Source organism: Aulonocara sp. 'chitande type north' Nkhata Bay, linkage group LG2, assembly GCF_057382095.1.
Source record: "Aulonocara sp. 'chitande type north' Nkhata Bay isolate Kocher_YH1m ecotype deep benthic linkage group LG2, A_spYH_male_GT1.1, whole genome shotgun sequence".
Classification (NCBI taxonomy): Eukaryota; Metazoa; Chordata; class Actinopteri; order Cichliformes; family Cichlidae; genus Aulonocara; species Aulonocara sp. 'chitande type north' Nkhata Bay.
This window is the reverse complement of record NC_141345.1, coordinates 19185733-19328804: the sequence shown is the minus strand read 5'-3', so window position 1 is coordinate 19328804 and position 143072 is coordinate 19185733. Positions and strand designations below refer to the sequence as shown.

At 42.1% G+C, this 143072-nt stretch overlaps 6 protein-coding genes and 1 long non-coding RNA gene across 17 annotated transcripts; 3 read left to right on the top strand and 4 right to left on the bottom strand.

Moving 5' to 3' along the window:
* Window positions 1-28849: 28849 nt before the first annotated feature.
* On the bottom strand, window positions 28850-38972 carry LOC147337657 (progesterone receptor-like). 2 transcript variants are annotated; one of them, XM_086307676.1, is made up of 9 exons: window positions 37948-38972; window positions 36742-36878; window positions 36345-36461; window positions 36054-36197; window positions 35714-35920; window positions 34979-35123; window positions 34057-34187; window positions 33756-33907; window positions 28850-30060 (listed from the first exon to the last, which is right to left on the bottom strand). In XM_086307676.1, exons 1-9 carry the CDS (start codon window positions 38823-38825, stop codon window positions 29896-29898), a joined length of 2076 nt encoding a protein of 691 aa, XP_086163802.1. In that variant the 5' UTR covers window positions 38826-38972; the 3' UTR covers window positions 28850-29895. The 2 variants fall into 2 exon arrangements, with proteins under 2 accessions (XP_086163802.1, XP_086163791.1); XM_086307665.1 differs by having other exon boundaries at window positions 36051-36197; window positions 37948-38969.
* A 1682-nt stretch (window positions 38973-40654) lies between these two features.
* Window positions 40655-52849, bottom strand: LOC147337656 (moesin a-like). 3 transcript variants are annotated; one of them, XM_086307690.1, is made up of 15 exons: window positions 52672-52849; window positions 51461-51508; window positions 51169-51252; window positions 50994-51089; window positions 50767-50889; window positions 50185-50336; window positions 49998-50081; window positions 49747-49893; window positions 49216-49312; window positions 48495-48658; window positions 48208-48338; window positions 47850-48010; window positions 47497-47589; window positions 46523-46756; window positions 40655-41527 (listed from the first exon to the last, which is right to left on the bottom strand). In XM_086307690.1, exons 1-15 carry the CDS (start codon window positions 52678-52680, stop codon window positions 41363-41365), a joined length of 1788 nt encoding a protein of 595 aa, XP_086163816.1. In that variant the 5' UTR covers window positions 52681-52849; the 3' UTR covers window positions 40655-41362. The 3 variants fall into 3 exon arrangements, with proteins under 3 accessions (XP_086163816.1, XP_086163831.1, XP_086163826.1); XM_086307705.1 differs by having other exon boundaries at window positions 46523-46681; XM_086307700.1 differs by lacking the exon at window positions 51461-51508.
* A 1885-nt stretch (window positions 52850-54734) lies between these two features.
* zc4h2 (zinc finger, C4H2 domain containing) lies at window positions 54735-66975 on the top strand. 2 transcript variants are annotated; one of them, XR_015131181.1, is made up of 6 exons: window positions 54735-54892; window positions 55541-55712; window positions 55924-56096; window positions 65019-65181; window positions 66254-66460; window positions 66749-66975. XR_015131181.1 is itself a non-coding variant. In XM_086307648.1 (5 exons), the coding sequence occupies exons 1-5, from the start codon at window positions 54837-54839 to the stop codon at window positions 66365-66367; spliced, it is 678 nt and encodes a 225-aa protein (XP_086163774.1). In that variant the 5' UTR covers window positions 54735-54836; the 3' UTR covers window positions 66368-66975. The 2 variants fall into 2 exon arrangements, 1 of the variants encoding a protein (XP_086163774.1); XM_086307648.1 differs by having other exon boundaries at window positions 66254-66975.
* Window positions 66775-122652, bottom strand: arhgef9a (Cdc42 guanine nucleotide exchange factor (GEF) 9a). 5 transcript variants are annotated; one of them, XM_086307624.1, is made up of 16 exons: window positions 122376-122652; window positions 119358-121039; window positions 117020-117358; window positions 116100-116226; window positions 115903-116012; window positions 95668-95847; window positions 94660-94749; window positions 93458-93658; window positions 91288-91467; window positions 90812-91044; window positions 89545-89674; window positions 87611-87742; window positions 85488-85731; window positions 83066-83134; window positions 67539-67683; window positions 66775-67429 (listed from the first exon to the last, which is right to left on the bottom strand). In XM_086307624.1, the coding sequence occupies exons 2-16, from the start codon at window positions 120963-120965 to the stop codon at window positions 67309-67311; spliced, it is 3909 nt and encodes a 1302-aa protein (XP_086163750.1). In that variant the 5' UTR covers window positions 120966-121039; window positions 122376-122652; the 3' UTR covers window positions 66775-67308. The 5 variants fall into 5 exon arrangements, with proteins under 5 accessions (XP_086163750.1, XP_086163728.1, XP_086163732.1 ...); XM_086307602.1 differs by lacking the exons at window positions 66775-67429; window positions 67539-67683 and adding an exon at window positions 72960-78766; XM_086307612.1 differs by lacking the exons at window positions 66775-67429; window positions 67539-67683 and adding an exon at window positions 78626-78766 and having other exon boundaries at window positions 83043-83134.
* Window positions 69585-74096, top strand: LOC147337654 (ankyrin repeat and SOCS box protein 12-like). 3 transcript variants are annotated; one of them, XM_086307640.1, is made up of 4 exons: window positions 69585-69771; window positions 69968-70291; window positions 71102-71630; window positions 72091-72282. In XM_086307640.1, exons 2-4 carry the CDS (start codon window positions 70007-70009, stop codon window positions 72192-72194), a joined length of 918 nt encoding a protein of 305 aa, XP_086163766.1. In that variant the 5' UTR covers window positions 69585-69771; window positions 69968-70006; the 3' UTR covers window positions 72195-72282. The 3 variants fall into 3 exon arrangements, with proteins under 3 accessions (XP_086163766.1, XP_086163764.1, XP_086163758.1); XM_086307638.1 differs by lacking the exon at window positions 72091-72282 and adding an exon at window positions 72331-74096 and having other exon boundaries at window positions 69610-69766; XM_086307632.1 differs by lacking the exon at window positions 72091-72282 and adding an exon at window positions 72331-74095 and having other exon boundaries at window positions 69612-69771.
* Window positions 122653-129882: 7230 nt separating the features above from the next.
* On the top strand, window positions 129883-131478 carry LOC147337652 (uncharacterized). The gene is made up of 2 exons (XR_015131173.1): window positions 129883-130375; window positions 131210-131478. It is a non-coding gene; the product is annotated as an uncharacterized LOC147337652 (long non-coding RNA).
* A 32-nt stretch (window positions 131479-131510) lies between these two features.
* On the bottom strand, window positions 131511-133269 carry LOC147337651 (uncharacterized). The gene is made up of 2 exons (XM_086307592.1): window positions 132973-133269; window positions 131511-132084 (listed from the first exon to the last, which is right to left on the bottom strand). The coding sequence occupies exons 1-2, from the start codon at window positions 133230-133232 to the stop codon at window positions 131814-131816; spliced, it is 531 nt and encodes a 176-aa protein (XP_086163718.1). The 5' UTR covers window positions 133233-133269; the 3' UTR covers window positions 131511-131813.
* Between the last annotated feature and the right edge of the window lie 9803 nt (window positions 133270-143072).

Genomic DNA, 143072 nt, shown 5'->3' with positions numbered 1-143072 from the left:
GTGTGTCTGTGCATGCCACTGTGTTTTTGTCTGGAAATCTGTTCCTCAACGACAGTGACAGAATAATAACGTCTCTGAGTCAGCAGCACGGTGAAGGATCTCTCAATGTCACCCGACTTGAAGACAGCGTATGTATCGGCGCTTGTTAGCTTAACAAACACAGAGAAAAAAAATGAAAAACGGAGAAGAGCAGCCGGGAAGTATCAAGAGAGCGTCCGCAGACGTGCCGCGGCTGCGCGATGCTTGACAGGATGCATTAGAGGATCTCTGAGTGAAGGGTGACTGACCTAAACATGTGACCTAAGTGCTGCCCTAGATTTAGGAGTGCCACATGAGATCAAGAACATTTCACTCATCTGTATGTTGTTACTGGCTCTGCACCGGCACACTTTTTTTTCCCCTTTTTTTCTGCATTTTCGGGGATGACCTAGAGAGCACATCCCCTTTTTTTGCAGCAGCAAGAACAGCTTTAGGGGAGTGCTGTTTTACTGGGCCAACTCGTTTTCCCACACGCAAGCTGACATCAGTGAGACATCAGTAGAATGTGGTGGGGGGAGAGCAGCTGAATATTCATGAAGGGCAGGGACCCATTTCAGCCCAGTGAACACTCTCTCCCTCTCTCCTTCGCTTACACACACACACACACACACACACACACACACACACACACACACACACACACACACACACACACACACACACACACACACGCAAGAAGTGCAAGGACTTGTTCCATACCAGCAGGCACATACTCATCTCATGCCTCACTGCACTCATTCATATCAAAAGCGCATGCTCATTACATACAACAGCAGAACACACACACTCGCACACCAGCCATTAGCCATCGTGCAACTCATCTAACTTGCTGTCTCTCATAAAGATATAATAAACATTTGAACAATATCTTTTAGCAGCAGCTGCTTATGAATCCATTAGCACAATAAGTGCATTTCTTGTTTCATTATGAAATAACTGCCTCAGAAATGTCTTAAGGCTAAATCTGCCATATGCAAAAGAAAAAAAAAAAAGGCAGCAAGAAGAGACAGTTTTGCTTTTAGCAGATGGTTCCTAGCTGCGACTAACAGCTGTATTCGTGTTTCCTTTTCATGCGGACGTTGTTTGACATCGTGATTATAAAACAGGCCTGTTTCAGAGCCCGTCCTCCGCTGTCTTATTCTGATATTGGTATGCAGAGGCGTCCGCAAGAGGAGGAGGAGGAGTGCACGGTGCGATGAGAGGATAGACTTGGATGTGATGAGAGGCTGAGGCCAGTCAGTCAGTCTGGACGTTTGGCACAGAGACAGCAGATTCCATTTCCATGCCAATCTGCCTTGTCTCTTTCTGAATCAGACTTGACCTTCACAGGCTGATGACTCCAGAGGCCTGGGACCAGGAGACGCTTTCTGCCTAAAACCAGATCCGCACATTCCCCTCTCACACGCACACTCTCTCTCTAAGATGTGTTACAGGAATGGGGGAAAAAAACAGTCATTCCCCCTTAACGTGGTTGGTCTTGTGTCGAGCGCGAGCATCTATAAGTACGCGCGCACGCAAAAACTTAAAAACCACAGAAAAAAAAAGTCTCTCTCTTGATTTACTATAAAGGAGTGATACAAAGGATTGAAATGAGACCAGATCGTCTTTAGAGAGCCAACCCTCGGCGCAGATGGCTCTGTTTTTCATCTTCACTCGCATGAGATCTCATTTTCTGTGCTCTGTTCAGCAATTTCTCTGCTTTTTTGTTTTTTTTACCATTTGAGTTTGTTTCCATAAAACACCAACAGAATCCAGTTCAACAAAACAAATAATAAACAAAACAAATGACTCTCCTGAGGTTCTTTTTCTTCCTCTTGCAGGTTTTTAACCGACCCCCTCTCCAACCCTTATTTTCTTGCATCTAAAGCTACAAGCACTGGAGGTCAAGGCACCGAGCAACCCGTCCTGTCTGCCCCCCTTATGTTTGTATTTAAAGCCAGACTAAAATAGACCTTTACAAGTCGCCTAATGAAAGTGACTCTGGGCCCTCTGGTTAATTGACCACCTTTAATGAGTGTTAAACTGCAGCAGTCATTAGGCTGAGGGTTGCTGTGGGTCACCGCTGGGCCGAGGCAGAAAAAAGGGAAGAGAGAAAACAACAAAATACAGGTAAGGACTAAAATAGCACAAATGATTGTTCTTGTTTTTAGCCCTGTTTTGCTCGTGTTTTGAACAGCGTGCCTGCATTCGTTAACGTTCACTGCCTAAGGGCAGCACCTGTCCGGCTCACAGACAGAAAGCAGTGGCCATATGGGTGGAAATTCTTTCAGATCTGCTATTCTGCATCCAAATTTGGCATCCTTTATGTACTGCCTCCCTCATTCAGTTCACACAAGCAAATCTAATAAGCAAGCGAGAGAAAATAGAAAAATATTCTCCAATTTTTGCATAAGCCGACTTTGGGTTTTTTGTAATTTTTCCATCTCGCCTTTATGATTTTGACACCCGGGGCAGTAAATAACCACGCTGTCATCCGCTCTGTCATGGCTGATAGGGAAGGGAATTTTGTTTTCATGTGTTTTCAGATGATCACTGATAGCTTTTTCTTTTTTTTCCTGCTGATGACCTCATTTGAAAAAGCATATTGCAAACAAACACAATGTCCTTGTCCTTTATTCTGTGTGCTGTGGAAACGCTCCTCAGGGGAGCGCGTGGAGAGACATACATGCGCAGAGACGCGCGCTCTCACACGTGCACCTAAAGCCCCTGTGTTATTGGACTGAAATTGAGCTCACCACATATTTCCTTGGAGTATTGATTTAATCAACTGCGTATCATGTTGAGACCCGTATCATCTGATGCAACACACACCACCAGCAGCGAGAAGAAGCGATCCATCACTATTTAGCTGGACGGGCCCTTGTAGTCTAAACACGGAACCATTACGCATGGTTTAACATGGACACTTTGACCTCGAGTAGGTGACAAGGTCAATGACATCATTAGACAGGAGTCAGTCTGTGTGCCGGAGCGAGACTAATTGCTATCAGACCTCAATCACAACTAATAACTGCTTAGATTTGTTTCGATACTCATATTATCCACTTCTAATATCCTGACGGATTTGTTGTCATTGCCACCCCAACACGGGGAGAAGCTGGTCTGCACCTCGTTTTGCCTTGCCAGTATGGTAGCTCAGTAGATCCCTTTATCCTTAGGCTCTGTTAGTATATTCAAAGGTGCCTAAGCTTTACAAAATAGCTAGAGGGTGATTTCCCACACACCGATAAAGCCCAGACTTGAAAATCATTTTCAAAGAAGGCTCTCATCTTTAGATGCTTTGAAGCCCAGGAGAAGAGCTTGGAAAAAAAGAAAAAAGTGACGCACAGGAACCTAGATTCTCTTGGGTTTAACAGAAATATTGAGACTTTGTTAAACCTCTTTTACCCTGTAGTCTGGCCTGATGCTCACATCTGCAGCCCGGGGGTCTTGTCTGACCAACCTGGGCTCGCCCCGGAGGCGCCACACACATCCTTGCCCATCACAGCTTTGTCAGCGACCTCACTGGACCGTGAACAGAGGCAGACCACTCTGGAATGTCGGCATCGAGCTCGGCCGGCTCAAATGGACGAGCGCGCAGATGAGCACATGCGAAGACACACGCACATGCGAACGCGAGCAGGAGTAACCCGATCCAATGACACAGGAGCTGGCCTCAGTGTGCGGCTAACTGCCTTATCTCCCTCTGGCCGCGCTCCTCTTTCCTCTCTACATTCTTTCAGGTATTTGGCCGAGACCTTTTCTCTTTGTCTGCCCTTTTCAAAGACCTGCTTTATGCTGGGAGCCCTCCAGACGTAGTGCTGCAATCTTCTCACTGCCTCTCTCTCTCCCCCTCTCTTTCTTTCTCTCTGCACACGTCTCTTAGACCTGCTTCCCCGCTTTCTCCCACTCTTTCACTCTAATTTCTCCCCCACTATTCGAATACTCAGTTGAAAAAACAATGTCACCTGTGCTGCATCCCAGAAGCGTGTACGTGCATGTGCGTGTGAGAGAGAGAGCAACAGAGGAAGGCAAGGTAGGGGGATGTAGCTCTGAGGCTCTCTCAGAAGTGAACTAAGGTTAGACTAATGGAGCCTATGATCTGGGGCTTTGTAATGGAGTGAAAACGGCCTCTTTTGAAGAGACAAGTGGAGTGTTTCTGGATTCGTATGGGGGCAGATCTCAATCAGTGTGCATCTGTGAGGGGCCATCCAGCATCTTCAGAATCTACTAATCTGCCATCGGATATCTGACTAGTGATCACACTTGAGAGGGCAATTGTACCCCGCTACCTACACAGATGCTCTTCCCCGAGGTGTTCCACGCATTTCTTTCTGCACTCGCTCCTATATGAATACAATCAACACAATACCTGTGCAGCTTTTGGAGAGCTTTTGGACTAATCAGCTCTGACAAGTGGAACAAAACAATTTAATACAGAGCTGATTTCACATCTGAGCGGCTCGTCATTTACATAAGCTTTTCACAGTCTGCTCACTGAGCTGCGACAGGCATGTGGTGAGCCCAGAGAGACCGGAAGGCTGCTCCAAATATTCTGCCACCCCCCCACCAAACCCCCCGCTTTATCTGACCTCAGCAAGGAGAGGGCTACACATGCGGTAGTACATGCAAAGACTCATTAGGATACACATGTGTGCAGATCTTAGCCCCAAAGTCTCTCCGTTTTCATAGCGCAGACACATGCGCACATGCACACACACACTTTTAGTTGTCCTGTGGTTAGCAGAGAGAGGAAGCAGTGGCGCGTCTCTGTGCTGACTTAATGTCTTTTAACAGTTTGGCTTCAGGACCCGGGGTTGGCCAGAGCTGTGCTAAAGCCAGAGCTGGGCCTGATCATCTGTGACGGCAAGAAAAAAAACCTCAGGCAAAGTGTATGTGTGTGTGTATCCTCTCCATCTCTCTTCCTTCATTTTCTCTGTTTCAGTCTCAGTGTCTGCATGTGTGCGCATGAAGTGTGTGGACGCTACGGGGGACAGAATTACCCCGGACAAAGCCATTGACAGAGGCATTAAAGTGACAATAGAATATTTACAGCGCACAGCACTGATTCACTCGGCTCCCTAATATGCAGCACATCAATATCCCGGAGAATGCTCGTAACACACTGCAGTGCACGGCGGTAGAAATTAGCCCGGCGCGCGGTCTCGCATACACATGCTCACGCGCGTGCACACACTGAAGGAACTGCTAACTGGTGCTGACTTGAAGGCAAACGGGGAGGGATCAGGGGCAGAGCAGAGTGGGGAAATAACTGCTGCTCTGCTTGAGTAAGTTCCTCTCAGTACTGAGGAGAATAGATTGCTGTGTCCCCCTTGCAGAGCCCTACCTCTCAGGTGGCCCACAGGACACCAAGTCACCTTGTCATTTAATATCAGACCCAGTAGAACAGCTGTACCTCATGAGTGTTTATGCTGGTGGGGATTGTGTGTGGCTGTGTGTGCGTGTGCGCTCATGCATTTTCGGAAATGATTGGAAGTTCATAGCCCCAAGGCCCGGGGTTACGCAGTCCTACAGAGCACTTCTGCAAAATCTGCATTGGATCACAAAAACATGTCAGTCAGTTTGCTAGCTTTTCTCCTCAACCGCTAACCGCTGGTCCATTTGCCCCGTATTCACAGCCAGTTAGATCATGCTCACATGTTCAACAGACCTCTCTCCTCCTGTCTCAGTTTCACAGTCCAGAGCTGCCGAAATAGCCAACATATGTTTGGAAAATAAATGTGCAGCGTAGAGGTCAGACAGTTAGACTGTGCACAGCTCTGGGCTCATTTAGGTAAGTACAGACCACATGCATACACGACTGATCGAGAAGCTCTTTCTACTGTTGCTCTGTGCTGGTTTTTTTTAAATATTTCCTATCATTCATAATTCACGAGCTCTGGAAATATACGACCGACTACAACGGTTGTAATCTGAGAAAAGAAACAAGTCGGTGGGGTGCTGAATGCTGACAGTGATGTATACACAGCACTGATTAGAAATGTACAAACTGCTACATTACATGCATTAGAGGAGAAATAGAGACTGATGGATTGCTGTTTGGCTTACGAACTACAGTGAAGCACTGTAAATACAATGAGCTGCGGTCCAGAAGAAACAGGGCTATTTTTTAAAAGCTATTTCTTTACTTTTTTGGCACCAAACATACCCTACAAGAAGATAGTGGGAAAAGATCTGCAGGCTTTACACAGTGGAACAAGATATCTTAAGCCAGGACTTCCTATATAGTCATGTAACACTATCTAAAGGGGAATAAGTGTTTTTGTTATCATTTGCAGCGCACAAAAAAATCAGTGTATTGCATAGATTTCGGAAGTAAAACAACTTCCTGACCCCATATTCACCCATGACCCTGATGAAAAACATTTGCAGGCTTCCAAGTAGAACAAACAAAGTGCTGTAAGCTTAACTAACACTTACAGCCTCTGACTGAGTGTTACCTGGGATTTGTGTGCTTGGCGTGGCACTGCGGCATTATGGGTCACTACTCAACAACTTGGTTGAAGCTCCCATTTGTTGGGTTGGTTGAAATGCACATTTTCCTGACAAGCATCCTGCCTCATGACTGCTCCCTCTCTCAGAGGCAGAGGTGGAAATAGTGTGACGAATCAAAAATTAGACTTTGCACCAAAAATTGCTATTTCCTGTCCGCTACCAACAATCCGTGTCGGTGTCTGTTTAACACTGAGCACAGCCTCTGAACGCTTGTTGTGTTTAAACCTGGCCAATTCTTTATAAATGATAATCTCACAGAGGTGACGGATCAGAAAACACAAATAGGCCGTGAATGTTTTTAAAAGGGAAGAAAAAACAATTTTGGAGATGTTGGAAAGTGATGGTAACGGAATGGGAGCGCTATCTGAAAAGGCAAAATGAGAAAAATCACACGTACCCCAGAATTCAATACCAAGGGTGGCGGATCAGGAAAATAGCAGATGTAAGAACATGTCGAGCCACACTCCAAACAGCTACCAGATCAGCCTTTTTTCTTCCTTTTTTTTAGCTGTACAGTGCTTACAGTACAATACCCTGCATCAGACTTCTGGAGGTATACACTGAGTATCGTAGCCTCTCAGGGTCTTAATGAGGACTCTGACATTACACCATTTTTCGTAACTGAATACTTCATGACATGTTTCCAACAGTAACACTGGTTTTATGTCTGTGGAAGTCTGTGTGTTTCACTTTTGTACGCTTCATTTTTTGCCTATTGTGTTACGCCTTAAATCCCCTATCAAAAAAGATAAAGAGACCAAGGCTCCACAGCCTACAGGGGCTTTTTACAGAGCACAAAGCATTTGGGAAACACGATTTTACTATATATGTATATATGTGCACCTTGTCTATAAAATATTACTGGGGTACATTTATTTATACGCTTACATATTTCACGTGTTTTCTTGTGCTTGTCCTCCAAACTTTACACAGCTAATAAAATCCTTCTATTGGAGCTGTTTGGTGAGGCACCATCTGAAAGCTTATGGAAGTAATTTTGGACAGATGACAAAATTATACAAGCACCAAATACCTTTGTATTGCATTCTAATTGTCTAGGTATATTAAAATCTTGATCCAGTTATGATATATATATAAATCATAGGACTTTAAAGAGCAATTTTAAATGCTCAACAGATAAAGTACAGTTTTACTCTTATGTAGTGCAGACTGGGGTTTTTAATGGTTTAATTATAGGGAAAGCAACCCAACTCAAGAGTGACGACAGTACGTTTTTAACGCCATTGTCAAAAATAAATAAATAAGTAATAATAAATAAAGAATAAACCACAGATAGACAAAGTCAGGCTGGCTGTATTATATCCACCAGTGAAGAAGGTAAAAAAGAGGACAAAAGAGAATTAATCAACCTAACACAACAAGTTTTTCATTTGAAAACTTTATAATCCATCACAAAATCGCCCTTTGCTTGACAAGTGGAAAAGAAAGCAGGCGCTGAAGAAATACGACCCCTGTCACCGCGCAATGTTTAATTCTCTCCTCCAAGTCGGAGCAGAGTGGCACAGACACCGGTGGTCCAGAGGTGTGGATATTGACCAACAACAGCAGACAGATGAAAGAGTCCAGCTCGTCTGCTGTCCTTCATTAGGACTTGTCCGGGATGCAGCTGGATGTACTTACCTTTAATAGTGCTGATAATTAGCCCTGCCATTCTAACATTCCCCCCTCGACATAAACACACCGCCACTCACACACTCGCTCACACAGCAGAGTTTATTACTTGGACGGGAATCATTATCAGGGATAATTTGAAAGCAATTTTGAGGCTCACCTATTACCTCTGTTTTGGTTCCTTCTGGTCATTAGCAGAGCTGTCAGGAAGATTGAATATTACACATTTAGAGGGGGGTCCCTGACTCCAGGTGTCAGGAAAGGTTAGGCAGAGCAAACGCAATGACACACAAAGCCGCTGCACCGTCCCGTGAACTCCATCTACGTTTGGGCTTGGAGCTGAAAAATGAGTTTGGTTAGTAGTTTTGCTAGTTTGTGTATTTATCGCATGGGGATCGGGGGATGAGGGGGGTGTATTATGACTCTGGTCAAGATAATTCAGGATTCTGCTCGGTTAAGCCAGTCGTACAGGAGGAAGTTAAGCACGTCTCGCTTTTTTCTTACCGCGAAAGATTAATCACTGTTTCAGGTGATGTGCCAGAGAGGCTGTGGAATATCAATAAAGGGCCTAATTATGAATCTGAGGTGCGGCCATTGTCTGCAGAAGACTTCCTCTTTGCTGGATTAATTATGAGGCCGCGTTTTACCTGCTGATTTTATTAAACCTTTTCATGTCTCAACTTCCATCGACTCTTTGGGCATTAATATGCAGATCAAAAAGAGAGACAGACTTTCTCTGGCAAACAGTGAGGTCATGCTTCAAATTAGCATATAACTAATCTACATAAAATATCTCCAAAGACAGAGCCTTGTTAGAGACACAGCTCTGGGTGCAGTTTCGCGTCGACCGAACCATGACAAGGTTGAGCAAGCCTGTTATTCTAAATGTAACTCTATTAACTTTACACTGGTACATTCCATGCTGTGCGCTTGCATATATTTCGCTTTAATGGCGACGCATCCACGGTATGTTATTTCCAGCTTTTGCGTTGGGTATCGGTGTGTTTTAAACTTCGCTCACTCTACTGTTTCATCCGAGTGAAATCAAAGACAGAGAGAGATGTCTTTGGCAATGTCTGAAGGATTAGTGAGAGACACTTGTGGAACAGGAAAGTCTAAACCTATGAATAATCTGCCTGAGTGTTGTTGATATTTACAAGCTGAATGCAAATGTCATCGTCTCTATAGATCATCTTTTTACACCCCCCGCCCGTGCCTGGTGCTTTGGTCTGTTTTGTATTCTCTCAGCACTTTAAGGTAAAGCCAGAGAAAATTAAATCATGAAATCATTACTGAGAAAGGTCAGAACATAAATATTTCATAATCTGATATTTTCTGTGTAAGATTGAGTTTATGCATGGCGACGTTAAGGCTGGGAGAATACCGAAATATCAGGCTACTGTGTCTTAATCTCGGGTAAGCAGCTTCGTGGAGTAATGGAGGCAAATATTTTTGGACAACGATAGGCGGAAACCATAGTGGCAGTGCTTCTTTGTAGTCGCTGCTCCAGCTGCCTTGCATAAGTTGGTTCTTTTTACCACTTCAGGCAGATCAATAGGGCTATACCTGCTGGGCGGACTAATAAAATGGTCGAGTAACCCAAGTCTCCGCAGCCTGTCCTGGAGTGTCGAGGCCCACAAGTCTGCGCGCTCTGGCTTCCACACACCCTTTCCTTTCTTAATGATCAGGATTAGAGAGGCTGGGGCCTCTACTGTAGGAGGAAGCAGCTGCTTCCATGCTCATTATAACCTCACAACTCCGGAGAGTGGTAACAGCTGGAACACACGTTTTGGAAGGAGAGGGCTGGGATACTGAGAAGATCTCATGTGGCAAGGAGCATTCCACATCGAGCGGCGAGCCGAGGCGTCGCACGACAAGATGACAAGGCAAACAGAAGTGAGGCTGACTGATGCATTCGCTTGAGCATTTGTTTGGAGATTCTGCTCAACTTCCCATTATGTTCATGCCGTATTATAATCACCCAAATTTCTGTATAGATGAAGAGATGGATTCATGGCAAAATAACAACAGTGTGTCAGTTAATGGAGCACTTTAATCAAGGGCTGCGGCGCGGTTAAATGACAACCGTTATCTGCAGTAGACGATATCTGCTGCTGATGATAATAACAAGACGAGGTGGGCTAATGAAAGGGACGGTGGAATACGCCGATAAGGCTGCATATCCACGGTCCAGGCTCAAACATTACTTTAATGACTTGATCATCCTTTGCATTTATAATGGGATGGAGCTCGTCTGCGCTGGATTGATAAAACAGTTACAGTTGGCAACAGTGACAGGCCATTTGCTGCACGTAAAGCCTCACAGCCATACCTGCAGGGAATGTAGACGTATGAGTGCAGCTGGAGGAGAAAAAAAAGGAGTCAGACATTAGGCTTGATGTGCACACTTCTCACAGTAATGTTTAAGATTTTGAAAGGCAGGAGCCGCCTCACTCGACATCTCCTAAATACCTGTAGAAATGGAGTTTGCTCCCATTTAAGTACTCTGAGAGCATCCATTTTCTTTCTCCTGCCAGCGACTTTGCAATCTCCCCGCTGTGCAAAATGTGTAATATCCTTCCACGGATGGCAAGGCCAAGGCTGGGGCAGAGGCGAGACGGACTCTGTAAATTACCCAACGTCTCCCCTGCTATAATTCTCCGCTAATTGTCTGGAAGGCTCTGCATTCAGGTGTGGAATAATACTGGCCGAGTGGCGTATTGAAATTCCGCTGCTCTGCTCCCTGGGGTCACGTTCACAATATCCAGCCCTACAGAGCTGTGAATCTGGAGTTTAGCCTTTCTGCATGAGGTAATGAATAGCAGCATGCATTCAGAGGAGTTCCTCATCCGCCACGATGAGGCAGTGGCACCAATGGGCCTATTATCGCAGCACCGCTATGACAGGTACGTACGCCTCACACCCAGACACCCTGAACTTTCATTACAGAGAGACTCAGAAGAGATGCGGGAATCATAACAAGGACTTTTATGTTCCTACATTCATCGAATCAAGCCCGGGATAGAGAGCTCTAATAATAGGATGACACAGAAGGAGAAGAGAAGAGAAGAGAAGAGAAGAGAAGAGAAGAGAAGAGAAAAATAAGCAAGACAATAACAGAGAAGTGGGGAAAAAAGATTTTGCATAATAAAGTAGCTCGTAACAAAGGCTCCACAGCAGACCTAAAGCAAGCCTCCTTTCTATTGTAACCCTGCCATTCAATGCATGGGCACCATGTGGGTATGCATACATCCTCCACCACCAACTCCCCCGTGATGACTAATGAAGTTGACACAGGGCTTTCAACTATTCATGACTTGAGGCCTGAATTATTTGTTGGGTTGATGTAAGAAGGCAAACTGTGTTTCCAGCGATCAGACCCTGGAAAAAAACAGAAAAGAGAAAAAAGGGGGAGAAAAAAACTGTCCCCCTCTGTGGGAATCTTCTGACTAGGCGTGCCTTTGATTTCAAAAACACTGTCTCTGTTTCCTACATCAGCCCCTCACAGTTTACAGCAGCTCCTTGGGGGTGGACGTTCTGTGCAGCTGTGGGCATAAGAGAGAGAGAGTGAGGGAGATGGAGAGACAGATAAAAAAGAAGGAGAAGAGGCAGAGCTAAAGCTCATTATGCATCTTGCTTACAGGCGTTGTGTGGATATTCTATTAGCCACATCTAAAGTGTAATTGTACCATTGGGGGGGACAGTGTTGTAGGGGTGCCAGGCTTTCTCTCAGCGACTAGCGAAGTGTGGTAATCTCACACACCATCTCATTACAGTTTAAACCCCCAGCAGCTGCTCGCATTAGACTTTTATTACACGCTGCCGCTCACAGCTGTGCTGGCATAGCCCTGGACAGGATGGTGAGAGACAGGAACAAAGACAGACAGACACAGGGATTCCAGCACAACATTTGGCTCCCATCAAAAAAAAGGGGAAAAAATTGAAATATCGAAGCAGAGGGTTGTAATGACCCTAACAGCCTCTCAGTGTGATAACTCTACACCCCTCCCTTCTACCCCAAAACCCTAAACCAAGGCCAAGGACAGTCGCACAGATGGACCAAGTCAAACTCAGTCAGATTGGGATTCAATCAAAACTGCCAGAGTGGTGGTCACGCAAAAGCTTCACGCAGGGACAGCTTTCATAAGCATTTGTCTCATTCTGAAAACAGTATGCGGCATCGCTGCTCTGTTATCTCAGCACATCACATCTGTTTTACGCGAAAGTGTGCATGATTAATGCGTCGCTGTCCTTCCGCACAGGCCACGTTCACGGAAACAAGAGCAACTCGGTAACATGCTGGTTTAGCAAAAAATACTTCATGTTCTGAGACTGAGATCCTTGAAAACACTGTTAATTCAGTTTTCTTTTTGGGTGATTATGGGATTTCCCAATATGAGGTAGAGCTCTAGATTAATACAAGTCAGATATGGGTGGGGTATGATCAGCCTGGTTTTCCTTCTATTTAGCCAACTCTGTGAAATCCAACTACTCAGTTTTACAGCATTAATACTAGGCGAGCTATTTAAAGTAGACCAAATTTAATTCAACCTTTATTTTAAAAACTTTTGTACCATGGCGACATGCTGCAAAAAGGATAAGATAAGATAAGATAAGATAACCTTTATTAGTCCCACACGTGGGAAATTTGTTTTGTCACAGCAGGAAGTGGACAGTGCAAAAGTTATGAGGCAAAAATTAGAATACAATAAGAATAAATACAGTACACAACTGTACAGAATAGAATAAAATAATATACTATATACAGTAGAATAAAATAAAATAAATATACAATAAGATAAGAATAGAATACAAATACAAATACTATATACAACTGAGTAAAAATACAACGATGACAGAAAGGATTATTGCACTTAGTATTATTGCATATGTATGGATGTGTGTGCTTGATCAGTTAAAGTCTTTATTATGGAGTCTGACAGCAGTGGGGAGGAAAGACCTGCGAAATCTCTCCGTCCCACACCGTGGGTGCCGCAGTCTCCCACTGAAGGAGCTGCTCAGTGCTGTCACAGTCTGCTGCATGGGGTGGGAGACGTTGTCCAACAGGGATGACAGCTTAGCCGCCGTTCTCCTGTCACTCACCACCTCCACTGGGTCCAGAGGGCATCCTAGAACAGAGCTGGCCCTTCGGATCACCCTGTTCAGTCTCTTCCTGTCCCCAGCAGAGATGCTGCCGCCCCAGCAGACCACGCCATAAAAGATAGCAGAAGCCACAACAGAGTCATAGAATTTCTTCAGGAGTGGGCCCTCCACTCCAAACGACCTGAGTCTCCGCAGCAGGTACAGCCTGCTCTGCCCTTTCCTGTAGAGGGCGTCTGAGTTATGAGTCCAGTCCAGTCTATTGTTCAGATGAACACCAAGGTACCTGTAGCTGTCCACAGCCTCAATGTCCATACCTTGGATGTTCAGTGGTTGCAGTGGAGAATGCTTGTGCCTGCGGAAGTCTACCACCAGTTCCTTGGTTTTACTGGCGTTGATCTGGAGGTAGTTCAGCTGGCACCAGTCCACAAAGTCTTGGGTCAGACCTCTGTACTCCTTGTCGTCCCCATCAGTGATGAGGCCGACTATTGCAGAGTCATCAGAGAACTTCTGCAGGAAGCACTGGGTGGAATTGTGGGAGAAGTCTGCAGTGTAGATGGTGAAGAGGAACGGAGCCAGAACCGTTCCCTGTGGGGCCCCGTACTGCAGACGACCCTGTCCGACACACAGCCCTGAGTCCTCACATACTGTGGTCGGTCGGTGAGGTAGTCCAGGATCCAGGTAGTGAGGTGATGGTCCACTCCAGAGTTCACCAGCTTGTCCTTTAGAACCGAGGGAAGAATAGTGTTGAAGGCACTGGAGAAATCAAAGAACATGATTCTCACAGTGCTTCCAGCGGTCTCCAGGTGAGCGAGGGAACGATGTAGGAGGTGAATGACGGCATCATCCGCTCCAATGCCAGGCTGGTAGGCAAACTGAAGTGGGTCCAGTGATGAGCTTGTTAGGCGCCGAAGCTGAGCCAGGACCAACCGCTCCAGGGTCTTCATCAGGTGGGATGTCAGAGCCACCGGCCTGTAGCTGTTGAGGTCCTTGGGGCGTGAAGTCTTTGGCACTGGTACAACACAGGAGGTTTTCCAGAGCTGTGGGACTCTTCCCAACCTCAGGCTCAGGTTGAAGAGGTGCTCCATCACCCCACACAGTTGGTCCGCGCAGGACCTGACGACCCTCGAGCTGATGCCATCTGGACCCGCTGCCTTCTTGCCATTAATCCTCCTCAGTTCCCTCCTAACCTGGGTGGTTGAGAGAGACAGGCTGGAGCCTTGTGTTGAGTGTGTATTGGATGCTGTTGTTGGGGGTGGGGGGGAGTGAGCAGGGTGAATAGAGGAGGTGTGAAGTGTCTGAGGTGGAACAGTAGCAGTGGGGGTGGGTGAGTCTGCAGCCGATGTTGCAGACTGCCTCATGGCTGAGTCAAATCTGTTGAAGAAATGATTCAGTTCATTTGCCCATCTCACATCCCTCCCAGGCAGAGAGTTCTGCTGTTTGTGGCCCGAGATGGTTCTGAGGCCTCTCCAGACTTCACCAACGTTGTTTTGTTGAAGCTGGTTCTCAGCTACCGGTAAAGGACACCTGGAAGAGTAACTGACCATGTTTTTGGTACACTTAGAGCAATGATAGTGTTTCTGGCTCTTCTTAAAAACATGGAGACATACCCGTGGAAATGGTTTCTCTGATAAAAACGACAGCATTTTATCCTGACATCCTCTCACTTGTGTTTCTGTAGTAATGCAATCTAGTCTCCTCAACTTTAGCTGGTTGGTTGTGGCAGATGGCTGCTGCTGGAAGTTTCTTCCTGTTTAAAGGGAGTTTTTCCTTCCCACTGTTGCCAACTGCTTGTTCATTGGAGTTCGTTTGATTGTTGGGCTTTTCTCTGTAGTATTGTAGGGTCTTATAGGACCTAGATAGGGCCATGCAGTATAAGGCAACTTGAGGTGACTGTTGTTGTGATTTTGTGTTATATAAATGAAACTGAAATGAATTAAAGCACAAAAACATACAAGTTTTTTGGATAGTTCCACTTGTCACGTCCTTCTCCCTGAGATTCTGTATATTTAATTTGAAATGAAATAATTTCAGCATTGATTTGAGTGGGTTTGTGTCAGTGATGAAAAAAAAAACTGTGTGGGAGATATAGCTATTTTAACCACACGGTGCCCAGACGGCAAGATTCAAAAGTAATTGGAAACTGCCACAATATCCCTTTGAGCCAGGTGTGTGTTTATTCAAAGTTTCCTTCATGCATAAAAGAGCTCCGAAGTGGCTCAGAGAGAGAGAGAGAGCGAGAGTAAGATGAGATAACATGGCAGAATCTGTCAGAGAGAGATATCAAAGGTAAAATCAACAGTTGGTTTCCTTCTACAAAAAAAAAAAAGAAGCCTGTGCACACAAGAAACTTGAAAATGGCAACCCATTTGAATAGTTCAGAAAAAAAAAACATTTATGGCTGCACAAGTCCTCGATGGTCTCCAGGATGAAGGCATGCAACATCTGGTAAGACTCAGAAACAGATAGGCCAAGCATCAGTTCACAAAAATGTACAAAAGTGAGGCAGTGTTGTGGAACAAAGTTCTTTGGTCTGATGAAACAAAACTTCACCTCTGTCAGGCGGATGAAAAAGAACAGCGACATGATTAAAGCACCCCCGTCATCATTACGGCTGCCACTAGCGCCGGTACGCTGGTATTCATTGATGATTTCACTGACGCTGCAAGCAGCAGGATAAATGCAGAGGTTTGCAGGGGGATTTCTGTGCGCTCAGGTTGAGCCAAACGCATCAAAACATATTGGACGTTCCACAATTCAGCGGGACAACAATGCTGAAGCACACAACGGAATCGGCCTTAAATGTGTAGGCGGGAAATCCTCGTCTGCTGATCTCAACCTGATTGAGCTGCATTCCACTTTCTTGGAGCAGACTAAAGGTGGAGAGCGCCCACAAAAAAAAGCAAAAGCTGAAAACGTGTGTGCAGTAGAGAAGGTGGATTGAAAGGATCTGCAGATGTCTTTGTGTCAAAGACTCCAGGCGGTCACTGACTGCAGAGGAATTTACACAAACCTCCAAATATTATTTTAGTTCATCTGGTATAACTTTGGCCACACTTGTTTATATTGACATAACACTCCTCTAAGTGCAATTTGATGTAAAACTGGGTTGTTATAATTCAAATTGACTGAGCCTGCAGAACAATGCCAGCTTCTGCAAGCTGACTAAACTAAACCTTTGTCCCAAATGGAATTCATGCTACTTTGTCTCTCTTCTTCTATGCAGGGGAGATTCTCTCTGTGTGGATTTGAATGAGCCCCAGCATCGGCTCTGTGTGTGGGTACACTCATCTTTGTGTCTCACCTTGACTTTGCTGAAGGTGGCATACTTGCAGAGGACACTGGGACACAGAGCCCAGCTGGGGAGGGAGATGAGGCACAGCTGGGAATAATTAAACCCAGCACTGTCTCCATGAAGGGGCCGGGCAGCCAGGCTGGCTTGGTGTCCCCCCCAGACAGAGCAGCTTGTACAGAGACTGCATACACAACAGTCTCCCTTACTCTATTCCCCAGTGAGGTGAAAAAAAGGCACAAATCTGACAGTGACTCAGTGGTGGAATCCCAGTCACACAGCCAAGACACAACTTGACTCTAATGTTATTTCCCTAAAAGAAAAATACTCCTACATACTTATTGGCTCTCATCTGTGCCCCTGGAGTGATAGACAAGCGCACAAGTGGAGGAATCTGTACAGATAATTGGCCGGAGCTGTGATAACGCAGAGGTTCTCTGTAACAGACCTGGCCAACTTTATCAGCTCTAAATTTGCCTTGGCTCTAGAATGCAAGCTGGCCATATCACACAGCCAGGGTTTGCCGGCATCAAGCTGGGGCTGGGGTTTGTCTCATTTGAGGAATGCTTTCTTCCTCCTTCTCCTCCACAAACCTGATTAATTTACAATGGCATGGCTTTCTGTCTGTGCCGCGCTGATCCACTATCATTGGAAGTGAAAAAGGTTTACTTTGGATGTTGCGTTAGAAAAGTGAAACTCTCCCCAGATCACTAAATATCTTTTTAAAAACCTGCGCCGCATGCCAACTCAAACACTTTTAGGATGAATGAATTGACTTGTGCTACATTAAAAAAAAAAAAGTCTGCTCTTGGTGCGATGATAAACAGCGCTTTTTCCAAGAGCCATCCAAGTCCTTCTCAGTGCCAGAACTGCTGAGGTGAATGACCCAGCGCGCAAAAATTCTAGCGCGATTAATCAGGAAAGGCTTGGGAAGAACGCACTGCCGGCTGTGGCTGTGCTATCACCGCTCTTTTCACTCCCTGCTGTTTGTTTGAATAAGTTAGGCCGTTGAATGGATTCATTTGATTACAAAGGCATTGAGTTGGCTCATTAATGATGCTGTTAATGGCATCCTCCATCATTCTGGAATCACTATGTTGTTGCACAGGCAGTCAATGCACCATGCATTTCACCGCCTTTATTAAGTCACACTTTACTGGTCTGTAAAATTTGACTCCAGACATTTTATTTGCCACTTCTTGATAGCTGTGTGTGAAATATGGGCCGTGTGGAGCATGTAGGGGCATCTCTTCAGCCCGTCTTACGCCAACTAAGTTGTAAATAATGCTTGGCTGGTTGTCTCCCATCTCGCTTTACCAACTAATGGCTGCTTCATTGCAACCTTCACCTGTGTGCAACTTTGTTGCCTTGGTTGTAAAAAGAGAAGAAAAAACTAGTCCAGTGGGAGATTATTAACTGTGGCTTGGTCAGTCATTTTCCTGATCCGAGCCTCAGCAGTTAGCATGAGAACATTCAATATATCTCCCATACAGAAATCATTATAATGTATTCCTCTGTAGTGGAGAGCCTGATCTCAACACTTGTAAGCGAACAGCTAAAGGATTTTTGATTAAATCCAAGGGTGCAGACTTAGATGAAATGAGCTTCATTGGCAGCAATATTACCGCTTATTGCCCGAGCTTTCACAAGAAATTAAATTTATAACAAAGCACAGCTCTTTTTACGTTGCAATCAATTCCACCAATGCGAACAGCTCTCATTGGAAGATACATCAGTAGCTCTGCTGTAATCAACACACACACAGAGACACAAAGACACGTGCACATACCATGACCAGTCAGGCACGGGTTGCAAAATAGACTCTGGATTCATTATCAGGTGGATTAGAAACAATACTGATAAACCCTGTGAGCAGAGCAGTTCACAAACAACTCATCTGTTTGTTCATTTGGCCTCCATGTTTACTCCGGTCTCTGTAACCGGGAGTGAATGAGTACAACACTCATTTCATATCTGGTAACTATAGAGATTAGCAAACACGCTCTCTGGCTTCACTTGCAGTCGTAGCGGTGATAACAGGGCTTCTCGCCTCAGTTTTACACACGACACAGCGCAAACCAAACATTTTAATTTAAGTGCATCTCCATGTCCACGGAAGGATCATTAAACTAAGTCCTAATAAATGTGTATAACCATGATGGATGGCTGAACAACACCGTAGTCCTTCTCCCCTCCCCCCCCTCCCGCTTCGATGGAGATAAGTTGCTGCTGCGCTGCTTCGTGTATTGTGACGTCTCCTTCGGGGTTCTTGCAATGAGGAGAACTCACTCCACCCATCGAATCCATCAGGCTTTGGAGGGAGGCTTTATTCAGCTTGTTAGAGTAACACGTATGACCATGTAGGAGCTCTAATGAGTGGGGAGCTAGCCGGGAGAACCGTGTCTGGACGACAGAGAACATAAATCTCCTGTCCTGCTCAGCGCCCTGGGGACTGCACGAACACCAAAATTGTATGAGCCCACAGAATGTGTGTGTGCATGTGCGTGTCTAGGTGGATGTGGATGCATTATGTGTGAGCATGCAAGCACACACATAATGCAGATGACTACAACAGTACCCTCCTGGGAGACTCATCCACCATAGTTGAAAGAAGCAGGTTGTCTGAATTATGATCTAACAATAGTGCTCCACTCCCACTCTATAAAAGAATCCAATACGGGCATATCTATCATTACTGCAGCCCTTGCGCTCAACTCGCTTCTTGTTATTTGGAATGAGTTTTGGAAATCAATCCAGCCAAACTTTGCTTTGCACAAATGCCCTGCAGGTTATGATAATTCTTTCACTCTGTTTTTTAGATTCCCTATACATAAACTGCAGTCTGTGGTACAGATCAGACTCGGTGCGTCTGACTCACTTCCTTCCTGCTTCCTGACAGAGAGAGCTGTGTCTGATATGCTTATCAGCTGTATCCAGTGATATTGAGTAACATATACACTGGTATGCTCTTCCTGAGGCATGCCTTTCTTCACCTTGCGGGACAATTAGCTGCAGCAAGAGGTGTGTAATGAAAGTACGAAACTCCATCAGAGTATTGATTTGTTGGCGACATTTATCTTCCCATGGCGGGATGTGAACTCAAATGCAGTTTTAAATAAAAGTGTGTGCTCATGCCTGGATTTTTTTCCCTTATTAATCCCCCTAGGGGAAATTGATTCTATGTATTTAACCCATCCTAACTGTGAGCAGTGATGCCTCTCTTCTGCAACTGCTCCCACACAATTCAATTTAGTTTTATTTATATAGGGCCAAAAATCACAACAAGTCGCCTCAAAGCCCTTTATATTATAAGGTAAAGACCCTACAATAATAAAGAGAACAACAAGAGAACAGCCACTAACAACTCCAACATCATTGTGAAGTTTGCGGACGACACTACAGTGGTGGGTCTTATCACCAACGGTGATGAGACGGCTTACAGGGAGGAGGTCAGCGCCCTGACCCACTGGTGTCAAGACAACCATCTCACCCTCAACGTCGCAAAGACAAAGGAGTTGATAGTGGACTTCCGGAGGTGCAGAGAAGTACACATCCCCATCACCATCAGCGGCGCTGCTGTGGAGAGAGTGAGCAGCTTCCGGTTCCTTGGTGTACATCTGGCTGAGGATCTTATGTGGTCAGTACACATAAACAAAACAGTGAAGAAGGCGCAGCAGCGCCTCTTCTTTCTCAGGAGACTGAAAAGATTCGGCATGAACCCCCGCATCCTCAGGACCTTCTATCACTGTTCCATTGAGAGCATCCTCACTGGATTCATCACCACCTGGTATGGCAACAGCACCGCCTACAACTGCAAAGCTCTCCAGCGAGTAGTGCGGTGCTCTGAACGGATAATTGGAGGTGAGCTTCCCTCCCTCCAAGACATCTACAGGAAGCGGTGCCTGAGGAAAGCGGGGAGGATCATCAAGGACTCCAGTCACCCCAGCCATAAACTGTTCAGACTACTCCCATCAGGAAGGAGGTTCTGCAGCATCCGGTCCCGAACCAGCAGACTGAGAGACAGCTTCTTCCATCAGGCCATCAGACTGCTGAACACGTCATAGACACCTCAGCTTACCTACTGGAACTTCAACATTATGCACTACATACTGTATATAAATGCCACTGTTTTGCACATATTCAACTCTGTATATTTTTATATATTTTATTTATTGTTGACTCTATTTAATTTGTAAAATATTTATACACACACACACACACACACACACACACACACACACACACACACACACGTAGAAAAACATTTAGTATACACATCCAGAAATTATTATTATTTTTGCATATACTATTATATATTGTACATATATTTATTAGTTTCAGATTTAGCCATTCGTATATTTTGCCTGTTTATGTTATTGTATTTTGCACAACTCTGTTGCTTGTGAAGCTCGCACACAAGAATTTCACTTGCATGTGCTGTACCAATGTACCTGCACATGTGATGTGACAATAAAAGTGGTTTGATTTGATTTGAAAACAACAACAATCAAATGACCTCTTTGAGCAAGCACTTGGCGACAGCGGGAAGGAAAAACTCCCTTTTAACAGGAAGAAGCCTCCAATAGAACCAGGCTCAAGGAGGGGCAGACAAGAGACACACTGTGGAAGACAGAGATTAATAATAACTAATGATGAAATGCAAAGTGATGTAAGGATTTTCTGGACTGAAATGATGATGTTTTTGTATGAAAAATGTATTAGCATCACTTTACAGCACAGCTTTATACTATTTGACATTTGACAAGTGTTCCCAAGAACAATAGTTTGCATGCTGTTAAATGATTGTCTGTTTATATAACTCCCACCGTCATATTTGTACTTTTTGTGCCTCTTTTCTGTAAATTATTTATAACAAAATAAAGATTATTCAAAAAAGAGTTTAAGGAGCAACAGGCAACCACAACGAAGTGCCAAAACTCCAGCTGTAAGCCAGAGCCTTAGTTAAGCAAATACAGAGAAAATATTGATCTTGGCTTAATTATGGCGGAAATGGAGCCCCCAGATGAATCCGCACCAGCGCTAGGTTCAAACCCAGGAGTGACGTGCTGTGAGGTAACAGTGCTAACAGCCGCTGAGCCACAGTGCAGCTTGGGTCTACAGAATGTGCTATTAGAGAAAGAGAGCGAGACAGAAGTATGGACAGTGCGTTCCCATGTGTGCCACAGGAATGTATACCAATGTGTGTGTGTGTGTGTGTGTGTGTGTGTGTGAGAGAGAGAGAGAGAGAGAGAGAGAGAGAGAGAGAGAGAGAGAGAGAGAGAGAGAGAGACAGTTTATGTAGCCTCAGGGAGCTGCTATGGTCATATTTTAATAAGTTGCAGTATGTTGGATTATGTACTGCGAGCTTGTAATATCACACCGTCAGGGGCAAAGCCATAACAGATTCTCTGTTAGCTGGTCCACACACACACACACACACACACACACACACACACACACACACACACACACACATATATATATATATATCAGGGGACTCTCCAAAACATTGTTTTCTGTTCTGCAGCACTTGTGAAAATGTGAGCTCCCACATGATTCCAGTTCAAAGGTACGCCTTTGCCGTTTTGTCTGCCTCAGCATGCAGTGGTCTCTCTCCCAGCCACAATGAACAGAGCTCCAGGTTTAATAGGCCTTAAGTAGCACACCCCTTTGCTGCCTTTGAAGAGCAAACACTTTGCTGCTCTCTCTCACACACACACACACACACACAGAGTCATATATGTACACGCACATTGCTGTGTGAGCAATAAAAAAACAGTGGAACAGTGGCTAGTTCTCTCTCTGACACATCAAAAGGGGAGCTGAAGGGAGTAATGTGTGGAATGATGTGTGTGTGGACCAAGGCTGGGATGCCATTCATGGTTGTAGTGTTGTGGTTTTAACTGCCTGAGGAGACTTTAAGGCTGTGACTGGCAAGTTCTTTACAGTAGTTTTAACACATGGCCTGTCGCAATCTCAAACGCTGTTTGCGTCAAAAAAAAAAATGCTGCTTGCTTCAGAATCTTTATTTTTAAAAAAACAAAATTTTATTTGAGCAAAGTGCAGAAGATATAACTATATGACTATCATGTGCTTGACAAAATAGCTGCAGTGTCACTTACCCTCATTAAAGCCACGTGCCTCTCTCTATAAAGCAATAAAGACCACAAACAACCTTGGGAATTGTCCCCGTTTTTGAGAAACTGAAAGTGAAGCTCGGTCGGGCGCACACGCACAGCATGGGTGCGTACGTGCGTGTTTAGGAGCACATATGCGTGTTTTCTGGGTCTCGAAGTGAGCGATCGCATAACTCAGGCACTGAAGGAGAAGGGCAAAGTTACAATTAGCCTGCTGCCGAGAGCGTAGCCTCATTGTATGTGGCATGTTTATGCTTTGCTCATGCTGTAATTACATATGTCTTCTTTTGTTTTCTATTCCCATAAAATGAGGAGCATAATGAGGGAAAAAGCTCATTTCTACACAGTGCTCTTTTTGTCTTCAAGCTCATTTAGGCCTAGGAGAATGTCTATGGGGTTTGAAATGGGAGGAGAAGGGAGGAAGAGAGGACTGTAAACAGCGACATTGCTTCTCCAGATGGGAAACTTCTGTTAAGCTGTAATGAGAATGCATAATGACACAAACGAGCTTGATTAAGCTAGACATGCCTGCGCCTTTGTTGGGGAACATGAAACCAAGAAACCTATTACAAATTTTCTTTTTCTTTTCTTCTATTATTCTCTGTGATATCCTTTTTCGAGCCATAAGAGGAAGAGAGATGTCTTCATTAAATGTTTGGGAACATGTTTCATTTCTCTCTTTTTTAAAAATTAAAAAAAAACAAAAAAAACCCACAGCCATACCCAATAGGGAGAGACGATGAAAAGGCAAGAACAAATGATTAAAAAACAAAGCAAAGGAGTGACTGCTCCTAATGGGACTGTTTTCAACAGCTGCATTAACAAGCCTGCTTGATTTCCTTTGCCTAAGTGAAGTTGTCAGCCCATGTGTCCAGTGTGCTATGTTTAGGATGTCTAAAAGAGTTGTGTTTTCTGGCACCAGCAGATAATAAATGCGAAATGGTTGACCTAACGTCTCTTTCCCCCGTGTTGCTTTACGGTCATTCTCAAAACAGACCCGAGAAATCCTCCTGAGTCGAGGTCAAGAATCAATCACCATCCCCCCCTCCCCTTTTCCCTACATGAACATGCATTTCCATACCGGCTCTGTGTGAGAAGCAGGCCCGAGGGAAAATGATAAGAAGTGCTTCTACTTGCACTGAGCCCCTCTCAAAACATCATAAAACCAACATATTGCTTCCAATTGAATCTCTTGTGCTTCAAATTAGGTTAAAATACTTGTACCTCTCAGAGTGTGGATCTTTACATATGCAAATGCGGGAATACCGAATTGTCTGCCTTCATTTCCATAATGTGAATCATGAATAGGCCTTAGATTTGCTTGGTTGATTTCCAGCTATGCTCAGAAACAAAATCCATATTTGGCACCGCAAAAAGGAACAAAGATTAGAGTTTTTTGAAGGAATGCTAGATTACGCACCCTCATACTGTATTAGACCCAGTGTATGCACAAAAACATACACTTTTCATAGAGCAGCATGTTGTGAAAGAGTCCTACGTCACGGATTACTTTACCATGACTCCTTTGATGAAAATGTATTGCTTTAACCTTGGAAACATGGCACGGCAGTCGATATGGTTTGAGAGACTTGGAAATACTCGTGCCTGTGGATTCAACAGACTAAAGACGCTCTTCGACTGATGAAACAATAGCAGGAGGAGGAGGGGAAACATTCTTCTGCCGAGTCGGCATTATTGGATTTGGATTGTAACATAGTAAGTCAGGCTGAGAGGGGGCCTGTGAATATCACGTTGGAATCATAATAGACAAGGGCCGATTGTTATTGCACCACACTTCCATTAATAATTCAATCATTTGACCCGTGACATGATTTCCCGTAAAACAATCTGATCCTCTGAGGGCTGATGGAGATATTCGAAATCTATGAGTGTGTGTGTGTGTGTCTGTTTTTGACCTTCCCAGTATGACACAGAACTGATGCCCGGGGCGGCCACTCTTAGTCTAAAATTCAGAGGGAAGAAAAGACAAGATACCAGAAAGTGTGCACGCTAACTAAAGTGTGCTGCAGCATTCCCCCCCCCCCGAACTAGATATGTGCCCGCCCCAAGGGTGCGCCAATAAGCACGCCACAGGAATGGAGGGTCTCGCACGAAGCGTGCACTTAAAACTGAGCAGCGCTCTGAAAGTTAAGCGCAAAATCAGAACAACGTATGCAGAGTGCATTAGATATAAAAACACTGCGTGTGAGTAAGTGGAAGCAAAGCCCGGTAATATCATAACACATTGTTTCAGCGATTACTACTGACAGGGGAAACGTTGCTGTTCTAAGTTCAGGCCTGCTGCAAACACAAAGACTAACACAGGTGCAGACGTAGATGAATGTAGGGATGTAAAAGCACACACAACTGTGTGCACGCCCACAAAATAACAACACTGGAGCATGCACGCGCAAGAAAAAAGCAGGGGTACCATCTATCAGGCTGCAGACGGGAGCCTTGGAAGGGGAAATCTGTCCTGTGATGGCCCTAAATGAGGGCTTTGGCGGCGCTGTCACATTGTATTTGGCTGGGACATAGGCGGTATGAGGGCCTACAAGAGATGGCCTGTGTGTACAGATATAATGAACTTGGGAGGTGTGTGGAGCATGGGCAGGCAGTGTGATTCTGTCACAGCTAGCGGTGCTCCGTGCCTGCTGTGAGGATGGAGGGAGGGAGAGATAGAGAGAGCGGCAGAGAGAGACGAGACGTAAATTGAGTGCGGAGAGGGAAAGAGTGAGGAAGAGGCGAAAGCAATGATCAAGACAGAAAAAAACATCAGAATGAGAGATGGAGAGGGGCCGGGAATGAATAAGCAGCCCTGCAGAAAAACACAGAGCTAATCGCTGCCGGATTGGTGAGGCAATACCGCTGTTATACCAGAAGAATATTTGCTCTAATTAGAGCCAGCTAATGTGTCTCCAGGTATAAAAGCTGTTGGCGTTTTCCTGAGAATAATGAGAAACACAAAGCTCGCAGTGTCCTGGAGAGAGGTGCAAAACTCCCTTTGTACATCATTAACAGTTCACTGACAACAAAAGTGGTCTTAATAGAATGTAATGTGGTCTCCTCACCTATCTGTTTGTTCAAATGTCCATTAGGGGGATGCAGAATAATTCTCTCCTTCTGTGCTTCAACCACAACCCATTTTATTTCCAAAGTTCTGCCTCCACTTGCTTCTCTCACCTCTGTCCTCCACATTAAGATGATTTCACATGATTTCACGGAGCACTACAATCATCAGTCTTTGTAAAACACGCCAAAATCCTCGATAAAAGAATTAAGCTCGCTTTGGAGAGACGGGGCCAAACGTATAGATTTACAATTCCACACTCAAGTTCCCCGCCATGTTTTAATGCATCATAAACACTTGGTGTTTTTTGGTCTCCGTTCCAATAAAAACAGGAGTGCGCGGGGGTGTAATATCTGGAGCTGGGGGAAATTAAAGCCGAAGTTCCTCTCGTCTCCTCCTCCGGTGCGCGCTCACACTTGAGCACGCGCGCACGCAAACACGTACGCACGGCTAATCAGCAGCCCGGAGAGAAATCTAAGACCACATCTACACCCAGTGGAGGAACCTGATACAACCACGTCGCCTCCTCCCCCCTGCAGCCCCCCTCCGCCACCTTCCCACATACCCGTCTTTCTCTTAATCATCAGCTCACACACACTAAACGCTCCCGCTGATAAATTAGACGCGAGGTTCAGTATGATTAACTAAAGTTAATGAAGACTGAAAGCGATCGCAGGCGATGTAACCATAGAAGGGAGAAGCATTTGAGAAAACATCAAGACTACATTAGAAAACCAGCAGACATTCTTTTTTCCCCATTTCTGCTGCTATTTCCAAAAGTCCTTTCAGTGCGCGGTGACAAACATAACCCTTCTGACTGCTGGAAAAATAAATCATACTTTCAAGTGAAGACAAATGCCTTATCCGTTGGGAGTAGCTGCAGGCTATAGTCATAATGGCCTTTCGCTCTCTCTCGCTTTCCTCTTCTCTGAAGGCAGGGAGTTTCCCTGAACTAGTTTGAAATGTCCACAAAAACCAGCGTTACGCAGCATAAAGCAAGTTTAGGGCTGATCGGTAGCAGGAATGTTGCTCTTTAAGACTTATTTTACGATGAACCCCGTGATGGTGAGAAGCACTTATGGTCCTGGAAGCAAAACTGCTACTCAGCCTTCCTCCCCCCCCTTCTCTTCTTTTTTGACCAAACAGCAAAAACGCTCATCGCTGACATCTTTAACCGATAAAACACGCTTACGCTCAAGATCATTACTCATCATGTCTGATGTGGTGTCACAGTCTCAAAATTCGTGGATTTCCTATCACTGCAACCCCCCTCTACACCCTCTCTGTACGTTTGGCCCTGCTCAGGCTTGGCTCGGCTCGGGGCAGACCAGCTGCAGAAGTCTGTCTCCTCTCCTCTCTCCCCTCCTCTGCTCTCAGTGCTATCAGGTTGCCACTCCTCCTCCTCCAGCCCATTACACAGGCCTCTTTATGCTGCGCTAAAAGCTGCTCATGTTCAAACACTCCTGGGAAAAGCTCCTTAAAAACATGTCAGGATGAGAGGCCCTGTCTGGTAAAATATTAATAGGAAGTTAATTGGTTGTTAATGGACTGGTGCTTGGGTAGGAATCACCCTCCATTAGATAGGCCACTGAAACACCCCATTCAGGGGTGTCATCTTACCACCTCCACCATCTAATTGGTTTCCGGTCACCGTAGCAGTTGAGTTGCGGTAACCTGGTGTTAAAGACATTATCGCTTGAGTTTTATATAAGCTCTGGCAAAGAAAGTATTGTACCAAGCGCAAAGCGCGTTTCCCCACCACTCTGGTATTGTGGGTGTTCAGTTACTTTGGGGTCAAGCTCGGCGCGCCCTTTCTCTTTTAATTGGGCGCCCTTTTTGTCTTTCCTCGTGTTAATCTTTCCTTCTTCTACACATAAGGAAATAGTTTTAACTTTTGTTGTTTGTGGTCAGAGTCACTGCGCTTTCTGTGGTCGTCCTTACCCGAAAGAAAAAAAAAAATCCCCTCCTCTCTCAGAGCAGACATGTAATATTGATGCGGAACAGACTCGGAGAAACACAAAAAAAATCAAATGGAATCCAAACTAAGTTCAAATGTCGACTTCAGCGCATACATTTTTGATCATTGCAAACCTACCAGATGCAATTCCCTTCAAGGGAAGCCACAGGGGCACGCCGAGCAAGGGACGTATTTAGAAATAAGTGATATTTCAGCGTGTCTTTCAATCCCGACTTCGTTCAGCTCCGATTCATTTATGAGAGGGACAAATACTTGCTGAAAGAGGTGGTTCAGGAAATGGGACTAAAAATGGCGGCAGAGGTTACCCATGTTTTTATGGATGAGGCTTTCAAATGTACCACGTAACTAAAATGAGCCAGCTCTTAAAGTAATCTCATTGTTTATCTAGACTTACAGACGTTATGTAAATGCTTTATATATACTGTTTATAGTGTCTCATACCTGAGTCTTTCTCTGGAAAAGGAAAGAAAAACATTTTTTAAATCAGTTATTTCAACATCACAGCCTGGTTAAATGTGAGGGTCCTACACTCAACATTTATATTAAGTTTTTCAATCCTGAATCATGCTTTTCATGCAGCCTTTACTTGCTGTTACTCTTTAATGCACTCAAGTCCACTCTCGTGCCTCGGTCTATTTAATGGTAACCTCACTCAAACATTGAGTGAATCCGTGTCCAATTACATTACAAAGCAAATGTCAATGGATCCAACAGATGTTGTGCTACTACACAACTTCCAAGTTTCATTTCACTGGTGCAGGTTATCGCAGCCGCCACTAGATGGTAGCGAAAGGCTGGAGTTACTGATTGGCAGACAGGCTCAACTGATGAAAGAAATCCTCCAGGCCTGCTATTAAATATCCAGCTCTGTGCCGTGTTCTGCTGTAATGTATTACTTGACTGGATGGAGAATGTGTGATAACCCCGACTGTGGGTAATGCAGTAGTAGAAATGTCTGCCTGATGTTTCGTTCGCCCTGCTCAGCCAGTTAAACTCCTCGCGGGCTTGAATTGAATGAGGCGGAGGGGAAAAACTGGAATATTCACCCGTATAATCATCAAGACAATGAGATTAGCAAAAAAGAAAAACCCATCAGGTATGCACTCAGACTTTGGCTTTATTTTGTTTTATTACATGTCAAGCTGTAAATGTTGCAACAATAGAGCGGGTTCTTGGCTGGACCTTTAGCAAAAACTGTCATAAGCTACGAGGATTACATGGTAATACACAACAAAACATTTGCAAAGAACACTTTAGGAAACTGTAGAAAAGTTACAACAGTATGAAACGTCCACTGTGGAAAAACTTTACTTTAATAATATTTGGCACTGAAAAACCTTTTTTTTTCCTGATAAAAAAAAAATAAAATAAAGTCACCCGTGGTGTTTCTCGACTAATGGAGTCATTTTGTCCAATTACGTCCTTCACTGTGACTGCTGTGACCTTTTTGGCATCAAAAATGGATAAATATACATTTGAAATTTGGTGACGCTCCAGTCGCACCTTGAAAGTGCTTTCATTTTGACAAAACAGAAATCTAGTAATAGTCCGATATTTTTTTAATAGATGATGACAGCTGTCAAAAAAATGTTTTTATATGCCTCCGGGCCAGATAGCTTTGCTTCCAAGCATGAACGTCACAACCGCTTATTAACTGTCAGTCACTGATTTATTAATTTTTTTCCTTTTTTCATCTCAGGTGCACACAGTAACATTCATTGTGAAAAATAGCTAGTTCAAAATGTCATGCTAATGCACACAGACAAGCTACCGGGATGTGCTGCCTTCAAACTTGGCCCCCTGCACCGCACGCCCCAGAAGAGTTTGTGATTATCCACAGGAAGAGCCGAAGAAGTTCACATGCCATGAGGTTCACCATTAGTATGTGGACAGAAATGCATGCAAGTATTTTAATCAGCCCCCAAAAAGCATTTGTGTATGTGCGGGATACATTCAAACAGGCAATAAGAAGAAGAAGTGAGAAGATGAAATCAAACTACATTAGACTGGAAGAATGTGCTGTCTGCCCTTCTGTTAACATCTGCTTACACCTTGACTGCACCCTACTCTCAGGACAGAAGTGTAAAAATCATTGAGAACTCTTTCCGGTCGGTGTGGCTGATGAAAAGACAGTCTTGGAGACTCTCACTCACTAGGCCGCGTTGTGGAAAAGGATGGGCTTGACCATCCCAGAGAGGATTTTGGGCACGTGGACGCTCACAATCTCCGAGATCATCTCTGGGAAGCTGACGTGCATTTGCATGGACTGAGCTTGGATGAACAGATCGTAGGTGAACTGGTGTAATTTCCTCACAACCTATGTCAAGAGACAAACATGATACATACATGTGTTGGGGTTATTAGAAACAAAGAGATAAATAAATATGTAATGTGGAAAACATGTAGATGCTGTCTATTGTCCCTGTATAATAAAGACTAAAAATGCCCAAATAATAATACGAATGAACAAAAACAAACGAGACTTTCATGGCACAGCTTAAGAGGCGGTTTTAGGAGATAACACTTATTGTGACACTAAGCTCCACAGACAGGGCAAAGCTGAAGGAGTCCTCATCAACTCTGATCTTCTTCCTAAAGGGCCCTTCCAGACAATCTCTGGCTGCCCTCCAGCTCAAAAGCCACAAAGCCGAGCATTTAAAGGTAAATCCACAGTGAAAGACAGGAGGCTCAATCTGTTGTGGCTCCTCTCCACATAGCGCTTTAACTCTTCTGGTCATACTCATATAATGATGTAAGGGGTTTTTCCTTTGATAGCTAATTGTTCTCATCATTGAGATAAAAGTACAAAAAGAAAAAAAAAATCCTAAAAAGGGTTAAAAGTAGTGCATTTACACCCCCTAGTGGTTGCACATCTACATCAACACACTTCCCCCTCCTAAACCTCAGTAAGGATGAGATGAGTGATTAGTGTGTATTACAACAAGAAAAGAAAGTTCACCAAATAAAAAGAAAATAAAAATGCAAGAAATGCACATCGAGAAGTCGTAACAGGAAAACTACATGTGTTTTTAAGTAGATACACCTGCGTACCTACAATACCACGTCAGTCTTTTACGGCTTAGAGGTAAAAAGGAAAAAATATTATTAACAAAATAAACAGAATATAAATCTAGAAATACACTGATGGCTATCAGCGTGTGTCTTATTTAGGGTGAATTTAAACTAAATTAAAGACCTTTTATTACTCATTCAAATCTACCTCAAATGCCTGGACTTGGACTTTTATGCCTTTTTTTTGGTTCATAATCTTTCCATTTTCTTTTTTTACTGAAGGTCACAGCACAACTTGACCTTTCTATATTTTGTTAAAATATAATAAAAAGCGCTTTTAAAAAATCTTTTCAGGTGTTGCTGATTTTGCTGGTATTGGGTATATATGTGCACAAATGTTTGACAGAAATAACAATGAAACTCGTTAATCAACCTTCTGCATGGTCGCGCATATGAAGGCAAATCTTATGAACCTGCTTTTTTATTGCTTATGCATTTGTTTCGAGGTTTAACACTACTCTTATGACATCACGTCAAAATTATGGCCACAGATTAAAGTGTTTGGTGTGTGAATAGGTACATGTGGCTTGTAGTGAAAAGTGTTTTGAGTGAGAGTAGAAAAAGCAGTCAGATGCAGTCAAATTCAGTCAGAGGTTGGAAGTAAGGAAGTACAAATACTTTTTATACTTAATACTTTTTCTAGCAACTTTTTACTTTTACTCACTAGATTTTTAAACAAATATCTGAACGTTCTACTCCTTACATTTTCAAAACAGGCTCGTTACTTTTGTTTTAAAATGATCATTTATAGCATTTACACTTGGGGTTAAAGTGGACCGATAGAAGTGCAGGTTCACGGTACGCGGTACAGCATCTAGCTAGCGCTGCAGAGGAGGACAAAGAAGGAAGGAAGTGACATGTTTTTTGGTTTTCTGGTGGTTAAAAGGTGGTAATTTCAAATTCAACGTTTCTATCAGCTAAGATAAGAAAGACAGGACAGGAAGAAGAGAGGTTTGAAGGTAAGGACTGCTCAGTAATACTTGATAAACTGCAAATTTAAAGCTTCATTTTAATCACATATTGGATTTGCATATGATATGTTTTGATAAATTATGTGTTTTCATGTTGTGAAATGTCCTGCAACACAAACTAAGCTAAACTCATTTTGTGTTGCATGAAAATATTAGGTAGTTTCGACTTTTAATTCCCTGTCACTGCACAACAGATTGAAACTGAGTGGATTTCTTAAAGTTAGACTCTAGATTCAATAGCATTGGTATTCTCATGTACTAACATTATTTTATTATATTATTATAGTGCAAAGTTCAGTTGCCTTTGTCCAAAAATGCTTTTTCACATTTACTTGAGTAAAGTTGTTTCAGTGCTTCAACTTTTACTGTTTTTTTGACAAATGTATCTGTGCTTCTACTTAAGTAAAGAAAGTCTGTACTTTTTCCACCTCTGTATTCAGTCATGTGAAAACAGCCCATAATTTGGTAGCTTGTAAAACCACATTAAGCAGCAATAACTCAAAATAATAATTTTCTGTATGAAGGTCATATGAGAGAGGCTGATAAAGGTTATCAGCCTCTCACATAATTCTGGAGGAATTTTGGCCCTGTGTTCTTTGCAGCATTGCTTCAGTTCTTTGAGGTTTGCAGGCAATTGTTTAAGCACAGCTTGCTTATGTCCTGCCACACCATCTCTGTCAGGTTAAGGTCTATACTTTGGCTGGGCCTTTGCAACACCTTGATTATTTTCTTTGTGAGCCATTCTGTTAGAGATTTGTTCCGGTGCTTGACTCTAGAAACCTTTGGTATACTGAAGAGTTCATGTTGAACTCAATCACTGCAATGTGTCCAGGTCCTCCGGCTGCAAAACAAGCCCAAATGAGTACTATGCATTATGACCAAACATCTCCAGTTGAATTTTTTTGACGTTGAAAACATTGTTTCTCAAAATCTCCAGAAGCAAAATATTCAGTTGCACCTTTTCAAATTAAGTTATCCTGCCATGTTCTTTTCAGAGAGAAGACTTTCTCCTGGCACCCCTTCCAAACAAGGTATACCTTTTCAGTCTTTCTCTAATTGTGCTGCCATGAACTTTAACATTTAACATTCTCACGGAGGTTTGAAAATTTGCTGGGACGTCCACTCCTGGGAAGACTGTGGCATTGTGTTAACACACATGAACGCTTTCACAGAGCTACTCACAAAGCAGTAAAGGCCTCTTTAAACTTTATTTTTCACATGACTGTAATTAGCAGTTCATTTACTGTGTCTGGGTTATTCTTCAGTCCATATAAATAATTTACAAATGGAAATCATCTTATTGGCTTTAATACAGCAGCATCTGGCACCACTATTCTTTTATAATTGTTAATTATCATGGTAGGCTGTTATGGATTAGGCGTTTCAAGGAAGCAAATCTCAAATCCAGGTTATCATATAATCCGAAACACAGATACACAGTAGCTAAAAGAGAATAAAAAAATAACAGGCTTAAACCTGTGGAGAAAACAAGGGCTTAGATATTAAATGCAATGTCTGACAGATTCGGTTGAATGAATCCAGCCGTGAAATTTTAAAACAATAAAAATCTTGCTTGTGTGTTCATAATAAGTTTACAGTTGTATTGCAAGCCTGTATAGTGTTGTGTCTGTCATTTTGTGCGAGAGGAAGGAGCATTATTTTAAGATAAGATAAGATAAGATAAGATAGAACTTTATTAATCCCTGGAAAATTCGATTTCCAAAAAGCACGGCACCGACAGAAGTTACAGTTACAGAATATTATATATATATATAGACACACACACATACACACACATATATAAATACAGAGAAAAATATAAATAAAATATACGAAGGGGATAAATAGAATAAATAGGAATAAAAATAAAAATACAAGTGATTTGCGCTCACTCTAAAAAAATGACATGTGCATCCATGTCCAGTGTCACAGCATGGTGCATTTTTTGGAATGCGGTTGTGTGTATTACCGACTGGAGGTAGTCCAGCAGCTGCGTGAGCTGAAACAGTCTCTGCGTGCGGGTGGTCTCTCCGTGGTGGCTGGCCAAACGGTCTAGCTCCTTGATGTAGGAGGTCCGCAGTTTGTCAAAACAACTCTGGCTCTTCAGGCCCTGCACTGGCACTGTGACCACAAAGCCAGAACACAACAGTAACTCTCACAGACTTTATCCAGCCCATCAATTCTCTAAAGTATGGCTGTACTCTATTGCAGTTGTATTTCACATGTTGAGTTGACATTCGCGTCATTACTCATGGTCCCGGGTGACTCACTGATGCTGAGGAGGACCAGGGCCTTCATGCAGAGGAACTCCTCCTGGGTAACCTTGAGCATGCACAGCCTTTGGGATAGTAGCTTCATCCTCACACAGTGTTCATACATGCTGGACACTTGCATCCGCTGGCTGTGAGGAGGGATAAAAAAGAAAAAAGGGGAAAAAAAGCGTGACGCAGGAGGAGGGTCACGTAGTGAGAAATGTAGAAAGGAGCAGTTATTGGGGACATGAAGGGGAAAAAGGGAGAGAAAAAAGGCACCAGAGGTGAGAAAAAACGAGTTAGATGGATAATGGAAAATAGAGAACGACAGTGAGGCACTGAAAAATGAGGGTCAGCAACAAGGGCATGCGTATCCATTACTATGCAGGTCAGAAGCAGCCTAATAGAGTGACATGGGTGTAACACAGACAGAATGAGTGCTAACGTCACGCAAAACACTGACCAATTCAGAGCTGCCATGAGAGTTGGCGAATATCGTCATACCTTCTTTGTTCTTGACACAACAATTTACTGATAACAGCCTGGGGGGGGGGCCGAGGGGGTGAGGTTGGAGTGTAAATTAAAACTTGTCAGAGTGGAAGTTCTTGGACACTGATGAATGGTTATGCGATGATGAAAAAGAGCAAAGCATTTGAGACGATTCCCTCCGCCAGCCGCATTTATCAAATGCAAAGTGACGGGTTTGCTGGTGTGCCCGGAGAGACATTCGCTGTTTGTTTTCCTCCTGCTGAAAAACACCAGAAAAGTGTCGCACCGTGCCTTTCATCGCATTTCACGATGACAAGTGAAGTCTCATGGCATCGCAGCAAACCCCATGCCACAGTGATAATTTCTCGTTTCTTAGTTTGATAAAGATTTTGTGTCTCCTTTTTTGTGAATTCGTTGTTTGATGTTAAATTGAATATTTGCTGAAACTCACTCATTGAAAACCAGGTCTGGAGCAAAGTACAGCATAGAGCTGTTAGTCAGCGTGTAGGATCTCCAGCCTAAGGCAAACACCATCACCCCCATCCATGACAGCTGAATCAGTGACATCTGGTCATCCACATACAGGTCCCGAAACCCTGTTAACAAAAGTCGCTGTTATCAAGCTCTCCTCAGGGTTAAGCATTCACAGTTTTATTATTTTTAAAAAAAATCAGCTGATTTGGCTTAATTAAATAACTGTTGAGGCAAACATGGATACAATGATGGCCATTCTCAGCCTTCCTCTATTTTATCTTTTTTGTTTAAATGGGAAACATCCCCCTCTAGTGGCTAATATTTGAACAACTTTGTTTGTTTTGCATGGACACTAAACCAGCGCAAACTTCTGGAAAGGTATCTCATCTTTTGACCTAGGTACTGAGGCCTTGCTCAGTGCTGGCAGATTAAATACATTTCCTAACAGTGGTACTGCTCATCCAAACCGCAGGGAATTCTAATGTCATTTTTGATTGAATTACGCTTATTTCTTCTCAAACTGCCCATTTACCATCCACTGTCTTAGTCAAAGTTGTTTACAAGTCTGATCTTTCAGGGTTTTGCTTAACAAGGAATGCAAGTGGTATGTTTGACTAGAAACCAAAACGGAAGCAGCCATGGAAATGTGCTCCCTACCAGATTCTCTGGAAGAGCTACTTGGAATTAATTACCTTGGCTCAGATTAGTTTACCTGGTATTGCCTTGGCCCAGTGGACCACGGTTACCAGCTGCCGTTCTCCCAGCTCGTTCAGGCTGGTGAGCAAGGACACGGGGCTGTCTGGCTGGGCAGGATCATGCCCGGCATTGACCAGTGCTGGCTCAATAGCCTGTAGGATGCTGAGCAGCGACAGGCAGGAGTGCAGGGGTGGGGGGATGGCCGCAACCAGGGCCTGGGAAGCTGCTCGAGATATGTAGATATGTAAAAACAACATGAAGCAGAAAGTGTGGCAAGATCGAGTCTTTTCTGGCAAAAGTAAATTTAGCGTTGAATAAACGTGACATTTGAGCTCTGTGCAACTAATCCTTACCACCTTGAGCCCTGACAGCTGCATTTCTGGACTCCAAGACTGCATCTTTCTTCGCTGCCCTCTCTTCTTTTTCTCCGTGTCCCCAGCTAGCTGGCTGTTGCTCCTCTTCTCCATTACTCGCCTGCCCGGTTCCCTTCAGCCTGCGACCTAGAGAGATGATTCTGTTAGAATTCAGATGGAGGGCTTCTAATCTAATAAATGTAAGGAATCTGACCATGCTGACCTATTTTTTTAAAACTGCAAAATACTTTCCTTTATTTATGTCTCATTATTTCCTCGTCTCTGGTAGCTCACCTTTAAGGCTCATTCCCGACATGAAGCATCTCTTTAAGCGACACGACGCGCAGTTCTTCCGCCTCAGTTTGTCGATGGTGCAGTCGTTTCGGCTGGCACACAAGTGGTTCTGCTTACCTGGAGGCACACAAGAGTGCTGGGGGATGAGGAGTGCGAGTTCAACAATGCCTAGGCTTCCACTCATAGCAACGATATGTGGGCGTTTACTGATAACAAATAACTCGACCTCATAATGTCAGGGTCACTGTGCCCTGTCTACAGGAGAGAGCAAGTGGGTGTAAGAAATTAAAATCAGTGCGTGAGTAATTGTGTGTGTGTGTGTGTGTGTGTGTGTGTGTGTGTGTGTGTGTGTGTGTGTGTGTGTGTGTGTGTGTGTGTGTGTGTGTGTTGCACCCACCTGCAGCGGCCCTCTTGAAGAATACTTTGCAGCTGCCGCAGGTGACTGCTCCATAGTGACAACCCGAGGCGTCATCTCCGCACACTTGACACACTCTCCTTTCTGACAGATACACACCTGGAAAAAAATCCTCATGCCTGGGCGCGCGCGCACGCGCGCACACACACACACACACACACACACACACACACACACACACACACACACACACACACACACACACACACACGTGCACGCAATGGTGTTGTTTTAGTGTCTTCCCTCAGTTTTTAAACCCTTTTACCGTAAAAACTGAGGGAAGACACTGATGAAGAATTGCAGCAGACATTAAAAAGCACTCACACAGACGCTATCGGTTTTGGGTTAGTAGGTCTGCCTTCACTGAGCCTTATCGTGCCAATTCCCTAAAATCCAATCAAATTAAAATTTTTTCCATCATGTGGTTGACAATTTGTCAGCAAAGGGAGTCAGTTTGCGCCAAAGTAAAAGTTGTGATTAGCACATGCCAGAGTGAAGTTTTTTTTAATGAATCCGTAACTTGTAATAAAATAGAAGGTTTTCTTTCTAGAAGCAGAAACAGCAACAGGTGCTGTATCTCTTCTTTATAGGGACACTGATACATTTCCTACTGCTGCAGTCCCAGGGCTTATAAGGACATTTCTGGAAAATCTTAAGAATAGGATAAACTTTAAGTTGCTGTAGCTGCATGCTATAACATGATTTAGAGAAAGCCAAAACAAAAAAAAAAAAAACCCACACCATGCTGTTGGAGGACAAAGGGTTCAGTGCTGCTGAACATTTCAGGACTCCACAGAGTATCAATAGAAGTCATGGCTGATAGCGATATATAATAATCGTGTTCGCTGCCTTTGATTTATTTGTGCTGACACTTATCCAATTAGCTTATGCTTTGTGGCTCTCACAGAAACGTCAAGAAACTAAGCATGAAATCCGGAAAGACAGTGCACCGTTAAACATCTGCGAACTTACGCCTAAACTCATTACAGCACTCCTTTTAGAAGACAAAATGACCAAAGCCCGACTGCATTGAGCGCAGTTACTGGCACGATGCTCATGCTGTGTGTTTCTCATTAAAGAAACGTGTGAGAGATGGGAGGGATCGGTAATACTGAATGTACTGTACTCAGTATGAATGGGCTTTTGACCTGACGCACACAAAACAAATCATTCGAATCTGATCTTTACCTTAAACTGCGATCTGTGCAATTCATCCACACCGAAGGCTCGCTCTTGATAGTGGAGAAAGTACTTTGCCCCTGAGGAATCGCACTTGGGTAACTTTCCATTTGGCCATATCCTTGTGCCGTCGCTCGCATGCCACCTTTGCCACCCTTCTCACCTCTACCGTACCAGATACAGCGGCATTCCTGCCTGTTTCCGCGAGGAGCTTGCCCACAATTACAGTATTTGCACAAAAAATTATGTTCCCCTGATTCTCCCCTCTGTGGCTGTGGCTGTGGCTGAGGCTGGGATCGGTCGATGTATGCGCGCTCATTTGCGCACCACATTTGCGGTGGGAAATCCCTATATAGGTCTGAACTGGCATAGTAAGACGAAGGTGGTTTTAAGGGTACGACCTCGGCCACCTGAGGGGTCGCGGGCAGCTCCAGCGTGGGGTTCATAAACACATTTGACTCCCTGCAGACGTATCTGGATATCACCGAGCCACGCGTCACAGTTTGCGCACCGTCCATTTCGCCCGATCCGAACAGATCCATACAGCTCACCTGCTGTATGCCCTGGCACACTTCTCCAAAGTCGTCCTCTCTAAGGCTGCTGTCACCCAGGACAAGCAGGCTGCTGTCGGAGTTCATATTTCCAGTCCTTCTCAACTCTGGCACTCCCCGAGAAGTATCCGCCACAGTGGAGTCGCATTCTGCGAAGGCGCTGCTGGAGCTCTGGTTCATATTATTGGGCGGAGAAGACACCGAATCCAAACCCAAAGACACCGACACCGCTTTACTGAGCTCATAAGCCGGACACGCATAGATGGTGGTATCCAACCGATCCCCTTCATTCATCGTTAAAGAGTTTGTTCCTTCCAAAACCGAGTGAAAGGACATTTTCGGCTCCGGTTCTCGGAGTTAGAGTGCACTGGGTGCGCGGCGAGCAAACAAAACAACACTTTCCAGGCTAGAAAACGCCTACCCAGTGACACTACTCTCGTGCGTCTAGGCGGATGGGAAATGCACATCAGTCGTCGACGTAAGTTACGAAGGGGAAGGGACGTCCCGCCGGTATGATTTACAAATGACGGGGGCTTTTCGACACTTTTATAGTAACTTTCTTTTTTTTTTTTCAACGCAGGATTAAAATTCACCTCACGAATTACCAAAAACCAAAAACAAAGAAAGAGAAACACCAGCATAGTGAGAATTGGTTTTCGCACAGACTCTTCTTTATACAGTGATTAACGAACCCAGTGTAGGTTAACTTTTAGCAATTTTAAAACCCAGCTGCGTGCCTCTCACTATTTTACGTGCAAATCTAATGGCGTCTCAAGAGCATAGCTGCGATTAATCATTACATGTATTAGTACGTTCCATGTGTAGCTCAGGCTCAGCGTCGGGTTTCTCTGCAAGCACTCTGTGCAGTAGTTTGTTTTCCTACTTAGAGTTATATAAGCTTGCTTGTGTTTGTCGGTCTGATTCACACAGAGAATCAGGTTAACAACAAACCAGAATGCACAATCATTGATGTGTTTAAACCATATTAAAATAACAACTAAAAAGAACGGGGTGGTCAGTGGAGGCTCTGATAAGTAGTCACGCAGTGCTTTCAACTATTTATTTTTGGATAGCTTGTGATGACTCAGCACACGACAGGAGCTGGGGACTGCAAATTAATTTTACCCAGTATATAGAAAAGGTCTGGATTGGGTTGGGGCGTTTGTGGAAAGCTTCCTTTTTGGATTGCAGGAGGAGAAGAAGTTAGGCAGACCCTTTTTTTAATGGGGTGACACAAGAGGGAGTGAGTGGCGCACACTCACATTCAGGGTGGGCACATGGGAAATGAGAAAATCCTATCAAAAATGTTGTGCTTTGCAGGACAAGACAAGATAATTTTGTCCGGTTTTAATCAGAAATATGGTTTATCGTACTGAGTTGGCGAAATAAAAAAAAAGTCTGTGCACTCATCTTGTTTTAGGTTCCTCTTTGCAGAGTGAAAGACTTAATGAACACTGTAAGAAAAACCCTGTAAAATTTAGAGTAAAAATATTGGCAGCAGGGTTGCCTGCCCTGTAGTTTTTGTAAACGTTTTTTTTACAGGATGATGCTGTATTTGTTTTACAGGACAATTATGTAAAATCCTAAAGATGCTGTTAAAATAAATATAATGAAAAGGTTTGGTATTACTTGCTGAGCACATCAACTTTTATTAATTTAACCATAAACTAAATTCGTGATTTGCAAAATTATGATTAATGCTGAAAGCTGACCTTATGTATCAGTGCCAACAGCTCCTCTGTATTCACTTATTATTACATCAGCAACAATCAAGCTAACCTTAACCTTGTTAGCAGAAAATGAGCGGTGATATAACATTACTTTCAAAAATGTCGAATTTAAAGCTGCTAAACACAAAGAGTGAAATATTAAAATTAAGAAATGAATTAACTAAGTCACTTACCACCACTAGAAATCCCTCCACGCATTGCTGGAAATTCTCACGACTATTCTAAATCCCACAATGCATCTGTAAATATGGAATTTTACAGTAGCCTATAGACTTTATCCAAGCTCCCAGAATGCATTGCTGTTTACAGAATATTACTGTATTTTTTGAAATACTGAAAAATTATGTTGTAAGATTTTTATTTTTACAGCAATTTGTTTTCATTTCTCATATCATAAAAATCAAAATCATCAAATAAAGTTGTTGTTTTTTTATTTATAAATATGCTTACAAAGGTGCATTTATACCAAAAAGGTTCATTTCTTCCCTTGTTTTCATTGACAGGGCCAGTTGAATTTAAGCCCCCTTCAGCCACATCCCTGCTCCACAGTGGCAAGTTAACTTCGCCTATATCACATTATATTACACAAACATGCATTTAAAACTGATAACCAGCAGCAGATTTACTCATTAGACACCCAATATTGCTCATGTGGAAAATAATGCACCCAACCCACATCAGTTGTGTCTCTCTATTTTATTTTTTACTTCTATTTCCAAGATAAAGAAAAGATGATTTCACATTTTGCTAGAATAAAAACATTTGCCTTAAATGTCACTGCTTCAATTAATCAACATTAATAAGGTTTTCAATAGGACATATTGGAAGTGCAGTAAGATGTAATCAGACTGATAAGGGCAACAGCAAACCTGTTTATAAATGAGAAGTGGGAATGTGGGTGTGTGCAAAATTAAAAATGCATCTAGAAGAACAGCTGCTACATTCTCACTGACTTGCTTACTAAAGAAATCGTCAACATTGTCTATAATATAATTTGTTTTCGGGTTCACACTGTCATTCTTAAGCTAAATTTACGATTAATGTGATAATGTTTCCCCTACACTTCTAAAATCTGTGTGTGTGTGTCCAGCTCATCCGAACTTAGTCTCTCCTGCAGGCTGAGCCAGCCGACAGCACTCCCGCTCACATGGACTCAAACTCATCGATGCGTTGTTTAGTGTTGCCCTGACGAATCTGACGCAGGGTCTTGTATTTGTCACGGCCCGCCCTCACATTCTCAGCGTGGATCAGGTCATTGGGGGTCTTTTTGCTCTCGTCTACAGCTCGAGCCAGTTCGGTGCTCAGGAACTGGGGAAAAAAAAGAACACAAACACAAAGTGAATAAAATCCTCTTACCTCAAAGTACAAGACTGTTCACAAGCCTTACCCCACTCCCCTAGACTCCCCCTCAATCCCATCTAAAAAACACTCTATTGTGCCCAGTTATAAAGTCTATTTTTGTGTTGCGTTGTCTATGCAGCATCAATTCTCGTCACGTCTGTGAGATAGGGGCACAGATGGGATTTGCAACTTGAATAAAAACAAAAGAATGATAATGTACCGACCCACCAATGTTTAATTATGTAAAGTGCACTTAGCTCTGGTGAAACACAATTTGTGGCAGTAATTATGTGGCACGTCTTTACAGCAGAGTCAAAACCTCCATACAAATGTGTCAACAAAATGTACAGAAAATTTAACAAACTAGTTTAAATGTTTGTGACAGCACAACAGGACAGCAGGAACTAAAGATGCGATTTTCAGACTGTAGGAAAGAACAATCAGCTGGTTGGCGGAATAGGTAAGAGTTCACAACTCCAAACCAGATTGCAATGGTTATTTAAAATGAACATGACGGCTAGGTGAAGAACAACAATCTACACTAGAGGATGAGGCTCACTGAGGATTGGCTTGATATCTATCGAAAAGCATGACTAAGAGAGAATTTGGGAGGGCAAGTGGAACATGGAAACGAGAAAAAAATGGCTGCAGCGGACAGTTATGCATTCGCTGCTGGAAAGGGTCGGTTTGAGGTGTGGTCCCACTGTTAAATGTCAAATAAATAATCTCTAAAAATGTAACTCAGCCACTTACTACAAAGTATGTAACACCAATACAAATTTAATAACAGATTAGAATTCGTTTTTTTTCTCGCAAAGTTAATAGTTGGAGCTGGATGGGTGTAGGCTCTGGGGAGTTCCCATGATGCAATGAGTGTTTTTTCTTCACTCACCTTTTTTAACTCTCTGTGTGCTTTCACACCACTCTGCGTTTACTCATTAGTTATTATTAATCTCTGGCTCTCTTCCACATCTTGTCTTTGTGTTGTCCCCTACCCCTAACCAACAACTTGCAGCTGCAGATGGCCCCGCCCCTCCCAGAGCCTGGTTCTGCTGGAGGTTTCTTCCTCTTTAAAGGGAGTTTTTCCTTCCCACTGTCGCCAGGAGTTGTACGATTGATGGTGTTTTCTCTATTTTCTGTATTATTGCAGGGTCTTGACCTCACAATATAAAATTGTGATTTGGGTCAATATAAATAAATCTGTATTTATTATATTTTATTATATTCACCAAGTGGCACTTACAAGTTTGCAGTTTTTCTCAATCGCTTTCACACATTTCTTGAAACATGTTTGAAAATATTATAACTGATACACAAATTAGTTAAACTACAAAAGCCATAACTTGCTTAAAAGCTTATTTTCATGCTTCAGAATCCAAAGTTGTGTCAACAAATAGAGCAACAGGGCAAGTAACTTTAACATGACACCAAAGTGGTAAAACAATTGCTGATATTCTACGATAATGACAGTGTACTCCTATCCTTCCAGTCTTGTCCTACACTGACATTGAGCGCTGTGTATCAAAGGAAATACTGATGGTTTGAGATGCATATGATTTTACATTGTGTTTTGTAAAGCAAAGGAGCCCTTTGCATATAATGAGAGGAACAAAGTGTTTATTTTGGAGGCACACAATGCAATGGCCACTCAACATATTGCGATGCAGTAAAGAAAAAACATAAAAAAACAAAATAAAATGTGCAAAAAAAAAAAGTGGACAGAACAAAAACATTTAAACTATTAAGACTAAAAAGCAAATAAATAATAATCGGCACACTCTGTGCTACACTACAGCCGCTTGTTTCGGTCACAGAGTCCCAGTGACCTGACCTCTAAAGCTGTCCATTGCAAGGTTATAGTTGGTTAAGTAGAAACTAAAACTAGATGTGAAAAATATTTGATGGAAGTTAGAATGAAAATAAAAACTAACAGAAGTTATTTTGTAAAACTTGTAAAATTAACTAAAATAAAATAAATGTATGTATTCAAAAATGTATGATTTTATTGCTATATCTTGTCTCTGCCTCATGCTTTTATAAAATAACTACAAAAGCTAAAAGTAACACTGAAACTAATTCAAACTAAACTAAAACTAAACATCCTGAAAGGTTGGTTTTGTTCATCTGAACGTAACGTTTTCAGAGGGAGAAATGTTTCATCACTCGTCCAAGTGACTTCTTCAGTCTCAGCTGACTGCAGGTGTCTCCAGCCTTATAAACAGTACATTTGCACAATGACTGAAACTAGCACCGAATGAATGAACAATGAGGTCAGTTCCTTGATTATTAATATGCAAACTGTCATGTCCATTGATAAACAACATCAGATCAAAGCTGACTGATCATTGCTCATAAGCTGCCAAAAGTGAACACCCTTAATGTTCCTGTACGTGTCAGGAGTATCGAAACGGCTGAGACGCATTTTTTCTGAAAACAGCGTTTCCGTGGATTTTAAACCCCAAAACCTGCTCCACCAAAAACTGTTCCAGCCCAAGGATCGGGTCACCTGACACAAACAGAGTAACATAGTGTACGCTGTTAAGTGCCAGGAGGATTGCCAGGATTTATACATCGGGGAAACCAAACAACCTCTGGCGAAGCGGATGGCACAACACAGAAGAGCTACCTCGTCGGGCCAGGACTCTGCAGTCTATTTACACCTACAGGCCAGTGGACACTCTGAGCGTACACATCTTGGACAGGGAGGAACGCTGGTTTTAGCGCGGACTCAAGGAGGCCATTTATGTGAAAAGAGAAAGACCATCTCAGAATCGAGGAGGGGGCCTAAGGGTACATATTTCACCATTGTACAATGCTGTGACTGGAGCCATTCCCCAACTCTCTGTGAATGGATCTCATGGGTTTTGATTAGTGGGCTTTGATCAGTGGCTGTTGATCAATGGTCATGACAATTTGCATATTAATAATCAAGGAACTGACTTCACAGCCTGTTGCTCATTCAGTGGGCTGGTCACTCATTGTGCAAATGTACTGTTTATAAGATTGGGGAAACCTGCAATCAGCTGACTGAAGAAGTCACTTGCATGAGTGACGAAACGTTTCTCCCATTGAAAACACTACATCCAGATGAACACCACTAATCGTTAACTGTGTGGAGAGGGTGGCAGACTTTTGCTTCTTGGGGAGTTAATATAGAGGAGAACCCTTTCAGGAGTGTGAACACCTATGAGTTGCTGAAAAAGGCCCAGTACAGACTGCACTTCCTGAGAATTCTCAGAAGGAATTACATCAAACAGAGACTGCTGGTGTCCTTGTACAGAGCCTCCATCGAAAGCATACTAACCTACTGCATATGCACCTGGTACACTGGCTGCACAGTGGCTCAGAGAAAAGGACTCCAGAGGGTCATTAACAGCGCCCAAAGGATCACTGGCTGCCCTCTCCCCACACTGGAAGACCTACACAGCTGTCTGTCTTAAAAAAAGCCCAGAACATTACAAGAGATACTACTCACTACTCACTATGGCCACTTCCTGTTTGAACTGTTGCCCTCTGGCAGACAGTACAGAGCAATCAATGTAAGGACAGACAGACTCTAACACAGCTTTTACACAACTGCAATAACAGCTCTTAATGTTGCTACAAAATAATGGTCATTATGCAGCTTATATGGTTTATGCACTGAGTGAGGTATGTGTGTTTGAATGTACGGGAATTGTTTGTTCAAACTGCTATATTATTCTTATTAGCACTTTAAGTTTTTTTTAATTTTTTATCTTTATTGTTTTTATTTAATTTTAATTTTATGGATGATGCACCGATCGGAGACCACTTTCATTGTACCTGTGACAATGACAATAAAGACATTCTATTCTATTCTATTCTATTCTATTCTATTCTATTCTATTCAGAATCAACCTTTTGGGATTTACTTACCTGGATGATTGAGCATCCATCAAGCCTAAAACTAAACATTTTCAACCTGTAAAAACTAACCTGAAACCCCTTGTGGAAACGAACTGAAACAAAACTGAACCAAAATAGAATGTCAAAACGAAATTATAAAAACTAATTAAAAACTATTAAACTGTAATAACTGCTCACATGCAGTCTAACAGGAGGATGGCCACCTGCATGTCTCTGCGTCTTCACTGTTGTCTTCCCCTTTCTTCACTGTCACACCCTTTTACTCCTCTTCCTTTTCTTTGGGCAATCTGTTTCCCTCCTAAAATCTTCATCTGAGCAGTCCGTGCATGGTCCCACACTGCGACCGTGCTCTCTGTTGTGCATATGCTCTGTAAATATGTTTACTTTGGGGCAGATTTTGACTGTTCAGTAGGACTGCTCTGAATGTGATGTCTAACACTGTGTACATACACCATTACATAATACCAGCATATTTGAGAGTAAAGACATTAAACTGAGAAAAAGTACATAATCTATTTCAATCACAAAGGTTTATACAACCGACAGTTTTTCACCCTGTAAACAATTACGCTGAGTCTTTTACTTAAATGTGCTAAAATTTGCAAACGGTAACAAAGAATGAGAAATGCTTTAGGTTGTGCAGAGGACAAAGGGCTTTGAAAGACTTCAAATCCTGTCGTGTCAACAAGAAAAACTGTAACATTTGGATTTACTAATTAATGCAAAAGGAATTAGAATTGATTGCATGTGTGTGTTTGTGTGAATTGTTCCCACATTGGTAGAATGGGCTCATTTTAATCCAGACTCATTTTGCAGGAACTGGCCATTTACTCATTGTCACATTAGTCTCAGTATTCAGCTTGAGTGATTTCTAATTTACAGAATATTATTCAGAGAACCTAAAGCTTTTCAATTAAAAACAACAACAACAACAAAAATCGAGGGTATTTTGTGAATAATTTGTCCGCTCTCTTAAACAATCCATGACTGCTAACTTCTAGCTGAATAGGACCTCTGGCCAGACTAGGTGATGTGTTACTAGACAGACATTTGACTGTGTTCAGCTGACCTCACCTTTAGGTTTTTCTGTAGTCTCTGGTTCTTCTGGGCCTCTGTGACTCTTTCCTCCTCGCTGCGATCTCGGACCATCCCCGGAGAAGTCAGCTCAGCGCTCGCTTCTGCGCTGCTCTCATCCGTCTCATCGTGGTCGAGGATGTTAGAATGGACCGAATCCTGGATGTGGACACCCATGAGTTTAGTCTTCAGCTCTTCTTTTGTTTGCTCCAAACCAGCTTCTACCATCACTGCCTGTTGACAGACATGACTTGTACTGAAGTGCTGGGTTGGAATGTTACATTAAAAGTAACTGAGTAATTGAAGTAATTATTCACTATTATAATATAACTAACATGGGAGTCCCATTCTTAAAAAAGGTCTTATGGATGTACAATCACTGAAATAGCTGACCATGACATCTATTTATTATTTTGCTTGACATTTATGATTATTTTTATTAATGATATATAAGGGGGTAATGACTGATAATTGTTAATGCTTCAGATTCCCTCATCAAACGAATTTTTTTTTTTTTTAGAAAAAAGTCGCTAAGGGGTCTGAAAACTCGCTAAATATAGCGACAAAGTCGCTAAGTTGGCAACACTGATATCAACATATTTTTAGTATTAAGGCATGGGTGCTATGTGATAGTAGACTATGTGGACTCACAGCTAGTTTAAAAGGTTTTTCATAGAAGCTCTTAGGTGATCAAAGAAGCCAGACCTTAGCAGAATAAATAAAGAACTATGATGATGTACAGTTTATGGTTTGGATTATCTGTTTCATGTTTTTGTCTTTCATGCAATTACATTATAGTATTTGCAGTATAGCATTTATAGCTAGATAGAGAAATAGATAGATATACTGTATATGATAGTGCAGTGATGTGGGTAACACTGTATTTGTCTTTTGTACTCAGGTCTGTTGACAGATATGTGTATAAGCTTGAAGCCCTTCTTGATTTCTCTCATGATTCTTTAATTTACCCTCACCCTTTTCTGCCATCTTTTCGCCTCTTCATCCTTTTTCTTCTTTGCATCTTCCAGCTGAGAGATCTTAGAAGTAAGGTCTGCCAGCTCAGTGGCCTATACAACAATGGTTAGGAATGGACAGAGAGTTAGAAGCCCTCCTGGTATTAGGTCATTGTGCTCTTTTAGTGCAACGTGTAGGAGAGAACGTATGCTTGCATGCACTTTGCATTTAACTGAAATTGAAATTAAAAATCAGATTTTATAAAATAATCTCTTTCCTAGCTTCACGGATTGAATCTGTATGTAGGTTCGTCAATATGGGATTCTGTGAATTTGACTGAAAATGAATAAAAGGCTGCTGTGTGCAGTTGTACCAGGTTTTCCTGATTTTTGATCTGGGTCTCAGAGTGGTGCAGCAGGGCTGCTTTAGCCTCTACTGCAGCTCTGCGGTCTTTGTCCAGGCGCTCAGCCTCCTCCAGAGCAATTTTTCTTTCCTTCTCTAACTCAAGCGCCCTACGAGTTTGCTCCTCCAGCTCTGAAACAAACGTGCACGTTCACACAGACACATCCAACACACATCCGTCCCAGCACACCCAAACATGCCCGTTTAAACTTTACAATCACGAAATATAAAGTGTTTAAATTTGCACAGCCATGCTTCAGTGTTTTGTTTTTTTAACAGAAAAATAAAACCAAAGTTAAGAAATATTTGCATTTAGAAAGTCGTCAGACCATCTTGAGCTCGCTTTGTCTGTTCCTCAATCTGTCTCAATCTCTCCATCAGCTCCATGGTCTCCCGAGCAATCTTCTCTGTTTCCTTCTCAGCATTTTCTCGCTTTTTTTTCTCACTCTCGAGCAGAGCCCTGACAGGAGAATTGTGCATAAATACACATCCAAAGAAAAAAAAACATCATCTCCTGACAGTCCTTTCTTAAAGCAGAGAGAACACACTGTAAACTGTAAAAATAAACTTTCATTATTCACTCCCTGCCCCCCAAACACCACCACCACTTTCTTACCTCTCCATTTGTCGCTTGTTTTTCTCCTCACGAGCTTGGGCCTTCATCTGCTGCACCTCAATGGTGTCGGGCTTGCGTCTGCGCATGTACAGATCATGATTCCCCATGCACAATGCCAGGATGCGTTTGTTGATGCGAAGACGAGGTACATAGAAGACAAAGTCCTATACCAAACACAACGCAGCAATCGTTGAATGTCCAAGGGTTGGTTTGTGATAGGCCCCTAGCACATCAAATCCATTTTACCATCAAGGATGGGTTTAAATATTCAAAAAGGATAGTTTTGTTTTTGAGGAAAGCATTAGTTTTTCTAAACTCTTGGGCACTTTCCAAGTCTCTGCATGCAGTCAGAAGGCAAATTGGACTGAGGGTCTAAACTCATGTTTGTAAATGAGATCAAGCAGAAGCTCATTACACTACTTGCTGTAATTTATGCGTTTGCAAAGTTTTTTATTTTGGCAGTAATAAAAATATGGGATTCGCTCACACCTCCTGTTTACAGTCACAGCGAAATATCGTGAAAAAAGCCTATGTTTGAATACTAACATATTATGTACCCTCCCTGGTACACAAGGAAAGACTATTTAATACCGTCCATGAGCATCTATGAAGTGAGTTACGATAAGCACACCATCAAGCTGAACAGAGAGGTTGTTGCCAGATTTTAGTTTAGCTTCATGGAAGGCGATGTTGCCACCGTTAACGATACCGTTTCGCATACCGGAGCTTTCCTGTCGATGGGCTTGATGACAAATTTCTTGTCGTTGAAGGAAATATTTCTGATCTCACTCCAGGGAAAGCCAATCTTTGGAGTCAGCCTGCAAAAAAAATGGTGTGTGGTTTTTCATTATACTGTGGTGTACAGGGAATGTAACAGATGTTAGCATGTTGAAAATACAAAACAGACGGAAACTGATTGCCTACTGATAGGAGCTCTGTGACTTTAGCACTAACATCAGCATGCAAATATCTTCACAATCACTTTAACATATTAGCATGATAGAATTTGATAATCAAACAAGAACCAAACTACATGGTAGAGCCTTTTTCAAGCACTTGATTATATGGATAGAAAAATCGACAAAAAGTAGCTCATTTCATTCAAATGAAAAAATGGTGTCTCTAGGATAAAGAAAAGCAAAGTCATCTGGCCACCATGAATGCCAGTGGTTGTGATCCACCAGTGAACAGAAAGATTTACAGACTGTGATGTATGTAAATGTCTCAGAGGCATTCATGAATTATGACTCACTTGTCCTTTTTGTCATAGATGTTTAGCCCCAGTGCGTCCACCCCTAACCACAGCTCTGAGCCTTTCTTGTTCTTGATGTTGAAATAGTTGACCCCATACATCTCCAGATCCTGTGCTATCTTCAGGTACTCTAACATTGCATCTTCTCTGTGTGGAAGAAAGTATCATTATGAACAAAACACCAGAATGCAAAAAAAGTGTATTCAAACCTTTTGTTTTGTTTTGGTTTTTTTGCAGTAAAACTGTAGTACCTGAGTATCCCTTTATGCTCTTTATGCCACACCTGGATTCTTTCCTCCCACTGACTCTTGTTCAGCTTGTGCTGCTCCAAAACCCTGGTTCAGTCAGTAGAGTAGGTACGCCAGTTAGAGTTAAGGTCGCAGAAACTCGAAATTAAGGTGAACTCTGGCTAATGCTAATATTCACAGGATGTACTACCTCTGTGGCAACAGCTTCTCTTTTGCGAGATATCCCGGTACATGATAATCGTCCCTGTAGTCTCCGAGCTTGACCTGAACAGCATATGAGGCCAAGAGCACCGCAGTCTCAGGTGGACAGTATATATCATCATTTAAGATGCTCTCCTTTACCTAAAATAGAGAACAAAAACTCATGAATAACCCATTTTATAGTAGGACAAGGATTGCAGTATTGATGTATAAATACACAGAGAGAAACCCTGTGTATTCTTGTCTTTAACTAGTGCACCCGAATGCACATTTTCCAAGGCAAGCACTCTCTTATGGAAACAATGCAAAACCTGCTGTTTCTTTTTACTGAAATTTGTATTATTCCTATTGTTGTTGTTTTTTTTTTTTATCTAAATGCAAATGTTTCTTATGTTTCAGTAAATTTGCCATTTGCAATAAACTGACAGGTGTGAGTCGTCTTAATGGAAAAAACAAATGGTTCCACATGAATTAGAATGACTAGGAATGCTCATCATTGCAATTTTTGGTGCAAATTTACATAACCTTCCTTTCAAAAGCTTGGGTTTTTGTAAATGTGCTCATCTCCAACCTGCAGAAAAAAGAGCCGCTGAGTTGCCTCTTGGATCAGCTCTTCGGCGACATCCTCGGGGTAAAACTTGGCCCTGAACTTGATCAACAAAGGGTTGTCCCGCTTCACATCTTGAGCAGTCACCTGATTTATTTGTGTTTTTTTACAAGCAGAGGGATGAATAAGTAGCTAATAATTAGCCTCACAATATGACACAGTGGAAACAATTTACATCTCGTTCACCTCACCCTCTTGTTCAGCTTGAGCCAGGTGGAGAAGCCTTTGCTGTCCTTATATTGAAGCCCAAAGAACCACGTCTCCCTCAGCCCGATTGTCTTCACTATCTAAATACATGAAGGAACACAATCAAAGTCATGCTTTTGCAAGTCAGATGATGTCTTTGACTGTACTTGCACGGCATACCTGGTCAAAAAGCTGTTTGCCAGTTGTGCTGGGCAGGATGGCAAACTCCAGCTCTGCATCCATGGTTGTAACTCGGACATTTATCTGCCAGAGAAAAACACTCTCACTGAGATACAGGGGGAAATGCTCCCTGCTGTGCATTCATCTGCGTCACTGGAGAAGCATCAAGGAGCATGGAGAGCAACTGGGTGGAAAAAAAGAGCACTACAAAATCTGTACTAACATTGTTCGTTAAAAAAATGCTAAATTTCTTGGTTCTTTTACAGCAAAACAAAAAGAGAGTGTTCCTTACATTCTTCTGTTCAACCAGGAGCATCCAATCGCAAGAGGTTGGTGGGGACTACAATCAAAAAATGAAGCCCACAGTGTATTTTAGACTTAACTTGCAACATGTTGGGTTTTTTCCATGATGCATTAGTAGTATTTATAATGATGGGTCAAAGTAGCGACACCATATATATAGCACATATTTTTTGCAGTTGTTGATATAGACCAGGGGTGTCAAACATGTCGTTTGGGGGCCAATAAAGATTCCACTCTGGTCCACTAGCTGACTTTGGAAAATGTGAAGGAGTGCATACATTTTAAAACTTAACTGTATTTTCAGACGTTTTATGTTTTTCCTCCTGATAAAGACATCCCTCATGTTACACTAAAGTAGTTAAACAACAGTTTTTTCACTATCTACTATTGAAATGTCTGTTTTTTCCAAATTTGTCGACAGTAAAAACAACATTTTCTGTGACTTAACAAAAATTTTCTGCTTTATAATTACAGCACAGTCCGGCCAATGAGCTGCTAGATGCTTTTCTGTAATTTTGCACATGTATTTCTCACAATTTAAGCACAAAGAGCTGACAAATTTCCCTCACTTACTACAGCAGCGTTTCTTTATCATGTAGCAAACAAAGATAACTCAGAGATTAAATGTGTAGTTAAATTTCTTTAGACCCACAGAAAGGGGAGTTTCACTCTTCCAGGCCAATCAAAGTGGGGTGTATGTGGCCTACAATCTAAAATGTAAGTTTGACATCCCTGGTATAGATTGACTTGTAAAATAGCGAAAAATAAAAAAACACCAACGTGGGGGGAAAATTGTTTGCGCTGTTCCCCGTAAGGCTTTTTAAAGCTTTATTAAGCTTCCATTAGAACCTGATTTAATTATGACAGAAACAATAACAATGTCGCACAGCTGATAGTCTCACCGAACACACTGTTTCAGTGAATAGGCTACACATGAAAGAAAGAACAGAAAGCTCAACTTTGCAACTGTTTTGTTTGTATAGAGAAAAAACTGAAACAATAAGCTTCGATACATGCAGGAACACAAATGCAAATAATCAGAAACACCTTTTTAATATCACAGCTTGATAAGAGAAGCACTAAAAATACCTCTAAGAATCTTGTAGCTTTTACAGACGAGGTCCAATTGCCATACTTAAACCACTTATGTAGCGCAGTATAATAAAAATATAGAAAGATAATAAAAGTCAGATTACTTACAGTTGACATTTGTATTCTGTTTTAACCTATAGTCAAAACACTTCTTCAGAGAGGTGCTTGTAGTTGCCTTTTTGCTGCCGAGTCATATGAAACTGCTTGCAATACCTGCAAGGATTATACTGAATGAGAATGGGCCATTGTATTATTCCCAAGTACTTTTCATTTAGTTAATCCAGTGGCAGCCCTGGCCCACAGGTTTTAAAGTGGCAGCCTTCACCCACTGTCTACGCTTTTCTTCATGAATCATTGAGGTTTTGACCTTGTATCACTCGCAGTATCTCAATGAGGCATGATGTGCGTCTGCCAAACCTGTCTGTAGACGGATACAAATCACCAGTAACTAACCACAGGCCATTATTTCTCAGTATCAGTGAATGCGGCAGTGCATTCCTCTAATCTATTAATCCTCTCAGAAATGTTCAACGCATATGTTGTTATGGCATACAGTTTAAAAAGGGATGAGTGTTTGTTTTTTACTTCACCTGGAAGTAAACTGCAATAAGCCCCCCCCCCCCCCCAAAAAAAAGTTATACTAAATATTCCTTGTTTATGCACTCCATAGACTCTAAGATCATACATTTTCAAAAGTACATTTTTCTCAGCTTTACAAACACACACAACCAAGTACAGAAAGTTTGAAGAGTTAGAAACATCTAAACTTGTGAAGTGAAAAAATTATGTTTCTGCAGTATTTAAACACCAGCAGTGTGTTTTTAAGTAATTCTATGGAACTGATCCCTCTAACCGCCTTGTGCACATTGTCAGAAGTTACTGATTTGCATCCCTTTTGCTGAAGCAGTGTTCAGATTACACTCGGGGGGATTCATCAGAGTGTACTCATCAGAGCCTTGTTAAAGAAAATGAGTTTCCAGCCGTTGTTCTTGTGGTATAACAAGAGAAGTCTGGGACTGCATACCTCCTCCAAGACTGAAAATTTCCTCCATAACATGAGTTTAGTCTCCCAGATCCAAAAGGATATCTTGATCTGGATTAGTTTGTGTTATTTCTTGAAGACATCATGATAATGTCTCCCATTTCCCTCCGTATTTCCATAACTTTTTGATAAAACCTTCTCTCAAATTAGAACAGGCAGCTCAAACTAATCACACAACCTCCTTGGCTAAGGTAAATTTGGTTGTCCTGCCAGTTTACAGCAGAAAATTTCAAAGGGAAACCATGAGCAATGTAGAGTTTGACAAAATCAGCGACAGTCTGACCAAAGAGTAGCACTCAGTTATTTAGGGACATGCTCCAACTTCTGGCTTGCACCTTTGTAGAAAAGGATTCATACTGCAGTGCCGTAATAAGCCCAAACACACTTCCGAGCTGTGCAAGAACTACTTGAAAGAAGACCAGAGAGTGCTGTCTTTTGTGCGCTTTTCTTCCACAGTCACCTGACCTCAACCCCATCACACTTTCATGGAGCATAACAAGCATCAACCCCGCGGGAGAGCTTGGGAAGTACAATAGAGAAATTCTTAATTTCATGAACTAGTTTTCAGAATACTCTCTTAATTTAAACTATTAAGCTGGTCTTATTTGTAAAAACTGTGCATGCTATGGATTCAGTACTGCAAATTAATGCTTGGAAATAGCACTTTAGACTTTGACATTTTGGCTTAGATCTGATGCCATGTTTCCCACTGCCAGTGCTACTTCGTAAGCTGGAAACTTGAGGCACAGCCATATTTATAACAGGTGGTGAACAATGACAGCATGATGATTTAGCTGAATAAGACTCTGATGAGTACATCAAATCCATCTGAACCTCAGTGAAAGGTTACAACTTAAGGAAACGTGATCTGTTGCACAAAGCACTTAACACAGTCACAAGTATATATATATATATATATATATATATATATATATATATATATATATATATATATATATATATATATACATATATATTGTTAAATAGCTTTTATATAGTTACTTTAGAGAGAGGGAGTGGACAGTTTGTACTTGAGTGTCTCGCAGGTTGCTTGGGGTTGCTTGGAGCAGGGGGCTCGCGGTTCCACTTGTCATTACGTAGCCACGCTTTTACAGTACGGACGCGTGCTCGTGTGCGCGCTCGCGTTGGCTATTGTGTTTTTATCAACAAGGGGACCACCCTGGCCTCGCGGGTAACTGAGCTGGCCAGCTGAACGACTAGTGACTGGTGAATGATGGCAGACGAACAAGAAATAATGTGCAAACTGGAGAACATCCTGGAGATACGGTAAAACTCAGATGTCGGATACAGTTAAAGGTTGCCTGAATGTTTGGCACGTACTAAGTATACGCTATGTTAGCTAACATTAGCCGACCAAGGTAAAAGCCCCTTTGGCTTCGCTTTTGTTACTGAGCTAGCTAATATTAGCCGATCTGCTCTGTGTCCTTTCTTTAAACAGGTTTGAGCGAGTGTAGCTCTGTGTTAACTTGTTTTTGACCGAAGTGGCAGGCGGGCTGAATATGACACATATAAGCAAGTTGTAATTTAACCGCATATTTGAGCCATGTGCATCCACATTCCAGATGTGTGACAACAAGATGCCAGATGTGCGTTGCTAATTGTTACTGTCTGCCAGGTAGCTCCTTGGCTTAGCAGGCTGTCGGTGTAATGTAGTGTAGTGCAAAGTAATGTTTCCCTTGCTATAACGCTTTGATAAAGTAATTATGTATGAATTAATTACAGTGCAGGCTCACTTAAATAGGTCATAACATTACTGCAATTAGAGCTTAGAAATATGCACAAATTCAATACCGCAAAGCAGATGGAAATGTGTTTGTGTTTGCTTTTATGTTTAAAATCTTTTGCGCCGTGTGCATAGGAGTGACTGAGACAACCTGGCAGCTCATGTCTTTTTCCTTGTCCCACTGCCTGCAGGAATAAGACTATCCAAATGCAGAAGATTAAGTCTCGTCTGAAGATTGAGTTTGAGGCTCTGGAGTCTGAGGAGAAACATTTGAAAGAGTACAAACAAGAAATGGATCTCCTGCTTCAAGAAAAAATGGCCCATGTGGAGGAGCTGCGCCTCATCCATGCAGATATCAATGTGGTGAGTGGGTGCTGTTCTCTAGTAAGTGCCACTAAATCACTGGTGAACTTTCATGTGATTTCACAACAACTTCTAGTCACTGCAGTGTCTGCTGGTGTAATGTAGCAGGATGAAAGATTCCAGTGGTTATATGTTACTACAGATAGCTTAGGCTGAGTATATTACATGTGCATTTCTCAAAAATCAGCCCCTGCTTTGCTTGTGCTTTTAGATGGAGAGCACGATCAAGCAATCAGAGAATGACCTCAATAAACTGCTTGAAACAACTCGGCGCCTGCATGATGAGTACAAACCACTGAAGGAGCATGTTGATGCCCTGAGGATGACTTTAGGTCTACACAGACTCCCTAACTTGAATGAAGAAGAGGAGAAGCTCTCCTTGGAGTCAGTAAAAACACACACGCGCACACACACACACACACACACACACACACACACACAGTGCATCCAATTTTCTTGTCAACATTAAGTAGTTGTGCATACTACTACTTGTTCAGTAGTTCAGCTGTTGAGTTTGTCTATTGCCCTCTTGAGATATTGCTGTCTAGATGCAACAGGATGGAAATGATAACAAAGAATGCAGTGCTGTTAAAAGACAATGTGATCTACAGTGTGTCATGGGTAGAAAAAATACAGCAGTTTGAAAAACCGAATACAAATTTAGTGAGAATGTTATGACTTCATATTGTTTTAGTTGTGCAGCTAATATCCACCAACTTATCTCCACTTAGAGGGAAGCTGCATCACGTAAACAACATTAAATATGATTTCCTGCTGGAACAGTAGACTTGAGTGACCTCTTGTTTCTTTAGTTTCCTTTCAAAGACCCAGACTTTCTTGTACTTTTTGTAAAGTGGTATTGAGCAATAGTTCTCCAGGTTTTCAGAATGTTTTTCAAACTTATTCTTTGGATACTGGCTGAATTCTAGTCCTTGTACATAGGGCTGGACAACTGATTGAAAATCAATCAAAGCTGTCATGGATGTGACTTGTGACTTTTGATTTGTGGTCATACAGCCCAGCCTTACCTGCCCATTTTCAAAGGACTGTTGTTTATTTTTTAGTTAAGCCACTGAACACTGAATCATTCAAGCATAGACACCTAACCCAACCAGACAAACCAGTGCTGTATCTACACATAATAGATAAATTAGCAAAACAATAATTTTAAATGATTACTAGCAACCGATTCTTTTAGTTGAATCTACAAAAATACCATCGTTACCACAGTTTGACAGGCATAAAATAGCATTTTTGTACCGACAAGCTGATTCCTAGATATTAGCCAATAACTTAGCATATTTGTGTCCTTTAAAAAAATTGAGGAAACTGATTAGTGGGAATTGCATTTGGCCCTTTGAACTGGTGCCTTGTACGCCCTGTGTTGATCCACAAAACAAGGCACAGAAAGGCAGCCAACAACCAAAGAAGAGCTTTGGAATGTCCTTCAAGAAGCCTGGAGAAGTATTACTTTTTCAAATTTCAAGGAAGTGATTTCAGGCTCTGTTGAAAAGTAAAGATTTCCATACAATATATTGACCTTAAAGCTAGTTAAAGTGGTAAAAAAACGTTTTGTATACTTGCATGTTTCATTAAATCGCTACACTTATTTCCCATTTCCCAACAAAATATAAACGAACAAGGCACAAAACAAGAGTTTTGCACAGTACTCTATATGCATACACCATTTTTTTTATGCTACATGTGGGAAATAAATGACCAGATGTTTCCAGTCTCAAGTATCCAAATCTGAACAGGCAGCATTTGAATAAAACTTCAGGAAAAGGTGACAATCTCACTTTAGCTGATGTATTTCGGTGATGTTAACAGACTGACATTATGTTTTGTGGAAGTGCTACCTGTTTACCTTTGGATACTTGACACTGGATTGCGGCTGATGGATTAAGACTACAGATGAGTATGCTAGGAAAGCTCATCCTCTTCAGAGATTGAATTAGCAAATTCCTTGGTGTCTCTCTTTGGCTGCTTTTCCAGCATTCAGAAGGACACATAGATCTGACCAACCACAATCACTAAACCTTAACTCCCTCATCACAGCCATCAGGTCTAATAGAAACCCTGTAGTCATTTTACTATAATGAAATAGAAGTATTTACACATTTAAATGTTGTCACTTGCAATGCCCAAAGGTAACCAGAATCATAATTAGTAGTTAACTTTATTATTGCATTTGCAAAAAAAAGGTCCAAAAGTGGAACCTTGTGGAACACCTCGTGTAATCATTGAATTTCAAATGGATGCAAATTTCCATTTGGTAAAAAAGAAATAAAAACACTCCAGTTCAAATCTAAGAGTCTGTTGCTTCAGGTAATAATGATACACAGGTGTTCGACATTAATCATGAAACACAACCAAGCAGCAGGTTTTATTTCTCAACAGGCCCCAACTTGTAATTAATGACCCGATGACAGGATCTGTTTCAGAGACACTGTGTCAGAGGGATGAAGCAACAGCGGAATTCATACTTGAAATTTATTATTGCATTATCCAGTCACTAATGGAAAGTGGTTTGTGCAAAGGCATGTTGTTATTTTTTAATTTTTAATTTTTTTGGCAAATGTGGCACATAAAAATATTCACACACAACCAAAGGACAGACAGCAATTTGGTTTCTACACAATTTTAAATGAGCGGGATTCTGTTGAGGTATTGCTGACGGGGCTAGAGGACTTGTATATTGGGATGAATTAATTCACACAGAGGGATCAGTCTAGTGCATCTCACTGTATTTTGATAAGGGTAGGGAATGTCAATAAAGAGATCTAAAAACACACTCCTAAATTTCTAAGATTAGAAAAATTTCGCTGTCAGTACTTAAAAAGAAAATGACACCAGGATGAGACATAAAATAGTTAGCCTTTAAAAACGTTTATTGTTCTTGTTGCTCTATTGCTCTACTTTTGCTGTAATTAAAACAGAGATTGCAGTAGTTACAGAAAGGAAGATTTACTTCTGGCTTTGGATCGCAAACAGCATTATCTAAGCATCAGGCTCAAAGTCTATTCAAGTGATTACAAAGTTATCAAAGTCCAAGACGTTATCTTTTGAGCAAACAGGATAGTATTTCAACAGTTGTGATGTAATGTTCATGAGAGAATCTGCCTGATCACGAAAATGAAAATTTAGTTTGCCCCAACCATGGTGAACTTAGTACAGTCAGTGACTTATGTGGCTATAATTGGCAGAGTAATGGCTCTCCTGTGACTTCTGTGCCTTGGCTTATTTAGTACCATCACACAATAGTTAAGTCATTGGAGAAAACTGCTGAGATGAAAGACCATTGGATTGGATAAATATCTACAGAGAATGACAGCTGCCTTTCCCTCTCATCAATATGGTGGAGCAGGTCCTTAAAGGAAGACTTGACAGTGCTAAAACACAGATGCGAAAAAGAAGGAGAAAATTCTTTTAAGAGCAGAAATTTGGCATGCTCCAGTGGCGAGGCAGATGATTTCCTGGAATACTGCTTCATTGTGTGGTCTCGTGGCCATCTCTGGTGTGTTGGATCCCTTAGTGTTTTTAATATTTGGAGTATTTGGTTTATACTAAGTTTAGTTTACAGTGGGGCATAAAAGTATTTAGTCAGCCACCGATTGTGCAAGTTCCCCCGCTTAAAATGATGACAGAGGTCAGTAATTTGCACCAGAGGTACACTTCAACTGTGAGAGACAGAATGTGAAAAAAAAAATCCATGAATCCACATGGTAGGATTTGTAAAGAATTTATTCGTAAATCAGGGTGGAAAATAAGTATTTGGTCACCTCAAACAAGGAAAATCTCTGGCTCTCACAGACCTGTAACGTCTTCTGTAAGAAGCTTTTCTGTCCCCCACTCGTTACCTGTATGAATGGCACCTGTTTGAACTCATCATCTGTATAAAAGACACCTGTCCACAGCCTCAAACAGTCAGACTCCAAACTCCGCCATGGCCAAGACCAAAGAGCTTTCGAAGGACACCAGGAAAAGTATTGTAGACCTGCACCAGACTGGGAAGAGTGAATCTACAATAGGCAAGCAGCTTGGTGTGAAAAAATCCAGACCTCAACCCCATAGAAAATCTGTGGCGGGAGTTGAAAGTCCGTGTTGCTCGGCGACAGCCCCAAAACATCACTGCTCTCGAGAAGATCTGCATGGAGGAATGGGCCAAAATACCAGCTACTGTGTGTGCAAACCTGGTAAAGACCTATAGTAAACGTTTGACCTCTGTTATTGCCAACAAAGGTTATGTTACAAAGTATTGAGTTGTATTTTTGTTATTGACCAAATACTTATTTTCCACCCTAATTTATGAATAAATTCTTTACAAATCCTACCATGTGGATTCATGGATTTTTTTTCACATTCTGTCTCTCACAGTTGAAGTGTACCTCTGGTGCAAATTACTGACCTCTGTCATCATTTTAGGTGGGGGAACTTGCACAATCGGTGGCTGACTAAATACTTTTTTGCCCCACTGTATATACACTGCCAGTCAAAAGTCTTAGAACACCATATTTAAAAAAATAAATGGTACAGAGGTAAGTGATGAACTAACTGAAGTTTTTTTTTTTTTTTTTTTTTTTTAGTAGTAAGGTTATCCAAAACTGAAAACGATGTATATTTCAGCTATCCAAAAAGGTTTTTATTTCAAGGAACAAGAGATGGGTTAACAATTTATAGCTGTTCTGCAGCAATGGAGGTTGATTGAGCTTTCAAAGTTAGTGCTAGTGATTCCTACAGGTGTCCCAAATTTTCTTGATTACTTACAACTCCATATGTCTCCATAAAAGTACAAACACTGTGGTGTCGTACCTGCTTGAGCATTATTTGAACAGTATTGTACTGCAGAAAGTAGTGTGTTATAAAAATGGTGAGAAAAAGGCAATTACCAATGCAAGAGAGACAGACCATCATAACATTTGAAAGTGTAAGTTTTTCCTACAGAGAAATTGCGAAGAAAGTCAAGGTGTCAGCGAGTACGGTTTCCTTCACCATCAAAAAGCACTGAGAAACTGGGGGAAACGATGACAGGAAACCACAACAGAATCAGAAGACAGGTTTTTGAGAGTCAACAGCTGGTTTGCTAGGCGGCTCACAGGAACACAGCTTCAAACACAGCCTAATAGCAGTTGTAGGCACATCTCAGTTTCATCTGTGAAGAGAAGCTTCATGTTGCAGGTTTTACAAGTCGATTTGCAGCATGAAAGCCATCAGAAACCTAAGACATCAGAATGAGAAAAAGAGGCTTGTCTGAGCCATGAAACATCACCAATAGACTACTGAAGACTGGAAGAAGGTGTTATGGACTGATAAATAAAAAATTTTAAATATTCAGTTCATCACTGAGGATTTAAGCAAAAGGATGGTTCCACACTGTGTGACATCAGCTTTCAAACATGGAGGAGGAAGCATAATGTTCTATGGCTGTTTTGCTTTGTGAGAGAGTGAGAGGCACACACTGAAGACGGCTACCACAGCATTCTGCGGCGCCATGCAGTTGCCTCTGGAATGCGCCTAGTTGGTGAGGAGTTCATTGTACAGCAGGAAAATAATCCAAAACATAAGTGCAAGCTATGCCAGGACCACCTTAGGAAACAAGGATAAGGTAGTAAGCTTGAAAACATGGAGTGGCCAGCACAATCTCTCACCTTAAACCCCATCGAGCTGGTTTGGGATGAACTGGAAAGAAGAGTGAAAGCAAAGCAACCTACAAGTGCCACACATTTAACATAAGCCATTGCCAACATTGTAGTCTATGAAAATAGTGGATACCACAGCAATTGTGCCAGCTGTCTCAAACAAAATGGTAATATGAGGTGTAGTCCTGCTTTGGATGTTCATGCAAATCAAACTTAGTTACAGGCTTTTAGGTGCTTCGCTAAATTGGAAGTATTCCTCTCTTGGTTCTCGAATTACAGTAAAGAAGTAACAGTAACATTTTTTACATATTACGTTTTGGGAACTCAGTTAACAGTTCTGCAAAATATCTTTGTACCCCACTCTGCCTTTCTTATCAGTAAGTCTGGGTGGAGCCATTGCAACACATCTTCCACGTGTATTCCTATGCCTGAGCGTGTCTGCCTCCTTCTTCTTTAGCTTGTACAGATAGATTCAAACACTTAGGCCTGTGCTACCTACAGCACATATGGAATTGGGGAAGGAAAAAGCAAAAAAACAAGTTCCAGGACATTTTCAGTCTTTCCATTTTTTAAAGTTGTTGTAAGTATTACGTCTGGTGACATCCCTAGACTGTATTTGGATGGCAACAGAGAAACAACTGCAGTTATTTGTAAAGACTGGCAAGTTAAATCACCTCAACAGAATCAGCATGACTATATAAAGAGTAACTGGGGAAATATGTGCTATTAGAAGCTGGCACCTAAAATAGGGGTTATTAGAAACTGGCATTAAAACTCTAAAGACCAGTATTTACTTTTTTTTTCACACACTTTTAGAGTCTCTGGCAAATTTTCTTGTCTTAGCAGGAACCTTTGAACACTTAGGTGTTTAAACATCAGATAGGTATTCTTGTGATCAACAGATTTGTTAGCCTGTTCAGACATTTAAGTCTAATATAAAATAATTCCACTTGTCTAGATTCCAGTTTCAGCTGCTGACAGAAATTTCTTGCTTCAAAAAGTTCCTGTTATCCACAACACCAGAGGTACATCTTCGCGGGGTGGGGGGGCTGATAAGTAGACTCCCAGCAGCACAAACTGCAGGCTGACATCCATCAACAGTAGGTGATTGTACATTTTACGATGTGGAGGAAATCATAGTTAATGGTCCTAATAGTGCAGCGGATCCCATTTTTGGGCTAGGAAGTGAAGTATTCCACAGCTTTGGCTTTGTTTATTGTATCCTCTACATTTTGCTGTATAGGTGCAAATATTTTAAAGTGATTAAATTAATACTGCAAATGCATGTTGTTTTTTTCAGGTCTGTGCTAGCACAGCTGTAGAAAAGCAGTCTTCAGTGGAGATATCACACTTGTGTATTTTCACTAATGATTCTACCAGACTGATGATGATCTGGGCCCGTATCCCTAAAGAATCTTTGTGCAAAAAGTGGCTCCTAGCGGCCAAATTCTAAGAAAATTCTCAGAGTCATGACGTTTTCTTAGAATTTCCCCTAAAAGTGACACGACAATCCCAGTTAATATAAAAGCTATTCCTCAAGATTCCTAGCGCTTAAAAGGGCTCCTAAGGCGAGATCTGCTAAGAGCAGGGAAGAGGACTTTTAGTGGCTTAGGAGTTCCCCTAAGCAGCTGCACAAAATGGCCAACAGAAGAGGCAGGAGAGATGTCCTGCAAACACTGGATGACAGAGAATTATTGAGACGCTACAGATTGGATCGTGCAGGAATCATGTTTGTGGTGGCTCTCCTTAGAGATGCAATTACTTCACCAACTCGACGCCACAACACTATTACACCGGAGACGAAAGTAATCACAACCCTGAGGTATTTGGCAACCGGGAAAATGCAACAATGCAGCAGTGATGACTTGGGTCTGCAATCACAGACATTGCTAAAAGCTGAGCCGTGTTACCCTCGTTAAGACCACACTGGACTTGTAACGTTGTGATTTCTACTTCATTAAGGACAGCCCCTTGAGATAGGCCATCTTGTTTTCAACAGGGTCCATATGGGAGTGAAAGTACAAAATATGTCAGCTAGGATATTAATATGAGCAAATAAGACACAAATCATTATTTTAACAGGGTGTAATGAGTTTAAGTTTTCACATATTTTAGATTCTAATGGCTATAACCCCTACAGCTTTCTATTCATTTTCCAGATATTTTCTTGAATGTGAAATATTATTTACAATTACAGTCAGCATAAGATTAGAGTGTATAATTATGTTTATTGATTTGAGGGTACATCCTTTGCTCATTATCACCAAAAGCTCATTTCCATCAAACTTGTAGGATCAACCAATCACGGCTTTTGAAATGATGACTCATACCTAGCAACGGGGTCAACCACACCTCCTCACTAAGATAGGATTTTCCATCCATTCCTTGCTCAGAGTTCACTGAAAATGTTCTGGAATCACTTCTAAGCTAAAACTCCTGGCAAGGAATTTTTAGGTTAAGTTAGGAGCTCTCTGAGAGGATTCTCAGAATCTTTAGGGATACGGGCCCTGGTATTTCTCTCGCAGTATGTGACATTCCTCCCTATGCAAGGAAAAACTTTCTAACTTGAAAGCACATTGGGGGAAAAAAAGAAAGAAAGGGGTGTCAATATATTTGCTGTTGGGGAAATTCGGCAGGCTGACATTGTTGGCAGTTTGGATTCTTAATTTGGCTGCGTGCTATGAGGAAGCTTAGCTGATTAATTCATTTTTGGCCAGGTGGTAATCTTCCTTTTTTCTTAGTGGCATGCTCCTTCATGTTCATCCTGAATGTATGAGATACTTGAATACCAACTTTAGTACTTGGTAAATGCAAGTTCTGGCTTATACCGCTGTTGTTCTTAAGTGCTTTTCATACACACAAGTCACCACAGTGAGAAAAAGATTCATGAGATGTCGGAGGAGACGTTTGAAGCACCATTTGCTCGAGTTTCGTTGAGTAACCGTACTTAGTAGTAATAGTAGCCACTGTAGTTGTATCACAAGTTGTGTTGGAGCGGTTTCTGAGAAAATTAAATCACACCTCACAGGCCTGTGGGGTGCTGCTGGGTATTTTTTTTTAAAGAGACCGTATAAGAGTGATGTCTCAGCACACAAATGAGCACGCTACACCTCCATAAGAGCAAGAAAACCTCACACTGAGGTATTAACTTGAATGAAAACAAAAATGGCACATAAACTTTTAGCGCATGAATCGATGTGTGTGTTAATGTGGTGCTTGCAAATGATCTTTATTGTTCGGAGCATTGGTGGATCATCGAGTTTGGTTTGTGAATGCTCAAAGTTCTGCTCTATCGCAGACTTATTTTGAGAAAAATCAGAGCGTAATGAAATAGGATATCACTTTTTTTTTTTTTTGAAAACGAGCCAGTCAAGCATAAAGTCCAAGGCCACATTTCTTTTTCCAGCCCTCCCCTGCCCACACACACACACACGTTTGTATGCATGCAGACAGTCTCACATGACTGTGCTTTTGCTCAAAGTTGTGCATAAAAAGAGAACATGTGAGTTCCACTATAATGTTCAATTTAAGTCTTCCTTTTGTTCAGTTTTTGCCGCCCCTCGTCTCGTGGTGCACGGTGTAGATGGGGTAATCTCAACTGGAATATGATTCATAAGCATTAAATAGGACTCACTGCTAGCCAGGTTTCGCTTTTCCTTTTGAACAGTTACTTTGAGAAGCAGAAGGCAGAGTGGCAGAAGGAGACGCATGAGCCTGCCATTCCAGAATCCCTTGCTGCCGCCGCAGCCGCAGCACAGCAGCTTCAGGTGTCCAGGAAGCAAGATGCCCGTCAGACAGCCACCTTCAGACAGCAACCTCCACCTATGAAGGTATTACCTACACACAGATAATGATGCCAAAGCACTGTGAATTTAACTGACATAAACTTCAGCTATTTATACACCAATCAGGCATAACGTTCTCACCACCCGTCTAATATTGGGTCGGTCCCCCTTTTACTGCCAAAACGGCTCCGACCCTCAGACCCGATCCGCAGACCCTCCACTAGACCCCTGAAGGTGTGCTGTGGTATCATAGCAACAGATACTTTCACTCCTGTAGTTGAGAGGTGGGATCTCCATGTATCAGACTTGTTTGTCCAGCACGTTCCACAGATGCTCGACTTTGGAGGCCAAGTCAACACCTCAAACTCGTTGTTGTGCTTCTCAAACCATTCCTGAACTATTTCTGCTTTGTGGCAGAACACGTTAATGGTCTGCAACAGTGGTAGGTGGTACGGGTCAACCTGGCAGAACAATATCCAAAGCATTGCGCTGCTTCTGCTGGCTTGCCTTCTTCCCATAGGGCATCCTAGTGTCATGTAGTCCTTGGGTAAGTAACGGACATACACCTGATTCATCAGACCAGGCCACTGTCTTCCATTACTCCGTGGTCCAGTTCTAATGCCAATCTTGGGTCTTTCGGTGGTGGACATGGGTCAGCATGGGCAGCCTGATTGGTCTGCAGCCCTGTAAACAACAAACTGTGATGCTCTGTGTATTCTGACACCTTTCTGTCAGAACCAGCGTTAACTTTTTCAGCAGTTTGAGCCACGGGACCTCGTCTCTTGGATCAGACTAGACAAGCCAGACTTCACTCCTCACATGCGTCAGTGATCCTTGACCGTCTATGACCCTGTTTCCTGCTTCTAAAATCAGCTTTGGGGACAAAATAAGGACAAAAGATAAATTTAATTTGTGACCTGCCCACTTTTCATTGCTTGTGGCTATTTCTGTACAAGTTGATGAGTTTCACTCGTGTCTTTCTTTAGTGGTGCTTCAGTCAACAGACACTATCCGATGGATTACGTAGCTGCATGAAACCTGTGGTGCTTCTTATCTGTACAACACAAGAAAGTCCTCAAATTAAGTTCTCGCACTAACCACCTCCACCTTTCTCCAGGCTTGCCTGTCCTGCCACCAGCAGATTCATCGTAACGCTCCCATCTGTCCATTATGTAAGGCTAAAAGCCGCTCCCGCAACCCAAAGAAGCCCAAGAGGAAGCCAGATGAGTAGACTCCCACCTTTAGCTTCAGAGGAGTATAAAGACAACTGGTCCAAGACACTGACCTTGAATCAGCCGTGTACAGTCCACGACTGGTCTGACAGGTCTGTGTTTCCAGTTTCCACACAGTCCCCCCAGTTTAACAAACTGTCTTAGTAACTTGCTCCTAACCTGTCAAGATTTGGTTGAGCATCTAGTAATGTTATTTTGTAGTTTTTCCAGTGCTTTGGATGTGTTTATATGTAATGTACGACTTCCATGGTAGTTTATTAGCACCTGACAATTGTAATTGTAATAATGCAGAAAATTTGAACTTGTCTGAATAATGTTGCCCGTGTTGCTATTGGTTATTGCCTTGGATATTTTACTGTATTTTCTCGTTTCTTTTGCAGTGCATGCCTGCTGCCACGGCTGTCTGTTGTGTTTTTGTTTTGTTTTTTTGTGCCAAGATAAAATCGAATAGGTTTAAAAGTGAAATGCAACACAGTGTTGTTTTAATGTTTACAGTGTTTCAGTAACCACCAAAACTGGAGGGGAAAAAAGGCCAGACTCATTTGCTTTGAATAGTTTTGTGTGTTTAATACAATGATAAGAAAATAAACTGCTGTTTTGTACTAACCCTGTTAGTGTGCATTCCCCCCCCCACCACCACTATTACACTCAAAACAAAGGCTGGACATTTGTGTTATTTAGGGGTGTGAATGTAAACAGCTGCTGCCGAGCAGTGCAAGTTGGTGGGTTTAGCCTGTGTTTGAAAATAAAGAGGCAAGAATATGTTCGACTGCACTTACGCCACTGTCCCTCGCTCCATTAATACCGCAGCTGTCATGTCTGCAGCTATCTGTCTGAAAAAGGACAGCGAGGTCTCCTAAATGAGTTCCTGTAGCTTTTTTGTCAGGGTAACCCCTCATTTCATGTGTTGCCAGGGCAACTCCACGTTCCTTAGCGGTTGCTAAGGAAACCCAGGTTGCTGTGACCTGCATATCTTTGCCAAGTAGTTCCTCTCAGATCCAGAGAGGGGCATTGGAGGGCTTTGAGAGATTCTGTGCCAACTCCCCCTAAAGTGTCCAATCCTATAAGAGAAAAAAACCCAGAATCAGATAACAGATGTGATCAGTTACTCTGACATGCATGTAAGCTGGCGGGTTAGCTTAAGATGATCACCTCTTAACAGTCACTTACCCAAACGTGTGTTTAGTCTGGACTTTAGGGCTTGGATCTGCAGTTGTGTCTTTTTCCTCCTGATAAAAGTTTTCAAGGCCAGAGAAGCCTGTTCCTGCGCGCACACGCTGCACACAGCGGGACCGTGCAGCTCCACCTCTGCAACCTGTCAACAAATAAGAGCACATGAAGGCTGAAACAGCCGTTATGACATCCAGACAGGGCGAAACAGAGTCACACAAGGATGTTTCATAACCCGTCTCATCTCCTCCTTCAAGGTTTTGATCCTCAGCATCGTAACTAGTTGAAAGGGGGCGTGTGGGACAGCGGGACCTTGACCCACATGAGGGGAGGCTGGGTCTATGTTGCGTTCAAGAACATGGAGGTTACTCCCTCTGTGCGCTGATGCAACTTGTCTCTCAGTTTCGGACCAGTTGCTCCCTTTGGCTCCTCCATGTTTGTGCTCCCGGGGGCACTGGCGCTTGTTCCGGACACGAGAAATCATTGTTCTGCAGTAGTTTCTCAGCGCTTCCTCCTCTTCCATTCTGTGCCAAACAGACGCAGAGCTTCACTGCTATCTATTTAAACGATAAAGTGGCATTCAAGAAAATGAATACCGCAACCGATTAACCTCGACTAAGTTTAGCTTATGGCGCTAAATTAAGTGTTGGCACCAAGTGTTTATTTTTTGGGAGGGATAACAGAGTATCGAAACCAATCGTTGTTGTTTAGCTAAACCAGGCCCTAGTAAAACAATTGAAAACGTGGCACACGGCTCATTAAGAAAGTGGCTTTCCCAACACGTCACTCGCTTCTTTAGTTTTTACTACAGCTGCACTTCCTGCCATCACTGCGCCACTACCTCCATCTGGCGGTCGACGGGGGAATTTAAAGGGTACCAATAAAGCATATTTAGTTTTTTTCTTTTCTTTCAATTCAATTAAATTAAGAAACTATTTCTAGACTTTAATAAAACAGAACATTATTGTTCTTGATGTTATTATTATTACATTATTGTTTTATTAAGGGCTAGGTGAAGTTTCTTAAATTTCTTTGCAAGCTCCTTTGACTACGATGACCTGGATGACTGAGAACCTTCACAGACTTAAATTAAGAAACTTCTTACTTTAAAAAAGAGAGCGATGTTGTGCAGTTAGTTACACATATGTTTATTTAAAAGAAATTTAAAAATGGGACTGTTGTGTTTAAAATTTGGTGCTATTTTGTGTGCAATGTATTAATTGTAAAAAATTATAAAAGTAGTACAGTCAAGTTTAGTGACACAATACTTTTTTGATGTGATATGTCACAGCAGGGAATGTGACGTGAAGGACTAAACATTTCCAGCAACCGCATTGCTTTCATGGTCTGCATAGTTTATTTTCAAACTGTCTCACTGATGTTATTAGTTTGGCTGTGGTAAAAAAAAAGTCCACTGTATTTCTTATTGCATTTTTATTCCAGCTTAGAGATTGCGCCATTTTTCAGTCCGTGTTCTTGAAGTTTGCATTAAAAGCCAATTCTCCATGTCTGTATTTAATTGCTCTTTGTGCTCAAATAAATTAAAACCTCTTCGTGGGGTTTGAACAATGCTAGGAATCTGGTGTCTTGTGCCATCTGCTGAAAGAGTGCTGTGTGTCAGAGCCTCCCTTCTGAACGTGGGACAGCATGAAGACATGGGTGGGTTTGGCAGGGTAACAGTTGACTGGCTTCCTCTCTGAAGACCCTGACAGTCACACAGCTGACACTCACCAAAATGGCTCCCTCAGTGTGAACCAGGCAAAGCGGGGTGATGACAGGACACATGCAGCAGAATAACCACTCTTCTTAGAAAAGAAATATAGAAGCACAGCACCTTCCAGCTTAACATGCCACACACGCTGACCTGTGGCAAAGAGACAGCAATGTCCCAGAGATAAGTCACACTGGGCAATCGCTAAGTGTCACAACTCTATCACCTTTCTAATTATAAACATGAGACTCAAGTCTCCAAGAATGGAAGTTTAGTCAGGCCCATCTGTGGCCTAAAATTAGCCCCCAAACACCCCCCGCCCCACCCCAGAAAGGAGCTCTGGCACCTTTGTCAGTTTAAGCACACACATACACACACTGCACTTTTCTCAACTCGTTGCACCAGTGGAAGCATTGGGCATTCCTCAAGGACCTTTACTTCACGTGACTTGTGTTTTATTGGAGCTCTGAAAGGGTTTCGACTTATCCCGTTGGAAACACCATCAACAAGCAACAAGGTGAGGTAGGTGTCTTCCCAGTGTAAATCCCACACTGCTGCAGTTGCAGTTGGCACAAACTGATTTATCTCGTGATTGCGGTGTATGCTTGTGAGCCTTATTCTTTCATGTTTCTGCTATTCTGATGTTAAAAAATGAGTCTTAACAAAACATAAGCCGATAGACAAGTTATGGTGTTATGGTCTTTCTCTGCTGTTGCAGATGAAAGGGTTTTAACTTGAACTAGCCTGGAGTCCCAGTATGGTTCTGGGCCGAGCTGCCAACATGAGTTTGATGGACATTTCTAAGATCTTCTCCCTGCTCCAGCCCAAGGAGGAGGATGAGGACGGCGAGCAGAGTCAGGCTCTGAACAACGCCGTGAGCAGCGACGATGTAGCTCTGCTCTCAGAGCTTCTGTCTCAGGAGGATTACAGAAAGTCTATCAATGCTCGAAGTGGGTGGGGGGTCCCCGTAACTCCCTTGCGCACTGCTGCTGCACTGGGACATCTGAGGTGCCTGGAGCTGCTACTGGGGCACGGAGCAGAGGTGAGACTTTGTAGAGAGGATGATGAAATGTTGAGGGTGTAACAAGTTGCCTTCATTTTTTTATTAACAAAAATGACATTTTGGACTTGGACATCATGGATTTTCTTTCTTTTTATTTTGTTCAAAGGGAAGAGTAATAAAACAAGGTGTGATATTACAATATATTGCATCATTACATTTTACAATTTGGGCATTAAAGCTGGCGTAATGATTTTTTAAATTCGAACAATAGATCAAATTTTTAAGTGCAGTGTGGAAGCAGTTACTAGGAGTCACAAGACCAACACAGTCCAACTTCGCAGCACGTCTCAGTTCTGCAGAGCATCTATTAGATGCTTCTTTGGGTTTTTCAAGCTATTAACAATGTTTCTCTTTGTTTCCAGTGCATTCAGTGCACAAGCCAGCAGATGTCTATCAACAGATTTGCAGAACGAATTGATTATCTTCAGTCAAAGCCTAATCAGTAGCCTTGGGGGGTTAGATTTCCCACAGCAGCAGAGCAGAGTCAACATTGTCAGTTCAGCATTTCACTTACAGTGAGCTACAGAGCTGCTAACCATATCGTACTGAAGTAAAGGTGACAGCTTGCGGTGGCACACATGTGGATGTTGGGTTGTGCAAATGATACCTTCACTTAGAAGGGTGTTAAACTGTGATCCAGTCACTTACTCGCATGCACACAGGACGGTATTTGATACTTACTCAGGGGAAAAGTACTTGCGGTGATAAATCAGTGGCGTAATTTCTTGTATCAACAAACTTTGTTTCTACTTTTAAAAAAGCCTGTTGGTTTCTTATGTCTGAATCCAGGTTGACAGCTTGGACGTGAAGGCCCAGACGCCTCTGTTCACAGCTGTCAGTGGGAAACATCTGGACTGTGTAGTTTCACTGCTGAATGCTGGAGCAGATCCCAATGGCAGCCAGTACAACAACTGCTCCCCGGTGCTGACCGCTGCCCGAGAGGGTGACGTCGACATACTCAGAGAGCTGCTTCGGTTTGGAGCTGAGGTAGATGTGAAGCCCAAAGTCCCCGAATGGGCCTCCAACGCCACAGCGTGCAGAGGGCCCCTCTACATCTCAGCTGTGTATGGACACTTGGACTGCTTTAAACTGCTCCTTCTTCACGGTGCAAATTCCAACTACAACTGCACAGATGAGAAAATGTTGGCCAGGATCAAACAGCCGAAGACAGTTTTGGAGGTGTGTCTCCGCTACGGCTGTGGGGTGGAGTACATTCAGCTTCTTATAGACTTTGGAGCAGACGTCTATCTGCCGACACTCATCATTGACAAAACCACTAAGCAGAACGAAGCTCTGCTTCTTCTCCTCAAGGAGAGAGGTGAGAGCGAGTCACACCCGAATTTAATTTAAAATCCTTCTCCTCACATACAAAATCTTGAATGATCAGACCCCATGATGATAGAGCTTTGCTTTCACGCTGCAGCCTAACTTATTGTTCTTAGAGTTTCTGAAGTAGAATGGGAGACAGAGCCTTCAGACCCCTCGCCTCTGGAACCAGCTCCCAGTTTGAATTCAGGGGACAAACATCCTCTGTGCTTTTGAGATTAGACTCAAAACTTTCCTTTTGGGTTTTTTTTAATAAAGGTTATAGTAAGGATGGATCAGGTGACTTTCAACCATCACGTAGTTATGCTGTAATAGGCTCAGGCTGCAGGGGGCTGTCCCGTGATGCAATGAGGATTTCTTCTTTACTCTTTACATTTCACATGTGTTTATACACCACTGCTGCATGCCATTCAATTTTATATTCTCTCGTCTTTCTTCTTTACACGAACCAGTCATGGCAGAAGTGCTGCCCCTCCCTGAGCCCGGTTCTGCCAGAGGTTTCTTCCTGTTCAAAGGAAGTTTTTTCTTCCTACAGTCACCATGCGCTCGCTCATAGGGGATCATCTGATGGTTGTGGTTTTCCCTTTAATACTCTGTGGGGTCTTTACCTAAATTGTCATAAAGTGCCTTTTGTTATGAGTTGGTGCTATAATACCTCAGCATACAAATGTTGTTTTCTGTTTCTTCAACAGTTTGCCCCAAATCTCTGATGTCACAGGCTCGACTGGCAATCAGAGGATACCTCCCTTTTGCTAACAAGGAGCCTGCAATTGACAGCTTGGACATTCCTCTGATCCTGAGAAATTACTTGAAACATGAAACCTCAGACGCCATGTGATGCTTTTCTTCTTTTTTAAAAATTTTCTTTCTTTTATACATTTTTTAAATTTTTACCAGAACAAGCTAAAGGACTGTTTTACATCCGAATTGTTTATAGCTGTGAAGTCAGATGATTTTCTTTCATGTCTATGAAGCTTTTAGAAGCAAAAGGAGGGCTCCATGTTGGAAAATCCACTGTATCTTTGGGAAGTGTAACAACATCAGTGGCCACTAGAGACCACAGTAACACCATACGTTGTGGATGTCAAAATCTGAGGCTCCTCACAGGCACTATTGTTATTCTGATATTACCTCACTAAATCCACTTTGGCTCACTCCTTCACTCGGGTAACATTACACAGACACATGTAGTCACCTTACTTATTTAGACATCCAGACACACACACACACACACACACTGTCTGCACCACAACAGGATGTCTTAGATCTTGCCTGAAAAACATTCTTGTGTCTTTGGACTTCAAAACACCAGGAAGCAGAATGAAAAGCCTCCACTTCAGTGCCTCCAGCTGGGAGAATATATTTCCATAACGCTCATTACTTATTGATTAGAGCATAATTATTTTCAGGATTCAATTTTAGTGTTTAGAAGTTTGTTGATTTAAAAAAAAAAGTTTTCTTTTGTGTGTGTGTGTGATTAGTGATTACCACTGTAATATTATTTATCGTACATAATATATCCTGGAGTTAATGTGTCAACTGTTAGGAATGGGCCCTACAAACAAACAGGAGATGATGTCACACGACAGGAAGGCCAGCACAATGCTCTCACTCACAGACTGATGCCTCGAACCCTCCCCCCCGCAGTTCTGTAGTTTTATTTTCAACAAAAAGTACAGCTATATCAGATATGGATTGATTTTTTTTTACAGCAAAGTACAACATATTCCCAGTGCTTCTGATTACATCAAAACATATAATGTACATACAGTTGACATTTCCACTCTCCCATTCACAGTTTCTGGATTGAATAGGCATTATTTTTCAGGTTTTTCATCTCTACAACAAATAATCAAACTCAAAAGCCAGCAAGAAAGAAAATGACAAATGTTTGCATATGATGACAAAGGATATGGATTCTGTGAGTACATTTTTCACTTGAGAAAAAAAAAAAATCCAGACACCCCCCCCCTCCCAAACCAAACCCTGAAACCAGATGGTAATATACAATGAATAGTGTCCAAATGTGGGATGTCAGTCTTCTGTTTGTTGCCATTGAACACCAACATCGGCATATGGCTCATTGAAGACTTTTACCCTGACTATTCTGGAACAGCACAGGACTGCATAACCGACTCCAAGGAGTTCCTACTGAAGATGTTGCTATGCTAACTGTGAGTGAACGCGTCTACTGGCTCACCCTGGACTAGAAGGAATTACATAAATCTGTGCAACTTCTGATGCATTCAACTAACTTGGCCTTAGTTATATGACTGGAAAGAGAAAGCGAAAAAACAGAAATAAATTTGCACAGAAGGCTATCCTCTCAGCTCGGAGCACAAGGTCAGATTGATAGCTTTATAAGAAAACTCAAACCAGCGTATATACATCATTGAAACCATGTGGCCAAAATGGTACTGTTTAATACTGCTGTCAATAAATACAAGCGAGGAACTGCTTTGTAATGTCAAGTCATTGTACTTAAAAGGAACAAGAGTGTGATATGAACAGCTGTGAAATACTGTGTGTGTGTCTCTTCAGGATTATGTTTATTTTTAGCCCGTCCCAAGAGGTTTCGAATTTATTCAGCTCTAAATCTATACACAAACACCCAAGATCAGTGCTAACTCATATTTGGTTCACTGTTGTCGTAGAAAAATGATTACCCGTTTTGCCTCTGCACATAATGGCACTCCACAAAAAAATAAAACAAACCAAAAAAAGTCATATATTTAGGAAAAAAATATTAACCAGCAGTCTGTAGCATAGCAGTGTGGGTTTAAAACGATGCTAGAGTTTATAGTACCCATCATATCTGGGCTAAGAGAACATCAGTGCCTTTGATTTTCCCTATCAGCAGTTCAGTGTTTTATTCAGGAAAAGATGTTCCCCTCTTATGTGTCAATAAATAATAATAATAGTAATAATAGTAATACAAAAAACAGAAGCTACAACCTGTAATGCCAAGTGAGCAGGAGACAGGTGGACAGAGAAAAGAACTCCCTTTAGTGAGATGGTATGGGTACACACAAATGAATGGTTCTGTGTTGCCGGGGGGAAAAAAAAGAAAAGAAGATTCAATTGGAAGTTAAACAAAACTAAATGATCTCGTTAAGTGTTGCCTTAAGTCTCATGCAAAATATTGGATGCCACAAGCATGCAATTACCTGGTACTGAGATCTACCGCACGCTAGAACTGGAACAACATTCGTCTCCAACGCAAAATACCGATATCCAAATATATGATCTGTTCTTTTTACAGTATTTACAGTGTGTAGCTGATAAAGGTAAAATAGATGACTCTTGATTCATAACTCACTTTTAATAATATAGATCGACACGCGAACCTAAGTTGACCAATGGAAATCTGCTTCCTACTATATATTCAAATTAAACTGTTTTTCAGCGTGTTAAATACACAATAAAAGAAGTCGATGTTTCTAAACATCTGAAATTGGAATACATTTCTAATGTGCAATAAAACTGCTCCTATGTAAATGTGCGATAATATATGAAAATGAGTCGTCTTTCAATTTTTAAATGGGTCGCAGTCAAACAGCACAGTATCTACTTATATGGAAAAAGTGGCCTGACCTCTAAGGCTACGTTCACACTGCAGGCTAAAGCACATCAAATCCGACTTTTTTGACCCTATGCGACCCATATCCGATCATGGTATGACAGTGTGAACGGCACAAATCCGATATTTTCAAATCCGATCTGGGTCACTTTCGTATGTGGTACTGAATCCGATACATATCCGATGTTTTAGAAAGCGACTGCTGAATGGTCATTAATTAAATGGTCATGTCGCATTAAATCTGTCTTTTATGTCACTGACACAAGACAGACACCAATTATCAGCGCCCGAGAAGACATCGCGAACGCTTCCTGGCCATCCAGTGTAGATGTCAGTGAAACTGTTGGGAAGACAACGTTGGAGAAATGTGAACATTTTATTAGTACTGTATAATCTGCAGATTCTGACAGAAGTCTTTAACTATCCTTTGAAGCACCGCTCCTCTCTAAAACAGCAATAAGGATAATTATTAGGCCAAATGTAAATAACAAAATAACTTTATAACTTAAAGCAAAAATGGGAAACGTAAAGTCTGAAACAGTCAAACAATACTGTTTGCTCTGGGTCTAAACAGAGCGCGTTGTGTGTGACGTCTTCTTTTGTGCATGCGGCCGCTTTGAGGGTTCACACTAGAGCGCGTTTGCTGTCGCATTTTATTTGTAGTGTGAACGAGCAGACAAAAAAAATCGGATTTGATCAAAAAATCGGAATTGAGCATCAAGACCTGCAGTGTGAACGTAGCCTAAGTTTCTGTCCGAGCGGCTCTCGTGCACTGGGGAACGAGGAATTCCCAGTGTGCATGAGGGAAGGGGCGGGGGTTGTGGGAACAGAACGGAAGAGAGAGTGAGAGATGCACTGAAGGGAAAATACATGACTAATTCAAATCTGCCTGTGAAACTGAATAGATAATCACTAGTGGAATGCTGGAAGGCACTGTTAGATAGCATCTCTCCTCTCCGCAGCAGAACGGGCCAGCAAGTAAGCATGATTATTAGTGTGTGCGTTTGCCTGCATGCTTGTATCTGTATGTTGGTACTGGTGGTAGTGTTAAGCAGGGGTGAGGGAGAGTTGGAGGGAGCAGGGAAGGTAGGCAGAGCGGGCCATAACAAGGGACCTGAGGTTACGATAGCCTAGGAACCATATCTTTTTTTGCCGTCCCAGCCAGGAGAACTATCTTCCAAAACAATCTCACTGGGAGCCATCTCTACAGACACCAGCAGCCAACTCACCCAATTTCTCAACTTCCTTTACTGAAACAAAACATAAATTACAACATACAAAGCAATTGTAAGGTCTGTTTTTTCTCCAACAGGTTATAAGGCCTATAAGAAGGCAAACAAATGACATAGAACAATATAACTCTTTCATATCACGCTGTAGTGAATAGTGATAGATATAGAATGATATATCACATTGCACAAATTGTCAAACTGTATATGTACTGTCCATCTGGTGATATAATTCAACACAAAATGTACTCCTGTGTCTGAGGTCAAAACGTGGTCACAAACCGTGGACAGATGTTTCACTTACATTCCAAGTGTGGGAAAAAAAGAATACGTCTTCACGATGCATGTAAGATTTTCCTCTTCACTTCCTCAGATCTTCTCTTTTACTGCTGAAGGACTCTATAATGCTAGGATCTCTCGCAGACCACGGCTTCACACACGTTTTTGTTGATTAAACAAAACCAATCTGATCACGCCACAGTCCTTTGGAAATCACTTAAGCAGAGCTGGAGCTAACTGCCAGATCTGGGGGGAGTGGGGCAACGTGAGGAGGGGTGAGGCAGAAAGCAGAGGTTTGGAGCTGGAGTCTATAGAGATGTATGAATGTGTCAGAGGAAACCTGCATGCTACAGATTAAATTCGCCTTTCTACCTCCGTATACGGTATCGACTTGCGCTGCTGCGGTGGACTTTTTTGTTTCCCCAGTTAGTTTTGGTCCACTTCACAAATCATTATCACTTTTTTAGACACCCCCCACCCCCTTGAATACTGGATGGGCTTCTTACTTATTGGTCACACTGACGTGTTGATATTTGTATCGCTCATACTCAAAACGGGAGTACGTGCTGTGCTTTTTTACAGTGGGAGTGACACAAAATAATCAACCGAAGTCTTTTCTTTGACAGCTGACATGTTATTCTTTTGGCCAATGCATCACAACTTCACTTTTACCGCTCGTTTTCTGGAGGTAGGCTGTGCTTTTTTCTCTCTTTTCCACCCAGGTGCCAGCACAGTGCTACAGGGGTGGTCTCTAGGGAGGGCGGGATGGGAGAGGGGCTGTGGCACAAGGCAGGCGGACCGTTGCCGGCCTATCTCCTGCTCCCAGCTGCTTCATCTAAGCTCACTGCCAAATCCAGCGCGCGCACACACCCCCTCAGCGCGATCGGACATGAATACCCTGTCACGAGTGGTTGGTGAACGGATGTAAATATACTATTGATGTTCCGCCTATTGATTTGTTCCCTGACCCATCATCACATCACGGCCAATGGCAGGTTTACAAAAGAGTGAAACTCTTCCTCTGAGAGCCACTGACTCACAGAGGCAGAGCAGGTGGATGGAGAGATAGAGAGGACGAGTGGGATGTGGAGAAGGAAGGGAACACCTAATGTCAGACTGTGAAAAGAAAGAGAGAGGAGGGGGCTATTATATGCAAGCTGCTACAGAGAAGAGAATGAAGCTCTGAGTGCGAGGAGGAGGTCCAGACGCAGACATCAGCAGCGCAGAGATGGCTGGATGGGTGCATGATCAGTGGCAGGATGGAGCTAACTCAGAGGTGAGGTTGACAGCCGAGCTTGGCAAGTCCTTCACAGGCCGCGGCGATTGGCTGAGGTCGTCGTCTCGCATTCAGAAGAATGCATCAAACAATCTCTCATAGCAGCACAGCAAGATCTCAGCTTTTTTTGTAGTTTTTTTGTTTTGGTCACAATCATACTACTGGGAATGACTTGGCTTGGCCTCGTGTTTCTATCCAGAAGATGGATTGAAAATGATCTCATGTAACAATCTCGATGACTTCAGGACATTCAGATGGCGTGATTATCCAGAAAGGGGGGAAGAGTTTGTGACAGTTGACTCAGCCGGAGAAGCATGATAACTAAGAATGTTACTAACATATATGAACTGTAAAGTTGTGTTTATTTTTTTTATATGTTTTTTCTTTGTTTTAAATCCAAGTCTTCAGTCCTCTCGCAGCTTCCAATCACACTCTATATTAACATTGGTCCTTAACTTCAAAGTCTCGTGTTTGTGTGTTTTTTTGTTTTGTTTTTTCTTCATCATGGGGGGGGAGGGGGGACATGATCATCCAGTGTTTAGTGCTTCTAAGAAAAATAGCTGGTCCATCGGAAGAGTCTGTGTATCTCTATTTCTTAAATGGAGCTAATCTACTAAAATTCTGCCAGAAAGGAGCCTGGCCTCTTTTGGATTGACTGAATTCAAAAACCTCTCCTTGTGCCATGTCCTCCGTTACCTCATACTGCCCCACACTGAGGGGGTCCTGTGGGGGCGGGTATGAAGGGGGCGTGCACCTGTTTACACCTGGGAAGGCAGGCGCCAAAAAAACAAAACAAGAAAAAGAGCAAGAAGGTTTTGTGGGGGAGGGAGAGGGGACAAGGAGGCAGTGCAGGGCACAAAGCAAAAGAGAAAAAAAGAAGAAGGAGGGAGGCAGATAGCAAAGAGGAAACGTTATCAGTACTGCATCTGGAACAGGCACAACAACACAACATCAAGTCATGCTTCCACAAAAACAGGCACATAGACATACAAAATGGGTCTTCACTGTTAACATTCCTGCATATTAATCCCGAAAATATGATGAATATATGATGAAAGCTGAATTGGGAGATTCAGCTCTAGCAATGACACAAGGGAGACTAAGGATGCTATTCAATCAAACTCTGTGGCGGGCAAACAAGAGAAGCAGCAGATTACAACTGATACGCCGATGAAATCGAGCATTTGGACAAAGGGGCGCTGTTCCACCATGTTTGTTAACAGCACGTTTGTTTGAATAGCACCCTCGACACTTGAGAACACAAGAGTGGCGAAAATAGAGCCAACAGAAAGCTGTTAATATGCATTTAACTACAGTCTACAATGTCGTCGAGCTACAGTCTACAAGCATCACAACTATGCTACTGTCATTATTAAATACAATCAATATTTGGAGATGAAATATTCAAAAGTTGCCATGGCATCTTAGGAAAAGAATATGAGAAGATGAGAAACAGTGTCTTTTGTTTTTGGCCAGACACTGTTTTAGCAGTTAGAAGGGTTCGATCTCTTTGTGTTAGTGGAACCTGTTTATCTGTTTATAGACAGCATAATGCTTGTAAACAGATTGGACAGTGACCGCATGCTCCAATGCCAACGTTAGACACAACACCTCCCAATGCTGCTTAGCAGTTGCCATGGCATCTTATTGTGCTAGCTCTAAGGAGAACTCTAATGCATATACCTTTATCATTTTCAAACCATGTCCATACAACATGGCCCTCTTTCTCAAGATGAAATCTATAAATGAATCTGAAATTCAAGAGAGTACTTCACCTTGTGCCAGCCAATGTACACATATAGCACTTAGAAACAGACAACATTTACTTCTGACAGACATCTACTGGGTTCCTAATGTCAGAGAGAACATTCCAGCAGTGGTCATTAGTTCATTAATACCTTAATGGATGGTCATGCTTATTGTGAAACTGGCAAGAACATCAGTAATGGTAAATGTACAAACATCTAGCCTAGCACTAAAATGGCTAAATAGTAAAGGATGATACCGGCAGTTTGGACATGTGGGTGCTTTGTCGCCGATGCTTCGTCGAGAATTATCATTCTGAATAACTTGTTCAACGTCTTCCTTCTTTTACCGAGATAAGTGGCAAGTGTAGGTCTCTATGCAGTTTTTGATACCACACATGTGTCATAGATTTTTAATGTCACATATGTAGCATTAAAACAGAACACTTTCAATCTGTAAATTAGAAGAAAAGGCATAATCTCCCTATTTTATTATAAATCATGACCAACTGTGGAACATGTTACGAGATATCACAGCGTTCAGTGTTCACCAAAACAGCTATTGTTTTGTTTCTGTTTGCACCAAAAGCACCAACAACCACTCTCATGGCCAATTCCCACTGAATGCAGCATTTGTCTTATAAAATTGCATGAGACAGACAATAATGTCTGATCATTAAAATCAATTGGATGTCACTGTTTGCATTTCAACAATCCTTTCGGTAAATATAGGATGAATCAAAAAAAATCATATGATTTCAAAATGCTTTAGTCGTTCACTATCAAAACACGTACTTTTAGAAGGAGGAGATTCGTGAGTCTCACATGGTTGTCAGTAGAGGCTGCAGTGACTCCACACATGCTAGTATGTAAAGAATGGGATAAGTTTGACTAATTTACACACATATGTATTGTGTCTGGGGAACAAAACACGTTTTGTATGCAAAAACTTTAAATCAAGCCATGTATTTTAAAAATCACTGCAAGCTTGTGTGTCCATTCCTTAAAAAAAGAATTCTGATGATTCTTCTCATTACATTTTGTGAATACTGTGAATACCCAGTCTGTTATTCCAATGCTACACTCTGCAGGCTTTGCATATTTAAGCTATTGTATAACCTCTCGGTCACATGCAGCATCTACTGCAATCAAGTCCCTCTGTGATGATATAAAAGTGTGGATAGGAAGTAGGGAAGCTCACCCTATCAAACAAAAGAAATCAAATAAGCTAAGTTTTGATCATTTTATTAGATTTTCTAATAATACTTTTACTCATACATAAAAATTACGTAATCAGGTTGCCCTTGTAGTTCCAGTATGAGCTTTGGGATCAGCAACATGTGAAGCATCTAGTAGGATTGGTGAGGCACTGTTATATACACTATATTGCCAAAAGTATTCACTCACCCATCCAGATCATTGAACTAAGGTGTTCCAATCACGTTAATGGTCACGGGTGTATAAAATCCAGCACCTAAGCATGCAGACTGCTTCTACAAATATTTGTGAAAGAATGTGTCGCTCTCAGGAGCTTGGTGAATTCCACCGTGGTACCATGATAGGATGCCACCTGTGCAACAAGTCCAATCGTGAAATTTCCCCACTTCTAAATATTCCACAGTTAACTGTTTGTGTTATTATGACAAAGTGGAAGCGAAGTAGTAGGCCACGTAAGATCACAGAGCGGGGTCACTTGATGTTGATGTGGGTAGAAGTCGCCAACTTTCTGCAGAGTCAATCGCTACAGACCTCCAAAGTTCATGTAGCCTTCAGATCAAGATCAGTGCGTAGATTGCTTCATGGAATGGGTTTCCATGGTCGAGCAGCTGATGCGTCACATGCAGTGGTGTAAAGCACACCACCACTGGACTCTAGAGAGCTCGATCAGTTCTCTGGAGAGACAAATCACGCTTCTTGGTCTGGCAATCCGATGGACGAGTCTGGGTTTGGTGGTTGCCAGGAGAACAGTGCATGTCTGACTGCATTGTGCCATGTATAAAGTTTGGTGGGCGTGATATTGTGGTGTGGGGTTGTTTTTCAGGAGTTGGGCTTGAACCCGTAGGAACTCTTAACGTAGTCCAACATGACTGTGCACCAGTGAACAGGCATGAGCGAGTTTGGTGTGGAAGAACTTGACTGGCCTGCACAGAGTCCCGATCTCAACTTGAAAGAACATCTTTGGGATGAATTAGGGTGGAGGCCTTTTTATCCAACCACACAAATGAGCTCCTGGAAAAATGGTCAAAAGTTCCTATAAACACTTCTAAACCTTGTGGAAAGCCCTCCCAGCTGTTAAAGCTGCTAACGTTGGACCGGCATTAAACTCCACGGATTAAGAATGGGATGTCACTCATGTTCATATGCGTGTGAAGACAGACGAGTGAATACTTTTGGCAATATAGTCTATATCCTCAATTGTAAAAAACAGGTTTCAGGATTTTTTGTATAGGGGGACTCAAACTGGATCCGGATTAGGATCACTTTTCCTTCAAAGAGGGATCAATCCTGCTGTTCCCGAATAATTGGATAATAATTCACTATACTACAGTGTGTGCTTTGCTATGTTATGAGTCCTGAAGTTCTTATATTCTATACTTAGCAATGCAAATTAACTTATTAGCCCATGCTGTGCTGTGCGACATGGTTCATGCTATGTAGTCCCTATTCGAATAAACAAATAAATAAAAGGTCTGCATTGAATAAAAATAGACAAAACAGTAGTTGGCTCAGAAACCAAGCAGTTTGTTTAAATCTAAAACAGGGTTTTGAGTGTTTCAGCATTAGAATTACAAGTGATAAAACGTTTTTCGGCACCTTCTGCGAAACATGTGCAGTGGGAAGAGGCCTTTCCTCAGTAAGAGAAGAAAAATTCAAGCTCTGTGCGATATTTTAAATCACTTTCAAGGCAAGCGTGACACAGGACCCACATGTCATGAACACCGGCATCCTCCTTTAAACTCAATACTTCATGCAAACAGCCCTCTGTCTTTTCATTGATGCTTAACAGCTGCTTTACAACTCATATCAGGTCATATCTTCAACGTAGTCTCATGTATAGGCTGACAGACATTTAACTTAAAAGGAGATACATCTGAAGTAATATAGCGAGAACGCGTGAATGCTCGTGACTTTTCTAGCTTACTTAGACTTACAAGGCTAGTCTAGGTCCATCCATAAACAAAGTATGTGTCAAAAAAGGTGTAGAAAGCAAAAAAACAGAGCAGGTAAAGGGAAGAGTAAACAGCGATGAGAAGACAGAGCACACCAGCGAAGAAAAAAAAAAAAGGGAAATCACCTGATATCTTCTTGTTGCCTCACCTTTCTGTTTGGTCACTTTTCTCACTGTCATGGCTGCCTGTCGCTTCTGGTACTCAGAGATCTCAAAACCTAAAAGACAACAGCGTTATGTGCTGGAGAGAAGTTTCACACAGGGTCTGCAGATTAAAAAAGTTTTATTTAAATAACTTTAAAATACAGTAAAACTTCTTTAATTTGGAATTCACAGAGCTCCTGAGAGCTAATTTTACTGTATGTGGAAACTAGAGGAAGCATCATTCAGTCCCAGCAATAAACAAAATCCTGTCCAGTCTGAAAAACACTTTGTAGTTTATCACCTTCTGCTACATTTTGATCACAGCCCAGCCAGCCGGAGAAAAAGCCCAATTATCACTTTGGTCTTTCAGATTCAAAATCTATAAACCTCAGAGATAAAAAAAAGGTGCATCACCCTGCAGACAGCAATGGCCCTGTAACCATCACAAGAGGCTCATGCTTGTGACAAGAAAACAACACTGATGTCTGCATCTGCTGAACTGTAACGTTACCTACAACCACGCTCCTTTTGGTTGGAAAGAACAGGTCGCACATGAAACTGCTGACAACAAGGTTTGTAGACATTGTGGGCTATGCAGGTCATGATTTCTAGGAAGGGGCGCTGCTGCAATGTTTTCAAAAATTGTTTGATTACCTGCATCTCCATTCAATTCAAGTGAAGGCAGATAGTTCTAAAACTTGTATTTTTAAAACTAGACAACTTGCACTGAAACGATCTAAATGGTTAAATGGCCGAGGAAGAAAAAATGTAACTTTTTTTAGCTCATGTTTTTTGCAGTGAATTCCAGCAAAGTATTTGCCCCTTTCTTATTTTCTTTCTTATTTTTTTGCATATTTGTCACACTTTCATCTTTCAGATAATCAGGGAAATTTTAATATTAGACAAAAATAACCAGAGTAAATACCAAATGCAGTGTTTAAATGAGCATTTCATCTATTAAGGGAAAAAAGTATCGAAAGCCTACTTGGCCCTGTGTGAAAAAGTAGTTCCCCCTAAACCTAATAATTGACCGTGTGACCCTTGGCAGCAAGAACTGTAATAACGTGCTTGCAATAACTGGTAATGACTCTTTCACATCACTGTGGAGGAATTTTGGCCCATTCTTCTTTGCAAAATTGTTTTAATCCAGCCACAGGGGAGGGTTTCAAGCATGAATGGTCATGCCAAAGCATCTCAATCAGGCTGAAGTGATTAGGCCACTCCACAACCTTAATTTTTGTGTTTTCAGAAGTGGACCTGCTGGTGTGTTTTTGGATCATTGTCCTGGTGCATAGCTTAAGTGCTATTGAGCTTCAAGGCATGAACTGATGGCCAGACATTCTCCTTCAGGATTTTCTGGTAGAGAGAAGAATTTATGGTTTCATCAATTACGGCAGGTCATTCAGGTCCTGAAGCAGTAAAGGTAAATGGCCTGTATTTGTATAGTGCTTTACTAGTCCCTAAGGACCCCAAAGCGCTTTACACATCCAGTCATCCACACACACATTCACACACAGGTGATGGCAGCTACATTGTAGCCACAGCCACCCTGGGGCGCACTGACAGAGGCGAGGCTGCCGGACACTGGCGCCACCGGGCCCTCTGACCATCACCAGTAGGCAACGGGTGAAGTGTCTTGCCCAAGGACACAACAACTTAGACTGTCCGAGCCGGGGGTCGAACCGGCAACCTTCCGATTACAAGGTGAACTCCCAACTCTTGAGCCACGATCGCAAAGCAGCTCCAGACCATCACACTACCACCACCATGTTTGACTGTTGGTACGATGTCCTTGTTAGCTCCTTGCCAGATGCAATGGGGCTCAAACTTTCCAAAAAGTTCCGCTTTTGAAGATATTTCCCAGTTTTATGGATCATCAAGATGGTTTCTGGCAAATGCAACAGAAGATTTTGTGATCTTTTTGGTCAGCAGTGGTTTTCGCCTTGAACATTTTGCCGAGCCTCTTTCTTATTGTTGAATCATGAATGAGACGAGTGAGGCCTGCAGTTCTTTTTGATGTTGTTCTGGGTTCTGTTGTGACCTCCTGGATGAGCCGCTAATGCATCCATCCTTGGAGTAATTTTGGTAGGGCAGTCACTCCTGGGAAGGTTCACCACTGTCACCGCTTTCTGAATATTAGTTCTCACCATGGTTCGCTGGAGTCCCAAAGCCTTAGAAATGGCTTTGTAATTACTTTTTCACACAGGGCCAGGTAGACTGGCATAGCTTTTTTCCCTTAATGAATGAAATCACCATTTAAAAACTCGGGATTTACTCAGGTTTTCTTAGTAAAATATTAAAATGTGCTTGACGATCTCATCTATGTAAATGTGATAAATATACAAAAGAATAAACTGAAGTTCCAGCATTTTGTGAACAAAACTAATAGTTTTCAAACAGGGAGGTGTAGAGCGGTGTGTGACTAACCAATTTTCTCATCCTCCTGCACCATCTTCCTCTCCTCGGCGAAGGCCCTGAGCCAGCGGATCTTCTCCTCTGGCTTCTTGGCCAGGAAGATGTGGATCTCCTCGCTGTCTTTGTTGCACAATTTAAAGGCATTCTTCACACTAACGTTGAAGTCTTCGTCACGCCCGTCTATAGTGTCCCGCACCTCGTAGCGATCCATGTCAATGCGGCCCTTATAGTACAGGATGTCCCGGCGTATCAGATCCTGGTGAAGAGCAGATAGATTTTTGTCATTGTGTGTGTGCTGAATCTTAGAGGAGCCGACAAACACGGTATCTCGAGAGTCTGCCTTACGTGACACCTTTCACTCACACGCTGCAGAAAACAGCCCTATTTTTCAGTTCTTTGCCTAATATCACAAAAAAGGACGCATGGCACTAGATTATCAGATACACACTAAAACCAGACGAATGACTGTAAAATGACACCGCCATGAATCGAATATTTGTATAGCAGGGGTCTCAAACTCATCTAACATCACAGGGTGCATCCAGTGTAATTTCATATTAAATGGGCCACATCAGTGAAGGTGCCTAATAACGCCTGATAACAGTGCCTAGTAACTTTTTAAAAAATGTCCATTTACTAAGCACATGAAGACGTTCAACTATAAATGTAATTCCTGAGCTATCTTAAGATGAAAAAGCTTAATTTTAGCAATATCTTTGTTTTTTCGCATGAAAAGAAAATTTTATTAAATCAGAAATGTTTCAGGACGGCCCATTGGGTTTACACTGTAAAGGAAATAAAGAAATAAAAGAACCTGAAATTTAAAAAATACATCTCATGTGAATTCATAGAAAATATCATATTTTTTTTTACTGTGTAAAACTGAAAATTCTGTTGTAAATTGTGAAAAGGGCTTTTTTTGGTGTATGTCAGGTCATGGAATATGTCCTTTTTAGTAAGAAGAAATTTCAGTTAAAGGTTCAAAATTTATGTTCTGAAATTTCAACTTTCTATCTATTAATTTCTGAGCAACATGATTTTTGAGTACCTGAGCCCAACACACCAGCAGCTATAAAACACATACTGCAAAAGACACAAACACAACTAATGAATGAGTATTGACTGACATTGTTATTGCTTTGCATTTCAGCTCTCCACGCGCGCACACAGCACAATAACTGTAACCCTTCTAACTTTCATCATTTGCAGGAACAAGATGGCCACGTGAAAAATTCTTCGCCGCGACCCCTCCCTCAGGAGGAAATGAACATCCCGTTACGCTGCGAGGTCGACGAAGGTACAAAGAAAGGATCGGGGCGTCTTTTAATAAGCATGCAGAGGCAAATGTGCATCTTTGTGCTGATAAGGAAGAGATGAGAGGAAAAGAAGGCAGGCAACATGTAATGTGCTCCTCACGCATCTCGAGGGCTCTTAGGAGCCGATACATATGTAGCACTGAGGATGCTGGATAAGCAAGAATAAAAACAAAGACTGGAATTTATAATGTAGATTTTTGTTAGTGGACCAGAACAGCAGGCACACAGAGAGGTCTGAGGACACACCTGAGTTCATTTCTGGTGCCATAGATGTTCAAATGTGACAAGTCAGGGGAGGGCGTGTGTGTGCGTGGAAAGACAATATAACTCCAAGTCTTTGTTTTTTGTTTTGTGTGTGTGTTTGTCTGTGTAGTGATAAAACTATTGTTCCTCTGCTTCCACACGTGTGTGTTCGTGATGTAGTTTTTCAGCCTCTGTGTGTGTTTGTGTCTAAGTGTCTGCCTGCATTTGTGTCTGTATCTCTGTGCGTGTATTGAGTCAATCCAGGCGTGAACATTCGTCTGACAGGCGAGCACATCCTTGGTGCATTAGAGCCTAAACTACCAAAGCTCCATTTTGTGAAAGGCACTGAGGATTTGAACGCATCTTCAGCGAGGGCTGGTGCGTCTCATGCAGCATTATATAATCTGTTTTCAGGTTGTAAGAATTCACATTGTCTTCAAGCGTCTCTGTCACCAGCCATGTGATCTTGCAACTTCCAAGAACACGAGTGGAGGCTACATTTTAGCTTCCAAGCATGTTTTCACTCAATAAAGTCTTTAAATAAAGGGAAGACGTTGAAGAGAGACACAGCCTTACCTTCTTACAGAGGACCAGCTGGTGATCAAAGAGGAAGAAGACTCGCTGCTGGCTGCGTCCATACGGCTGATAGATCCATGACAACTCCCCAGTGTAGATGAGCTCTGAGCTCCTGTCCAATATATCATCCCCCTAGACATAAACACAACAGTTAAAGAGTTAACGAATGAAAAGAATACTTCTGCTACAGCAAAAATTTATTTACTCATCACCGTTAGTCGCACTCAGCCTGTGGAAACAGTTACATAATATATTTTGTGGTTCACAAAGAAGTCTTGGAAATTAAACCTGATAATGTCATAATCATGTCATCAGGGATAAATCGGAATTATGGAACGTTTTTTACAGGCTGAAACATCTAAATGTCTCTCCAGGTTAGGAAGGGGGAGTGCTTGAAACCAACCAATCTTGAAACCAACTAGTAAATAAAATAAAATCTTATTACAAGCTGCCCAACTTTGCAAAGTGCAGTAGTAAACTGCTGGATTAATCCTTTGGAAATCAGTCAACACACAGTTACGTCCTGCTCTGAAAATCAAGGTGTCTTTTTCAGTTTTTAAACACTCGCTTTCCTGCTGTGTGTGTTTCAATCCTAGCTCATCTGTTTTTTGGTATGTTAGTAAAAAAGCACTCGTTGGCCTACAGGCATTTAAAAAGAGACTAAGACAGTCACATCATTTAAACATAAGATGGCGGTCCAGAGTGTTCAGCTGGCAAAGCAAGTCAAAACAAACTACCTTATTTATGTTATTTACATTACTGCAGTCATTACTTTGAAGGCCAGCGTGAGAGTCTCTGCCTTATTAGTCTCCTCTGCTTTGTGTTTCACCGTGTCTCGACTATGTGTGTAACAATGAAAAAGGAGCAGAGGAAAGATGTTACTCAACTTCAAGTCAAGCCACTACGTTACTGTAAGTACAACTAAAACTTCCCAACAGGAGATCATCTGTCGACTAAAATGCACCAGGATGCCTTGAAGTAGTTATAAAGACATTATTTTGTTTATTATTTCTTTATTATTTAAAAAATTACCGGCACAAGTAAATGTTTAAATTTAAGATTAAATACAAAGGACACATCTGAAATGCAGCAGGAGACTATAACGTAACCTTTGGATTTTATTTTTTGCGTTTTTGCTCATTTTCTTCTGCTTGTTTATGAAAGAGAGAGCATAAATATATTATGATATATTCTTATTGTTATTATTGTATGTTACTGTTTTTGTTGGTGGTAAAATAAAAAGTATGCTCTGAGTAAGTGTGTGTCGCAGTGTGAATTTCTACCATCAGAGTAAATTAATTATTATCAACGAGCAGCACTGTTGCCCCCAGGAAGGCCTGTGCTTGATTCACAGAGTTTCTTGAAAAGAGTCTGCAGATCAAATCATCTGCATTCATTTGTTTCCCTTTCTCAAACAAACACTTTCTCACACACGTCAGTCTCGAGCACGTTAACGGGCAATTTAACCGCTTTAATCTCTCTGTATCGCTGTTCTTAACATTTTTTCTCCAGTTTGACACCTCATAGTTAACACTAAACGTCTGAAAATGCCGCCAAAATATCTCAGTATTTTAAACTCACTCGACCCGAATCTGCCATGAAAAAATTAGAGAAAAGCCCACAGGGAAAAGCAGTGGCGGGGGAGCTTACTGTAGCATATCACAACCATTCAATGTAATTTACATTGCTACTACGGGCTGCTGGCCATGGCTGGATTTCTTTTATTGCCATTTGTGCAAAGACCCTTTCTGGTGGTAAAATGAAAACAAAGGCATAGGTGTTGCTGATGGACCCTTTTCTTTAGTCTGAGATGCTTTGGGTGTAAATGCTGTCTACGCCCCACATTTTAGGAATTAATGGCACCATTTGGGAAAACATAAAAACATAAACATTAAGCTTTTGTTCAGTACAGTACGGTACATTCATACACATACCTCCCAGTCCAGAACCGAGGCTTGCCACTGGGCGATCTTGTCAATATTCTCCAGCCGTCTCTTCCTCTCGTTGATTTGCTGGGTGACGTTCCGCATTACTGCCAGCGCTGCTGCCACGTATCGATAGTCACTACAGACACAGTGCACACATAATTACTCTTGGGTGTTTAAGAGGGTTGTAGCTCTTGGTGGTTGGCCACTCAAAGGCATGTAATGTTGTAGTAGTTAATGATACAGAGTAGCCTATTAAAGAGCGGGGTTATAAACTCAAGTAACAGTAGTAAATCTGCTGGAACACACTCAAAAAAAGGGAAAAAAGACACTGCTATTTAATTTTAATCAGCCACTTTCTCTATTCACAGTTAACTCCGGCTGCGTCTTTGCTAACTGAGCTGGATTTATCCCTCTGGCTTAGATGTGCTGCAGATCCAATCCTCACTTTGGAAGATAATATGTGTGTGTGTGCTTGTGTGACAGAGAGAGTCCTATATCTGGCAGATTCTCCACTGCTCCTAACAGTCAAACACTGCGATCTGGCAGGCCTCGCTGGCAGAGCTGGCACCTGTCCCTCTCTGGCTGAGAACGCGTGGTTTGTGAATGACCTGGAGCTGGCTGAGACATGCTGAATCACTTACACCATGTTTCCGTGGGTTTGCACGCATGAGTTTGCACATCTGGATGCGCACATATGCGTTTAATGCATGAAAGCTCATCAGCAAATGTTTAGATTACATACTCTGCTTCTGTGCTGCAAAAACATAGATTGTTGTGTGTGTGCCAACACCCGAAGAAAATAATCCTCAATTCATATTTAACCTGTTATCTCTCTCTCTACATATATATATATATATACACATATATATAGCAAAGTTATTTGATGTATATATATACACACACACACATATATATATGTGTGTATATATATATATATATATGTGTGTGTGTGGAATGGAATACTGTATATATGAACAGTGGAATTTAGTATTTTCAAGACAACTTAGAGTTCGTAATGAGATGTTTTCTTCAAAAAAAAAAAAGGAAAAAAAAAAAAAAAGAGTACAAAACAACATTTGCTCCAGTTCATGCATGGATAATTACCGCTTCAGTGGTTTAAACCCAACACCTGCAACAGCTGCATTGCAACACAATGCATCTGGAACAAAATGATGCATCAGTAATGACTTCACTTTTAGAAGCAAATGCATTTCTATGAAAGGGCAACAAATGAAACAGCTGAAAAGTTATTCGTGGCCTCGGCGTACTGTACCTGTGCTCCTGTGCGGTGTATTTAAGAAGCTCGGCCAACTGGAGTGGATATTTGCAGATTTTCTGGACGGGCGTGAGCAAGAAGCCATCTATGGCGATGTCAATCATTTGCTGGAGGAGGCGGCAGGCTTCGAAGAAGTGCTGGTACCTGCCATCCCTCATCAGTTTGCTCAGCTCCATACAGGCATCCAAGTGGTTGTTACAGTATTCTGAATAAATCCAGAAACCGTCTTGCTGTAGTGCAAAGGAGTAGAGATGGACATCGTCAGGATAATTAAAAAGAAAAATCATATAAATAGGGGAGTGATTATGGTTTCTAAAACATTAATTTCTTCTTATCTTAGGATGCTGTTAGCTGGTTAATTAGCTCCACAATTTAAATATTATCTCAAGATAACGAGACGAGATAAAAGAAAAATCTATTTTCTTCTTCTTCTTCTTTCATTTTTGGTCGAAGTTTGTCTAAAATATACTCACGTGTTCTAAAAAGCACGGCCCGATTTCAGAGAGGTGCGGCTCCTCTGTGTTGTACTGTTTCTCCAAATCTCTGACAAAACCCATCTGAAAGCGGTAGATGTCCTCGATGTTTCCAAAGATGACCTTCAACTGGTCGTCGTTAAACATGTCCACGCGCTTCCTGCACTGGCGCAAGTAGCCCTGCAAACAACACCGGTTACAGCTACAGTGAGGCTTTGACAGAAGATCCTGTTCAGATGAGCACAAACATTTTTCAAAATGAGTATCAGGTCTCGAACTGTGCCATGGCTGCTTGTAGTTAATTAAATGCCCTGAAGCTTTGGCACTTTGGGAACAGATCTGATATAAGATAGCCAGACTTCTCCCTGCTGTCATTGTGAAATATGCATGCTAATCCTTTTTGTTTTGTTTCTTAAAGTCAGGCTCAGTTCAAATATGCATAATCACAACAGGGACTTCACATTATTGTATCTGAGAAATGTGACATTTCAACGATCAAGTCATTTACTGGTGATGAATTAAAACATCTGAGAAACATAAAAAACATTACAGGCATCTAATAAATAATTTTTTAAATAACAAAAAAAAAATATCTTAGCATCATTTTGAATTCAGCAGTGCAAAATTTCTTCTTCTTTGTAACTTTTCTAAAACACTGAAGCAACTTACTTTAATGAACTGACCGGCTTTTTAAATCCAGAATATTCTACATCTGTATTTTTGATTGCTTGGTCTGGTTTTTAGCTCTTCAACTTCAGTTTTTATTATTTAAAAGTGAGCTTGTTCAAATCTGTTCCTCAGCTCAGAAAATCCTTTGCCCGTGCATGTCCTTGAATATTTGGAAGATCAAAGTTGCTTACATTAGCAAGACGTGCAGAGGTAAAATCCACGCTTTATTGCAACTATTCTTAAACAAGATGCTTACCTAGATATGATCTGGAATACAAACATGTATAGAGCAGTTTAGGGAAAGATGATTGGAAAATATGTGATGGAAATCGTCTAAGTTCAAAACTGTTTATTCTAGCATAGAGCACTGCTGTGTGCTGTGCATTACGGCCAAACATCTCCACTTTGGTCTTGTCTGTTCAAAGGACATTGTTGCAGAGGTCTTGTTGTTTTTTCAGATGCTTATCAAAACATAAGCATGTTCTTTTTAAAGAGAAGAGGCTTTCTCCTGGCAAAGGTTGCAAACAAGCCATACCTGTTCAGTCTTTCTTTGATTGCACTGTCATGAACTTTAAACATGCTAACTGATGGCTGCAGAGTCTGAGATGTAGCGTTGGGGTTTTTACGAGCATCACGCAGTCTGATGATGGAGTGAATATGCTGGGACGTGTACTCCTGGGAAGATTGTGGGATTGTGTGAGCACACACCTGAACAGCAAAGTGCCAAAACGTCTTCCTTTAGGTGCTCACACTTGCTGATGATTAATCAGTCAAGTGCCTTTTATCATTAGTGTGGTGGCCAGTAAATAACAGTGATTGTCACTTAGATTAGTGAGTTAGATACCACTGTTTAAAGACCAGACACATGCCAGGGAAAAGCAGGCTGTATGTAGTGTATGTTGTAAAGACATTTAAATCAAATGATGCAGCATATAGAGGCAAAATTGTACTAGCTCCAAATATTTTAGAAATTAAGTTATTAATATATTCAAATGTTACAATGTGTGCACTTTATAGAGGATACATGCCTGTTTATTATTTATTAGACTGAGATTCCTGGCTTGGGAGCATTTTTAAAGAGCTGCAATTCTAATAATATAAAAATGGCCAGGGTTTTGTTTATTTTTATTAGGTGTGAATTTTAGCTTGTCACTTCAGGATGATTCATAATATAATGACAAATTTGGTCTGGACTGCTGGGACCACTGTGTACAGCTGACATATTGCGGTTTTGCATTTAGCTAAAGAAGCATTATTTTTGGCCTGTTTAGCAAACGAGAAAGAAAAAAAACCTGGAATAAAAGTGTGAATGTGGGAGTGTTACGAATTTATGCAAGATACTAGATGCGTAGCATCAAAAAGACTGCTGCTTTTTAATTAATTCAGCTTCATACCATATAGTTTATAACCTGCCCTGCTCTTACTTGACATATTAAAGCAAAGCCGGGAACAGCAGTGTATATAGATGTGTGATTTATGAATGTGTGCCGGTGTTTAGTACCTCACAGATGTCCTTGAGGTGTTTGATATAATGTCTCTCTGTGCTCATAATCTCATTTATAACGTTAGCCCTCATCTGGTCTCGGTTTTGGAGGGGTGAGCCCAGACATAAGCAGTCATTGGTTGGATCCAGGTGCCCGTTCTGTACCTCGCTGGTTCCTTCAGCTGGCTCTGCTCCACCGTCTTCCTGGTTCACCCACAGCTGAGGACAAATACATTCATGCACACACAAGAGCCACATGCATTCGAATGAGTAAAGAGCTTTCTTAAAGGTTGGGTGGGGAAAAAAAGGATTAGACAACATATTTATATATAATGATTATTGTTAGTATTAACAAGTAATATTAGCTCTCCTAATGTGTTACCAGTCACACATGAAAGCATACACACCCAAACATCCCACACATAAACACAGCGCTTCATTAAGAGGTCCTCTGGTAGTTTAGACAGTGAGTCGCTCTCCAGCATGTCAAAAAACACACTGCCAAACACTCCAGAGTATAAAAAAGCCTCTCTCAGAGACCGAGCACATATTCTGAGGGCATTTAATATGTGACTCAAAATCTGCCCCCTACACATATGCATGCATGCGCTCAAATACCACCTCGTGATTTCACCGACACTCACGCACACACATAGAGATCCACATACATCGTGTATTCCACTCTCGCTCGTAGAAAGGGCCAAGTGAGCGTGTTTTCAGATGCCCAGCAGCCAACACCTGATGACACACAGTTTGCCAAGAGAACATCAAAGAACCGACGGGTAGAATGTCAAACACAAGATGAGGAATGTAGCGCCACAGACAAGCAGAGTGACGGGTGGTAGAGCACTGACTGCAGACGAGAACTAGTAGCACAGCATTAAGACTGAGAAATAGTCAGAGTCAATAGTAAATAGAGTACTGAAGAGAATGATCCATAATTGAACTATAAAAAAAAAAACATGAGTAATTTTTCCCAAATCCATCTAATTCTACGTGAATACATCTGTACAATTTTTTTTAGAATGGCCCTTTAAGGAGACATTTCACATTAGCTTTACTTTTGACTCATCAGTTCTGCCTCTCTATCGAGCCCGTTGAGGAATGATGTGATAACGTTAATGTTTGGTAATGTCGAGGGCACGTTGCGTGGACAGACTGGAGCGGGCGGGTGGGCGGGCAGGCTGGATGGGTAGATGAAGCTGGGAAAAAAAACGCACCTTTGACGTGGTGTTTTGGAACCGTGGAGTTGCTATGGGGTTGATATAGAAAACCTGTTTTGTTTGGGGCTGAGGAGGGTGGGGTTCCACCTTGGAAAGAGAGAATGACAGAACAGAAAGATACTTTTTGGTTGACAGTCAGTCAGCCTGTCTGCCCTGCCCTCTCAGGAGTGAATATGGAAGGGTGGACAGGTGGGAATGACCATGGAAAGTGTCTGGGTGGGTGCTCTGCTGTGGGATCCCTTCAACTACAGCAAAGATGCTAATTCTTCCTTCCTTCATAAAGACACTAAACCATATCAGGAATGTTCAACGATATATTCTACTTTGCATCATAAATTGTGTCTAATTAAAATATTTTTTATTATTATATGCCTTGGACTAAGACTTTAGGCGAGAAGCCTTCTGCTTTCATCCAAAGAAATTTCAAAAACATATCGCAGAGTTAAACTATGAATATACATCTTCCTGTACAGTCACGCTTCACCATTCCAAGAGAAGTGCAATTACAGAAAGCAGAAGTAAAAGTAGTAGGGAAAGGCATTCAGCGGCAGCGTGCAGTTTTTGGATTCAGCTGAACTAAGACATGGGTGCTATTACATAATCATGATGTAATGCGAGGATGTTGTAAATTTAATTGGATTTCAAGGATAGAAGTTGAAGGTGATGCTACGCTAAAAAAAAAAGAAAAGGGGGCTCATCAGCATCTTTGTTTTCTTGTCCCTGAACATCCGATAAAGGCACCTAGCTAGCTGTTTTCTCCTCTCTTCAGTGTTATGTATTATTAAAATAAAGCAGCACTTAACAGTGGAACTGTGGAAGAAGCATATTAATGTGTGTGCTTTGTGAAAGTGTGTTTGTGTAAGGCGGAATAATTGTGCATGTGTACCTTCCAGTATGTTTATTTATCAGCTCGGGTGCATATGTTCATGTGCCTCCATTTGTGTACGTGTGTGGGTGTCTGTTGTGTCTGTGGTCGCTGGCCAGCCATGGCTGCAGCTAACTCACCCGTACAAAGCTGGCAGGGAACCATCCTTCCTCCTCATCAATCTGGCCCCACCACCAGTCCTTGTTGGAGGCGTCCAGCACCTTGATGACGTCACCGGCCTTAAACGCCAACTCCCGGTCCGCCATGGTCACATGGTCCCATACCGCCTCAGCGTTGACGATTGAACCTCCACTTATCAACTGTAGGAATTGGAAGGAGAGACAAGAAATACCTTATGTATTATTCTGATCACGTGAAGCTGTGAAGCAGGAGTAAACACTAAACACTGATCAACAGAACACAATCCAACGTGATCCAAAACGGTAAATGAATCAAATCTGAAACTGAATGCAGTACAGTAATATGCCAGATTTTGGCTCCAGTATGTGTGAGTCCTTGTTGTTAAACCCACTCAGATTTCTAATGGAGTTAAACATAGGCCCTCAAAGCCAGGGCCCGCTAGCAGCTCGGGGACTGCACAGCAAATAGAACGGCACAATAGCCAACACAGATCATAGAACAACACAACAATAAAACAACGATACAAAAAAGGCAGAGCCGTTAGTGGGGAAAACATTCTGTGTTCAGTGGCACAGCACCAGTCTCCACACAGGGACGGTAATTGGCCCATTATGACATTAGAATAATTACATGTGTTAATGTAATATAAATGCTAAGGAGCAAACAAATGTGAAGGGATAATCTCCTTTCCTTCATGCTGTCACTGGGGCTTGTTATTTTATCTGCAGCAGTCTTCTACCAAACATGAAAGGATGACTCATCAAATCTTTTCTATTGACTTTAAAATCATGAATAAATAATGTGGACATTATGCGACACTAAAAATAAAGATTGAATTTGTGCAACGTACATGAGCAAAGTTATTTGATGTGCATCAATTAGAGATTGTAAGGTGATCAGTAGTCTTTAAGGGGAACCGGAGAAGCTAAAGGTTGTTCTCATTAAAAGACATGTTCTTTAGTGCCTGAAATCATCAATCTAAAGCGTCACCATCTGTCACACTGATCACTTAGCTCTGTTACCTTGTGAAGCACAACCCCATGCATGCGTGCAGCCCCACGTTTTTACTCTGTATGCATGAAACCTGTGTATGCATCCGTGGAACAAATCCAACTGTTTGTCCCAATTGTTCTCTCCACAGTAGTGTTCATCAGCATTCTCCAGTCCGGAGCTTAACCACGCATCCAGTCCCTGGGGCTGTGGGCAGAGCAGCCAGCGCTAACCAACCCTGACAAGGGATGCTGTGGCTCTAGGTAAGGACTTATCAAAGGCCTGCAGAAATAGCTGTCACAGGGATGGCTACAAAATTAGTTCCTTACTTCTCTTAAGGCCTTTGCATAATCCTATTGAGCTACTTTCATTTTATACGTTTAGCTAATTGTTTTTTTTCTCTTTAATTATCTAAGATTATTTTGTCTATTGTAAAAGACAAAAATGACCCTCCTACCTCTACCTCAGTCTAGCACAAAATTGCTTTTCTACCTTCCTGCCGATGCAGTGAGTTTGCAGTGTGTCTATAAGAAACAACACAGTGTGTGCATGTGTCAAACTCAGAAGCTACATGGGCCCTCCAACCTGTAGACAAGACCACCACCCTGATGGATTACTGAGACAGCTACAGGGGCTATAAGCCAATCAGGGCAGAGAAGTGAATACAGGGAGGGACGGACTTCCATGCCTGGAAGTGAAAGAACAGCCGTCGTCATGGTGACAGATGAGGATGCTTCACTGATATTGACAAGATGATGGGATGAGGCAAGGACATTTCAGGGTGCACCACAATATTTCCACATTTAGGCGCGTGTGCGTGTGTGAGAGAGTAGTCACACACAAAGAGTGACCACCGAATAACTGCAGTGTCACTCAGCTATTAAATATTAAAATCAATCACAAACTGCAATTTCAAATTAAATCTAAAAATGCAAAGGAAAACAGCACGGGCCTCTGCAGACAGTTCGGAGATCAAAGATGTTTAGCCAGGCATCACTTTGGACAGGTAGCTGGGGTAACAATAGCTGTAGCCTATATCTCAAAGCGCTCCACTTCAGGAAGAGAGGAGGGTTACCGCAAAAACATGTGTCACGCTGCCATGGAAACAGGATCAATAAGTAGTGCTCAAAAACATTAAAAAATCATTGCTGGTTCAGGAAAGGGAATTTAAATGATCTATTAGGGAAAAAACACCTGAAGGAATAACTAGTGGAAGCCAAATCAGCTCCACTTGACTTACACCATAAAAAGAAGCCCATAGAAGAGATGAGCCTTGGCACTGAGGTCAGCCTTGCTTCTTGCCCTCCCACCCCCTCGTCGTCCCTCCAGCACCACTCCATTTTCAGCCCCATTCACTACAAGTGCAATCTCTCTTGTCCCCATCAATCTGCTGTAATACGGGCAACAGACAGAAAGAGCAAAGGAAAGAGGGATGGAGATCCATTCACAGTGTTCCTCCCTCCTCAGTTCTTTCCGTTTATCCCTCCATCTCTCTAATGAGATCAGTACTGCCCTCTCCAATATATTGCATCCTTTTTTCCCTCTACATGTCTGAATAAATTAAAAGCATTACATAATCAATCTTCCCCCGTTCCCGCCTAAGCACGGCCCCATACCTAGCTGGATAATACAGTAAACACACAGAGCCAAGCACAGAGAGGGCTTGCTCATCATACTCATCATTACATGTGTGTCTATCAGCTGTCATGACCTATGTCATCATTATGGGCACACTGCAGTTCCTACATGAAAGATCAGAGGGCTAAGCAGATATCTCTGAACTGCAAAACCCGTATTTGGGTCAATGCAAATGAATGCAGAGGAATCTTTCCCTTTATATAGGCATTTGTGACAGTGCTTTCTGTTACATGTCAGAGCACAGACATGGAGCCTGACACGGAAATGTGTATGAATAGAAAGCAGATTCACTTGCTTATATCATCTTTGCAGCGCAACACATCAGCATTCACTGCACTGGCAAAGCCACTGCATTCCAACATCCTCCTCTGTATCCAACCTTAGCACAGCTGCACCAAAGTACCAATAGCATCCCTGAACAAGCACGCATACACACACACACATACGCCTTTAGCCAACCTTACCATGTTTGTGGCATGTAACTGTTCGGAGAGTGTATGCATGGAGAAGTCCGGTTCATACGATCATGATAATCGAACTCCTGTTTTGGAATAGGTGACGGTCCTCCGCGAGAGCCTGAGCCGTAAAGTAACAAGGTAGTGTATTCCAATGCACCGAGTGAGTCTCGCGGTCCGTCCTCCCTGTGTCTGCCAACCCTGTTATGTAATACACTTATACCCCGAGTCTGGGAGCCAATCAAAGATGCTCTGCTTAAAACCGGTGAGAAATGCACACACATCCTCACACACGCCGCTGTCCCACTCGCGCACACCATCTGCACATTGACACTTCTGACTGCACAGCATTTAACAGAACTCTATTAGAAGGCACCTGCCCTGGTGGAATTACAAACGTGTGAATGCTCGGGATGTGCGCAGGATGCAGACTGAAAAGGCACAGCACATAACACCCACTCGAGACTACCTCTCACCCACATCACTTAACATGCTCGCATACTTACATGTGAGCAACACATCTGTAATTAGCACTCCGTTTGTTGGCCATGTGACCCATAACCACTGCGGTGCACGTTACGATCTTGTGACGTTGCGACGATTTGCATGCTTACAGTCCTGCGAGGGTCTCCGAAAGGGGGATGCTGTTTATGCGTTTGTACCAGCCACAGAGATGAAAACACCAGCCCTCATGCAACAGCATGTGATGGAGGTATCTGTGTTCATAATACACATCTCACAGCACCTGCAGTCCAACATTTATCACTTAACTGCACACACACAGAAAACACACAGCACTTAGCAGTGAGTGTGAGGAAGCACATACAGTATCTTCAGAAAACCTGGTGAGTCTAACATCCCTATTAATAGGACTGTCATGGACAGCTCTGGGATAGGGCTTTCAGAATATCTATTTCAGACGTTCATTCAACATTCATGACACCTGCCTCCAATCCTTTATTAGACTATGGCGATGCACTTGGAAGGGAATGGAAGGAAAAAGACTTTTTTTTTTGTCATCTCCAGCTGACAAGCCTTTTCACTTGGACTGCATTGCATCTGAAAGAAATATATAATGATGCATTTTTTATTAGTCACCATTTAGTGCCTGGGTGACATAACGTGTGGGCTTCAGAAACAGGTGCTACAAGTGCAAGAGAGAAAACAGGGCACAATATTGGGGGGGGGGGGGGGGGGGGGGGGCTGTGAAATGGGAGCTCAGTTTAGCTGAATCTAAAATGGGGGAAACCTGGAGTGATGAGGCCCTGCTTTATTAGGCCTACCCTGCCATGCTGTTGGTTACTGTTCAGCTGAGACTACAATGATGCTCTAGTGTGTGATCAGCAGCACAAACCTCTCACTTGCACCGCTATTTGCTACAAATATCACACTGACTTGTGGGGAGATATCACAGCACAGCTATTAGCTGCCATATTGTGGATGAGGCTACAGTGGATCACAAAAGGGAGGAAAAAAAACAAGTCCTTATGCAGCAGTAGGACGTTGTTAGAATAATTTTTAAAAAACACCGTCACATTCATTTCCCATCTAAAAGTCATATTATTATAGAATAAAATTCATCAATGCGCATAATCCACAATATTCAACATGGAGGAGAGGGGAAGATCGACGTGGGGTTGGGGAAGGTGGGTTGGAGAGGAGATGTTTATACTATTATGCGGGGAAAATGAATTTCCAGTCACCACAGAAAAAGGTAAGCGCATCACAGATCTGTATCCGCACAACTACGACCACCACCAGACAACACTAGCTATCACAAACGGGGGGGGAGGAGGACACAAAACATAACGAAGGATTGGAAGGAGGGAGAGGGTGGGGGGTGGTGGTAGGGTGGTGGGAAGAAACAGAAATACATTATGTTGTACCAACGTCATTCATTTCAACGCGTAGCCGTGATGGAGCGCCGGGTGTCCCCGCTCTCGACCAACGCGCACTGCTGTTCTCTCCTCTCCTGTGTGAAAGTGCGCTGCGCTGCGAACCGGGCCCCAAGCGCAGATCCATTTAACGAGTACCGAGGATGAACATCAACAGCACGTTCACAAGCACCAGAACCGCGATCACCGTAAACACCGCGCAAGTCTGGACGTCCAAGGCCATGGCGCAGCGCTGCGGGCCGATGCTGAGCTGTGCTCTCAGTTACGGGCGGTATTCAGCTCTCCACACTTAGACACGCAGCCTCAAAGCAACCAGAAATCCTCCATTACAGTTAGGCAAGAAATGACGAAAAGATGCCCCTACTTCTCTCCACACAGCGCGATGCGATTCATAAAGATAACGGGAAGAGATGCATCATCCTCACCATCATCATCGTCATCAGTCTGCACCGCGATTTCTCCCCGCTAGTCAACACCTGCCGGTGTTTCGCCTCTTCCCTCAACCCGACCGTCTCTCAGGCCAATAGATTCTCAGAGCACACAAGAGGGAGGCTGTGCGCAGGCTGTTCGCAGCTGCTGAGCTGCCTTCCGGTGAGTGGGGGACCAGGGAGAACGGCTGTGAGCCTGAGAGGCGGTCCTGTGTTAATAGTGATCAGCTCTCTGCCGCTAGACTACCGGCGTCAGCCATCACCTACAGCCGGGGGAGGGGCACAGCCAGCCCCTCGCTGACTACATCGACCACTGAGACCAGAATCATAACCTCATTCATCTCCCACCCCATCTAAAAATATCGTGGTGGTGCCGTGGTGATTTATCATTTACCATTAACAACCCCGGCATGAAGGAGAATAAATGTCAGAGTAATGGATGCATGTTCCTCAAAGTGATCACCATCTTATAATTTTATTGGCATAATGTCTGCCAATTTATCAGTGGCAGCAGATTCATCGACAGGAGCTGGTTTGATATTCAAATACATGCACTTTCTGCATTACCACTGGTGCACCGGGCGCACCTCACTGATGCAAGAAGACCGTTTAAAGGTGCCATCTCTCGGACATGCAACGGTTTCTCGGGGATCAAAGGTGTCCAATTCAGTCCTGCTGGAGTGGATGAACCTCAAGAGATGAACCTCAAGTTTTAAGTTCTAAGTTCGTGTGAAGACCGGTCCAGCGTGCACTTAACTGGAGAACTTGGACTAGATGTACTCTGTGGAGCTAACCTTAAAAGTTATTTCTTTCATTTGCAGTGCAACCTTTTTTGCATATGCAGTTCAAAGTCCAAGCCACATCTATGCTACAATAATTCTGCCTGATGCAGACTTACCTTTGCTCTAGTATCTAATAAAGTGCTCCAAAAACAAAGGAAGTGCATCCATAAAGAAAGAGTTCCTTACATAAAAGGACACTGACACTACTCTCTATAGAGGGCAGAGATAAAATTAAGACCACCATTTCCTTGCAATTATTTTTTTTTTCAATTGCTGTACAGTTTTAATATTACCTGTTGCTGTTGTTGCTTTTTTAAAATGGAAGATGCCTCCACAAATGTAGTATTAATCAATTAAGTTGCAACAAAGTAAATTTTTTTCCACTAAACTAGATTTTTTCTGAATGACTTTATTGTTACATCATACACGTTTAACCATGTACAAGTCTTCAGTAGTCTCACTATTTCTATGGGGTTTGTCACGTCTCTTGGGTGGACCCTTGCACTCCTCACTGGTGGCAAATTTCTCACAGGATATCTGCCCCCATGAACAGGATATCTGTTCATGGGGGCCCAGGATTTAGAGTGGGTTGCATAGTTTTCAGAAGATTGGTGAGTCAATCCCCAGCTCCTGGATCTATATGCTGAAGTGACCGTGGGCAAGAAACCGAACCCCAAGAATCCCCTGATGTGTGTTGGCATTGAAAATGTATCTGTGGATGCAGCCTGCAGTGTAAAAAGTGCTTTGAGGGGAAAAAAGGGGAAAACTGGTACTACATGAACGTTAATGAACATGCTGTATGTGTCATTGCCATCATTTTATTTTACTTGAAAAGAAGAAGCTCTTAGGTGCTTAGGTTTCTAAGTTATAAATTTGACTTCATAGAAATTTTAAATCAAGAGAAATACCTGTGAAATGTATCCAGTGGTTGAAATTGTGTAATAAATCAGTTTCCTTAGATAGAAGTGATGGGTCAGTTGGAAAACTTTGAAACTTCAAGCAGCTAATGGGATTTATAAAACTAATGGCTCCAGAGGGACAAACGTGTAAATTTCAGCACTGGTATCCACTTTTGAAAAATTATTTCAGTTGCCTGCTGCAATAAAAAGGCTGAAACTGATCTCACGGAGGAAATGTCAGTTCCAAGCGGTGCCTAATTAAAAGAAATCACCCATTGGACGTTTTTACATTTTAATATCTTAGACATCAAATGATTGGGTATTTGATGTGCTTTGTTTGACAATGATCTATGCAAACATGGATTTATGGACATGATATGTCAAACCTGACAGTGCTGGTAGACCTCAGACCCCCAGCTAGAGTTGCGAAAAACTAAACAATATACATCACTTGTAAAAGAACCAGATCATAGTAACTGTTTCCCAAAAATAAAGGATATTTTAAAAAACAACAACTGTAATTATACCCCAAAGTGTATTTTAAAGGCCATAATGGGCCATGTGACATCATCATAGTCTTAAATTATGTTTCTGTAGTAGTAATAACTGAAGGTGCAGGCACTAGAAAGGGAGATCACAAATCTCCCGCCCACACTGGCTCAGCGGCTCCCTGTAAATCACTTCTCCTTCGATCCCCTCCCCTCGACACCAAATGTGCTTAGATGCCACAACTGCATGTCGTTTCTCTGTCTTCTCTCTCCTCTTGTTTGCGTGTTGTCCTGTTTGTTACTTGTGATCTCTGTGCTTTTCTTTTTGCCCCCCCAACCGCTCGTGGCAGATGGCCTCCCTCCCTGATCCTGGTTCTGCTGGAGTTATTTCTCTCCACTGTTGCCAAATGCCTGCTCATTTCTCGTTTCTGTCATTTTTGTAGCTTACACTGTAAAGTACCTTGAGATGATTACTGTTGTGATTCGGTGAAGCATAAGTTACAAAACTCAAGAACAACTTTCTGACTCTACGGTCACTGGGAAATGAGGAGGATTTCAACAGCAGCCCACTGTAGAAATAAAGTATTTAAAAGTCAGTAGCAATATATTCTAAACTGTCACATTTGCAACAGAAATATGTGAAACACAGACTGCTGTTACTGCTAGCTTAGTTAGCGTTTTACACCCATGGCCAACATAAACAAGTGCAGCTGTGGTTTGATATCTTTTAGTGTGACTGGAGCATTTTGAGCATATTGATTGAATGGTTGAAAAGGAGGCTGTGCTTGTGGGGTTGTTCTGTTAAGTTTCTGCGGATCAAAATCAACTCTAACTGCTAGAAGTTTGTGCAGGAAACAAGTGAAGTCCTCTGAAAAAGAGAGAGGAACAACTACTACAACTACAGAGCAGCCTTTCAGACCTAAAGGAGACTAGTGTCTGGTGTGCAGTGCAATGTTTTTCAGTGTTGAGTTGTTTTAAGTTTATCGAAAGTGACAGGACAAAATGGCCCAAGCTCCGATCTGATGCACGTGTTTGCCATTGGCATGCACATAATTTTGGCCTTCATGTTCACAGTGATACCTTAGATGAACATGAGCACATCCCAGCCTGCGGGATTGTTGGCAGATTATGAGTGGAGCACAACGTGATTGTGAATAAATTATGTTACGTTTCGGTGTGTCAGTGTTTTGTTTTTGCATGACTTATGTATTTCCTGCTTTACTTTGAAAGTCTGTGTTATCTTAGTGTGTTTTCAGTTTACATTTTCCCTGTCTCGTCAGTTCTAATTTGCCCCAGCTGTGTTTCCCTCTTGTTGTCCATTTTCCTGATTGCTCCCTCTAGGTATTTAAACCCTGTGTTTCAGTGTGTCATGGTTGCGATCTCCCCCGTGTTGTAAATAGTTTGGTGTTTTGTTGTAAATAAATAGTTTGTTGTAAATAGTTGTGAATGGGTTTGTTAATATTTTCGTCATGGGATATTTTCGTTTTGGGATTTTGGTGGAGAGCCTTCGTGGTTTTATCTTCCTTATCTTTATTTTTCTACGTTGCACCCCGGTTGCCTAGGCCGGGGTGTAACAATTAACATAGGAGAATCACTTCAGTTCCATCTCCCTAGTCAACCATCCTACACACGGATACACACTCCCTTTCCAAACTACACTCTAACTTCACATTGAGCTGTGAGCTTTGGAATGAATCAAAAGACCTCAGAATAATTTTAAGAGAATAACACCAAAGGAGTGCAATATATCAGTATTTTTAAAGCCATAAATAATTTCCAGGGCACTTTCTGCACATACATGCTGATAAAAGCAATGGCTCCTGAAAGCTTGGCTTTCAGAGAACAGAGAGCCATACAAGGCATCACAGCTGAGATATGACAACCATCCTCAAACAAGCTTTTTCCCCCCCTTCTCTCTGCTTGTGTGTGTGCAACACAGAGTGAGGAGATTACATAAGCCTACCCTACCTCTGTGGGCTCCCTCTCCAATCTCCCTGACATTTAGACAACAAAGGTCACATCTGAAAGTCTAAATCTGCACAGACACCAATGCTAATATACTCATACATATACAGAAGAAAAAAAAAGATGGTATAAATGGCAGAATATTTCCCACTGGCAGAGAATTACGTTAAATGAGTCTGAAATTACACTTAGTGAATGTGCATTACTTAGGGAACGAGCACAGACGCAGCTCAGTCGTATGACTTGCACCAATTTCAGGACTGTCAACCACTAAACCAAACTGACAGTCAATTTAGTGACATCACTCTTCATCCTCTCATGTGAAAATGACCCTGAACCGCTTTCACAGAAGCAGCTGCTGGCTCCCCACTTCACTGGGACATGTTTTACCCATGAGAGAACAGCTCACACAAACAAAGGTCTATTTTATTTATAACATAGGAGAATCACTGAAGTGATTCTCCTATGTTATTTTATTATTTTACTAATCTACAAATAACTGCCTTTCATATTTACCCGAGTAACGATTAGGAAGTTCTGGGATTCTGCCTACAGACATTAAAAACCAAACCAGATCAGTATTTATCCGATCCTACTCCGAAGGTGATCTTATCGTGCACCTCTGGACTTTCTCCAGGACTGCTGCTATATTTAGATCCCATCACGACTACCTGCACTGCACGGTTTGCAATTTTACAGTGAACCTCAAATTTGCATCTAAGGTTAGAAGCAAAACCAGGACCATGGTTATAGTTTTTATGAAGTATTCACAGGGTTGTACAGTATTAATTCGTTCTAGAGGGTCAGACTGCAGCATCTGAGGGAGACAATAGTCTTTCTGTGCACTGAAAACATAGGTTACTTAAGCCACACTAACACAATTCAGGGTTCAAATTCAAGTTGAAATGTTGCTGTTTTCACATACTCGGGAAGATCCACTGTGCATACCAATGACACAAGTGCAAGGGGACAGAGCAGAGTGATCTAAAAATAGCATCTATGTGGAAAGCAGTCCAAAGGGCAATCAGAAGATGACCTTGAAGGAGAGATGAGTGAAATTTATAAAAGGTAAATTGTGGGAATTCTTTTTTTTAATGGGTGAAATCCAGCCTCAGTAGGTCTGAATATAACTACTGATTCATTTGTATATCGAGTTGTGAAAAAGAAAGTGCACCCTTTTTCTATTCTATGGGTTTATTGACAAGAAAAAAAAACCATTGTCTAGACCTCAGCAGATCTTAATATGAGATCAATAATAATGTTTAATATTTAGTATTTACAGTTATATTCCCATATATCATCGTGATGTTGTTTACTCTATTGCTCTCGTTTTCTTCTGCTTGTTTTCTTTTTTCATTCTCAACAGGTGAAATTAAAAAAGTATCTACTGTTATCTATTGTTAGCTAGTTTATTGTGATGGTGTTGTTTTTATTATGTTGCTCTTTGTTGTTTGTTTTTGTTTTCCTTCTGGTTTTTTATCTCCATACGGTTGATCCAGGTGTTTTGTTTGTTTTTTTCTTTTTTTTTTCTTCCCCCCTTTCTCACCGTCTCTTCTCCCCTCTATTTTTCTTTCTCTCCCTCTCTTTCTTTCATTCTTTCTCCCTGTCCTATCCCCCAGTCATGTCTGTCCTGTCTTTAAAAAACGAAAATAAAATAAAGTATAAAAGACAAAGTCTGTTCACTGTTCTTGCGTGCCCCAGGAAATATAGTCAGGCCTTGTTGCTGCGCTGTACTCGTCTACCAGTCTCAAATAAGTGGATTCATGAGCGAGGTCAAGAGTTCAGAAGACCCTGTGGCCTGACAGAAGTGGACTGAAACTGACTTTGTGGACTGAAACTACACAGCACCCATGCTATCTTGCATAGATAGAGCGCTTTAGGTTGAAGTTGTAAAATGTTGCTAAAATGTTTCTGGTTTTATATTACAAATTGATTAAAATGAAGTTTGAATGGGTTGCAATTAATATCAAATGTTACATGTCCTGCTTTGTTTTATTATTATAATTAAGGTCAATCAAATGGACCAATATGGCAAGGCCATGATGATCCACTTGGTAAAGTAAATCCACTTGGCATCTTTCTTGGCCTTCAGACAACAATTCTGATGGCTAAAGATCCAAACGGGACAGGCAAAAAAAAAAAAAAAAAAAAAATGAGTTCAATACAACCTTATAACATGATGTTCATGTTCACAGTGACTTTGTACTCTCTGAAGATATTATTACTGTAAAATGTTTTTTCTGCTTACTGTGTTTTAATAAAAAAAAAAAAATTAAAAGTCAAAACTAAGCACCAAAGGAAGAAGATTCCAATGGTGACAAGTTTTTGTAAAATATTGTGTTATGTTGCTAACGAGTCTCAAACTATGTCCATGACACACTGTTGACAATCCATTTGCATGCAAGTGATCAAGTTGTAACAGCATGTAGAAAGCGTCATTCACACAGACTCATTTACTGTGTAAGTTCCCAGAAGTTAGTAGACAGCAGCCTTGATAAAAACACAGTGAGTCACATGACTTTTCAGTCAACTGTTGCTGTCATTACACACCCAAAGACTTGACAAACAACTCAATGCAATTAAGGAGCATTTTTACATTTCCTAAGCATCTTTACAAATTTCCTGTGAATTGCTTCTTCTTCCTTCGGCTGATCCCTTTAGGGATTCCCGCAGCAGATCATCTGCCTTCATCTAACCCTAACCCTACCGTCCTCCTCTGTCACACCAACCCTCTGCAGGTCATTCTTCAACTACATCCACAAATCTTCTTTGAGGTCTTCCTCTTTTCCTTCTGCCTGCCAACTCCATCTTTAACATCCTTTGTGCAGTATATCCACTATCCCTCCTCTGCACATGTCTAAACCATCTCAGCCTTTTCTCTTTAACTTTGTCTCAAAGCCACTCAACCTTAGCCGTCTCTCTAATATTCTTGTCCGTTTACTCCTAATGAAAATCTTAACATATTCAGATCTGCCACCTCTCTTTTTATCAGTGCAACCATCTCCAAACCATACATCACAGCAGGTCTCAATACCATCTTGTAAATCATCCCTTTCACTTTTGCTGCTGTTCTTCTGTCACAGTGTAAATTGCTAACACGTGTAATGCTTATTAAATCTAATACTAAACATGTGCTGTTTGAGATAAACTGCTTAAAATAGGTAGACAGACTTTTTTCCTACAGGTCTGAATACATTAGGGGATACTGATGCCCCTGAACAATATGGTAGCTGTGTAAACGCGTCGGTCCAATGAACAGCAGCTAATGCAGTGCGTGTTTATATATCAACTTGGTGGTTAAATAATATTAGAATAAAGCTAAGTAAAAACTGCCGTCCTTGAACAAGGCTTGCACAATGTGGAAAAAACACCCTGCATATGACAGAACATTAACCAGTAATTTATGCCCCAGAGTAAAAGCTGGATTCTACATGATATCAGTTTAAGACAAGTGCTGCTCATTTGCTGGTCTGGGATCAGCTCTTTTGAGACTTACTTTAATTCTTACTTTTCATTTTTGGATTAGTTAAAAGCCGCCACTATCTTATGACCTCTCTCTGAAAAAGACTGCTAAGTTTCAGTGCTAGCAAATGAATCTGTTTGTGGTCAGTAGGTATTTAGTTAATAGGAGGCAAAGCCCACCACACCCATTTCCCTTCTGTCTGCTCCAATTCTTTTCTTCTCCTCCCATCCCCACGGCAACCACCCTGACTTCCTGCTTCCTCCCAGGCCTTTCAGCCACAAAAGCGCCCTAAAAATAAAGTGCTGGACTTTTCCTGAACGCAGTTTTGTCACCATTGTTCAGGCATCAGCTGTTTATTCGTTCAGCTCAATTTGGCTTTTAGTGTAAAGTCGAGTCAGTGGGTCAGCGCACGGAGATTTGAGAAATAGAGTAAGATAGATGCCAAGTAGGGCAGACAAAATCACGGATACATATTTCAAAAGTGATATCAAAACACTCCAGGGCCTAATAGCTTCAAGAGAAATAGTCCTACTCATGCATGATACAGTCACGAGAATGAATTGCTATTTAATGACAAATCAATACAGTATCTGTGTGTTCTTGAGACTGCAAAACAAACTGAATCTGTCCAGCGACTGTGGTCTTTGGGTCAGTCCCTGGTGAGACTGCATAGCATTGTGCAGCGCTAGCAGAACTAAAGACGGAAAGTCTTTGAATAAACACAGGCTGAACTTAGGGAATGCCACATCAAGTCTCTCTGTGGAATGAAAGCAAGCCTTTGAAGATTTTTGAAACATATAAAATTAGAAACTCATTTGATGCACGCCTCACCTGTTTTCCGCACTTCTGTGACAGAAGCTTACCACGCTACTGTCATAACCGTATAACACAGAGTAATTTAATTGTGCACTGATAGCTTCAAAAATGCAATAAACAAATGAATCTCAGCATTATCCTCCCGCACCTCTATTAAGAAAAAATCCTAATGAGATTGAAAGCACTTGTTCAAGCTGTCACTGTTTGCTGTAAGCCACACAGCTGCTGGCTGTAGCTTCACATTTATGTGAGTTGTAACGATAGTTTCATCTCTCTTCTTTGAGAAATACGTGTAATTTCCCAAACAGAAAAAATGTTTCTTTAAAGACGATTAACGAAGATAACAGAAGTGACTATTTCATTAAATGATGCCATTAAATTATCATCTTGATATCCCTTTCACTCATTAAGCTGCCTCCCTGAATCATCTCAGTGATAAAACATGCATTTAAATGACCGCTTTCAAATGTCTTCTAATATAGGGGAGAACTCTGTTTCTGTTAAAATATTTACTTAACATAACAAAGTATGTAATGGTGAGGCAGCTTTTGAGACATTGCAACCAATACGAAGCACTGTTGTAACTGCAGTTTCTTAGTTATGGTTCTGTTCAGCGTGAGAGTCAGTGTGTGGTTTCATGAAGCCCACAGACTCGTCGCTGGAGAGACCCCAGCTAAGGTGTGAGGGATAAAGTCAAGTGGCATTTGCTAGGTTGGTTGTAAAAACTGGCATTGCTTCACTACACTCAACTGTGCTGGCTGTGTGTGTAGTAAGCATGTGTTATTGTCACCATTCATCAGAGCCACTGGGTGCCACCTGCAGCCCAGACCCCCCCGGAAGCATGTAGAGAGAAGTGCCTTCCTGTTCTTCCTGACTTTTCCAACTCAGGATGATTTGCATGCGATGCTTGTTGGGCACGGCTTTTCAGGAGTAAAAAAAACGTCCATGTTTAGATTTTTCCTGTAAAACATTTCTCACATAGTCTGTGGGACAGCAGTTAGCAGTGATGAGTCCATGCTTTCACTCTAATCTACTATCACACAGTGCATGCCATAGATGTGCGACTAGCTACAAACTGCAGGGATGGTTAGAAACCTCTACCTGTCCTCTGAGCGAAAACGATTTTACATTCTCACTGCTTCCACGCCACAAGAGTTCAAAAGCAGAACAGCAGATTGAAATGCAAAACTCTGCAGTGAAACCATATTTGGGTGAAAGCTTGTTTGGCTTGTTTTCTGTTGCTGAGCACCTTATTTCTTTTTTTTGTTTTGTTAGGGTAGCTCTTGCCATCAAAGACTTAATAGGCTGTCTGATAACCATCTTCCATTGAAAAGCTAAAATATACGACTGCACACAGCCATGGATGCGCACTAAAACTTTGTGCTCTTGTGCTCACACACAAGCTTTCACATCCACACAACAGGCCACAGGAAGCAGGTGTTTTCACATGCCTGGAGGGAGGAATAGAGGAAGAGGGGGGAGAAGGTAAGCAAGCACAGAAAGAAGTGGGGGGGAAGAAAACTTGATGTGAACAGAGGAGAAAACAGAGATGGACATGATGGAGGAAGGGATGACGAGCGCTGAGGTCATGAAGAAAGGGAGGCGGATCGAGACGGGGGGGGGGGGTGAAGAAGAAGAACTACAAGGAGCAAGGAGATTGCATAATACGTGGATGTGATGGAGGGTTTTCTCTGATGCCGCATGTGGCGTAGCTGGGAGTCAGGGAGGTCAAAGGCAGAAAGTTAAGCTAAATAATGTACACAAGAAGTGGCAGCTGCCAGAAAAATACACCCCATCTTTCACAGAGGCCTGCAGGATACATTCTAACTAGGAGAACACTGTACAGACAGTTAGCTTCTGTCTCATTATTTTAATGCAGGATAAAGTGACCAGGGCCGGAGCTATTTCTTTATTCAGACTCCAAACACTCAGCAGAGTAAGTTAGTTATAGTAATTCAAATCAGAGAGACTGTCTCTAAATGTGCACAGAGAGAGTAAAGAATCACAGATAACATAGGGGTTTCAAAGAGCTGACCATCAATATTAACTGAATACATCCAGGGTTAGCTCTTTTAATAAATTGTTAAATATAATAAATATATTTTACACATATTCCTTATGAATATGCGTCATATTGAAAGTTAGCTACTTTTTATTTATTGACATTTGTATTTTCTAACCTATTTCTGTATAGGCGATTCAAATTACAGCTTTCTCTGCTAAACCTGGCATCATTACAAGTCTCTCTCACAAACTTAGTTTAATTGGTTTTATATATTATACAGGACAATGCAGTGCACCTTCAAGGTGCTACAGTAGCACTAGCAGTGGATAGTGATGGCTGTGGGTAAAATCAGCCAGGGAAGACTTGTACACATGGAACTACAACTGGTGCTGGATAACAAGCCCTAAGTCCTTTAGGTCTGAAACGGTCTCATAGGTGAAATGACTGCATGTTGTGATATTGCTGAAATCATCCACCAGTATTTCTCCATTGTCCCACACTGTCAACAACATATCACAGTTTGAGAGATAGAACGGTGGAGTGTTTTTCAAGAAAGCATGAACGCAAATCAGTACTTGCACAGGCATGCATGCTCTGACAAAATACAGAGTGTAATGCGGAGCTACTGTAAAACAGGATACACCAGTGACTCAGAGAATTAATACGCAGGCACTGTTCTTCCAGTCCCAGGGAACGTGCAGCCATCTGAAAAGTGGAAATGGGTTTTGTAGACAGTGAAGGCAACGCTCTCCTCAGTTATATAAGAGAAAGGCCCTTAGCCTCTCTGCCTCACTCGCTGACACGCAGAAACACACACCCATACATGTAAGCACAGTCACATGGGCATTTATGCGCCATTAACAACAACATGCACACACCTGACAGGCAGAAAATCATTCTTAAGAAGAAACAGCCTGGGGAGGCTCTAACACAACCATCTACTCGGGTTTAGTCAGTGGCACTGCTATTTATCAGATTCTACAGCGTCCTACAAAACAGCATTAGCTGGTGGCTGCGGTAAGTTACAGCACCTTGACTGAGGAACAATGCTGAATGAACACTGATAAAGGATTCTAGGTCGCCACTGGCTCTGAGTGCAAACTGTACAAACGTGCAGTTATTTTGAGGTGGAGCTATTCCCATGGTTTCTCTCTCGGGACTCTAAAAGAAAGCCCAGGGTGAAACAAACGCTACACATTCATAGTGTGGTTGACAGAAATATCACTAGCTGGTGCTGATCATTCCACACCAAATAATTAAGTTGTCAATGCAATGACTCATACATCCTGACAGATGAATACTGAATACATCAGAAGAGCATGTGAAGTGTGTGTGTGCATCAGAGGGTTGCAAAGAGGGTGTATCACATGGGGGCCAAAGACCCAGGATGCAAATACAAACGAAATCTGCGAGTGTGTCCGATTAAATTAGTGAACAGAAATTTTGTGCACTGTTACTCCCCGCGTGTGTTTAAGTGTGTGCATAAGGACGTTGTCCTTTTTTATCATTGCTCCATTTCTTGCCCAGCTAACCACTGCCTGCTGAGTCATGCGTTCATAATAAATAGATAGCATTGCATAATATGATTATGTCCAGACAGACCTAGGTTCGCCCAAACTTAATCATAGAAGATTTCTGTTGAAACTCTTAATCTGCATGAAGCTGTTAATAAGACAGTCCCCTTCACTGACAAGCTGACAGCAGAGCTTCAGGCACAGCATTAGTAACACACAGGAAACTGTCCTCTCATCTGCATAGGAATTAAAGACGCCTATTGCCAGAGTTTGTCAGAGGAGAGGAAAGGAGAGGAGAAGAGAGGAGAGACGAGGAGAGGAGGTTGACTGGGGGAGAAATCCATTTAAATGAAAGGGAGAAGAGAGGCGTCAGCATTAGCAGTTAATCCACTGCAGTGAGAATGCTTTCTCTGTGCCTGCGGCCTCCGGCCTCTACCAGTCATCCAAACAGGAAGACTATAATATACACTACGCTGTATCACAAACAAGAGCTTTTTAACAATGAAGACCTGGAGAGATCCATCCATCAATCATCTATATACTATCAGGTTAAGTCACCATGCGCCCCTTTGCTTTTTAAGGAGTCATATGAAATTTTGTTAAACAGTAACTATAATGACAATAAAGCTATCGTTACTGATTTTATTTGGATCCCAGCGTTTGAGCCTGCTCCAAATAAACTTTTCTCACCACTCAACCGCACACATAAGACACTGCCAGTGTTATGTGTCCATGTTCCCTACCCCAGGGGAGGACCACGACAAAGGGAGCATCTCTCTTCTTTTCTCTCCCACCCCTTTTTCTCTGCCTCTCTCTCTCTCACCCACACACTTTCTCTATTTAGCTCACGCTTAAAAAGGCTGCCTAAAGATAGAAGCAAGAAGATGAACTGGAGCCAGTGAGTGTCATGGCAACAGTGCGCAGTGTTTCACAAACACTATTTAGATCAGCAGGAGAAAAAAGTTATAATCAAAGCCTATAAATGCAGTAGTGTCACTTCTTCAAAGGCACAGCTTACAAAATTTCAATGGGAAGACATGCCAGGACCGAAAGCCCGGGGATCATAATTCAGCAGCTGAGCAGACAGCATTACTGCTATGAGAAGAGACTCCTTAATGTAATTCATATATTGTAGTCAGTCCTCATTGACTGCTTGTAAATAACTGGAAATTTGAGACTGATGTGGAAAATGCAACTTGTAGCAATATACCTTTGCAACTAAAAGCATTGAATTATGTGATTTCTGAGTAAAATAAAAAAATACTTTTCTGATACTACAAATAAATAATATTCGTTGAAGTTTCCATATTTACCCCAAAGCAGGCTGGTAAGCTGACTTTTAAACATGTAGCTCCATTCTGATATAATGTAAGAAAAATCTTTAAAACAAAGAGACTGTCACAGTGTGGTCTAACCGGTTTTACACCGCAGGAAATGCAGATTCTACATTCAAATTTTGGCCCTCTAAAGCAATGAAAAGGCTTAAGAGCTGCCTCATCCAAACTGTGATGTTAAAGAACTGAAGGATACATCTGATCTGAAAAGAAGCCTTTTTTTTATTTTGAGCTTTTTAAAAACACAAACATAATTCACTCACTACACTTGTCGAAATAATGATGACAAAAGACTGTTTCTGGGGAAAAAATATCTTTTACGAGTTTATATCGAGTCCTTTAGAGACCTAGAAAAACTGAACACACATGGAACAAAGACTTGGAACCTGAAATCTCAGCGGAGGATTGGAAATTAGCTACTCAGATGCGCTTCAGATTAAAGCACTTTAATTATTACAATAAATGAATGATGCACAGAGGTGAAAGGAACAGTGAGTTTGGGAGTGCAGAGAGATTAAAACATTCTGGAAAAAGTAATGTGAGCAAATTATTAAAAGTTTCATTAGACCCAAAGTCATTTCTACTTGGATTGTACCCACAAAAGCACAGTTATATTAAAAAAGGAACAAACATCAGTGAACCTAATTTTTTCCTTTTTTGTGTCAAAAAGCTAAAAGCATAATTTTAGTGGTAGAAAAAACCCTAAAATGTTGCTCAAAGTTAGACAAATCATGGCAAGTTTGGGGGTAGAAAGAATAACATAAAGAAGACAACCAGACAACGTATGAAAAGGTTTGCAGACCCTTTTTGGGCACTGTTTGCTATATTGGGTCACGTGTATCAAAAAGAGGAGTGGTTTCCTGACACTTTATTTTTAGTCTTAATATTTTTCAAAACAAAAAACAGTGTTTGTCTTGTGCATTATAGTTCTGTAAGTAGAGCTGCTGGACCCAGCACTAGAAATGTGTGCCACTACCCTGTCAGGATGTATCAGAAGACTCTGTATCTCCTTTCACTAGAATCCTCTAGAGGCCACTTCCACTTCAAAGCATCGATTCCGAAATGCCTGGTTTCACCTCCCGAGCAGCGTTATTCCAGCATACTCTACAGCCAATTTTACACAACTGACACTCTAGACAGTTTTAAGAGAATCCAGCATGCAAAGAGTATTATTTAGAATTTACTGCTATTTCTCTATCTGCTGTGAAAATTAACAATTTGGTCTGAGTGAATTGCACTCGACACATTAAACAACACATCTGAAATGTTGGGTGTGCAACTCAGGATGAGTAATGGCCAAAGAGTACTGCGTGACATTAATCCACGTGGCCACCATCTTCACGGATCAGTCCCTTCATTATCTGATGAAACACTGAGCAACGCCTTGTAAACTCCAATATTAACGGTATCAGAGAGAAGCTATCAGTCATCATACCGTCCACTGTGTGCAGTGTTTTTTTTTTTAAATAAATCTGTCCAAAGGCCTGAAAAGTCTAAAAGGAAATAAAAGAAATAAAATTACGCAATGCCATTATTTGCAAGCGTGTGTATATTATACTCACTATGTTGACCTGTAGCGGTTCTGACCCAGGTCTTAACAGCCTCCTCCTCCTGCAGCTACCAGAACCTCCAGACCGCAGGCGCACTGAAGATGAGGACTGCCCCATGTCCGCTGGATAGAGACAAGAAGACATGCAGAACTGAGCATACATCAATTAACAATCTGCATATTTAAACGAATAAAAATATGGAACAATACCTGACTGTGGCAGGAGCAGGGCCAATGCAGTGAGAGTGCTGGGGGGGAGAGGCAGGGAGCGACACCGCTGGAGAGACGCCCTGTGTGGGGGCTCTAACGGTGACACACCCGGGGGGCGAGACAAGGCCTGGAGAACACTGACTAGTCAGGACACCTCAAATATTCCATACACGGTTACTCAGATGCACGCACACACACACAAGGCTGAATGCACACTCTCTCCTGCCCTTCACATTACTGCCTTGTCCCCCTTTTTTTTCTTTTTTTGTGCAGAGAATTAAAGTATTTCACATCCAGCAAGTCTATTCTGGTGCATTGGTCAGTGTGCATGCCCTGCAGCAAACCATGAGAGACTATACATCATGCCAACCAGGCAGTCTCTCAGGTTAAAATGAACTGACTCTGAGTTAGGGCAATGAGAGGTAGAGCTTATGGAAGCGATGAGGCAGAAAATTGGCCACAGAAAAAGAATGAGAGTGAAGGAGAGAGAAAGGGGAACCACAAGGGAGGACAGAAGAAAGTAAAAAGAAAGAAAGAGAGAGAGAAAGGCAGAAAGGGAGTATGAGAGCTAGGGATAAAAGCTGCATCCAAAAATGCAGGCAGAGGCTGAGCATTGTTGCAGCTAAACAGTGAGTGGTATATAAATACTGGGTTAGTACTGGGATGCCCTTCATAGTCTGTGGTGTGTCTTTGATTCATTATGGGCTTGTGCTATATTTGTCAGTGAGTTGGTGGAGACTACTAGTGAGACTTGGCCTACCTATTTTCCCTTTTTCAGTGTAAGAATGAGATATATTTATGTGTAATAGACACACCTACATAGACTTTATATAGCTGCATGTGTTGGTATATATATGGGACTACTTGTCGTGTCTATGTTCATATTTATATGTTTGCTTTTAGTGAGTTTAACATCTTACTCTGTGATGCAGTTCCGTGGACTGCGTCTCCCTAGTAACACTGGTTTCTATGACAGAGCAAGGCCTGGCGCGGGAAGTCATCCCTCTCTGCCCCAGAGAGTGTTGCACTGTGGTAGCAGGCCTGCGTCTCCTTCGGGAAAGTGAGCCGACCTCACTGTAATGGCTGTCGAGATCTCGGTCCGGGTTGGGTCTCCAAAGGTCCAGGACAGCTGATGCCGGGCGAGGACGAGGGCGCAAGCGCTTCTGAGGTACAGAGGTCTTCTCTGTGCTCGAGTGGGGCAAGGCCGGGCCAGGCTGTCTTACACTGCAGCCTGTCTGGCTGGCAATCTGCTCACACAGCTGCGATTGGCACAGATACTCAGCAGTTTGGCCCAGATAAAGGTGCAACAATACATTTCTTGTGTAGGGAATTGAGAAAAATGTCTCTGCAGGTTCAACAAAATATACCTCAAATTTTTTTTATTTTAAAAGTTTCTACCCAGTAGCTTAATTGCAGTGGATCAGTAGGTAACTGAATGACAAGACTGTTGGCAAATCAGGGGAAACATCAGCACAACAGACATGTGGATTTCATTTTTAAATAATTTGTGATTACTGAGAAGGATTTTCTTGTCACACGCCATCACGTCCCCTAAACAGGGCTTTGCAGTGTAAATGTGACAAATTATTTTGGCACAACTTTGAGCTGTAACGCTCTTTTTAGCAAAGCTCGGTGTACACAGCTTCACAGTTTTTGCTGTCCATGTGCAATGCTCTTGCCAAACTTGTGTTAATTCAATAACTTATCTTGATGACAGGCCAAAACACATTTGTGCTGCTGTCAGGTTTGTATCACCTTGACAGCAGGTGATACAAACCTGATAGCAGCAAAAACTTTGTAACTACCAGCCTCTCACGTTCAAAATCATGAGTGCACGGCTGAATTAAATAGATCAATTTCACTTAATGAGGTACCACAATACTTGAAGCAAGGCTTTAAGTATTATGGTACTTGTATTAGTAGGGAAACAAGTTCCCCCAAAGCCAGTGGGTTGCAGTTAAGTCAGTGTGTGAATACATAATCAGTGTTTGCAGTTTCTCTTCTACTGCTGATCTGTGTACACATTTGGCACAAACAGTTCTGCAAAAAAATGAAGTTGTGTTTTATTCCATTTTCATGCCACAGCTACTTGGCTTGTGAACCTTAATTAGGCTGACATTTATCACCCTACAGATTTCAGCTAGCTCTTTTAAGGCTTACTTGTTTAGTTTTTCACTGACTTCAAAAAGCAGAACTCTCAACACACGCAGGTTTACTAAGCCCTTTAAAAAGATTTGGGTTAAATAAGTGAAATTCTGCCCTTCTTAAGGCTCAAAACATTTTCCATCTTGAAATTCTTCAGTAGGCTTCAAGTTAAGTTACATCTTGTAATACTGTTAAACATGAATTATTTTTATCTGCTAATTCCTCCTTCTGCCCCTATTATCTTTTCCATTTAAGAGTGGTATCAGCGTAGAACCCTGCTAATTTACAGTGGGACCAAACATTAGCACCCTTCCCAAAACACATGCTCCCAAAGCCCTTGCCTTTGCATAATAAGCCCCTATGAAAGTGTGCTGAGTACTGAGATGTCATATCTGATTTTGTCATTAGGAGCTGGGGCCAACATGTCCTGACTCGTTGCTGTGACTAGAAGGGAGATGACTAATTCTGCCACTGGAGTGAGAAGGGAAGGGTGCTGTCATGATGCGCGGATGTCACAGAACTCTGGGCTGCCGCAGTCCCACACACACACGCCTGGCTCTGTGGGAAACGTGGGGTTTTGTTGCAGGCTACAAAAGGCCGACTAAGCAAGAAAAGGCCAAATTCCTCCACTATGATGTTGTGCACCTTTACAGTTACTATTTCCTCTTTTCTCCAACAGATGGGGCAAAAGGACAACTGCAAAGCAGGTGCCCAAATCATGTCATAGTCTAGCTCTTTGAATGATTTTTGTTTTTTCCTGACACGTATGCTACCTGCATGCAACCAAATCACCCCTGGTCCCTTTTAGCTTCTATGTTTGTTGTTTTTTCAGAAGCAAAAGAATGACCATGATTAAAGCAGTTACATAAATGATATTTCCAGCATTTATGAAGTAATGACATGACGCATGCTTCTGGCAGTGTTAATATTGTGAATAAAAGCCTGCAATGGAATGTAGTTATGGCATAAAAATGTGACCCTTTACACATGAAAATGCCTTTGTCTAAAAAATAACAGAAAACCAAAGGTGGTTTAACAACACAAAGTATACACTTGTTTACTGAATGCATTCATTTGAATTCGGTGGCTCATTAGCTATTTAAAGTTACCTACCTTAAATATTTCCTCTGTGGAATCTGATGCTGGTACGCTATTGGTTGTGCTCTCTTTATCACCTTGTTGTGATTGGACATTCACTTCCTGTATCTGGTGGGAGTCAAGCGGAGCATCTTGGGAATCCTGCTCATTTCCTGTCTGTCCCGCTACATTTTCCTCTTGACAGAGAGAATCTGATTGGTCCCTTTCAACTTCTGCTTCACTTTCAGCCTCCGTGTTTAAGCCTAAATGAGGGACATGATTTTCTACTATGGCCTTGGACCGGAGGTTTGTCTCTCTGTCAGCAGGTTTGTCTGTAACTTCAAAACTCTGAAGGCCATTGACAGCCTGAGGTCCTGAGCAGGGCCTAAAGGCTTTAAGGACCACTGGAGGTGATCGTCCACCTGTCACAGGTGCTGGAGTGTCACCATTAAAGCTATTGGAGTGTAAGAATTTACTAGTCACTGGTGATGAAGGGGTAGGCTGGGATGTTGGAAGTCCTTCATTGTGAAGTGTCAGAGACACACTGTGAACATTGTCCACTGCGCGCTGTGGGGCCCGTGGGGAGCTCATCGGAGTCTTCTCCCCCTCCGGAGGAGAGAAGGAGCGTGATGTTGTTCGCCATCGTCTAGCTGTCTCTGCAAAGTTGTTGAAAAATTTGAAGAGACCACCAAAGTGCCCCTTGGTGTCCGACTGTTTTGGGGGAGGTGGCTGAAAGTCTCTGACACTCTCAAAGTCCACAGAGCCATAGTCTGAGTCTATTGTTTTGTCCAGTGAGGGAAGCTCAGAGTCAAAGCTCCTCTCTGAATACACAGGATTGGTCTTCCCCAAAAGGGAAATCCTCCTCAGGTAACTCCACACATCTTTGTGCCTCCTTCCTCCACTCCGGTGGGTCCTCGGGCTATCTCTAGTGCTTAGTTCTTCACAAGCTGCAGCAGTTTTGTTGCAGTTGGCTGAATTGTTGTGGCTTCTTTTAGTATAAGAAACTTTTTCAGATGGTTTGCAGCCATTCTGAGTCACAGCCTCGCCCGTTATAGTGGATTGATGGCCATCCATAGAAGTTGAGAGGTCAATGTCTTCAAACAAACAGTCAAACTGTGCTGTATAGCCAGCATATGAATGCCTCTGGCCACGCTGTCTAAGCGTGCCACCACTGGGCTGCTGAGGTGTGCCAATATCGCGGCAGAAAGACTCCTCATCCACCAAAGAGCTGGTAAACTTTGCAGTGGACAATTTCCCTGCCTTCCCTCTGAATACAGCCGGGGATTTAAGCTTCTTGAAGGATCGAACTTTGTCAGCGAATGAGAGTTTCGGGATGGAAGCCTCCCCAGGCAAAATCATGGAGTGGGGTCTCCTCTCCAGCTCTGAGACAGCTCGCTTTCGGTTCAGGATCCTCCAGATGCCCCCTGTGGCACGAGGCCTCCTGTTGACCTCCTGTCTGTCCTTGACAGGGGTCTGAGAAGAGGCAGCCTGGGTCTCTCCCTGCCCCTCTGCAGGCCCTGTTCCAGTCTCCTGAATATAAATACTGCTGGTCTCATTCTCCACATCCAGAGAAACATTAAACACTCGGTTGACAAACCCATTAGGGTTGTTGCTCTCAAGGGCAGGGTTGCCTGTCTGCTCCATCCTCTCTCATTCTACGGTGTCAGCTATCAGTTCCAATGGACATCATGTTTCAGGCCCTTCCCTTTCTCAATCACCTAGAGGAACAAAACCACATTTTTATTCAGGAGTTTGACATTAAACTGACTGCCTTGTCATTTTATATCATCCTTACTCCAATGTAACTCGCTCAGAATGCCTGCCTGTAGATGGGCACCACAAATTGGGAAATATCAGCGGAGGATATTAAATAAACTGAATTTTATTCGCAGGTCAAACATTCAAGAATAACCAATACAATGAGCTTAAATACTGAAACGCCATGACAGTATTCAAAGTCTCATTCTGTGATTGCGAGAGGCAGACGTCTGTGCAACAAGTCAACACCCAGCTCCCCACTTTCCCAGTATTTTGCCCATATTATTCAAAGTAATTATTTACGACACAGTTGCCATCCACCATTTAAACCGAGAGGATGTGTTGTCATGGAAACACCCACTACAGAGATGTGTGGTTATTTCAGGACCGCTCCAGCTGTGACATCATCAGAGCTCAGATAAGCTCCCTCTGAGGAAGAAGATGCTCGGTGACACAGCGAACCCACCACATGCTAATAGCACCCCCTTCTACTGTAATCCCTTTAAATGTATGGAAGCATTTTGTGTAATTGGAGGCCCCCCAGCACAAATCTTTGTTGTTCCCTCAGATCACAACGAAAGATGCGTTTCAATTAAGCTGGCCTCTCAGCACAATTTTACAATTCAATTTACTGATAAGCCTTTCAGAGGGCTATTTAAATAAACAGTAGCTGCGCAAAAAGTTTAAAAAAAATAATTAGAAAAAGAAGAAATGACAGTTTTACAAGCGCTGTCTAATTACACACATTAGCTAGTATTTATTTTAGCATTTAAACAGAAAAGTTCATGTACTTTTTTTAAATGGCTTTAAAAGACTGTTATTCTCTGATAGCAGCATTATGAGTTTTGCTCAGTGTTATACACCCTGCTTGGTAGTTATACTGTAATGAGGTATACACTAAGTTTCACTAAGTTTTGGCTTTCAGTATTTATTGTGTCACAAAAGTTTTAAGGGCACCAGCAGCTCGCTCTACCCCGCTGTCAGTGAACGACAGACGGCTGCCGCACTGGGCGTTTAAGTCATTTTAAAAAAAATGGCGTCAATAAAATTAACGTTTGCCTAACGCTAGGCTGAAGTGTAAAACGGTCTTTTAAGTTTTTAACCACCTCAAAAGTGTTTTAAAAAGTGAAAACAAGGAGTCGAAATAGCGCAAAAGTCAGCCGATGTGGGCTTCGCTGTGAAATTCACGAACTTCATAAACTTGCTTGTCAAGTAACACCCGCGAAAAACAAACTGTCTTTTTCTCCCTTACAAGTCCTCCTGAAGAGAAGTTAGCTGTTGGAGCTCACAACTTACCTGAAAGCAGAAAGCTTCCCCCCTCCGTGTCAAACAGGCATCGTCGCTGCTGTCGTCAAAGTCAATAACAGCAGTCGCTATTAACGTCAGCCAGACTTTTCCGCCGTCCTCTGCGGGCTTAACTTCTATCCATGAGTTAAGTCGTGGACTGCAGCGACTCCTTTGCCGATCACGTGTGTTTTGGGGCTTTTTTGTTGCCTGTGAAGTCCGTCCGCTATCCTCAAGACTCCGAGAACGAGTTGGACAAACCGGTGAACTCTTGCCCTGTAAGCTTCTACAGACGCCGACACTCTGATTTGTGATAAAGCTCTCACGCAGACAGAGAAACACACACCAACACCCCCTACACACACACACACACACACACACCTAGACACACATGCCTGCACACCAGCAGAGCAGCTGTAATTATTTGAGTTAAACAGGCTCATAACAACGTGTTTAGAGCTAAATTATGCTGGAAACATTTCATTTTATAAATAATATTTATCACATTTTTAATCCCATTTTAAGTCTTCAGTTCATTAAAAACCCCTCATCTGTTTTCCACTCGCTTTTTAAGCACATATTTATGTATGTTTTGGTTTTTTCTCTTCTCTTCTATTTGTTGGGTGGATTTATGAGAAAGCACTTATAATTTCTAAAGGAACATCAGTGAAAACAAGTGATTGACTGAACTCTGGTCTCACTAGCTGATCCTCCTTTGGGATTTGCTCTGAATGTGAAAATCCTTCTATTGAAATGACACAATGGGGAGAGGGAGCTCTGGAGAGGCAGGGTGGTGGGGGGGCTGAAGGAATTCACAAAACTAAACAGCTCCAGAGCTCCATAGCTGTGAAAGAGGAGATGGTGGAAGAAGGGGCCTAAATTTAAACATTTCCTCTTTGTCCTGTTTTTGGGCCCATTGTCATCACATAGCGTTCTCCCTTCTGCACAGGAAGGAGTGGATCTGACATCAACGCTCTCGGGCTGACAATGCCAGGAAGTCTGTCTGACTGTATGTAAATATCTCTGCGTGTCCATGCTTCCCTTGCTTGCCCATGGAGCCGTACTCCTCTCCTCTGCTGTCCCTGGAGTGCTCCAGGGTGTAGCGGTTGTAGTAGCAGCAAGACGGTGATTTACATGCTACACTTCCCCAGATAACTCATAAGCAGCTGTCACTGCGAATTAAAGCCACCTCATCTTCATATGACCCCCTCGTATGATGGAGCATCTTAGGTCACGTCTTCATTTGCCGAGCTAATGGCTTGCCCCCCCCCCCCCCCCCTTTTTTTTATACTATACATATAGAAAGCTACATTTGACTGATTTAAATTAATGCCTTCTGTCATTTCTTATGTGTTCTGTTCATCTTTTCTCATAAAGTTAACTTATGTCTTTGTTCCTCTCCTTTGCCTCCAGTCCCTCACTCCTTTCCTCCCTTCCCTTACTCACACTTCCTCAGAACCCCAAGCAGTCTTCCTGCTGTCCCCGGGCCATCACAAAAGACATCCTGGCTGAAACGGGACAAATGTTTCAGCTCAGATCTGGTTTGTACAGACAGAAAAAGCAGCCTCTGATCTTTGGAAAATAAACTCATTAAAGCAGCATCTTGTATGAGGGAATAGAAAGCGGGGAAATGGGCGATGAATGGAGATGGGCTTCTGCCTGAAATGATAAGTTCTGTTGGTGTCTGGCGAGCCGCGTGCATTACAGCGAGTTTATTTTGTTGCCCATTTACCCCGAGTGTTGAACACTCGGAACAGAGCTCTTTGAAATGATGTCACTGGCTTCTCGTTTTCAGAACAATCAGCCTCTTCCTCCTCTTCCTATGACACGGTCCGCACTCATTGGTTTTTGGTGGAGATTACTGGAGACAAACCCAGTTTAGGCCCAGCTGTAATTATTTCGCCAGTCTTTGTCAAAGCCGCTGAGTGAAAACAGGCTGCCGTGAAAAAGCCAGACAGACAGGGAAGGGAAGGCGGGAGGGAGGGGTTGGCCGATATGTTGTGATATCAAATGAAAGGCTTACTAAAAGCCTGGGAACTGGATTCGGGAGGTGTAGGTCATGTGAGAACAGCTGGGAAGTCGGGGAAATCTTGTTTTTCGGTGCAGGTGTTTGGAAAACACTGTGGAACTTTAGCACATGTCCCTAGATGGCGCCGATTGCTGTCACGACCGTGTATAAGACTCCTTATGCATGACCATGCTCTGATGTAAAGTCACACACACACACCCATATTTGCCCACTTTTGGTGTAAAAACTATTTCCAGGTAGCACTCGCCTCCGGTGGCAGACAAGAGTTTGAATTACACTGACATTCCTGACATTCCCTCTGCACTGACCTGCATATTTCCTTGGCTTGGGTGCACATGGCACAATCCCCAAATCTCACTCACACACACACATCTGAGCTCATCCTACAAGCTAACGCTTTGACATTTGACTCTTTGAACCTTCCAATCACTTGGGTTAATCAATCATGAGCCTTTTTTTTTTTTTTTGCACACTTACACACACACATAAATACCACCTCAGTCGGCACACGCATACGGACAGCTGGAATGTGCTGAAAGGTCTGAATGTTGCTGGTGATTGGAAGGTCTCACAAAATGACTTATCTAGCAGTGATCTGAGAGACAGCAAGAGGGAGAAAGGGAGGGAGGAAAAAAAAGGAATGAGGGGGATTTGACAGTGTGTGTGTGTGAGAGAGAGAGAGAGAGGCTTTCAGCTGGGGACTTTCAGCCATTATCAGGATGAATCTGAAAACAGGAAGGCGGGTTCCAATAAACAAGACGAGCGGAAGGCAAGCACAGTTCTACTTCCTGTTTTAGAGCAAGGGAGGAAACAGCAGATTTTTTAGGAATTTAAGTCATAAGTGCACTCTGGATGGACTTTCTTCATAAAACATTAAATGTTCTAGTTTTTTGGCATTTTCGGCATTTTTAGCATTCAGCATTTGTCCGGCCTAGTTTCGCATGTGGCTCAGTAGTTTCCTGCATGTCCTCTGTGTTTTGTGGCTGTCAAAAATCTAAACTTCGATGATGCAGATATTCACCCCAGTTCTTTATCAGTGCGTTGTTTATTTGTATCTTTCTATACGGGCCCTCGGGGTGAACTGAACTTGGCTGTGTTTTTGGGTCAGTAAAAGTGACAGAAAAGCACCCTGGCACCATTTCCACTCATCTGGGTGCTTCCAGATTCTTCAGAGAGCAGTGTTTCTGACTGGGAAAACCCAGGGGACTTTGGAAAAGAAGGGTGGGATTATAGTCAGCAGAGGAGGGCTGAGGAGAACAAAAGGATATAAAAACTTTGAAGATCATTCTGCATCTTCTCAGCACAATGTGTCAGTACAGCTGAGCTGAGTCAAGGTCTGAGATCTTAGGCGAGATCTCTTACACGATCAGTAGCATGATTGATAGTAAACCGGCATTCCTCGCACTGAGTCGTCACTGGAAAAGTCCTTTTAGAGTTGTCTGTTTTATCTCCGTGATGAATGTTGACCTCTGACCACGTCATTGTTTCTGGTCAGTGTCCGCTGTGCTGGTTTAGCTGTTGAAATCAAGTTTAACCAACTGTGTTTTTAACAGATACGAAACAATAGCTCTATAATGAGGCCTATCATTTATCTCCCTTTCTTCTCCCTGTGTCCTCTCAGCTTTCTGTGAACTGTCTCCTGGCAAAGGGAACTACATGGAAGTGCTCTTCCAATCATCAGATACTCTGTATAAAGGAAGGTGGTAAAAGGATGCCTCTATAAGTAGCATAACAAAATTATTCTTTTATAATCCCACAAAACTCATCCAAAAGCAAATGCTGCTTATCTGGTAGTCACTTACTAAGTATTGTCTGGAATTCTAACACAAGCCTCATTTCTTTAAACTAAAAATTGTATTTTTATTCACTTAGTTGCAGTTTTTATGTCTATGGGCCAACCCAGCTCTGTGTGCTATTTCTATAGCCACAGCAGACCCTTAGATTACAATAGCAGAACATGGTTCAGCTCTTGGCGCTGAGAAGAGTGCATAAATGTGCAAATGCCAACATACCAGTATTTACAATATATGGAAAATGGACAGACATTGTATATTCTGGACTTTGCATGTACTTGTGTACACTCAGTGCCATCTGAACAACTGTCCCCCCCTAGATCCTCACTGTTTGGGATTGTGTGATTTCCCAAATATGCAAATACAATTGGGTAAAGAGAGACATCTGGAGGAACCAACTGAAACTGTCCTCTTTTTACACCAGGGACATGAGGGATGTTTTTTTCTTCTACTAAATCAAGTCTCTAAACAGAAAATACACAATAAGTTTCAAAAAACAATAACTTAGGTCACTGAAATATGCTGTCACTCCTGTAAATACTTTTAATAGTGTAACAGTTTATATAATGCAGTCCACACAGCACCCTGCAGTTAAATATGTCCTCCACATGATGGCACTCTGGTTCTTTTAAAGCGTGCCGCTTCATCTCGCAAGTTGCTTTGGATTACAAGACAATCCTTTATTATTAAAAATCAGATATACAATGCATTTGAGAATATTGTCTATTTCACACAGGCAAATCCAGTTTTCAGGGGAATCAGAATGATAAAGTGAAACTGGAGGAATGGATCTAAAATGATGAAATGAAATGAACCAAATTTCCAATGAGGATTTTAATTAACTACCAGAGTTCCAAGGTTTATTTCACTCTCTCATCGGATTATTGGCAATTGTTGGAGGTTCAATAAGAAACTGCTACCAAACCTGATAAAGGGGTTGTGATTGTGTTCAGCACTAGTCTGCACCTGAATCCAGGCTCGCTATAAATGAAAAAAAAGTTGTCGTAAGGCTTTGGGCACCGTACTCTGTAATAAATATCTCGTTACATGTGCAGTAATTCCACAGAAACAGGCAGGATTCCTGCTACTGCATGTGCTTTACGAGGAATCCTCTCCAGTGGGATTCAGCCTTTAGCCGTGTGTCAATCAATGGATCATGGCCGTACTGTTCAAGCTGTGACCACAGATACATTTTTTTTTTCAGAAAATGTGCCCTGGGCTAAAAAGTAATTTGGTGTGAAAGTAAAGCATTAGACCTCGGAGATGTGGCTAGCATTAAACTTAGATGTGATTAAAGCCACAGGCATCGATTGGATCTCTGTTACAAGGTACCGAGCCTCGGGATGTTCTTCAAAACAGCGGAATCCCTCCATTCAATATCATGATTTTCCCATGTAACACTGTGAAATCATTTTATTTGCTTTGCACATTTGCAAAAATGTTGAGAAAAATAACAGTAACATGATCTGCCACTTTTTTCCTGGCCAGTTCCATAGAATCCAAGGATGCCTAATTGATGCAAGTTAGGTAATGGCTTGGTTTAAATTAAAAACTACAAGTCAAGTGGAACTTTCTCGTTTATAATTCAGTGAAGCACATCGTCCTTGCTTAAAGGCTTTAAGAAGCAAGATAAGAGGCTTTTTAATCTGTATATGGGGAGACATACCTCTGTTTCAGCTCTCAGTTCCAATCAGCCAAGACGGAGCAAAACCAGTAGAGATGGTTCTCACATGTGTGTTTGTGTGTCCTGTATGTATTACCTGAGTTCCACATTCATCTTTTCATGCATTCCTATTGAGGTTATGTGAGAGGAAAGAGATATCCTGGTTATTAGGGGAAAGCTGTTGAAGAGGTTATAGAGCCCAGCACTCCAAACTGAAGCCACTTTTGCTTTCATGTTAGCAGCTGTCCAAGTCCAAAATGGCCAATTACCATCATTTTTTGCTGCTGGTGGTAATGTTAGTGAGATTCAGAGAGAGAGAGAGAGAGAGAGAGAGAGAGGCAGAGACGGGTGTGAGATGCTGTTGGAACAGGGAGCAGATGAGGTAGAGGCAGTCGAGATAAGCCGGGAAATAAAACCATATTTCCACCAGCATGGAAATGTGACAACATCCACCATGACAGAAGGTGAATCCATCATCTGCAAAGGAAATAGATTCGATTAGATAGGTCCCTCTGGTGTGTGAATATACACAGAGATTGTTTTTATGGTAATAATGAAGGTAATTGCAATGTTTCTATATATTGATATACACGTGCATGCGTGTGTGTGTGTGTGTGTGTGTGTGTGTGTGTGTGTGTGTGTAAGAGACCCTAAAAGAAGAAAGAAAGTGATATCTTTGCATTCTCGACTCTGTAACCATGGATGTTATTATCATTGGGAGCAGGAGGGAGACTTACTTTTCCCCAGAGACTCCTCCACTGATCTGTGTCTCAGGCTCTCAGCCTGATCTTTGCTTGAAGGTAAATGCTGCTAAAGCTCGCGTGTGCATTATTTCATATGGGTAATATATGATATTCACTTAGAAAGGGCATTATGTTTTAATCAGTCCTTCTCACAGTGTGCTCAGCCCAAGCCAATCAAAGGTATGTAGCATGAATTAAAAAAAGAAGCAAATACCACTTGATCATTTTCAACTCTGTTAATTTGAATAATCCCTCAAGGAAACACATATCTTTTCAGCGGACGATCAGTAAACAGAAATGACAAACAAACTTCAGCACAGGCAAGGTCCCGCTGAAAGAGATGACATTTCCCAGGTGAGATGAAAGATTGCCTCGTGTCTTTTCATCAGGATTGATAATGCAGCGCACAGTATTACATGTGGGTGGCTTTGGTTGCTACTGAAAAGGAATACAGAGTCTGTCTTCTGACCTTTCATTCGACTGGCTAGACCTTACCAATGGATTGACATCAATATGAGACGGACTTGTCTGACAGAAATAAAAGAGCGAGAGAAAAAAACAACTCGCACCCTTTTTGTGACACAGTAGGATTGTGGAATTAAAGCAAACAGTGGCAGAGCTCTAAAAAAAACAGGAGAAAGGAGGAAAGAGTCAATTAGTCATTAGTAATTTAATTTATAACATTACTTGCATTAAATAATCTGGGGTGATTTATATAATCTATAGGGTTGAATGGTTTTACACACACCTGTTTAAATCTTGTGAATGTTTAATGTTACCATTACAGGCGTCTCTGCTTTGACAAACAGGTAGCAGTTTTCTAGCTTTCATCTAGGCTCACTGAATGAACTGAAATGGACCTCTTCACCATGTTTGTGTTGCTAGTGATGATGCATCATTTTTAAGGCGATAATCAAGCAAGTAATATGGCTCGTTTGGTTAATTAACACCCCATCTAATAAGCCTGCTCCACCGTTTATGAGTCAAATTCTAGTATCTCAATAATATATTATTTAGCGGTAATTAGAAGATCTCTTGCTGTGTGATACATCCTTGCAGTCTGTGAATGTGTCATGCTAGCTTAACTGCAACTTTGTATCCACCCTCTCATCCAAATCTCCTTTTTCTTTCGGCTCTTTCGGCATCTCACCCTATCTCTGGCATCCTCTTCTGTCACACCAACCCTATGCATGTCCTCCTTCATCACATCCATGTGTCTGCCCTGGGGTCTTCCTGGCAGCTCTATCATCAACATCCATGTCAGAGCCATCCCCACTTTGCCACGGTGTGTTCACACCGAACGCGATGGACGCGAATAGAGCGTCAGGTTTACATGTAAAGTCAATGGAAAGGCGCGATGACGCGCGATTGCGGGTCCCGCGAAAATTCGGAAGCAGATTTGCGTCGCGAAAACGCCAAAACGCGTGAAACGCGCGTCAGTGTAGCGCGTCTGGCGCGTTTGACTCGCGAATAACCACGCGCGTGAGTTTTTGTGTTGCATTTTGTGCATACGCGCGTTTCGCGTCTACCGCTCGAGTTGGAAAAATCTGAACTCCAGCGTCAAATCGCGCCGCGACAACCAATCAGGAGCCTGGTGACGTGGCTGTTACCTAGGTCAAAGGGGCAGATCCAGCCAAAGCCTTTCATACTTCAATGGAGGGGAAGGCTAATCAATGCGGTAGCAAACAACTCGGAGCTGTACAACACCAGCTGCTTTCAGTACCGAGACAGGAATAAAAAGGACCGAGCTTGGAGGAAGATATGTGAAGAGATCGGGCAACCTGGTAAGTTCATTCATTTCTCTTTTGAAAGTTTTCACTGACCCGGGGAAGCCGCACAAAAGCTAGCAAGCCACCGCTATTTTCCCACTGACGTACAAATACCGTTCTGCTTTTATGCATGTTGTCATTTAGGAATATATTTTATTGTTTATTAATAAACAGCACACAGTGGTCCCGCTGTTCATCCGTCACTGCTTTGCTTTTTCGCTGATTTTTTATTGCACAGTACAGCATTGCATTCTGCAGCCTGATTGACAAATCTCCTGCGCTTGCCAAATTTATCACGTTTGGTTTTGATAACCATCGCGTCCAATAGAAAAAAAAGCACAAAAACACCCATAACTATGAGCCTCATTCGGAAATAGACACCTGCACCGTGAGGGAAAAAGGCGCACGAAAGTGGCGGGCAGATGAAGACAAACCGCAGCATAATAATACTTTTACGTTTTGCAATCTACAAAGGTTTGCACTTTGAGAATCAATTGTGAGAACTGTGACCAGGGGCTAGTTATTCTGAGAACCCCTGCAATAAATGAGGGACCACTGTCTACTCTACGATTATTATATCGAACCTGTTAACATTTAATACTGTATTGATAGAACCAACTGATTCTGCAGCAGAGCATCCCCAGTCCCTGTGCTCCTGCTGCTGCACCCACAGATATGTACAGCAAGCACTGATACCTTTTTAGTCGGTGGGATTCCCTTGTGATCACCTTTACTAAATATCTACAACCAATCTGATTATATCCTGTTATTGTTTTTGTTTTTTTTTCAATGTTGAAATTAAAATCTAGTAGCAGCCTTCTCATTTCTTTGTTTTGTGCTGTTTTACAGGCCCACAGAGGAGGACGGCTCCGAGGCAGATGAGGGACGGGTCCCAGGACGGTCCATCGGCGGTGGAGCTGGCCATCCTGGAGTCCCTGAAGAGGCCACACCAGTCTCCAATGGAGCATTTCCTCCTCAGCCTTGTTCCTGCTCTGGAGAGCAGCTGGTCCTTTTTATTCCTGTCTCTCTGTAAATTCTTATATTTTATATATTTATGTTTAATGTTTTTCTGTTTGAGACTTTTAATATTATTTCAAATAAATGTTTATAATGACTAATGTCTCAGTTCTACTACACAGCAAATGTTGGCACACAACTTGACACATGTAGAATTTATTTCATATTATACTAATGACAAAATATACTGATACAGTGGGATGCAGAAGTTTGGGCAACCTTGTTAATAGACATTATTTTCCTGTATAAATCGTTGGTTGTTACAATAAAAAATGTCAGTTAAATATCATACAGGAGACACACACAGTGATATTTGAGAAGTGAAAAGAAGTTTACTGGATTTACAGAAAGTGTGCAATAATTGTTTAAACAAAATCAAGCAGGTGCATCAATTTGGGCACCACAAAAAAGAAATGAAATGAATATTTAGTGTATATCAATGTGTGTGTCTCCTATATGATATATGGGGTGCCTTTGTCTGGATGTGCTTCCCATCCAGAGCTGCACAGCACAGAGGAAAGTTCCAGCGCTCCTGGAATCCCTCTGTGATGGAGCGCCAGTCTCCAGGTGAAGGCACAGCCATGAAGTCGTCCACTAGACAGTCCCAGATGGACGTCGCTGCCTGGGGGGTGATCTGGCTCACCGTGGACACACCGACTCTGAAACTGAACGCGATGGTCCTGAAGGAGTCCCCGGTGACAAGGAACCTGGACAAAATTGTTCAAAATCAGTATTATGTGTACTGCAGTTACAAAATACATTATTCAAATTCCAAAATACTTTTGTGATGTCAGATATAAATCACAAAACTTAAATCTTACATAAAACATTTTGTAATTATAAGGATAATTACAAAATGTATATTAGATAATATCTAAAACAGTTGTGTTTTGTTTTAACTTTAACATATCATAATTTGATTGGTAGCAACTTTCACAACTACAGTGAGCCAATCACTCATAATTCCTAAACATGTCAATCAGGTAGGAATGAAGTGAGACATTAATAGAAATAAAGAGTTGTGTGTTGACATGTAGCCCTTTCCTTGCTTAAATCATTAATATTTTTGAAAAATTAATCTGTGATAAGACAGCTTATCAAGATAGAACCATGTAACTAAAGATGAACCAAACTGTTCACAGTTTTATCTAACTCTGTTTTAATAAAGGCTGTGACCCTTGCTATAGAGTCTGACAGCTGCAGGGATTATATACAAATATTCAACTATCCCAGAATTAAACCAGGTCTAAATAAAAAGGAGTGAGTATCACTACAAAGGTTAACTCAGTGGTCCTAATGCTACAGTTTGATATCAGCAAACACCGAGCGCATACATTGATGTGACACCACAGCCATGCTATCATGCAAACACTGATAACAGCATAAATCGAATTAAATCGGGACTTGATGAGAGCTTCTGAGTATCACTAGAAATATTATAAAGAGTCGTCTCTGTACCACAGTTTGCTTTCAGTAAACACCGACAGCATTCACTGTTAGCATAGCACATCCATGTTAGCAGTGTATAACTGGATGGATTAGCATATTAGCACAGATATCAATAAAGGACTACCGTATTAAATAGTTTTACTAACCTCAGGCAGACGGACAGGCGCTCTGCAGGTGGGATTGAGCGTCTGTAGTTGGTGTTTAAGCGGGCGATGCTGGGACCGACGAGGGACAGCAGGTCCTCAAACTGGCCGACGGTGATAGCGCTGGAATCGGCTGTCATCCAGGCGCAGCTCCTGGAGCAAGTGGTGAAACTCACCAAACTGCTCATGCCTCTGGAGGACCTGATGGACCCAGGTACGGCGAGGACGTCTTTTACGCCGCTGCTCTGCTCTCCACAGTACATAGAGAAGGGAGACTCTCTCTTCAAGCGCTAGCTCGATAGCTGCCATCTTGCAAAGATACCAGTCTGGCACAACTCCCTCCCACATTCCTCCCACATTTCCGGTTCACGCGCTCAAAATATCATATTTTGAGGCGCGATGGATTTTTCTTGGACACGCGTTGAGACGCGAATGTACACGCGTCAAATTAGGGGCGTTTGGGGCGTTTTATTCGCGTCCATCGCGTTCGGTGTGAACACGTCTTGGACGCTCAACGTGATGTCTCCCTTTGATATTATCATCCACAATCAACCATCACCTGCCCGTCTGCATTTTTCTCCTTAACTCCACACCTACCCAACACCTCATCATCTCTGGTCCCTTTACCTACACATCCATTGACGTCCACTCCAATCATCACTGTCTCTTCTAACTGACATCCAACCTGTGGGGGCATACACACGGATAACACTCAACACTTCAAGCTCATGATCCTGTCTGATTCTCACTTAAACTCCACAAAACTGTTACTGTTACATACTTTTTCTTCAGGATTGCCCCTTCTAGCTACACCATGGTAGAACAGCTTGAATCCACACCCAGTACTCCTGGCCTTGCTTCCCTTCCACAAGGTCTCCTGAGCACGCAATATATCTATTTTCCTTCTTTCTCTCTGTCTTATCAGGCAGCTCTCTCCCTTTACTAGTCAAAGCACTTCTTCCTTTCCTTCTTTCTTGCTGCCTCTGGACATGCCTTCCCCCTGTCCTCCTCCTTTGTCTTCAGCCAACAGTCTCCACTGCCACCCTGTTGGCCAACAGCACCGGAGGCAGTCGTTGTTAACTCAGGCCCTAACCGATCTGGTATGGAAATCTCATTCTTGATGATCCGCATGTTTGATTTGGCAAAGGTTTTATGCCGGATGCGCTTTTTGAACACAACCCTGCCCATTTATCTGGTGGTTTGGGCACTAGAAGGACTGGCTTGTGGCCCCTCCATGGCTGAGTTCTCCCTCTCATCCAAATACATCCCTTATTCTGGCTCCAAAATACCAAGGTGGTGACAGCTGTACAGGCTATCTTGTATTGACACATAAGGTCAAATATACAGCAGTAGCAAAAAAAACCTATTAATTGTGAATACTCTACTCTCTCTGCATCTTAACTGTAATAACTTTGATCTTTTAATTCTCATTTTAGGTCCTTGCATGATAAGTAATGAAGCCCTCCTCATGCTGAGTTTCTTTTTGTTTAATTAATTCTAATGCAGCTTTGCCCAGTCTGTGATAACAATGAGGGTTGTATGTCTCACTGCCTCCATCTGTCCTACTAGAACATGTCTGGGAACACAACATCACCAGAACAACAGAACGGTTAATCTGCCTTATTTACTTCGCCCAATATGGCTGCTTTGTCACACACATCATTTGTCCTCCAGGATAAATATTTCTCCAGCGTTGCTGCACACTAAATGTTGATTTATCCTTAGCCTGTTAAACTGGCCAATCTGCATATGGTGTGTTTGTGTTTTGTCAGGATGCATCCACTGTGACAATATATACTATAATTATCATCTAAGTGTGGCAGCAGAGCTGGAGTCCATTCCCTGGTCTGCAGAGACCTGAGTTTGTGTGAACTTGGTTTTCATTTTGTGAATTATGTACTGAAAATATCTTGTCTGATAAAGGGCTGATTTAATAGGCGAACAATTTAATGTTGTCTGATTTGATTGTAACGAACAAGATTTTGACTCATTTTGTTCTCCTCAAAGGGAGCTAAAGTGGGGAGTGGGAGAGAGAGAATGAGAAAAAGATGAAGATCTGATTTGTCGTCGAGCTATTTATGTTGCTGAAACAAAGAGAATTTGGAGCAGGCCATTTAACTTAATGCTCTCTCGTCTTTGCTAACGGTCTGATGATAATTAGTATTACTAATCAAGACACTTGTGTCTTCTCTCCCCTGTTGTGTCACCATCCCCCTGGGCCATTGTAAACTGTCTATTGTTATGAAGGGCACTCAGTTGTTCCTTTTATGTTTCCATTGGATATACATGAGTACAATCTAATGTATTTCCCATCTGCACTGTCTGTTGACGCGGCATTAATGGTCTTATTTTTTTGTTTCGTGTCAGCTGACAAATAGCAACTGAAACACCTAAATCATCACTTCATTTTCCTTGTTTGAACACTGCTAACAAACTTAATTTGCTGGATGTGAGTTGGATAGAATCGAGTGTTTCATGAAAACCAGGTGTTCTTGTGAGTGATGAGCTGCCGCTAGTTCAGTAACTCGCTGAATAAATAATGGGTGAATAAATAAGTTAAATCAGACGATTGTTCAGAATTTAAATACTTAAGTGAAATACAGAAGATTCATTGATTGTCTGTATGCCGTCTTCCCTTGAGTAGCTAGTGAAAAATGAATAACTATTTTCAATTGATGGGTGAAACGTCTGTTAATTGACTGATTATTTAGAGAATTTCTGCCAGTCTCATATGTGATGAAATTGATTTTATATTGCAGTCCACAATGAAGCTGCTTCATGTCTTGTTTGGTCCACAAAACACTGTCCCTGAGGAGAGTCTCACAATTTTAGAAGCTTGGACATTTTTCAGTAATTTCCAATAAAGCTAAAAGTTTGAGGCTCGGTAACCTTGCCTGAAAATTAGAGACTGGGCTCGGCCACCAAATGCTTACCTCCTGGAGCAGGTAAGCATTTGGTGGCCTGTGGCAGATGCATTAGCGCATTAGCGCCCTGTGGAGCCACTAACCACAGGGAGGTGTTGGGAGGGAGCCACAGATTAATTATGACTAATGGAGACAAACTTCAAGCAAATAGATTGAAGTGACTACGAGTGCATGATTGATGCAGGATACTGTTGATTGAGCCTGGAACTAGCTTTAGTTTAGCATGCTAGCATGCTAATTTAGCTAATTTATCTGTAGCTAGGGTTGCCAACCGTCCCTTAAAAAACGGAATCGTCCCGTATTTAGAAACAAAAGTACACGTCCCGTATTGAGCTAATAAGGGACGCACTTTGTCCCGTAATACAGTGAGAATCAAAAGTAGTCTATAAATGTTTATGGAATTAACGCTTTGTTTGAAAACATAATTCCCAGCCCCTCTCCTGCTTTGTGACCAATGAGCTGACAGCACACTTATGACAATTCGAGTATGACAATTCAGATTATCTCATTGGTCGAGGAAAGGTCGCTTGCAGAGAAAATACCGGAAGACAACAGATGACCACAACAAGAAGCATGGCCAACAGGGAAACAAACGCCGACACTGCGGTGCAAGTCTCGGATGACAGTACACCTAAAGCTGGGCAGACACTGCGATTTTTTTCAGTCACGTTATTCAGCTCCTGCTCAAACTGCACGATTGACTCGCAGGGATTAGAAGTTTGCAGGTCACGATGCAGGTCTCACACTATACGGCCCGATGCTCTGATGCGACCTGAGTGCTCACACTGTGCCAACATAACATGAAGGTTATAACAGAAAATCTGTCGCTCGCTCTCTCTGTCTTTCACTCACACAGACACACCACCATCAACTTTGCTAAATTGCTAATGAAAAACATGATCAGGCAGCTGTGATTGAGCAGCAGTGTAAATCCAACTATTTTCACGGTTGTTGTGGTCGTGATAATTTTGTGATGCCACATCGAAAAGGCTCGGATGAGCTTTCCAAAGTTCTACAAGTGCCTCCATCACTTGTGTCCAGATCACACGCTGCACAGCCGTGCTGCGCCGTCTTTTTCACCGATGTTTACGTGTTTGCGCATGAGCAGTGTGAGCGGCTGTGGTGACACCCTCACGAGCGATTGATGATCGGGAGCTGGTCGTGAGGTGTTAATCGCTTCTCGTTACCCCACGTATACTACACGATGCACGATGAAGGCCAAAATCGGGCCGATCACCAAATCGGTCGCACGACTCAAAAATCGGCTCAAAATGGGCCAAAAATCGCACAGTGTAAGCCCAGCGTTAGAGCAGCAATGTTTGTTCCCCTCAGAGAAAGAAAAGAAAAAAGGCTGCAAAAGTACAGGGAGGACTGGGAAAAGGAAAACACCTGGCTGGGAAAGTGCACGATAACACCTATAAAGCGCACTGCACTGTGTGCCGGCGCACTTTTTCCATAGGCATGCTTCTAGTGGTGGGCACAAGAAGAACATGAGGGGCGTGAAAGCTCGGGGAACCCTTAACCTATTTTTTGTCCACCAGGCCACGGCAGAAGCAGATATGGTATGTAAACACTGGTTTGTTGTTTAAACCCTCTGGTTAAGGTTAATATGGGCATGTGCGGTGAATATCAGCGCTATGTGGCCAGAAGTGTGATAATATCATTTATTTTGTGTAATAAACAACTGCAAGGATAGATGATTACAACAAATAGATGAATAATACATAAAAGTAATACATAGATGAATAATGATGATGAGTTAAGGTGCGTAATCATGGGAACAAGCGGGTTTACAAACAGGAGCAGCTGATTAGCATTAGAAAAGCTGAAATAATACCTCAACTGAAGCCAATTGTACTAAATGCACTATATGTGCACTGTTACAAGAATATTTTTCGTTCTATTGCTTTCTATTAATTTATATAATTTTAAGTTAAGCAGGACAGAGTTCTTTTAAAGAAAGATTTACTTATATTCTCAAAAGTTAAGCATGACAGGCTTCTGTTTAAGAAAGAGACCTGTTTTACTGTGTTAATGTTGTCATTTTGAGCTAAAAATAAATGGCTAAATGATAATTTGTTTCCCATATGGTCATATCACAAAGAATATGCATCTGCTTAAATCAAATTCAAGTCAAATGGTTAAAAAATAATTTCACACACACAAAAAAAGAGCTACCACACTGGGAAGGGTGAAGACAACTGGGTTGCCCGGCCCTGGCCACGAGGTGTCCCTTATTTATTTTTCAGGGAGTTGGCAACCCTATCTGTAGCAGATTTCACAGCAATCCTTCAAATAGAAGTCTGAACTCAGAGAAAACTACAACAAAAAATCACCATGTGAATTAGAACAGGGGTGTTGTTATTGAGAGGCAACACTGATATCCCCTGAGCCACTGAAGAAAAAGCAAAAATATACACAACGCAGCAAAGCTATATACATAAAAGATGAGCAACATTCAACAAGATGAATTACCAAGCACATTTAACTGAAGAGGGCAGGAAGCCGACTGTATATTTGCTGGTTTCTTTGTTGTAGCACGGTTTCCCTGTAGATTATACTTTACTCAAGGTGTGGATATTGGCAGAGTGGAGAAGAATCACTGTGTGTGACTTCATCTCAATAAAATACAGCCTGTCATGGATTACAGATTAATTAGTTTGTCTTTACCTGAGAGCAGTGAGTGGAATCCAGCGAAGAAAAGACCAATTTTACACATCTCTGATTAAATAGTGTAAAATTACTTTTTAGAAATATGAGCCAAAAGGAAATTGTGGATTTTTACTTACTGGGGTGCATCATGAAGTCTGACTTGGAAAGCAGTTCTGCGTAATTTGAATTAATAACATGAATTAGACTTAAAATGAAAGGAAAATACCATTTGTGCTGACAAACTTTTCTTCCGAGATATGCCACTGGTGGGAGAAACTTGTCTTCAAGGCTTCCTGCCAGAAAGCCTTCAGGAAGTCAGGTGAGCTAGTAGAAAAAGTGTACCAGAGGCAGAAGGGCCGCAGAGGCAGCAGGCTGCACAGGATGACTGGGTTAAACACAGGATTTACACCCAGGAGATATGGATTCTAGTTCAGAAGTGATTATGAAGTTATTATTATTATGAACATATAAAGTTTCTTTTAATTATGGTCAATTTAGACAACAAAACAAAATGGTTCGATTTTGATTGGGCGGAAAATGCTTTTGATTAAAACACACCCTGCAGCAACTTTTAATGTGCTCTAGACCCCTCTCGGCAGAAAGCCCTCGTGACCAAATACATGAATGCGGGAAAATGTGTAGCATACATAACAAGAATCCTTTCAATATGTTTGGATGCAGTCTGCCTCCTGCCTGATTGTGACTGCAGTACCAAGAATGAAGCCATATAAAGGTTTCTTTTACTGAGAAACTGCAGTAGAAGTAGTGCACGTACCTCTGCCACAATACAAGTCATTGACAAATCAATGGCTTTATAGGAAGAGATATGCCATTTAAAAAACACCCAGGACAAGCCATGAGCGTTTGTCTCTTTCGACATTACAAATCCCATACACTATACTTTCTGAACTCTTAGTCAGCACATAAAGTCAGCAGGCAAAATGCCCCCTGCCAGAACAACCCCTGGGGATGCTACAATGTAGCTGAAGTTTGTTTCAATATTTCTGACAAATGCATATTATAAATATTGCTTATGTTGGGCAATGGAACATCCTGAGAGCTTTTATTATATTTATATAGTTATTTAAAAAGGATGAACTCGGAGATTCAATTTGGATGTCATGAGTGGATTTGATACTGAATTTGGAATTTATGAAATGCTGTCAAACCCCAACCCACAGTGCATTCATCCAATTTTCAGCCAGTGGTTTTTAGCCTCTATATTGTTATTGTTGTGGTATGAACACACATTACCATATTCTTTAGTGTCTCCCGCAAGCCTTGTGTCAGGCGGTATTTCATCAACTCTTATATATCTTTTCTGATTTGCGGTTCTCTGTTGTTTTTCAGTAAGATGTAGCTGCTAGCTAGGACAATCATTTTGCACTCAAGAGCTAAAAACTAATCAGGGTCACAGAAATCAGTCATTCGCTGATAATGACAACAAAAACACCACAAGACAATTCAATGCTGTGCAAAAGTTTCGAGTCAGTCAGGAAAAGGTGCAATGATTTACTGAAATGTGTGCAAACATACATGGAAATACAGAATATCAAGTTCAAGTTCAAAGTTTATTCGCCACATTTTTGTTCGGCTCCAGCCTTGGGCCCGTGCAGCTGGTGCCGTGGTGTCCACATGTTGATGTCGTTGATTTTTCTTTTATGCGAGCAGCTCAGGAGAATTTCAAAGCTGTTCTTTAACACTCCGACACTGGTCTCTCAATCTCCCGTTGGAGAGCCGCGAGCCTCCCCATGATGGTATCAAACTTCTGTTCCGTGGTGTTGTCATTCTTTTGATTCTGAGACCCCACAACTGCAGTGAGCCTTTCTGCGATGTGATCCAACTTTCGCTCAAGGGTCTCATTTTGAGCAGGCCTCTCTTTGATGTATCCCATCATACGCTCAATGGTGTTATTTTGAGTATTCGTGGCAGCTGTAAGCGTCTCCAAGGTGTTAACCATGCTGCGTTCGTTGTGAGAGGTCGCGCCTCGTCCCATCGCTTCGATTCCAGCGGGCAGCCTTGGAGGGGGGGGTTTGAACAGCTGGTTCAGCTCTCTTAATTCTCCGATAAGCCAGGGCCAAGCCAGCTCCGATCAGCAAGAACCCTGTTATCATGGTTCCGAATAGGTAGATATCTTCAGCGTCCTCGATTGACAGTCCCGCCAGGCACATGACCCTCCAGTTCTGCCCCCCGTCCATCGTGTATCCGGCAGGGAAAGTCCCTCCAGGGCACTCGGGCTCTCCCGAGCCCAGACTTCTCGTTGAGAAAAGGGTGTCAATAGCATTCAGAGACCAGTTGATCAAATCCATAATTCTCTTTTAGGTTTTAGAGAATGACAGTGAGAGACTGTTCGAGGGAGAGTAATACACACGAGACAAGACAAGGACACAAGAGGCTAAGCAGGAAAGATAAGGGGAAGGAGGAGAAGAGAAAAGTGCGACCGCCTTCGCCGAGAGCCAAGAAGAGAGAAAAAAGGTAAATATGAGGTAAAAACAGAGTTTACACAATTCTAATGAGCTTGAAAGTCAATATTTGTTTACCTTTATTCTTCAACACTGTCTAAACTCTCTTATACAAGCTTTCTTGTCATTTCTTTAAGTAGTCTTCAGGAATAGATCTCTTGGCTTCGTGAAGGACGTTCGAAGCTCTTCTCTTTGTTCTGTTCTCTATCAAGATGATCCCACACCGCTTCTCTATCACTGTGGCCCAGGGTTTGTGAAACCAATCCATAAATTATTGTATGTGCATTGTGTGTTTTTCTATCTAGGTATGCTTTTACTGCATTGGCAGTGTGTTTGGGACCATTGTCATGCTGAAAAGTTAAGTCATTACCAGCCAGTTTTTAGATTGCATGGTGGATCAAAATCTGATGGTAAATTTCTGCATTCACAATTCCATCAAGGTTTGACAAGATCTCCAACATAGGTCTTTGCCCCAGCAAAAGACGTCAGGTCTTTGCTGGATTTTTTCTTAAGAACAAGACTTTCGGATACTCTTCACCTATAAAGGTAATTTTTCACGGTGCCACTTGTTCTTTTGTCTTCCACTTGTCCAGTTTCCTCAGCTCTTTTAAGAATACGTTGCATACATACCAAGCTTTATGCCAAGCTTTCAGCTGATAGATCTTATGCTACGTGCCGGGTTATGGATGAAATCCAGTAGAATGACGCTCCCACAGTAATACACCTTCCACCCATTTATTCCAGCCCAAACCATAACCTTATCCCTAACCTGAGTTACTGTTTTCCAAAGGAATTTAAGTAAATGAATGTACATGTGTAGATTCATTGCAAATGGTTCTCATGTTTCCTCATTTTTTCAATCTTGTAATACAGGGACGTGTTGGGTGCCCGGAAGCGTAATATACAGATGATTTGTCAACTAGCGTAAAATGTTACGCTTTGGGAGTGAGAACGTGTTGGTTATCTTGGCATTTCTCGTAGATCCCTTGAGCTAGGCTACATCCACACTAGCCCGGATAGATTTGAAAACGGCATTTTCGTCTGAAAACGCTCTGCGTCCACACTATCGTTTTCAGTCGTTTTCACAGAGTTGTGCGTCCACATTGAAACGGCCAAAAACGCTTACATTCCAGTCCTGCGCATGCATGAAACGTAAGACGATTCAACCTGCCTCATTTCTGTCTGCAGTTAATTTATTTTCCAGCTCTTGAAACGTCACAACAAAACGTGGAGGAAACGCACCGAGTTTTTTAAATGGACTATTAATGAGGTGGAGTTGTTGCTGCGAGTAACACAAAAGTACAAAGTTGCAAAAGCAAGTGAGAATTAAAGAATTTGAAGAACAGCTGTTTGGAGCATGTACAGACTGATATTAATCTTTAATCTCACAATTGAGAGCAAACAAAACAACTGCTGTATAACGCCCTCCGCTATCTTAGTTTAATTGGTCACTTGACTGCATCACATGACTAAAATGTGTCATCGTTTTTAAAAAGTCTCAGTTTTCGCCGTTCACATTGCGACGCGAAAGCACCGTTTTCAAATGTATGCGTTTTCGAGAGCGTTTTCAAAACGCTGCCTTTTCCTCGAGAGAAAACGCCATCTCAGTGTGGACTGGAGGCCAAAACGGAGAGAAAACGATGCGTTTTCAAACAAAAATGCATTAGTGTGGACGTAGACTTAGGTGCCCTTTTTTATACTGGAATAAGTCATAGAAAAATATAAAAATGTTCGTCAGAAAATGGTCAAGCGCAAGGACTGGAATTAAACTGAGTGGAAAAACAGCCAGTGTCCAAAGACAAACTTTTAAATACATTCAGAAATCCTTGACAACTATTGCTCAAGATCAAAGTCTGGCTCCTTGGAAGAAAAACACAAAGAAATGAGAGGTGGCTAAAGACTTTTGCACTGCACTTTATTATGGCTCTGTCTACTTTCTTTTCTACTATTCTGCTCTCCAATGGCTAATAATATATGATTACACATGCTGTTATCTTACACCGTGTGAATACTTTCTGTGCTTACAATTTGTTGTGTGCATTCCAGAGTGGCTGGAAATCATTTC

What these genes read in the sequence shown, in the direction of transcription:
- LOC147337651 (XM_086307592.1), bottom strand. Translation starts at nt 133,232, where the DNA reads ATGTACTGTGGAGAGCAGAGCAGCGGCGTAAAAGACGTCCTCGCCGTA. An exon ending in CGCCTGTCCGTCTGCCTGAG is followed by an intron (nt 132,085 to 132,972) that starts GTTAGTAAAACT and finishes AATTTTGTCCAG; the next exon opens with GTTCCTTGTCACCGGGGACT.
- arhgef9a (XM_086307624.1), bottom strand. Translation starts at nt 120,965, where the DNA reads ATGGAGCAGACAGGCAACCCTGCCCTTGAGAGCAACAACCCTAATGGG. An exon ending in CCACAGAGGAAATATTTAAG is followed by an intron (nt 117,359 to 119,357) that starts GTAGGTAACTTT and finishes TGCCAATCGCAG; the next exon opens with CTGTGTGAGCAGATTGCCAG. An exon ending in CCTCGGTTCTGGACTGGGAG is followed by an intron (nt 87,743 to 89,544) that starts GTATGTGTATGA and finishes GTTTATGTCTAG; the next exon opens with GGGGATGATATATTGGACAG.
- zc4h2 (XM_086307648.1), top strand. Translation starts at nt 54,837, where the DNA reads ATGATGGCAGACGAACAAGAAATAATGTGCAAACTGGAGAACATCCTG. An exon ending in GAGGAGAAGCTCTCCTTGGA is followed by an intron (nt 56,097 to 65,018) that starts GTCAGTAAAAAC and finishes CCTTTTGAACAG; the next exon opens with TTACTTTGAGAAGCAGAAGG. An exon ending in AGCAACCTCCACCTATGAAG is followed by an intron (nt 65,182 to 66,253) that starts GTATTACCTACA and finishes ACCTTTCTCCAG; the next exon opens with GCTTGCCTGTCCTGCCACCA.
- LOC147337656 (XM_086307690.1), bottom strand. An exon ending in GCAAACAGCTTTTTGACCAG is followed by an intron (nt 51,090 to 51,168) that starts GTATGCCGTGCA and finishes TCATGTATTTAG; the next exon opens with ATAGTGAAGACAATCGGGCT. An exon ending in CCATCGACAGGAAAGCTCCG is followed by an intron (nt 48,659 to 49,215) that starts GTATGCGAAACG and finishes TGTTTGGTATAG; the next exon opens with GACTTTGTCTTCTATGTACC.
- LOC147337657 (XM_086307665.1), bottom strand. Translation starts at nt 38,825, where the DNA reads ATGTCCTTTCACTCGGTTTTGGAAGGAACAAACTCTTTAACGATGAAT. An exon ending in TGCACAGATCGCAGTTTAAG is followed by an intron (nt 36,879 to 37,947) that starts GTAAAGATCAGA and finishes GCGCGCGCCCAG; the next exon opens with GCATGAGGATTTTTTTCCAG. An exon ending in CTGGGCCAAGGCAATACCAG is followed by an intron (nt 35,124 to 35,713) that starts GTAAACTAATCT and finishes TTTTGTTAACAG; the next exon opens with GGTTTCGGGACCTGTATGTG.
- LOC147337654 (XM_086307638.1), top strand. Translation starts at nt 70,007, where the DNA reads ATGGTTCTGGGCCGAGCTGCCAACATGAGTTTGATGGACATTTCTAAG. An exon ending in TACTGGGGCACGGAGCAGAG is followed by an intron (nt 70,292 to 71,101) that starts GTGAGACTTTGT and finishes GTCTGAATCCAG; the next exon opens with GTTGACAGCTTGGACGTGAA. An exon ending in TCTTCTCCTCAAGGAGAGAG is followed by an intron (nt 71,631 to 72,330) that starts GTGAGAGCGAGT and finishes TTTCTTCAACAG; the next exon opens with TTTGCCCCAAATCTCTGATG.